The following is a 140,919-nucleotide window of genomic DNA, read 5'->3' on the forward strand; positions in this document are numbered from 1 at the left end:
GCGCGTATACAACACAGTGCTGAGGGACCGTCACTTGTGCCTCGATCTCCGAAATCTCCTCTTTTTTTTCGCCAATAAGTGTCCAAATTCGGTCAAAGTCCGACAGACGGGCTCTCCCGGGCACCAAATTTGCCAGTGCCAAACCTCAACCTTCTTTGCTGCGAGTGGCCTTGAGCCCGATGGTGAGGTGCAATAAAACACATGTGGTGTAGGGCCCATGACACCCGGAACGCCCACTTGCGGCGGGCGCAGCGGCTCGCCGACCGCGGATTTGGAATCCGGGTGGAATCCTACCCCGCTTTTGTGCCGCTCTCGTCCACCTGCCGCCCTTCCTCGGGACGTGTCCCGCTACTGCGCCCCGCTACTGCGCGTGCGCAACTGTCAGCCTTTTTTTTTTTTTAAGGCAAATAGTCCCCCCGCCCGTATCTCCCGAACGCAGCATCGCACAGCCGTAAAATCGGGTTCATCGGAACCGGCTCGGCCTCCCGGACGCGACGGTGCCACCCCCGTCCCTCTCGCTCCTTGCTGCGAGGAGATACGCCATGACCCCCGAAACACCCACTTGCGGCCGGCGCAGCGGCTCGCCGACCGCAGATTTGGAATCCGGGTGGAATCCTACCCCGCTTTTATGCGGCTCTCGTCCACCTGCCGCCCTTCCTTGGGACGTGTCCATCTCCTGCGCATGCGCAACTGTCAGCCTTTTTTTTTTTTAAGGCAAATAGTCCCCCCGCCCGTATCTCCCGAACGCAGCATCGCACACCCGTAAACCCAGGATCATCGGAACCGGCTCGGCCTCCCGGACGCGACGCTGCCACCCCCGTCCCTCTCGCTCCTTGCTGCGAGGAGATACGCCACGACCCCCGAAACACCCACTTGCGGCCGGCGCAGCGGCTCGCCGACCGCAGATTTGGAATCCGGGTGGAATCCTACCCCGCTTTTATGCGGCTCTCGTCCACCTGCCGCCCTTCCTTGGGACGTGTCCATCTCCTGCGCATGCGCAACTGTCAGCCTTTTTTTTTTTTAAGGCAAATAGTCCCCCCGCCCGTATCTCCCGAGCGCAGCATCGCACACCCGTAAAACCCGGGTTCATCGGAACCGGCTCGGCCTCCCGGACGCGACGGTGCCACCCCCGTCCCTCTCGCTCCTTGCTGCGAGGAGATACGCCACGACCCCCGAAACACCCACTTGCGGCCGGCGCAGCGGCTCGCCGACCGCAGATTTGGAATCCGGGTGGAATTCTACCCCGCTTTTGTGCCGCTCTCGTCCACCTGCCACCTTCCTTCTTAGATGTCGCGTCCGAGACATCTTCAAAAACTTCCCTATTTCCTGCTGATCCAGCAGCCTTCTCCCAGGGCTCGCAAGGCTCGTTTTTGCGCCCTCTTGCGGACACGCCTTGAATGGCAGCGGCCTCCCGGCAGTGCCCCGTCGAAATGATTGGAAACGGCCTTTCGGGGCACCTGGCCAGTGCGAGCGTGCGTCTGAGCGCTCCATTCTATCTGTCCTTCTTTTATTTAATTTTCATATTTCAATTCATAAAGGCATGGATGTTTTGTTGAGCATTTTATTATGATTGCAACATTCATTTAATGTATGTGTGAGCAATTGTGGCTTTTTTTTTTACGCAACAGGTGCCGAGTTCCCCCCCCCCCCCCAAGGCTAACCGTAACCCCCACCCACCCAGTCATGAACCGATTCCCCCCCCCAACACACACACACACCCTGCCGAACTTTCTCTTCCCTTGCGAGTGCTCCTGCGCTCCTGCGCGTGCGCAACTGTCAGCCTTTTTTTTTTTCAAGGCAACAAGTCCCCCCGCCCGTATCTCCCGAACGCAGCATCGCCGACCCGTGAAACCCGGGATCATCGGAACCGGCTCGGCGTCCCGGACGCGACGGTGCCACCCCCGTCCCTCTCGCTCCTTGCTGCGAGGAGTTACGCCATGACACCCGGAACGCCCACTTGCGGCGGGCGCAGCGGCTCGCCGATCGCGGATTTGGAATCCGGGTGGAATTCTACCCCGCTTTTATGCCACTCTTGTCCACCTGCCGCCCTTCCTTGGGACGTGTCCATCTCCTGCGCATGCGCAACTGGGAGCCTTTTTTTTTTTTCAAGGCAACAAGTCCCCCCGCCCGTATCTCCCGAACGCAGCATCGCACACCCGTAAAACCCGGGATCATCGGAACCGGCTCGGCCTCCCGGACGCGACGCTGCCACCCCCGTCCCTCTCGCTCCTTGCTGCGAGGAGATACGCCACGACCCCCGAAACACCCACTTGCGGCCGGCGCAGCGGCTCGCCGACCGCAGATTTGGAATCCGGGTGGAATTCTACCCCGCTTTTGTGCCGCTCTCGTCCACCTGCCACCTTCCTTCTTAGATGTCGCGTCCGAGACATCTTCAAAAACTTCCCTATTTCCCTGCTGATCCAGCAGCCTTCTCCCAGGGCTCGCAAGGCTCGTTTTTGCGCCCTCTTGCGGACACGCCTTGAATGGCAGCGGCCTCCCGGCAGTGCCCCGTCGAAATGATTGGAAACGGCCTTTCGGGGCACCTGGCCAGTGCGAGCGTGCGTCTGAGCGCTCCATTCTATCTGTCCTTCTTTTATTTAATTTTCATATTTCAATTCATAAAGGCATGGATGTTTTGTTGAGCATTTTATTATGATTGCAACATTCATTTAATGTATGTGTGAGCAATTGTGGCTTTTTTTTTTACGCAACAGGTGCCGAGTTCCCCCCCCCCCCCCCCCAAGGCTAACCGTAACCCCCACCCACCCAGTCATGAACCGATTCCCCCCCCCAACACACACACACACCCTGCCGAACTTTCTCTTCCCTTGCGAGTGCTCCTGCGCTCCTGCGCGTGCGCAACTGTCAGCCTTTTTTTTTTTCAAGGCAACAAGTCCCCCCGCCCGTATCTCCCGAACGCAGCATCGCCGACCCGTGAAACCCGGGATCATCGGAACCGGCTCGGCGTCCCGGACGCGACGGTGCCACCCCCGTCCCTCTCGCTCCTTCCTGCGAGGAGATACGCCATGACACCCGGAACGCCCACTTGCGGCGGGCGCAGCGGCTCGCCGATCGCGGATTTGGAATCCGGGTGGAATTCTACCCCGCTTTTATGCCACTCTTGTCCACCTGCCGCCCTTCCTTGGGACGTGTCCATCTCCTGCGCATGCGCAACTGGGAGCCTTTTTTTTTTTTCAAGGCAACAAGTCCCCCCGCCCGTATCTCCCGAACGCAGCATCGCACACCCGTAAAACCCGGGATCATCGGAACCGGCTCGGCCTCCCGGACGCGACGCTGCCACCCCCGTCCCTCTCGCTCCTTGCTGCGAGGAGATACGCCACGACCCCCGAAACACCCACTTGCGGCCGGCGCAGCGGCTCGCCGACCGCAGATTTGGAATCCGGGTGGAATTCTACCCCGCTTTTGTGCCGCTCTCGTCCACCTGCCACCTTCCTTCTTAGATGTCGCGTCCGAGACATCTTCAAAAACTTCCCTATTTCCTGCTGATCCAGCAGCCTTCTCCCAGGGCTCGCAAGGCTCGTTTTTGCGCCCTCTTTTACCCTATTTGGCTTCTGCTCGTTCTCATTAAAGGCATGGATGTTTGGTTGTGCATTTTATTATGATTGCAACATTCATTCAATGTATGTGTGTGCAATTGTGGCTTTTTTTTTTTAACGCAAAAGGTCCCGAGTTTCCCCCCCCCCCCCCCCCCCACACACACACACACACACACTAGCACACCCTGCCGAACTTTCTCTCCCCTTGCGAGTGCTCCGCGGGCCTGCGCGTGCGCAACTGTCAGCCTTTTTTTTTTTTTTAAGGCAAATAGTCCCCCCGCCCGTATCTCCCGAACGCAGCATCGCACACCCGTAAAATCGGGTTCATCGGAACCGGCTCGGCCTCCCGGACGCGACGGTGCCACCCCCGTCCCTCTCGCTCCTTGCTGCGAGGAGATACGCCATGACCCCCGAAACACCCACTTGCGGCCGGGGCAGCGGCTCGCCGACCGCAGATTTGGAATCCGGGTGGAATCCTACCCCGCTTTTATGCCGCTCTCGTCCACCTGCCGCCCTTCCTTGGGACGTGTCCATCTCCTGCGCATGCGCAACTGTCAGCCTTTTTTTTTTTTTAAGGCAAATAGTCCCCCCGCCCGTATCTCCCGAACGCAGCATCGCCGACCCGTGAAACCCGGGATCATCGGAACCGGCTCGGCGTCCCGGACGCGACGGTGCCACCCCCGTCCCTCTCGCTCCTTCCTGCGAGGAGATACGCCATGACACCCGGAACGCCCACTTGCGGCGGGCGCAGCGGCTCGCCGATCGCGGATTTGGAATCCGGGTGGAATTCTACCCCGCTTTTATGCCACTCTTGTCCACCTGCCGCCCTTCCTTGGGACGTGTCCATCTCCTGCGCATGCGCAACTGGGAGCCTTTTTTTTTTTTCAAGGCAACAAGTCCCCCCGCCCGTATCTCCCGAACGCAGCATCGCACACCCGTAAAACCCGGGATCATCGGAACCGGCTCGGCCTCCCGGACGCGACGCTGCCACCCCCGTCCCTCTCGCTCCTTGCTGCGAGGAGATACGCCACGACCCCCGAAACACCCACTTGCGGCCGGCGCAGCGGCTCGCCGACCGCAGATTTGGAATCCGGGTGGAATTCTACCCCGCTTTTGTGCCGCTCTCGTCCACCTGCCACCTTCCTTCTTAGATGTCGCGTCCGAGACATCTTCAAAAACTTCCCTATTTCCTGCTGATCCAGCAGCCTTCTCCCAGGGCTCGCAAGGCTCGTTTTTGCGCCCTCTTGCGGACACGCCTTGAATGGCAGCGGCCTCCCGGCAGTGCCCCGTCGAAATGATTGGAAACGGCCTTTCGGGGCACCTGGCCAGTGCGAGCGTGCGTCTGAGCGCTCCATTCTATCTGTCCTTCTTTTATTTAATTTTCATATTTCAATTCATAAAGGCATGGATGTTTTGTTGAGCATTTTATTATGATTGCAACATTCATTTAATGTATGTGTGAGCAATTGTGGCTTTTTTTTTTACGCAACAGGTGCCGAGTTCCCCCCCCCCCTCAAGGCTAACCGTAACCCCCACCCACCCAGTCATGAACCGATTCCCCCCCCCAACACACACACACACCCTGCCGAACTTTCTCTTCCCTTGCGAGTGCTCCTGCGCTCCTGCGCATGCGCAACTGTCAGCCTTTTTTTTTTTCAAGGCAACAAGTCCCCCCGCCCGTATCTCCCGAACGCAGCATCGCCGACCCGTGAAACCCGGGATCATCGGAACCGGCTCGGCGTCCCGGACGCGACGGTGCCACCCCCGTCCCTCTCGCTCCTTCCTGCGAGGAGATACGCCATGACACCCGGAACGCCCACTTGCGGCGGGCGCAGCGGCTCGCCGATCGCGGATTTGGAATCCGGGTGGAATTCTACCCCGCTTTTATGCCACTCTTGTCCACCTGCCGCCCTTCCTTGGGACGTGTCCATCTCCTGCGCATGCGCAACTGGGAGCCTTTTTTTTTTTTCAAGGCAACAAGTCCCCCCGCCCGTATCTCCCGAACGCAGCATCGCACACCCGTAAAACCCGGGATCATCGGAACCGGCTCGGCCTCCCGGACGCGACGCTGCCACCCCCGTCCCTCTCGCTCCTTGCTGCGAGGAGATACGCCACGACCCCCGAAACACCCACTTGCGGCCGGGGCAGCGGCTCGCCGACCGCAGATTTGGAATCCGGGTGGAATCCTACCCCGCTTTTGTGCCGCTCTCGTCCACCTGCCGCCCTTCCTCGGGACGTGTCCCGCTACTGCGCCCCGCTACTGCGCGTGCGCAACTGTCAGCCTTTTTTTTTTTTTAAGGCAAATAGTCCCCCCGCCCGTATCTCCCGAACGCAGCATCGCACACCCGTAAAATCGGGTTCATCGGAACCGGCTCGGCCTCCCGGACGCGACGGTGCCACCCCCGTCCCTCTCGCTCCTTGCTGCGAGGAGATACGCCATGACCCCCGAAACACCCACTTGCGGCCGGCGCAGCGGCTCGCCGACCGCAGATTTGGAATCCGGGTGGAATCCTACCCCGCTTTTATGCGGCTCTCGTCCACCTGCCGCCCTTCCTTCTTAGATGTCGCGTCCGAGACATCTTCAAAAACTTCCCTATTTCCTGCTGATCCAGCAGCCTTCTCCCAGGGCTCGCAAGGCTCGTTTTTGCGCCCTCTTTTACCCTATTTGGCTTTTGCTCGTTCTCATTAAAGGCATGGATGTTTGGTTGTGCATTTTATTATGATTGCAACATTCATTCAATGTATGTGTGTGCAATTGTGGCTTTTTTTTTTAACGCAAAAGGTCCCGAGTTCCCCCCCCCCCCCCCCCCACACACACACACACACACACTAGCACACCCTGCCGAACTTTCTCTCCCCTTGCGAGTGCTCCGCGGGCCTGCGCGTGCGCAACTGTGAGCCTTTTTTTTTAAGCCAACAAGTCCCCCCCGCCCGTATCTCCCGAACGCAGCATCGCACACCCGTGTCCCGCTACTGCGCGTGCGCAACTGTCAGCCTTTTTTTTTTTTTTTTTTTTTTTTTAAGGCAAATAGTCCCCCCGCCCGTATCTCCCGAACGCAGCATCGCACACCCGTAAAACCCGGGTTCATCGGAACCGGCTCGGCCTCCCGGACGCGACGCTGCCACCCCCGTCCCTCTCGCTCCTTCCTGCGAGGAGATACGCCATGACACCCGGAACGCCCACTTGCGGCGGGCGCAGCGGCTCGCCGGCCGCAGATTTGGAATCCGGGTGGGATCCTGCTCCGCTTTTGTGCCGCTCTCGTCCACCTGCCGCACTTCCTCGGGACGTCTCCCGCTCCTGCGCGTGCGCAACTGTGAGCCTTTTTCTTTTTTATTTAAGGCAACAAGTCCCCCCGCCCGTATCTCCCGAACGCAGCATCGCCGACCCGTAAAACCCGGGTTCATCGGAACCGGCTCGGCCTCCCGGACGCGACGGTGCCACCCCCGTCCCTCTCGCTCCTTCCTGCGAGGAGATACGCCATGACACCCGGAACGCCCACTTGCGGCCGGCGCAGCGGCTCGCCGACCGCAGATTTGGAATCCGGGTGGGATCCTGCTCCGCTTTTGTGCCGCTCTCGACCACCTGCCGCCCTTCCTCGGGACGTCTCCCGCTCCTGCGCGTGCGCAACTGTGAGCCTTTTTCTTTTTTTTTTTTAAGGCAACAAGTGCCCCCGCCCGTATCTCCCGAACGCAGCATCGCCGACCCGTAAAACCCGGGTTCATCGGAACCGGCTCGGCCTCCCGGACGCGACGGTGCCAGCCCCGTCCCTCTCGCTCCTTCCTGCGAGGAGATACGCCATGACACCCGGAACGCCCACTTGCGGCCGGCGCAGCGGCGCGCCGACCGCAGATTTGGAATCCGGGTGGGATCCTGCTCCGCTTTTGTGCCGCTCTCGACCACCTGCCGCCCTTCCTCGGGACGTCTCCCGCTCCTGCGCGTGCGCAACTGTGAGCCTTTTTCTTTTTTTTTTTTAAGGCAACAAGTGCCCCCGCCCGTATCTCCCGAACGCAGCATCGCCGACCCGTAAAACCCGGGTTCATCGGAACCGGCTCGGCCTCCCGGACGCGCCGGTGCCACCCCCGTCCCTCTCGCTCCTTCCTGCGAGGAGGTCACGGACGATATCCGCCTGAGACGTCGGCCCTCCTGCCGCGAGGTTCGCTTTGGCGCCGTCTGGCGGACACTGCGCGTATACAACACAGTGCTGAGGGACCGTCACTTGTGCCTCGATCTCCGAAATCTCCTCTTTTTTTTCGCCAATAAGTGTCCAAATTCGGTCAAAGTCCGACAGACGGGCTCTCCCGGGCACCAAATTTGCCAGTGCCAAACCTCAACCTTCTTTGCTGCGAGTGGCCTTGAGCCCGATGGTGAGGTGCAATAAAACACATGTGGTGTAGGGCCCATGACACCCGGAACGCCCACTTGCGGCGGGCGCAGCGGCTCGCCGACCGCGGATTTGGAATCCGGGTGGAATCCTACCCCGCTTTTGTGCCGCTCTCGTCCACCTGCCGCCCTTCCTCGGGACGTGTCCCGCTACTGCGCCCCGCTACTGCGCGTGCGCAACTGTCAGCCTTTTTTTTTTTTAAGGCAAATAGTCCCCCCGCCCGTATCTCCCGAACGCAGCATCGCACACCCGTAAAATCGGGTTCATCGGAACCGGCTCGGCCTCCCGGACGCGACGGTGCCACCCCCGTCCCTCTCGCTCCTTGCTGCGAGGAGATACGCCACGACCCCCGAAACACCCACTTGCGGCCGGCGCAGCGGCTCGCCGACCGCAGATTTGGAATCCGGGTGGAATCCTACCCCGCTTTTATGCGGCTCTCGTCCACCTGCCGCCCTTCCTTGGGACGTGTCCATCTCCTGCGCATGCGCAACTGGGAGCCTTTTTTTTTTTAAGGCAAATAGTCCCCCCGCCCGTATCTCCCGAGCGCAGCATCGCACACCCGTAAAACCCGGGTTCATCGGAACCGGCTCGGCCTCCCGGACGCGACGGTGCCACCCCCGTCCCTCTCGCTCCTTGCTGCGAGGAGATACGCCACGACCCCCGAAACACCCACTTGCGGCCGGCGCAGCGGCTCGCCGACCGCAGATTTGGAATCCGGGTGGAATTCTACCCCGCTTTTGTGCCGCTCTCGTCCACCTGCCGCCCTTCCTTGGGACGTGTCCATCTCCTGCGCATGCGCAACTGTCAGCCTTTTTTTTTTTTTAAGGCAAATAGTCCCCCCGCCCGTATCTCCCGAACGCAGCATCGCCGACCCGTGAAACCCGGGATCATCGGAACCGGCTCGGCGTCCCGGACGCGACGGTGCCACCCCCGTCCCTCTCGCTCCTTCCTGCGAGGAGATACGCCATGACACCCGGAACGCCCACTTGCGGCGGGCGCAGCGGCTCGCCGATCGCGGATTTGGAATCCGGGTGGAATTCTACCCCGCTTTTATGCCACTCTTGTCCACCTGCCGCCCTTCCTTGGGACGTGTCCATCTCCTGCGCATGCGCAACTGGGAGCCTTTTTTTTTTTTCAAGGCAACAAGTCCCCCCGCCCGTATCTCCCGAACGCAGCATCGCACACCCGTAAAACCCGGGATCATCGGAACCGGCTCGGCCTCCCGGACGCGACGCTGCCACCCCCGTCCCTCTCGCTCCTTGCTGCGAGGAGATACGCCACGACCCCCGAAACACCCACTTGCGGCCGGCGCAGCGGCTCGCCGACCGCAGATTTGGAATCCGGGTGGAATTCTACCCCGCTTTTGTGCCGCTCTCGTCCACCTGCCACCTTCCTTCTTAGATGTCGCGTCCGAGACATCTTCAAAAACTTCCCTATTTCCTGCTGATCCAGCAGCCTTCTCCCAGGGCTCGCAAGGCTCGTTTTTGCGCCCTCTTGCGGACACGCCTTGAATGGCAGCGGCCTCCCGGCAGTGCCCCGTCGAAATGATTGGAAACGGCCTTTCGGGGCACCTGGCCAGTGCGAGCGTGCGTCTGAGCGCTCCATTCTATCTGTCCTTCTTTTATTTAATTTTCATATTTCAATTCATAAAGGCATGGATGTTTTGTTGAGCATTTTATTATGATTGCAACATTCATTTAATGTATGTGTGAGCAATTGTGGCTTTTTTTTTTACGCAACAGGTGCCGAGTTCCCCCCCCCCCCCCAAGGCTAACCGTAACCCCCACCCACCCAGTCATGAACCGATTCCCCCCCCCAACACACACACACACCCTGCCGAACTTTCTCTTCCCTTGCGAGTGCTCCTGCGCTCCTGCGCGTGCGCAACTGTCAGCCTTTTTTTTTTTCAAGGCAACAAGTCCCCCCGCCCGTATCTCCCGAACGCAGCATCGCCGACCCGTGAAACCCGGGATCATCGGAACCGGCTCGGCGTCCCGGACGCGACGGTGCCACCCCCGTCCCTCTCGCTCCTTGCTGCGAGGAGTTACGCCATGACACCCGGAACGCCCACTTGCGGCGGGCGCAGCGGCTCGCCGATCGCGGATTTGGAATCCGGGTGGAATTCTACCCCGCTTTTATGCCACTCTTGTCCACCTGCCGCCCTTCCTTGGGACGTGTCCATCTCCTGCGCATGCGCAACTGGGAGCCTTTTTTTTTTTTCAAGGCAACAAGTCCCCCCGCCCGTATCTCCCGAACGCAGCATCGCACACCCGTAAAACCCGGGATCATCGGAACCGGCTCGGCCTCCCGGACGCGACGCTGCCACCCCCGTCCCTCTCGCTCCTTGCTGCGAGGAGATACGCCACGACCCCCGAAACACCCACTTGCGGCCGGCGCAGCGGCTCGCCGACCGCAGATTTGGAATCCGGGTGGAATTCTACCCCGCTTTTGTGCCGCTCTCGTCCACCTGCCACCTTCCTTCTTAGATGTCGCGTCCGAGACATCTTCAAAAACTTCCCTATTTCCTGCTGATCCAGCAGCCTTCTCCCAGGGCTCGCAAGGCTCGTTTTTGCGCCCTCTTGCGGACACGCCTTGAATGGCAGCGGCCTCCCGGCAGTGCCCCGTCGAAATGATTGGAAACGGCCTTTCGGGGCACCTGGCCAGTGCGAGCGTGCGTCTGAGCGCTCCATTCTATCTGTCCTTCTTTTATTTAATTTTCATATTTCAATTCATAAAGGCATGGATGTTTTGTTGAGCATTTTATTATGATTGCAACATTCATTTAATGTATGTGTGAGCAATTGTGGCTTTTTTTTTTACGCAACAGGTGCCGAGTTCCCCCCCCCCCCCCCCCAAGGCTAACCGTAACCCCCACCCACCCAGTCATGAACCGATTCCCCCCCCCAACACACACACACACCCTGCCGAACTTTCTCTTCCCTTGCGAGTGCTCCTGCGCTCCTGCGCGTGCGCAACTGTCAGCCTTTTTTTTTTTCAAGGCAACAAGTCCCCCCGCCCGTATCTCCCGAACGCAGCATCGCCGACCCGTGAAACCCGGGATCATCGGAACCGGCTCGGCGTCCCGGACGCGACGGTGCCACCCCCGTCCCTCTCGCTCCTTCCTGCGAGGAGATACGCCATGACACCCGGAACGCCCACTTGCGGCGGGCGCAGCGGCTCGCCGATCGCGGATTTGGAATCCGGGTGGAATTCTACCCCGCTTTTATGCCACTCTTGTCCACCTGCCGCCCTTCCTTGGGACGTGTCCATCTCCTGCGCATGCGCAACTGGGAGCCTTTTTTTTTTTTCAAGGCAACAAGTCCCCCCGCCCGTATCTCCCGAACGCAGCATCGCACACCCGTAAAACCCGGGATCATCGGAACCGGCTCGGCCTCCCGGACGCGACGCTGCCACCCCCGTCCCTCTCGCTCCTTGCTGCGAGGAGATACGCCACGACCCCCGAAACACCCACTTGCGGCCGGCGCAGCGGCTCGCCGACCGCAGATTTGGAATCCGGGTGGAATTCTACCCCGCTTTTGTGCCGCTCTCGTCCACCTGCCACCTTCCTTCTTAGATGTCGCGTCCGAGACATCTTCAAAAACTTCCCTATTTCCTGCTGATCCAGCAGCCTTCTCCCAGGGCTCGCAAGGCTCGTTTTTGCGCCCTCTTTTACCCTATTTGGCTTCTGCTCGTTCTCATTAAAGGCATGGATGTTTGGTTGTGCATTTTATTATGATTGCAACATTCATTCAATGTATGTGTGTGCAATTGTGGCTTTTTTTTTTTAACGCAAAAGGTCCCGAGTTTCCCCCCCCCCCCCCCCCCCACACACACACACACACACACTAGCACACCCTGCCGAACTTTCTCTCCCCTTGCGAGTGCTCCGCGGGCCTGCGCGTGCGCAACTGTCAGCCTTTTTTTTTTTTTTAAGGCAAATAGTCCCCCCGCCCGTATCTCCCGAACGCAGCATCGCACACCCGTAAAATCGGGTTCATCGGAACCGGCTCGGCCTCCCGGACGCGACGGTGCCACCCCCGTCCCTCTCGCTCCTTGCTGCGAGGAGATACGCCATGACCCCCGAAACACCCACTTGCGGCCGGGGCAGCGGCTCGCCGACCGCAGATTTGGAATCCGGGTGGAATCCTACCCCGCTTTTATGCCGCTCTCGTCCACCTGCCGCCCTTCCTTGGGACGTGTCCATCTCCTGCGCATGCGCAACTGTCAGCCTTTTTTTTTTTTTAAGGCAAATAGTCCCCCCGCCCGTATCTCCCGAACGCAGCATCGCCGACCCGTGAAACCCGGGATCATCGGAACCGGCTCGGCGTCCCGGACGCGACGGTGCCACCCCCGTCCCTCTCGCTCCTTCCTGCGAGGAGATACGCCATGACACCCGGAACGCCCACTTGCGGCGGGCGCAGCGGCTCGCCGATCGCGGATTTGGAATCCGGGTGGAATTCTACCCCGCTTTTATGCCACTCTTGTCCACCTGCCGCCCTTCCTTGGGACGTGTCCATCTCCTGCGCATGCGCAACTGGGAGCCTTTTTTTTTTTTCAAGGCAACAAGTCCCCCCGCCCGTATCTCCCGAACGCAGCATCGCACACCCGTAAAACCCGGGATCATCGGAACCGGCTCGGCCTCCCGGACGCGACGCTGCCACCCCCGTCCCTCTCGCTCCTTGCTGCGAGGAGATACGCCACGACCCCCGAAACACCCACTTGCGGCCGGCGCAGCGGCTCGCCGACCGCAGATTTGGAATCCGGGTGGAATTCTACCCCGCTTTTGTGCCGCTCTCGTCCACCTGCCACCTTCCTTCTTAGATGTCGCGTCCGAGACATCTTCAAAAACTTCCCTATTTCCTGCTGATCCAGCAGCCTTCTCCCAGGGCTCGCAAGGCTCGTTTTTGCGCCCTCTTGCGGACACGCCTTGAATGGCAGCGGCCTCCCGGCAGTGCCCCGTCGAAATGATTGGAAACGGCCTTTCGGGGCACCTGGCCAGTGCGAGCGTGCGTCTGAGCGCTCCATTCTATCTGTCCTTCTTTTATTTAATTTTCATATTTCAATTCATAAAGGCATGGATGTTTTGTTGAGCATTTTATTATGATTGCAACATTCATTTAATGTATGTGTGAGCAATTGTGGCTTTTTTTTTTACGCAACAGGTGCCGAGTTCCCCCCCCCCCTCAAGGCTAACCGTAACCCCCACCCACCCAGTCATGAACCGATTCCCCCCCCCAACACACACACACACCCTGCCGAACTTTCTCTTCCCTTGCGAGTGCTCCTGCGCTCCTGCGCATGCGCAACTGTCAGCCTTTTTTTTTTTCAAGGCAACAAGTCCCCCCGCCCGTATCTCCCGAACGCAGCATCGCCGACCCGTGAAACCCGGGATCATCGGAACCGGCTCGGCGTCCCGGACGCGACGGTGCCACCCCCGTCCCTCTCGCTCCTTCCTGCGAGGAGATACGCCATGACACCCGGAACGCCCACTTGCGGCGGGCGCAGCGGCTCGCCGATCGCGGATTTGGAATCCGGGTGGAATTCTACCCCGCTTTTATGCCACTCTTGTCCACCTGCCGCCCTTCCTTGGGACGTGTCCATCTCCTGCGCATGCGCAACTGGGAGCCTTTTTTTTTTTTCAAGGCAACAAGTCCCCCCGCCCGTATCTCCCGAACGCAGCATCGCACACCCGTAAAACCCGGGATCATCGGAACCGGCTCGGCCTCCCGGACGCGACGCTGCCACCCCCGTCCCTCTCGCTCCTTGCTGCGAGGAGATACGCCACGACCCCCGAAACACCCACTTGCGGCCGGGGCAGCGGCTCGCCGACCGCAGATTTGGAATCCGGGTGGAATCCTACCCCGCTTTTGTGCCGCTCTCGTCCACCTGCCGCCCTTCCTCGGGACGTGTCCCGCTACTGCGCCCCGCTACTGCGCGTGCGCAACTGTCAGCCTTTTTTTTTTTTTAAGGCAAATAGTCCCCCCGCCCGTATCTCCCGAACGCAGCATCGCACACCCGTAAAATCGGGTTCATCGGAACCGGCTCGGCCTCCCGGACGCGACGGTGCCACCCCCGTCCCTCTCGCTCCTTGCTGCGAGGAGATACGCCATGACCCCCGAAACACCCACTTGCGGCCGGCGCAGCGGCTCGCCGACCGCAGATTTGGAATCCGGGTGGAATCCTACCCCGCTTTTATGCGGCTCTCGTCCACCTGCCGCCCTTCCTTCTTAGATGTCGCGTCCGAGACATCTTCAAAAACTTCCCTATTTCCTGCTGATCCAGCAGCCTTCTCCCAGGGCTCGCAAGGCTCGTTTTTGCGCCCTCTTTTACCCTATTTGGCTTTTGCTCGTTCTCATTAAAGGCATGGATGTTTGGTTGTGCATTTTATTATGATTGCAACATTCATTCAATGTATGTGTGTGCAATTGTGGCTTTTTTTTTTAACGCAAAAGGTCCCGAGTTCCCCCCCCCCCCCCCCCCCACACACACACACACACACACTAGCACACCCTGCCGAACTTTCTCTCCCCTTGCGAGTGCTCCGCGGGCCTGCGCGTGCGCAACTGTGAGCCTTTTTTTTTAAGCCAACAAGTCCCCCCCGCCCGTATCTCCCGAACGCAGCATCGCACACCCGTGTCCCGCTACTGCGCGTGCGCAACTGTCAGCCTTTTTTTTTTTTTTTTTTTTTTTTTAAGGCAAATAGTCCCCCCGCCCGTATCTCCCGAACGCAGCATCGCACACCCGTAAAACCCGGGTTCATCGGAACCGGCTCGGCCTCCCGGACGCGACGCTGCCACCCCCGTCCCTCTCGCTCCTTCCTGCGAGGAGATACGCCATGACACCCGGAACGCCCACTTGCGGCGGGCGCAGCGGCTCGCCGGCCGCAGATTTGGAATCCGGGTGGGATCCTGCTCCGCTTTTGTGCCGCTCTCGTCCACCTGCCGCACTTCCTCGGGACGTCTCCCGCTCCTGCGCGTGCGCAACTGTGAGCCTTTTTCTTTTTTATTTAAGGCAACAAGTCCCCCCGCCCGTATCTCCCGAACGCAGCATCGCCGACCCGTAAAACCCGGGTTCATCGGAACCGGCTCGGCCTCCCGGACGCGACGGTGCCACCCCCGTCCCTCTCGCTCCTTCCTGCGAGGAGATACGCCATGACACCCGGAACGCCCACTTGCGGCCGGCGCAGCGGCTCGCCGACCGCAGATTTGGAATCCGGGTGGGATCCTGCTCCGCTTTTGTGCCGCTCTCGACCACCTGCCGCCCTTCCTCGGGACGTCTCCCGCTCCTGCGCGTGCGCAACTGTGAGCCTTTTTCTTTTTTTTTTTTAAGGCAACAAGTGCCCCCGCCCGTATCTCCCGAACGCAGCATCGCCGACCCGTAAAACCCGGGTTCATCGGAACCGGCTCGGCCTCCCGGACGCGACGGTGCCAGCCCCGTCCCTCTCGCTCCTTCCTGCGAGGAGATACGCCATGACACCCGGAACGCCCACTTGCGGCCGGCGCAGCGGCGCGCCGACCGCAGATTTGGAATCCGGGTGGGATCCTGCTCCGCTTTTGTGCCGCTCTCGACCACCTGCCGCCCTTCCTCGGGACGTCTCCCGCTCCTGCGCGTGCGCAACTGTGAGCCTTTTTCTTTTTTTTTTTTAAGGCAACAAGTGCCCCCGCCCGTATCTCCCGAACGCAGCATCGCCGACCCGTAAAACCCGGGTTCATCGGAACCGGCTCGGCCTCCCGGACGCGCCGGTGCCACCCCCGTCCCTCTCGCTCCTTCCTGCGAGGAGGTCACGGACGATATCCGCCTGAGACGTCGGCCCTCCTGCCGCGAGGTTCGCTTTGGCGCCGTCTGGCGGACACTGCGCGTATACAACACAGTGCTGAGGGACCGTCACTTGTGCCTCGATCTCCGAAATCTCCTCTTTTTTTTCGCCAATAAGTGTCCAAATTCGGTCAAAGTCCGACAGACGGGCTCTCCCGGGCACCAAATTTGCCAGTGCCAAACCTCAACCTTCTTTGCTGCGAGTGGCCTTGAGCCCGATGGTGAGGTGCAATAAAACACATGTGGTGTAGGGCCCATGACACCCGGAACGCCCACTTGCGGCGGGCGCAGCGGCTCGCCGACCGCGGATTTGGAATCCGGGTGGAATCCTACCCCGCTTTTGTGCCGCTCTCGTCCACCTGCCGCCCTTCCTCGGGACGTGTCCCGCTACTGCGCCCCGCTACTGCGCGTGCGCAACTGTCAGCCTTTTTTTTTTTTTAAGGCAAATAGTCCCCCCGCCCGTATCTCCCGAACGCAGCATCGCACAGCCGTAAAATCGGGTTCATCGGAACCGGCTCGGCCTCCCGGACGCGACGGTGCCACCCCCGTCCCTCTCGCTCCTTGCTGCGAGGAGATACGCCATGACCCCCGAAACACCCACTTGCGGCCGGCGCAGCGGCTCGCCGACCGCAGATTTGGAATCCGGGTGGAATCCTACCCCGCTTTTATGCGGCTCTCGTCCACCTGCCGCCCTTCCTTGGGACGTGTCCATCTCCTGCGCATGCGCAACTGTCAGCCTTTTTTTTTTTTAAGGCAAATAGTCCCCCCGCCCGTATCTCCCGAACGCAGCATCGCACACCCGTAAACCCAGGATCATCGGAACCGGCTCGGCCTCCCGGACGCGACGCTGCCACCCCCGTCCCTCTCGCTCCTTGCTGCGAGGAGATACGCCACGACCCCCGAAACACCCACTTGCGGCCGGCGCAGCGGCTCGCCGACCGCAGATTTGGAATCCGGGTGGAATCCTACCCCGCTTTTATGCGGCTCTCGTCCACCTGCCGCCCTTCCTTGGGACGTGTCCATCTCCTGCGCATGCGCAACTGTCAGCCTTTTTTTTTTTTAAGGCAAATAGTCCCCCCGCCCGTATCTCCCGAGCGCAGCATCGCACACCCGTAAAACCCGGGTTCATCGGAACCGGCTCGGCCTCCCGGACGCGACGGTGCCACCCCCGTCCCTCTCGCTCCTTGCTGCGAGGAGATACGCCACGACCCCCGAAACACCCACTTGCGGCCGGCGCAGCGGCTCGCCGACCGCAGATTTGGAATCCGGGTGGAATTCTACCCCGCTTTTGTGCCGCTCTCGTCCACCTGCCACCTTCCTTCTTAGATGTCGCGTCCGAGACATCTTCAAAAACTTCCCTATTTCCTGCTGATCCAGCAGCCTTCTCCCAGGGCTCGCAAGGCTCGTTTTTGCGCCCTCTTGCGGACACGCCTTGAATGGCAGCGGCCTCCCGGCAGTGCCCCGTCGAAATGATTGGAAACGGCCTTTCGGGGCACCTGGCCAGTGCGAGCGTGCGTCTGAGCGCTCCATTCTATCTGTCCTTCTTTTATTTAATTTTCATATTTCAATTCATAAAGGCATGGATGTTTTGTTGAGCATTTTATTATGATTGCAACATTCATTTAATGTATGTGTGAGCAATTGTGGCTTTTTTTTTTACGCAACAGGTGCCGAGTTCCCCCCCCCCCCCCAAGGCTAACCGTAACCCCCACCCACCCAGTCATGAACCGATTCCCCCCCCCAACACACACACACACCCTGCCGAACTTTCTCTTCCCTTGCGAGTGCTCCTGCGCTCCTGCGCGTGCGCAACTGTCAGCCTTTTTTTTTTTCAAGGCAACAAGTCCCCCCGCCCGTATCTCCCGAACGCAGCATCGCCGACCCGTGAAACCCGGGATCATCGGAACCGGCTCGGCGTCCCGGACGCGACGGTGCCACCCCCGTCCCTCTCGCTCCTTGCTGCGAGGAGTTACGCCATGACACCCGAAACACCCACTTGCGGCGGGCGCAGCGGCTCGCCGACCGCGGATTTGGAATCCGGGTGGAATCCTACCCCGCTTTTGTGCCGCTCTCGTCCACCTGCCGCCCTTCCTTGAGACCTGTCTCTTCCACGACAACTTCAAAGGCTTTCCCACATCAATAACTGACAGTTCTCACGCCAATAACTGGCAGTTCTCACGCCAATTTGCCAACATCTCCCGCCCGTATCTCCCGAACGCAGCATCGCCGACCCGTGAAACCCGGGATCATCGGAACCGGCTCGGCGTCCCGGACGCGACGGTGCCACCCCCGTCCCTCTCGCTCCTTCCTGCGAGGAGATACGCCATGACACCCGGAACGCCCACTTGCGGCGGGCGCAGCGGCTCGCCGATCGCGGATTTGGAATCCGGGTGGAATTCTACCCCGCTTTTATGCCACTCTTGTCCACCTGCCGCCCTTCCTTGGGACGTGTCCATCTCCTGCGCATGCGCAACTGGGAGCCTTTTTTTTTTTTCAAGGCAACAAGTCCCCCCGCCCGTATCTCCCGAACGCAGCATCGCACACCCGTAAAACCCGGGATCATCGGAACCGGCTCGGCCTCCCGGACGCGCCGGTGCCACCCCCGTCCCTCTCGCTCCTTCCTGCGAGGAGGTCACGGACGATATCCGCCTGAGACGTCGGCCCTCCTGCCGCGAGGTTCGCTTTGGCGCCGTCTGGCGGACACTGCGCGTATACAACACAGTGCTGAGGGACCGTCACTTGTGCCTCGATCTCCGAAATCTCCTCTTTTTTTTCGCCAATAAGTGTCCAAATTCGGTCAAAGTCCGACAGACGGGCTCTCCCGGGCACCAAATTTGCCAGTGCCAAACCTCAACCTTCTTTGCTGCGAGTGGCCTTGAGCCCGATGGTGAGGTGCAATAAAACACATGTGGTGTAGGGCCCATGACACCCGGAACGCCCACTTGCGGCGGGCGCAGCGGCTCGCCGACCGCGGATTTGGAATCCGGGTGGAATCCTACCCCGCTTTTGTGCCGCTCTCGTCCACCTGCCGCCCTTCCTTGGGACGTGTCCATCTCCTGCGCATGCGCAACTGTGAGCCTTTTTTTTTTTTTTTAAGGCAACAAGTCCCCCCGCCCGTATCTCCCGAGCGCAGCATCGCACACCCGTAAAACCCGGGTTCATCGGAACCGGCTCGGCCTCCCGGACGCGACGCTGCCACCCCCGTCCCTCTCGCTCCTTGCTGCGAGGAGATACGCCATGACCCCCGAAACACCCATGATTGCAACATGATTGCAACATTCATTCTATGTATGTGTGTGCAATTGTGGCTTTTTTTTTTAACGCAAAAGGTCCCGAGTCCCCCCCCTCCCCCCCCCCCCCCCCCCACACACACACACACACACACTAGCACACCCTGCCGAACTTTCTCTCCCCTTGCTCCGCGGGCCTGCGCGTGCGCAACTGTGAGCCTTTTTTTTTAAGCCAACAAGTCCCCCCCCCCGCCCGTATCTCCCGAACGCAGCATCGCCGACCCGTGAAACCCGGGTTCATCGGAACCGGCTCGGCCTCCCGGACGCGACGCTGCCACCCCCGTCTCTCTCGCTCCTTCCTGCGAGGAGATACGCCATGACCCCCGAAAGCCGTGAGCCGTGAGCGAAGCGCAGCCAAACGGAGGAGCAGGAGAAGCAAACAGCAACACCGCCAGTTTGGATTGCGATGCGGATGCTTCAGCGGTGGATGGTGGGTCATTTTGGTATGCGTGTGCGTTTGTATCCAAATAAAAACATGTACCTACACGCCCACATTTGTCAATGGATACATACATATTAAATACATATACATACACATAAAAATGAAAGGCTCGCTTTGTTGCCCTCTTGCGGACAAGGTCGGTAATGCCGGGGCGGCCCCGGCAAAGTTTTGTATTGTACTATTGTACTTTTGTATTGAGGATCAGTGTCACAAGAACTACTACAGTTATGCGTATAAAGTGCCCGACGTACACGTGTGTCGCAAAAAAAAAGCTGTACGTAAAGCGAGAGAACGTGTAAATGTATGAAATTGGGATTTTTATTTCCCCCTACAATATTTAACGAAAGATGTCAGAGGCCAAATTATTGTGACGTCACGACAAACATGGCCGTTCCCAACACTACGTCACAACAGCTACGACAGTTATATATACACGCACACACTCATATATTGATATATATATATATATATATATATATATATATATATATATATATATATATATATATATATATATATATATATATATATATATATATATATATATATATATATACATATACATACATATACATATATTTTTGTAAATATAAGCATATAAAGTGCCCGCATACACGTGTGACAAAAGAAAAAAGCTGTACGTATAGCGAGAAGACATGTAAATGTATGAAATTGGGATTTTTTATTCCCTACAAAATGTAACGACAGAATTTAGAGGCCAAATTATTGTGACGACACGACAATTATGGCCTCACAGGGGTTCACTTTGACTAGTCGGGGATCGAACCCGCGCCCTCTCGGCTGAGGGTGGAGCACTGTTCCACTGAGCCATGCCGCCGGCGACCTGCGTAGCACCTCTGCAATCACAGCTTTGCGCCCCAGACTCTTAGCCTAACCCCCCCCCCCGCGCACATATGTCAATGTATACATTCATATACATACGCATAAATATGAAAGGCTCGCTTTGTTGCCCTCTTGCGGACAAACTCGGTAATGCCGGGGCGGCCCCGGCAAAGTTTTGTATTGTACTATTGTACTTTTGTATTGAGGATCAGTGTCACAAGAACTACTACAGTTATGCGTATAAAGTGACGACAAACATGGCCGTTCCCAACACTACGTCACAACAGCTACGACAGTTATATATACACGCACACACTCATATATTGATATATATATATATATATATATATATATATATATATATATATATATATATATATATATATATATATATATATATATATATATATATATACATATATATATACAAGACAGATATATGTATATAGATAGATAGATATATATATATATATATATATATATATACATATATATATACAAGACAGATATATGTATATAGATAGATATATAGATATGTAGATATAGATATATATATAGATAAATATATATATATATATATATATATATATATATATATATATATATATACACACACACACACACACACACACACGCACACACGCACACACACACGCACACACATATATATTCCCTTTGAACGATGCTTTGAAATTAATGCATGGGACCATATCGTTATATCTTTCCACAATGCAAATGACACTTGATTGATTTCAATCTTTTCGTTTGAGATGAGAAATGAACTATTTCTTGCGGGCCAAACATATACTGACTCTTTGGCCGCCCCTGTATAAGTATGAATTAGTTTATCGATGTGACTCTAGATTAGTTGTTTTTTTTTTTGCCTTTTCCGTCCTGCCTTCCGCTTGGGCGCCCGCCGGCGGGCAGGAACGCACACACAGCACCAGCACAAATGGTTTGACTACATTTTAATGAACATGCGTACAGCACCAGCACAAATGGTTTGACTACATTTTAATGAACATGCGTTGTGATCCTACATGCGCTCGTTAGCGACAACCACACTCCTTGACTACCATATTGGAAAGGGTGGTCACAAATGTGCCCTTCTCGTTCAAGTCCACCACTTCCAGCGACTCGTAAGAGAGTGGCACGCAGCACGGCGAGCGCTCGTGGACGTTGCCGCTCTCGATATGCGCGCTGAGAATCACGGCGTGATTTACGGTGTCGGTCATCGGGAAGACGCAGCGACCGTGGCAGTTTTTGATGTCGGCTGTGTTGGGACCCACCAGGAAAGGCTCCAGGGAAACGGTGAGGCTCTTCGGGCGGCAGGCGGCAGCCCCGGCCGCTGCGCGAGCGCTCCGCACTGGCGGCAGCAGATGGTGACCCACCGTCTTCAAGGCCTTCAGCAGCAGGAACGCGCGGTGCTGGCTTGCTCCTAGGCGAGCGCAGAGACGCCGGTCGTTACACGATTTGATAGTTCCGCGATCACACGCTGCCGTTTGTCGCTAATTTCTTAAGACTGTGTTTTCCCGCCAGCCCACACAGCCGTAGCCAAAGTACCTTTGTGCGCGCGCGCCTGGTACCTGATTCCAGGTTCACCGTGGGAAAGCCACAGAGTTCCCAGAGCCTCTGGAGCCTCTTGCTGCTCCTCTGTCCGTCCCGCTTGTCTTTTAGCACCTCCATGATCCGGACCAGCCTCTGCTCCAAACCATCCCTGAGCTGGTCCAGCAGGCCGGGGGACATGGCCAGCTCCCGCCGGTGGGCATTGTGCATGGAGCCGGCGAAAGAGAAGATGGTGGGAGCCGACGAGTTGATGAGTTCCGCTAGCATGGACTCGCTGGAGGAGCGATCCAGCGCGGCGGGAGGCGGAGGCGGCGGGAAGTCCAGCCTCCGCCGCGGGGTGTCCCGACGACTCTGAGGAAGGGTGTCACTCAGGAAGCGGCGCAGCTCACACGGAAAGGAGACCAGCTGGGAGGAGCCGGAATCCTCGGCTCTGTCGAGGGAGGAAACCCACGCTCTAGACAACACAGGTGTCAAACTCGAGGCCCGGGGGCCAGATCCGGCCCGCCGCATCGTTTCACGCGGCCCGCGAAACGCCCGTTCCAATTCAAGTTTCCAGTCGAAATATCACATTTGTAAGTCAATTTGAAATTGTTGAAATTGTTGTTGATTTCGAAAGTAGTTGGAAGTGTGACAAATACACCCAAAATGTGACAATCTGCCAGAAACCGTAACGGCATAATGGCCCTCGAAAGGAATGAGTTTGACACCCCTGCTCTAGACGGACCGAAACACGGGTTCGCCGACGCGGACCCACCTGACGTCCTCTTCGCGTGGGAAAATAAGAACCGGAGTCACGCGGCTTCTTCTCCCATTTCCAGCCACGAGGAGCTCTTTCATCTTTTTCTCTGTGGCGAGAACACTACGATGAGTGGGCGGAGAACAAAGAGCCGCTTCTCATCACTTGCACGCGAAGCCCTTTAAGACTTCGCCCGTGGGTAGGTAAGTCCCGACAACGGTTTTTGCACTTGCACCAAATTTCCGGAGCGGCCATCCCAAAGTCCTTCGGGACGGAAATCTGAAAAACCGCGTCTCTGGGCGCGCGCGTCTTTGAAAGCGTGCGCGAAACGCACCCGCGGGGCTGACCTTAGCGCGAAAAGGTGAATATGCTGCGCACCTGACCCGGCAACGAGGTGGGAAAATACCTACTCGTCTCAGGTGACTGTGAGTCAAGAGTGAGAATCCATCCTTGGTGCGCTGCGGACGTCAGTCCTGTCAGTAGAATGTACTGCGTTCCTTCTGACATGCACACAGCCTGAAGTGAAATCATCAAATACGACACAGTTGTGGGCGTTGCCCAGGGAAATGACAAACATTTGTTGGGTTGTACCTGTGCCACGGGCTGGAGGGACTGGCCGGTGAAAGTGGTCCGGTACAAGTCCTCTCCACTGACGGGGCTTTCCAGAGCCAGGAGTAGCACGATGTTGCGTTGGCGCAAAGGGGATGGCGGGAGGGGAAAACTGATCTCTAGAGCTAGCCCGTCATCGTTCCCCTCCGTAAAATACACTGCGGAGACAAGATTTGGACGGCAGTTCAATGCGGTTTTTTTTTTTTTTTTTTTCTTTTTACACCCGAATAACATTGGAAAACGCCACTAATGCGATTGCCTTCCGAGCCAGTAGGAGCCCTTTTTGTCATTTCAAACGACCCTCCCTCCGACATAGCCCGTGGCCTCCTGCATCATTTCTGAGGGTTTTTTTTTTTTTTTTTTTTTTGCCTCTCTCTCTCTCTCTCTCTCTCTCTACCAGTCGCTACGTATCGACAACGAGTCCAATTGGGCTGCACGGCTCCCGGTAGGATTGTACTTTCCCATTTTTCGGTTGGGTTTTTTTTTTTTTTTTCCGGTATTGTTTTTTTTTTGGTTTGTTTGGTTTTGCGCAAAAAAACACACGCCCAGACACAGCAACGCATGTCCAGACACGGCAATCGTCGCCATGCAAGTATCATCAACAGATCGCAGCCATGAAGCTCAAACTCTTCCGCGGCGCGAGCACACCAATGGGACTTTTATGCTAACCTCGAGTCGACAGTACCTGAAGTGGCATGCCAGAGCTCCAGTCCGCCTCCTCGCTTCCTCTTCGCCTCATTCGCCAGGTTCAGCAAGACCGCGAGACCTCCGGATGCGTCGCACATTCCGAAAAGGGCGGCGGCGCCGCCCGGACTCGGCCGGCTGTCGTCATCCAGCGCCTCTCGCACGGCGGCCAGCACGTCCTCTTCAAAACACACCGGGCTGACCTCGGTCGCCGGAGAGGCCGGCGCGGAGCGTGTCGGCGACAGGGCGGGGCTCCTCTCTTCCGCCTGCCGGGCAGCCGCCGGCGCCTCGGTAGCTACGAACACACGCCTCGCCAGGGTTAATTTAAGAAATTATGTTTAATAAACACTGAGCGTTGTGGCGAAACAGAAATTGCGAACGAGCGGACGTGTGAATCTTTGTGTCACACTTGTTTGAAAAGAACGTGTTTTATAAGGAAAGACCCCCCCAGAACATTGCAACGTGCAAGCAATACAAAGCTATGTAACCCCGCGTTTGCTTGGAAGATCAACCTCATTCCAGTTTATCATCACTGCCAGATGTTGCACATTACGCTGAAGTCAGCTATGGATTAATATGCACGCAACGTCTTGCGAGGCGCCCACAAATATATGGTCTATATATTATCTGGAATACGTCTAAACTGATCCAGCTGAAAAAAAGGCCCAGAGTGCCAAAGTCTTTTGGCGCCCTGTCCGCCTCCCAGTTGAACGGAAAACGGCGAGTGCTGGCCTTGTTCCACGTGCCTTGTGTCACCCCCCCCCCGCCGCATCTGGACATTTTCATTCAATTTGTTCTATCTACTCTGTGTGGCTAACACTTTAGTTGTTTTTTGTTGTTGTTGTTTTCTATCGGATGCTCTTTGTCCCTTCTCCCGTAGACCTTCATTGCAGACCCATGCTGATAGTGGACTTTTTTCTTATGTATTTTTGATCAAACTGGATTTATTTTTCTAATGTTCTAAACATCTCTTTTTCTTTTCATGTGATGAGAACGTTCTTGCCTGCAAGTGTTTTTTTAGAAGAAGCCGAAATGCATCGCAGCCGGCTCTCTTAAGTGTTCATTTGTGCGTAGGTGCAGTAGGAATAACGCAAGTCGGAATAGATTTACAAACAAGGTACTTGCAAAAACATGATAAGTCTCCGCTGTTTTGACTATGCCCGGCTATAGAATGCTGTTATAATAACCGGGAGTGAGAGAGAGAGAGAGAGAGGGCGAGAGAGAGAGAGAGAGAGAGCGAGAGAAGGGGAAAAAGACAAAAAAAACATTCCTGGGAGACTTGAAAAATATGAATCGGTTTCGACACTTTGGCCTCGAAATTAGGATACCCCCCCCCCCCCCATCAGAATTGTACAGATGAGACAAAACGCAATAAACACACTGGCAATAAATGCGATGGAACAGTCGCTAGGAGGGAAAAACGTTCATCTTTATGAGAAGACTACAAAATCGGGTACCGGAGGTCCCCGGTTTAACCAACCTGTTTCGGCGGCTTCCGGCGCCCGTGCGGGGAAGTCGGGCGGGCCCACGGAGCAGCCAAGTCCTACGCAGCAGATTATTAGAAGATTACGGAGGCAGATGCGCAGCGCCATGGTCTCTCGATCCGAGCTTTATCAAGACGCCGTCTGTCAAGGCAGTGCCGGGCTTTCTCTCTCACATACCTCGTATGTCCGCGCGTAAAAAGGGGAGGTTCTACGCCCTTGAGCCCTCGACGCTCTCGGAATTGTGGGACGGCATCAGAATCTGCGGCAGAGATGTCACGGTGTCATATTATTGAAAACACACGTCCAAAATATTTCATTCCAACATACTTTGTGTTTTTTTGTTTTTACGGGTTGGTTAGGGTTAGGGTTCCTAACCCTAACCCTAACCCGTTAGAAAACACCGGGAGTGTTTCACGACGATAAACATTACGCGAGGCGCACGTAGTTTCCGATGGAGACCGATGCGGGGTCAATCAGCGGGTGCCCTCACTGCGAAGGGGGACGATACACCGCCGAGACCACATGCGAACGGAGCAGGGATCGGCGGTGGTGGTCGATCACCGGTGATGGAAAGGCAACCCGAAGCACTGGCTCCTCGACATCGGTTTAATTTTGGTTTCGGTTAAAGAATTAGACGGCTACATATCCTATAAAAAAGTATAAAATTGTTTTGGAAGGTATAGGGAGAATAATGGAATTATATGTCCACTGTCGGTTTTGAACGGTTTCTTAGGGAGAGGCACGGGAATGCGCCACGGGCGCGCGCACGCGCACAAATAGAGGGCCGAGCGAACCGTTTAATCTCTGAAAAAGACGCACAGGGGAACGTCGGTGCTCCATAACGTGACTATAAGAATATATAAAATACGTACACAAACATACACGGAGGAAGTAGGAGGGGACATAAGAGAGGACAACACAAAAAAAGAAAAGAAAAAAAGAAAAATTTGCGTGAAACGTCCGTGCGTAATAGCGCACGGATGGAACGGATACATAAGGGCTATCAATCCCTCTTTCAAAAGCCTGCTTAAGGTTAAAATGCCACATGTGCCAACATATACGTCCTTGACACGGTTTCTGGCTTGTTTATATATAGGTAAATAGAAAAATTAAATAAAACAAAATAAAAATAATATATTAAGATAAAGGTATGGATATAGATATGTATGATGTGGGAATTTGTGCACACTGCAGGGGTATGCTAATAAAAGGGCATGTGGAGTGGGAGTGGGGATATATATTTCGATATATATACAAAAGATAAAGGGAGGAAAAACGGGGACGGAGGAAATTTTATGGGCTGAGGGGAGGGGAAGGAGAGGTGCTCTGAGAAATAACGCTCGTCCCTGAAGTGTTCGCCCGGAACCAGATGAATGCTCTGATTGAAGGAGGGAAAAAGGGGGAACGGAACGGTCCGGCTAATTAGGGCGCAAGTTTCTACCCGGAAACAGGTGTTAACACACTGAGTGGAAACACGAGGCAGAGAACGTACAGTAGTCGAAAAAGTCTATCTAAAAGACGATATGCCACAACGCAAAGTGATTTACGAACCACGCGAGGGCCGCGGGGATCGCGGGGAACCTAACCCTAACCCTAACCCTAAACCCTAACCCTAAACCCTAACCCTAACCCTACGAGGTAGGGCTTCGGCCTCAACTCGGATCCTTTCCCAAAAACCTAAACCTTCAACAAAGAACGCACGCGCAACATCGTCAAGTTCTAACCTGCGGACTCGCATTAAGAGCGGCGAGGCCATCATCGCCAACGCCAACTATCACAACACCTCTCCGTACCGCTGGGGCGGAAAATCCGACTTCGACCTGGCGGTGGACGAGAACGGCTTGTGGGTGATCTACGCCACGGAGCAGAACAACGGGCGATTCCCACCAGATAGCGCCCCTGAATACGGCATTGAGGAGAAGCTTTCATCAGGCCCATGAGGAAAATGAGGCTCTAAGAAAATTTAGAATTATTCAGGCATATAAGAGAAATAAAAACCTCAAGGATTATTTAGTACATACCAAAATGACACACCCAAAAATCAGTCAAAATAAATCGTTGGGATCAATACATATATGTATAAAAAAATATGTTATTAATAGATGGTCTGGTTTAAGAGCACCAATTTGGGACATAATAACATCTGACTCTAAAAATTTAATCTACACAATTTCCTGTGATAAATGTGTTAAATTATATGTAGAGGAAACCTACCAAACCCTTATGACAAGATTAAAGCAACATCTCTACTACATTAAACGGGGCAATAAAAATACGACATTATATTTACACTTTACAGAACATGATATCAGCAATGTGAGAATAATGGGATTACAGAATAATATAAACTGGTCACAAATACAAAGACTAAAAGCAGAGAGAATATGGATTAAACGTTTGGGAACAGTGGAACCAATGGGATTAAATACAAAATATTAAAGTTTTTTTTTTTTTTTTCCTCTCTTACCTCCACCCACTTTCCTCCTTCTACGAGAGGAGTTTTTACTGGCGGGTTGCCCCGCGTGTCACGTCCCCGACAAAGATGGTGTGTTTTATCTGTTCTTAATTGTCATCATCATGCATGTTTAGGTATTTATATGCATTTCCAGGTATTTATATGTATTTATGGATTGGATTTTAATTTGTGCATCAACATGTGTGGCACTTTTATTAGCATGAGTTTGTATAGCATGTATACATATTTGATGTGATCACTAGCACTTATTTATATGATGTATTTATCAGCACTTTTTTATATGATGTATTTACCAGCACTTATTTTTATTCCGCACTTATATATGACAATTTTAGACTACACTAGACTTAATCTGCGGGGACTGAGAATAACCATAATTAATAATTTTTTATAATGGAATATATGTGGGTGGGTATATAGGTATACATATATATATACATATATATATATATGTATATATATATATATATATATATAGTCAGCCCCCTGCTTACGAGCATCCTGATTTGCGAACATTCCGCCTTACGAGCGTGGATCAGGGAGAATTTTGTCCTCCGCTTACGAGCAAACCTCTCGTCTTGCGAGCATTCCGTCAAACCAGCCATTGAGTATGTAGAATTTTTCTCGCCTAACTGCGTCAATATATTCAGCAGTTGCGTCATCTACAATCATTAATAGATACTTATGGCGGTAACGTGAACGCTATTGGTCTTACAATCTCACACTGACTGTCTCACTCACGGTGTCTAAATATATTACCATTTAAGTGTAGTGTTTGTACAGCTAAAGGGAAAAACAGCTGACATGAAATTAAATGTGCCGATTGCAGGACAAAGAATTGTCATTGGTTTAAATGTGTGTTTTTTTTTTAATTAATTGTCAATACATTCCAACCGTTTAAAAAAAAGTGCGAATAATTATCAGTCAGTCAAGGAGACGCTCGATTAAGGTCACCCGGTCTCACTCACGGAGATGCTATTGGCCGGCGTCACACGTCAATCACAGGAATGCCGATATGCTATTGGCCGAACGCCTTTATCTAGCTTGATGGGACAGGATGGAAGGAAGTAGACAAAATGAGTGAAAAACGGAATGTTTTGAAGACTTTGCAAACTTTATCTGTTAGACATAGCTTCTAAAATTACTAGCAGCGGTAAAGGAAGAAATAAGAGGATGATGTTTTAGTATCCCCGTGATTTGCACCATGACTGAAAGAGTTACTGTAACACTGTAAGACCAATAGCCTATATGCGTTGCCGTATTAACTCAAGAGGTTAATCTCTGCACCCTATTACGGGTGATGATACAGCGCCATATAATGGTTGCTAGACAAGATTGCATGTCAGGTTAGTCGGCGATCTCCCGATATGCATTGGGACAGCGTCATTGTTGCAATTTTGTGAGTTGTAACCAAAGGTGAACTGACGCTCGAACAAGCCATAAGTGTGCTGCCTAGTAAATGCAACACACACAACCACCTCTCCTCTTCCACCGTGCTCAATTCACGTCGGGAAAAACAGTTGACATGAAATTAAGTGTGCCGATTGCAGGACAAAAAATCGTCACAGATTTAAATGTGTTTTAATCAATAAGATGTCAATACATTCCAACCGTTTAAAAATAAAGTGCAAATAATTATCAGTCAGTCAAGGAGACGCCAATATGCTATTGGTCGATTAAGGTCACCCGGTCTCACTCACGGAGATGCTATTGGCCGGCGTCACACGTCAATCACAGAAGTGCCGATATGCTATTGGCCGAACGCCTTTATCTAGCTTGATGGCACAGCTGGTTGGGATGGAAGGAAGTAGAGAAAACCCTGACTGAAAAAGTTACTTTGACACTGTAAGACCAATAGCATATCTGATTTACCGTATTGACTTAGAGCATTCATCTCTGCTCATCTCTGCTTATCTCAGCACAAGTCACGTCTTTCCAAAGGTAAAAGTCATTTATCCTTTGTATTTGTTATTTAATGCAACTGTACAGTAGATCATGTCACTTAATATTAATTTATGTATACAGCGTGATGATTTTACCTAAGGCTTCTGCGCGCGTTGCACGCACTCACGAATTAACATGGGTTTGGATTGCCCGCTATACGAGCAATTCGAGATACGAGCGTAGCCGCTGAACGGATTAAGTTCGTAACCCGGGGGCCCACTGTATATATATAGAGGTATATGTGTTTTTTTTCTTTAATCCCTTTTTCTAGCTGTTCTTAAGAGTATTTTTTACCATCCCAATATAAAATCGATACACTGTTTAATAAAATGTATTCCACAAATATTTATGAATAAATTATTAGACAGGTGTTAAAATTTCACAATCCTATTTTCTTAAAGAGTACATACTTATCATCACGTAGACTTAATACGGGAGCGTCAAATTCATATAGTTGGATATATATTTCTTAAAATAATTGTGCTGTGTATATTGGAGGTCTTTACATTTAATCATGAATTTTACATGAAATATTAAAGAATTTTTTTAAAACAGTGCTTTTTGTAAACACTCATTGCCTTAAAAGAAACATGTTTTTACATTGGAAGAATTAATATATTTTTTAAAAAAGACAATTTTAGAAAAATACACATTTAAGATTTATCTCAAAGTTTTTTTTATTTCTTCTCTCCCTCCCCTTGAGGATCTTTAATGATCCCTGAGGGGAGGTAGCCTAACCATTTTATGGTAATTCTTTAGAAAAATGTAATTTTTTTTTTTCCCCTCCTCTCTTTCTTACTCTATGGGGCTATGTTTTTAGGAGAGACAGAATTTAAATGGCTTGTGCCCGTGCCAGTCTCACAAAAAAAAAATAAAGAATAGTGGATTTTATCAAGTTTTTTTAAACCTCACAATTTCTTCTTGTAATATAAGATAATTTTGTGGGACGCTTTTATTAATCCCCAACCCCGGTTTCATTCCTTCTCCTAAACCCAACCATGTCTTCTTATAGGGGAGGATCTGAAAGTAATCCCGGCCCCCACCATTGTCTAAACTCAACCATTGGACTCAAACCTAAATCCCAACCTTGACAATAGAGATTTGTTTTTAATATTCCATCTAATATTAAATTAATAAATAAATAAGTAAACAAATGAATAAACAAATACATATATAAATAATAAAATTTGTAAAATAAATAATTAATAAAACAAAAATAAATATATAAAATTGATTTTCCAATTCCAAAGTCTACCCCTAAACTTAACCCTAAAATTTTTTTTCCCCTCTACAAACAATTCCACCCCCAAAACACAACAACCCCCCCCTCTCTCTTTTCCTTTCTTTTTTTCCTCTTCTCTTTCCTTTTTTCCTTTCGCTGGCTCGCTTTACCTTGACCTCACTTTCCACCCTCCGTCCTGACCCCAACCTTCGGACTGTTGCCATAAACCCAACCCGAATTTTAGGAATATCAAGGGAGATGAAATGATGAGAAACGACCACAAAGGCAAAATTCCTTAACTGGACACCCGAAGTCAGAGAAAGACAACATGCGGAGATGAAAAGAAATGGAGGGTAAGAAAACGGCAATCATCAACAGAAGAAGGATGACGACGCACACGCAAGACAACTGGTGGAGAAGAAGAAACAACCGTCGGAGAAACCTAACACTATCTGAAGGTCCCAGGACTGGATCTCGGACAAAATGGTGAAAACTAAAAGAAGACCGAGCCGAACAAACTCTCGGCACTCCTATTTAATACGAAGATCGGGAGGAACCCCACTGTCTGACGAAGACACCGAAGGCCGGACACAGGGCGACCCCCTGACTTCGGGGGGATCGTAATGGTGATTGGCGTGAAATTCCTGCGGTCCCCCGGGAGCGGAGAGTGCATATCGAGATTCGGGGTGACCCGGATCTCGCTCTGATCTTTAAAAAAACCCTAACCCTAAAATTGGTGAGTACCGAAAAGGGAGTTAAGGATGCGGAAAAGAGTAGGTGGGATAACGAAAAAGATAAGACTTTTGGGAATGGATAGATCGGCTTCCGGGCGGTGGGTGACCCCCGGTGTGGAGAGTGCACAACGGAGCGGAACCACCCCGGGGGGACTTTTTTGTGCCCCCCTAACCTAACCCTAACCCACATCCGTCACACCAGACGTCAACGACAATGAGCCAGACCATTACAGATACTCTGACACCACTAACTCTGATCCGGAAAATGAACCTTTTAGCGAAGAGCAGCACACACAAATCACTAAAGGGTGAACTCTTTTCAGATAAGAAAATAAAAAACAAACAGCAAGAGAAGAAATTATAATGCTGGTGCGGTGCGAGGGGACATCGGGAAACCCGGCGAGGGCGAAGGACGGCCTGGGGAGCCAACGGCCAAGACGCGCGCCGGGTGTTTGAGCTCCTATCGGACCCGAGGTCTCCAGCCGAGACAGGCCGGCGCCGGCGTCCATTCGCTGAGCCGACCTGGGGCAGACCGCGCGACGCCCCCCGGGATGAGCTGCCGTCCCAGCGCATGAGCCAACCGACGACACCGTGGCCAAGGGATGGTCAACAAAGACGTGTGAGTTGCGACCAAACCCCACCCCCTAACCCTAACCCTAACAGCAGCTCACTCCACTTCCTATGTGTATTCAGAGGTGGCCCTGTTCAGCCCAGCTCAGATATCCGACAAAGTGTTGCTGCGAATCCTGCGCCACCCCGACGTCAAAATGTCATCTGATTCTTCAAAAACTTCCCTATTTCCTAAGGGAACTGAAAAAGGGAAGGTTGGTGGTTGGGGAGACTGGGGCAAGAGTGAGTCTAAACCCGGAGGTGGTTGGGGAGATGGACGAATCAGAGGTGCGAGCAGCTCTGACGAAGGGTCTTCTTCGAGTAACCCTGATGAACCTCAACGGGGAGGATGGGGAGGAGGAGATGTGGTTACTTCCCCCCATGACAGGGGAGGTTCTAAGCACCATACAGCAGCACCAACACCAAACAGCCAAGTGACCACAATGAAAACCACAAATCGACAACACCAATCATTGGGACACCACCCACCAGGAGGAGCCAGTTGGGGTTTGGCTGTGGAGGTGGAAGGACCTCGTAGAAAGTTGTGTGCCGTGGAACAGACCTGAGGAAGGCGAGGCAGCGCCGAAACGTAGTCAGTGCGGCACACGGGGTAGAATTGTATTAAAATAATTAGACTTGGGTGGGGGGTTTTTGCTTTATATTATCTCTAATTCAGTTGGGTTTAAATTTTATTTTATTAATTGTTCATTTAAAGGGGGACTAATTTAGATTACTGATTAGTTAAATAACAAAGGCGAAATTGACCAGAAAATAAATAGCAAGTAATAAGTAATTATAATTTAATTACTAGTATTTACAATTATTAACTAAATAGTGATTAATTATATAACCAAGGCGACGTCTAATTAAAAAAATAATTAAAAAATAATAATAATAATAAAATAAATAACAAAAAGATATGGATGGGGAGTGGACTGTAGTCCGGTATGGGCGGACTCGTCCACCCTACAAAAGAGTGGAGGACCCGTATGGGGGTTGGGGTCGGGGAGGGATGGCCCGAGCACCCTCCTTGTCGTTTAAGCTGTGAAAAGTAATCCGCGCCCGAATGGCGTGGCCGCGCCTACGAAACTGACAGATTCCACGTGTAAAAACTTCCAGAAGCTGGATCAAATGCCTTTGGGGAGGCGAACGGACGAATGTCCTGGCCTCGTTTCTGCTGAACCACCACCTGCCAAAAAGCTGCGACAGTCGCGGATGAGGGGCTTAAGTGGGCCGAGGTGGTGCGACTTTGTGCTCGGAAGCAAGATGGCGCGCAGGACCTCCGTCCTTCGTGGGAAACTGACTGTGGTGTTTTTGTGGTGCCTTTTCGGACACTGAGCTGACCGTGTGGACTGACCGTTACACTGCGGCTCAGTCTTTCCCTCAGCATTTATGTAGCAGTCTAACTTAAGAAAAGCTTGATGTTGCACTATGTTGGACTATGAGGAACAACCGCATGAGGAACAACCGGATAGCACATCTTTGGACAACACAGAAAATATGCGACAGCCACAACTGGAGCACAGCACATGGCCCTCCATAAGACCGAGAAATTTACAACAAAGGTTGTCAAGGCAAGAGCTGGTGCGGAACGCAACCGCTGCGAGCCGGAGACACTGGGCCGAGAGCGTAGGCGAGACGCCGGCGATCGGCGAGAGGAACACGGCGTAAAAACTGCAACGGGTGCGTAATGCAGCCAGTACAGCGGGAGCCGGGCAATAGCCACCACCTTCGCGTGCGAAGCGCAAGCGACACGGCACAGGCTGAAAAAGGGTAAAGACGGTTAACTGACGCAGTTGCAAGCGGGTAACTAGGCACACAAAGGGCCGAGGAAACTTCACAGACAGGCAAAAACAAAGCACGACTTTATGGCGAGCACGCACACGTCAGGTCGTGAACACCATGAAAGTCACCAGCCACCAAGCGTTAGCGCTCTAAGTATCAACAACAAGGAAACGGCTTCGAAATTCACCCAAAAGAACACCGAAAGCTCATAACACAACGCAACTCACCCTGCGCAGCAGAATCCCAGCAAATGTTACGTCAACCAAACCAACAAACCAACACCAGTGTCGCAGCCACCGGAGGGCGGACAGTAAACCGCAGCCCCGACTGACAGTCAACGGGGCTACAAGCGACGAAAAGAATAAAATGAATAAACATAGAATGAAATAGTTCCCCGTCTCCAAAAAACCGGGGTATTAAAATCCTAGTTCCGGGGTGGACTAAAACAAAACAAAATAAATAATCATGTAGGCAGTGGATGAACTGATGCTAACAAAGGAAGGAAGAGGTGTTATTGTAGTGTTTTCAATGTTGATTGTTGATGACACCAAGTTAAACCACAAAATGAATCCTTCTTTCACGTTGCCTCGTTTATTGTGAGTTTTTGAATCCTTGCATTTGTGGTGAAAACTGAAATAACAAACAAAAGGTGCATCGATCGTTTTACAAAAAACAACTCAACAAAATATATCTAAACATTGACTCTTACATAAGTAAACTATAAAAAAATAAGACTTACGGCGTTTCTGCCTGATAAATTCACCCCGGATGGCGTCGGATAAACTCAATGCCGCACGATGGGCACGGTCATCTTCCCTTTCACCCGCGACCCACACCGGAAACGGAAGTAGCATCGCAACCCGGAAGTGCGTCATCATAAACCGGAAGTATTTGTCGGGATTAACTTTACTCCCCAACAAAACAAGAACAATAAACAAACATTTAGTTAACTTAGCCGTAAAGGCAACACAGTTATATAGGTGTAAAATAGCTTTTTGTTGATGATGTTGTTGGTGGTGATCTTTACTCTTCGCGTGCCATCACAAAACTGATACACAAAGTCCAAAACAGCAAATTCAAAGCCAACAGGTTCAAAGCATCAAAGGATCATAGCAACATGCCTACTGGGTGAGAGACATGGTCCTAGTGTCCGCCACCCAGCTCCCCCCCAAACACCCAGAAAGGCATAACGGAAAACCCCACAAGGTATTCACCGGTCTGGCACCGAGTCTCAGTCCGGTCCTGGGCGGTGTATGTGACACCAGGGGCCCAGGTAAGACAGGAGCAAGGGTGAGACGCTCAGCGTGAAAACCATGAGGTAGCGTTGGCATAGGGATGTTCTGAAGTTCCGCAGGAGCCGGAGTGGCAGTGCTGATCCGCATGCTGGCAGGCACAGTGCGCTTCCGAGGGACGGCCGGTCGTGGCTGCGTCGCAGTCTGTGCCTGGGCCTGAACCTGCTGCGGCACCAACACCCGCTGACCCGCTCCGATGTATGCTCGGACCATACCTGCGGGCATGGTGAATCGGAGGGGCGGCTGAATGATGGTGGCTGGAGGCCTACTGCTGAGGCCGGACGGACATCGGTAGTAGATGAGGCCGCCCGGCTGGAAGATCCCGGTCGACGGCCAGGGACTCCGAAATTGGACTGCACAGCCGTTCTCACCAGTGCCTGCACCAGCCCGTTGTTGGCTGGCTCGATCCCTGGTGCGCCAAGGGACTGGGCGACAGGTGAGAGGACCCTTGTCGGGGTGCTGGCTGGCTGACGTGGTACCAGCTTGCTGCATTACCTGACGTATAGTAGGCTGGTGGAGGAATGCCACGATGTGGGACGTCTGGGCGATTCCTCGCTGAAACATTCTGACGTCCGGGGTCACCTGCATGGCTAATTGTAAATATTCTGTGGGTGTATATTTGAAAGTGTTGAACCATTGTGTTACCTAACAGTCCAAATACTGTATTTAGAGCTAATTTAAAGGGATAGGGTCAATCTTTTAATGATAACTTGACCTATGATTGTATTTAAAACCTGCTGGTGGTCATAAAGAACACATACATTTGCAAGTTTTTAAACATTTTTATACAATAATTTAATCCTTTTAATTAAAAACGGACAAAGTCTTACACGTTATCCTTTTAAAAGAAAACTACTACAATATTGAAAAGAATGATGTTTGAAGTTAATTGACTGGATGCAATTGCACAACAATTGATTAGTCAAACACATAAAGTATTTAGCTACAATAAAAAGAAAATACGAATGGAAATAAGAATTATAGCAAATTTACCTTGAAGCAAAGGTTGTGCCACATGAAAACCAACATGTGCATCCCTCCTGGTCGAGTGTGCACTAATGAAAGACCTGAGCTCTGTCGAGGCCTGAATCAAATTTTGATTAGCCTCTCTGCTAATGTGGTCACAAACTCTTCTTAAATTAGCAATGGAAATGTTTAGAGCGCGTACTTCACTTCCACCAGCAGGACCTTGATGATAAGCTCTCTCTATTGCTCTGCACCTTCGCCTGACACGAGTCAGTACGCTGTCCGCCATGTTTATTCAGAAAGAAGGGGGGGGTGAGAAGATTTCAAACTTGTGGGCTTGGCTTTGATTGGTAGGATGACTGTAATCTGTTTTGAAATGGACAGCCAATAAGAAACCATTGCACACGTTCCTAACTTGATATCATGCGCTTACAAGCGCTCACTAGCTTGATATCAAGCCTACAAGCGCTCACTAGCTTGATATCAAGCCTAAGAATGCCCACTAGCTTGATATCAAGCCTAAGAATGCCCACTAGCTTGATATCAAGCCTACAAGTGCTCACTAGCTTGATATCAAGGCTAAGAACGCCCACTAGTATGATATCAAGCCTAAGAACGCCCACTAGCTTGATATCAAGCCTAAGAACGCCCACTAGCTTGATATCAAGGCATAGAACGCCCACCAGTTTGATATCAAGCCTAAGAACGCCCACTAGCTTGATATCAAGCTCTTACAAGCGCTCACTAGCTTGATATCGAGCCTACAAGCGCTCACTAGCTTGATATCAAGGCTAAGAACGCCCACGAGTTTGATATCAAGCCTAAGAACGCCCACTAGCTAGATATCAAGCTCTTACAAGCGCTCACTAGCTTGATATCAAGTGTAAGAACACCCACTAGCTTGATATTAAGCGCTTACAAGCGCTCACTAGCTTGATATCAAGCCTACAAGCGCTCACTAGCTTGATATCAAGGCTAAGAACGCCCACTAGTTTGATATCAAGCTTAAGAACGCCCACTAGCTTGATATCAATCCCTTTTAGAAGTAAAGCTCGTTTTGTTTTATTGGTAAGTAATATTGTCGTACAAAATTTGGTTTTACGATTATTTTTCAGATATCTAGTTTGTTTATTTTTTTATTTCTAAGTAATCTTGTCGGACAAAATGTCGTTTTACGATTATTTTTCAGGAATGTTGTTCATTTTGTTTTTATTCGTAAGGAATATTGTCGTAAAACATGTAGTTTCACGATTATTTTTCAGAGGTAATGCTCGTTTTGTTTTTTCTGGCAATAAACTTTCTCTTAAGATTGCAGAGTTTTGCGTGTCCAGTTTTGACGTCGTCAGTAGGCGCCAAGAGAAGCCTCATGTTGGCAGAACTTTATGAAATCTGCCGCTGGCTCTGACGTCCGTAGCCGTTAAAAGGCAATATAAAAGTGCAATTTTTGGAACATAATATTCTTATTACTGTTTGTTGCTTTTGTATGTTAGAATTATTGTATTTCCTAGTTCTTATCCATGGAGTACAACTTTGTTGTGACTGTGACAGTGCGTTAGAAATAACAGTTGCGCCGTTTTTAGTGTGGAGACAACTGCTGGAAGACGCCGCTGCACAGGAATTGCTTCACTTTGGACCTTAAGATGGCATCTTCAGCAACATAATGCTGTTACTTAAGAACATCAGGAGGAGAAGCACAGCATTTGTCATCATCATATCCGATATGATTTGAGGGATTTGTCTCTAATATTTTTAATATACACTGTTTAATCGTAGTTAAATTTGTTGTATATAGTTCTTGTGTATTTAAATATTTTTACATAAGTATTTTAAATTGGTATAGACATGAAAAGTCTGAAAAGAATTGGTGAAACAACAATTAAAATTTCTTCCAACACCTAACAGAGATCACACATGCTGTCAAAAAAAAATCAGATTTCAATAAAGACCGTAGAGACCTGTAGGCACGTTAATTGGTTCTGTTCAAAAGTAAGGAGCCAGGGCTCTGTTTTTGTATTTTACTGTATTTATTTTGTTGGTTTTCATGGTAAAAATAATGAAAGACAAGGTGCGGATGTCAACAAGTACACCGCTGACACCATTGCTCTGCGAAACATTCTCCAGTTCTCCCAGACCTGCATTTACAACACAGTTTACAGCAGAAGCCTGATAATAGCCCATTTATTTTAGTTTTGTGAGACAGAAGAGAAAAGACATTCAGGTGAGTGGGTCTCAAGAAGAACCCTGTGTGACTAAAATGTTGGTCTTCCACTAATGGATGGCTTATACACAGTAGAACAGTAAATAATAAGTCTCTGAAACTCATAAAAGTATTTGCTCCGGCAGAGATCTGCGTAGTTATTGTTCATACTACTGTAATACCTGTTATGTGGGGGTCAGTGCCTCGGCCATCTCCCGTCTGCAGATGGTCCAGAACGCCGAAGCACGTCTTTTAACAGGCACATGCAAACATGAGCATTTCCTCCTGTACATTTTAGGATTCATTTTAAAATCCTTTTATTTACTTTAAAATCCCTGAACGGTCTTGCCCCTCCCTACCTCTCTGAGCTTCTGCGCACATTTTGTCTTATCAGTTTTAACTTTTATGTCTTTGAGCTGTTGTGTCTGTTTTTACGATGTTTTTATCTTTCTGTATAGCACTTTGTTCAGCTGTGGTTGTCTTAAAGTGCTTAACAAATGAAGTTGGATAGTCTTGAGTTTCAGAATTTAAAATCAACAACAAAAAAATAAACCAGTAAAGTGACACATGATCTAATATATTCTATTGATATTTAGCCCAGGACAGTAAACAACTGTGGAATCGCAGCTTCAGGCTTTACAGGGTTAACTCTTTGCTGGGTGGAGCACTTATCTAAGAGCCAATAGGAGTTGTCATCATTTTTGTCTTTCCCGCCCCCTGATTAGCATTTGGTGTAACTAGTGCAACTAGTGAGCAAAATGTGTCCAGTTGTTCTACTAGTGAACATTTGGGCATCACTCGTTAGCTAGTTGAACTACAAATACCCTTTGACTAGTGGACAAACGAGTGTATTGGCATCCACTGGTTGTACTAGTGAGCATTTTGGGTCTCACTAGTATAACTAGTGAGGTCAAACTGTCCCACTTGTATAACAAGTGGATATTTGGCACGTCAGTAGTTAACTAGTAAAACATTTGACACTCACTAGTTTGATATCAAGGGATGTAGGAGAGCACACTAGTTAACTTGTCAGTAATTTGTCTGTCACTAGTGTCACTAGTGGGTGTTCCGGCTGTCACTAGTAAACTAGTGGAGGAAATCAGAGGTCATTAGTTAACATGTAGGAACAAACTGTGTTTGACTAGTTAACATGTTGACGCTTTTATGTCTTACTAGTTAACTAGTACTTTGAAAATGACTAGTTCAATCTAGTGTGCCACATGTGCATCAAAAAGCGAACTAGCTGGGCAATTGGCACTACAAGTGTGTTTCTTGATTTCACTAGTTGGGCAACCAATCAACACTTGTTGGACAAAAGTGCCACTGCTTGTTGAAAATTAGCCACTAGTCGGCGTTTTTGTACAACTAGTAAGACAAAGCTAATAACTAGTTTGGATGTACGTCCAACTAGTGCCGGCAAAGACCAAACTAGTGAAAAATGCAAATGGCTGGTCTCCTTGATATCGAATAAGTGCTCAAAAGGCTTGCCATAGGAGATCTGGCGCCCGATGTTTTGACTAAACTTGTCTGGAATGCAGATCATGTGGAAAGATAGATAGATAGATAGATAGATAGATAGATAGATAGATACTTTATTCATCCCCGTAGGGAAATTCACATTTCCAGCAGTATCCTCAAGTCGAGATATAAAATATGAGAAATAAAATACACAAGATACAAGATAGAAATGACGGTTCACTCCAACAGGCTTGTGTCCAATCATGGCGTGGAAGAGGCACACCTCCACCTCATGGCTCCAAACCACCGACTCCTCACCGGGTATCAGGGCTGCGTCCGGGGGTTTTTTGTCAGCCTGGTTTTGTGTCACGTCAGCCTCTCCCATGGTCGAGAAAACAGAAGGTAAAAGACCCGGTAACAGGCTAGTTCTGTCGGGGGTTCAGTTCACGCCTCACCGAAAGAACAATAGTAGCACTAGTTTTAGTTTTTGCCTCAATTTCTATAGCCACACTACACCCTACGGTCTTCATGGAAGTACTGTATACACGTCGCTCATAGGCTATGTTCAATGCCATAGGCTGGGTTCTCAAGAAAATTATCAGGCTGGGTCACAACAAATACCCTCACTAACCCTAACCCTAACCCGCAAACATCTGCTCCATCAATGTCTTCAAATGCAAAAAGGGCTTTTGTCCTGTATGGGAAAGACTCTGACATCTCTTGACTATCCACAAACCTGAAAAGACAATCATGGAAACACTACTATATAAAACCACAGCCGCAAAGTAAACTCAAATGACCTTTACAGGTAAAAATTTGAACATGATTCTGGCCCGCTATTGACATTCCTAGACTTCATGCCTGGTTTTACTTCCACAACTTTGTCCGAGACATGCACCATGCAGATGAAGACCTCCCCAGCCTCCGGGTGGCTCTGACGTTTCAAAAAGTCGTTCACCCTCGTCTCCAGAAAACAACCTAACTTTGTCTGAGGTAAACCTGAAAGGGAAGAGCATCATTAGGTCCATAAAAATATTCATCACATTTATTTATTTTTTTTCAAAGAGTACCTTAAGTTAACTTACTTTTAGCAGAATACTTGTTCTCCCTCCTTGTCTTATTAGACTTCTTGTGGCTGCCATCACATACGAAACTGAGCCGAAGCAAAAAGAAAATGGAAGTTATCTAGGCTTCTTAATTTTTCCTGCAATAAATAAATAGTTAAAATGTTAAAAGTCCGTTACCCCGATGGCCATATCGTGTCATTGTGCAGGACACAAATCTGGTGCATTTTGCATCCACAGTCCAAACATTCAACGAGCCTGAAATCAAGAGTAAGACACACATTATACACTGTTTGGTCAGACTCGGGTGTAAGAAGAAAAAAAAAAAATTGATGGCCATAAACGGCCATAAACTGCTTAACGTACAGTTCAGGGTCCAGTGTGTCATTCTTCTTTTTCTCAAACTGCTCCTTGTTAATGGATCTGAAAAAAAAAATAAGTAGGTAAACACAAGTAGCAAGACTAAATTCAAACAGATATGAAAATGTGCAATATCCACCTAATAGAATAGATGATGTGGTAATAAGTTTTCCATGAAACGCATTTTTTGTTAGCATTTGTTAATGAACGCAACAACACTTACATCTGTGGCTGAGTGGGGTCATCACCCAGGGACACAGTCTCTCCCTGGATCTCGTTGAAACACTTTTCACAGAAGTGGTACCTGTCCGCAATAAGACCAAAGTTTGGTGAAGTACATCGTTTTTTTTCCCCCACAGCACATCCAATGATGGACAGCGCATGAGCGGGCAGTCCCCGAGCGGAACATGGTCAAGGCAGCAAGTAGAAAAGCGAATGCACAGGTCAGCGGGAGGACATCAGCACGAAAGCTGCACGTATTTTTGGTAGATGGGAGGGAAAAGATCAGTGATAGAAGAAATAGACGTATAGGTTCATTGTAAACGGGGCAAAAAAACAAAAACAAGCCAAAGGAAGTGAGACACTAGTAACACGGACCAGGAAATTGACTAGATATACACAGATGACAACACAAGAACGGAGAACCAAGGAGAAGCACAGATTAGCAATTTGGACATGAAATAGGATGAGCGTAAAACATTCACCAACACAGCTAACAGGAAGGGGAGCACTGTAGTTAAAAGAATCTACTGATGTACCTGTTTTGGTAGCTGAAATAAGCAGCGTCTCGGGGAATAGTGCAGAGCTGCTTTCCGTAGCAGCACAGTGTCTGAGGGGAGAACTCCAGCTGATGGGCAGAAAAAAAAAAGGACAATGTTATTTCTGTTACTGATTATGCCTGGCATCAAAAATCAATTTGACTCATTTCGAATATGATGCAGTTCCGTGCCAAAGTGACGGACATTAACTCCCCCAGGGGTAATAGATTGAGCTAGGAATGATTGATAAGAACAAATGAATTGTCAGAAGTTCACCCTTGTTGCAAACAAGCATCATTCAGCTGGTTTATTTGTCAGCAAAACCAAACATAGACATGTCTATTGAGAAATATGATAAGGCAGCGGCCTGCCCTAGGCCAATTTTAACTCCAAACCGACGGCTTCCATTTTCAAGAATGAGAGAAGGGCTTGCGTAAAGCATTCAAAACACTTGAAACATTACATTGCATTTTGAACATTTAAATAGACTACGGGATGGTCTTGTCTGTCCATTTTTATATCTGCATGTGCATATAGTGTTTTTGTATCGACGTCATACAAATGTAAAAAAAAAAAAAATTGCGAGATCTTCTCAATTGCCGTCTACTTTACAGGCGGATGGAATGCTGAAATGATTAAATCTACTTTTTTAATGTATGGTTAACTTAAAAACTAATCGCTCGTAAAACTGCATGTCATGGGAAAAAGTGCATGTCATGTTGGTTTCCTTGCAGGTCTTACTTTTCTTCCACAACAGTAGCCAAGTCTCTGCATGACTGGGTCAATCTCCTGTTCAAAGACCTCTGCCAGTTTGGAGCGGCACTTGTAGACTCGAGATGTTTTGCGATTGTACAGCCAGGCATTGTTGAACATCAACCAGATGTCATCCACATACTGCCAGGGATCCTGATACTGACCTGTGAGAAGAACACAAAAGGTAGTGGAGAGGTCACACAGGAATAGACCAGTAAGGGCTTTGGAAATGGTATTTCGGTAAATTAAATACTTTACACGTTTTCCCAACTTATTCATTGCCACTGACGGCTGTAGACGTCTAAGATCCATTTTGACTGGGCTGGCAGTTTAATATATTAATTCATTGTTCCCGTTCGCCGACGTTGCAAACGGAATAGGTGTAAAACTGAGAGCCGTTCAGGGTCCGCTGGACGACCTCCCACTGAATACAAACACAGTTAAGGTACATAAGCATAAATAGAGTTTAGGGCTTTAGTTCTCATTTTAGCTTTCAATTGATAATGCAAGCTTCTTTATTCCTAAAAATAATTTTATTATAAAGTCATCTTTTCTCTGGCATTACACACAACTCAACACACAAATCAGTGACAAACTAATTTTTTGGTCCAGATGCCGCGCAGCGCCTCGGAGAAGGCTGCGGACAAGCTCCGCTGAGTCTGGGCCATCAGCAGACTTGCGGCAGGGTCGCACCGCCAAGGAGGGGAGTCGGGCCCTCCCGCAGGCACCTCGCTCATGTGGAGGCACCAGCCCCCGTCCGCGTAGGCCAGGAGGATCCCGTGAACGGCGGACCATTGCTGGTAGTGATCGAATTGCCTGACGTGTTTTTTGAGGATGGGCCAGGTCCTAAGCGGCCCCTTCCCCGACGCCTCGGGCAGCAAAAGGTAGTGGATGCGTGCCATGATGGACTGGAGGTTTGCCAACTCCAGCACCACGCCATCCACGTCGTGGCTTAACTTGAGCTGGTCGAGCTCATCCGCTTCGGAGGGGTGGATGGCCAGGACCAGGTCCTCGGCCTGGAGAAAGGCCTCCCAGTTGCCTTTGTACGGCTCAACCAAGTCCAGCAGGGCCTGGCAGTTAGCGGAGGCCGCTTCCGAGAGCGCCATGTGGACTACTACTGCACGCGGTGAAACGAAGACAAGAGAACGGGCTTCTAACGAGAAGAGTTCTCTTCCAAGTCGCAGCAAGAATGAGCTCAATAACTCACTCAAAGTATTGTTTTAAGAACAGTTTTAGAACAGTTTGGAAATGGAACTTCAGAACTCAAAATTAAAAAAAAACAACAACAACTCACATGCAAATAAATAAATGAATAAATAAATAAACAAATAAAGTGACAGACACTACAAGATGAACTGTATACCTTGCACTTACCAGGAAGTCACCGGAACAGCAGCTATATGTATATATATATGTGTATATATGTATATATAAGTATATATAAGTATACGTATATATATATATATATATATATTATACGTATATATATATATATATATATATATATATATATATATATATATATATATGTATATATATATACGTATATATGTATATATATATATATATACGTATATATGTATATATATATATATATATATACGTATATATATATATATATATATATATATATATATAAATATATGTCTATATATATATATATATATATATATATATATATATAGAGAGAGAGAGAGAGAGAGCGAGAGAGAGAGATGTGTATATATTCCTGTAAACAGGTTAGAAATGTTAGTCAGATGGAGAGAGTCAAATGTGCATGCCTGCTTTCACCAAATCGCTGGCTATTTTTGTTCACAAATTACATTCAGGATAAATCCCATCAGTAAATACTGTTTGCATTGTCCTTTAGTTAGTATTTACCCAGCATCAACAACACTGTCTTTTTTTCCCCCATCTATCGAGATCAGCAAACACATACACCGTCTTTTGGAATCCCCGTGGATAAAAACTTCAAAAATCCGCTTTATTACTTACATCAAAGCGACCGAACGTAATTCCTAAATATTTTAAGGAAGATAAACTTGGGGCGGCATCGCGCAACTGACTGGCCATCGGTCATGCGTCATTTTCGACTGGATGAACTGTAGGGAAAAGGAACGTTTCATCATGACGCCTCATTATGTATTCGTAGTTAACTCAATCATTTTGATAGCGGGCTTATATAGCTATTATGGATACATGCGGCATGTGTTGCCTTCGCTATAAGGCTTTTCATTGTTTTGCGGCTCCAGACATATTTGTTTTTTGGGCCCGATATGGCTCTTTCAACATTTTTGGTTGCCGACCCCTGTTCTAGGAGTGTTGTACGTTCACGTTGGTCATGAAAACTTCACAATTATTCAATATCGTTTCAAATACAATAACCGTTCTGTCCTCATCGCTCTCATTCCATATGACTTCAAAATATCACGTTCTGTAAGGTGTATCACTTGTCTGCAACACTACCCCCCCCCCCCCAGCTTGCATCAAAAGTGCTATTTTGTTGTTGTTGTTGTTTTGTTTTTTGTTTTTTCATATAAAGATGCCAATAGCGTCACAAGGACTCGTACAGCACAGTACCAGTATACCAGTATATACAACATATTTACACCGGTGCATTAATTGCGTTAAATGACGGAACACCGCCATCGTGTGGAGGACAATGGCGTTATATTTGTGTCAGACAATGGCGTTATATTTGTGCCACAATTTCGAGCGCGAGGGAAAAACAAACAAACAAACAAAAAAAGAATGGAGCGGAGAAGATCAAACTGAGCGAGAGTGAAAACAGATTTTGAGCGTAGACGAAAACAGTATTGAAAAGGACTTTCTCGCTCAAAATTCCGGTCGATGGGAGCTTGTAAAAGCGCATTGGATGAGAGCTGGCTCTCCGAGGGCTCTCCGTGTTGAGCCAACGCGAGGTTGAGCGGGGGTGGGAGGGATGGGGGGTATCGCGACCGGGGGGGGGGGGGGGGGGGGGGTATCGCGAGCGAGCAAAAAGGAATGTTGAGCGAGCAACTTCATTCAACGGTGTTCAAAATCCACCGGCGCTCGCTCAAACTCTTGTCGTTGGGCACTCAATAGGTTTTCTTTTTCATTCCTGCCCGCAGCATCAGTTTTTTAGCCTTTATTTTTCAAAGGTTTCTTTTGTTTTGGTTTGGATTTTTTTTTTTCCTCGCGTAAAAGACGCCATGTTACCGAAGTCACAGGAAGCACAGCGGGGGGCCGGGGGAGTGTCGCAAGCGAGCAAAAAACAATGTCGGGCGAGCAACTTCTTTTTCTGTTTTCAATATCCGCCGGCGCTCGCGCAAACTCTTGTCGTTGGGCACTCAATAGGTTCTCTTTTTAAGTCTCTTTTTTGCTTTTCGTCTTTTTCTTCCGCGCTCGCAATCGTGGAACAAATGCAACGCCGTAGAAGGCCCCAATGTTACCGGGGCCACACCTACTTTTCCTTTTCTACGAGCCTATTTAGCGTACGAATTCGACAGCAAGATACACACAAACGTGACGTAAGAATAGAGTGATTTGTGATGTGTGAAGGAGTACCCACCAGTAAACAGCTTCGAAATGTTAGACGAATGCAGGCAGGGAAACGAGCACGACTTCTTTCTCCAGGTAGCGGGGGGGGGGGGGCGATATGAGGGGATATCGTCTGCGCATGCGTGTAGGGCCTCTCGCACGACGTCAGGATGACTCAAAGCCAAGTTTGGAGAGAGGTAAACAGCATTACTGTCACCTGGTGTACAAAACACGTATTGCTCTTGGAACGAATACAAAAGCAAATCACTGAGACTGGGGCCTTCATAGAAGAATGAATATGATGGGCACACTTTAAAACTACTGAAACCGAATAAAACAGTCACACTAACGTGACGACGCTTCAGTGGGCATCACATATACTACACTCAATAGAGATTTCTCTTATTACAATGAACTCCGTTCCTCAACGAGACGTGTGAGCAGTTGCACTAAACACTCCAACAATCAGTTATTTTTGTCTTCCTCTAACCACCGGGTCCCCTAACTACACTCCTCAATTCACTGCAATACAACATGTTGCCGAATCGTCGGTCAACCGGACGAATCTGTCTTCCACAGTTCACAATTTTGATACAATACCTACATACCTAATTCTATTTTTTTTTTTTTTATCAATAAGCCAATATTTCAATTGCACTGGGCAGCGTTGACATGCCAACAGCGTATCGTAATGTGTGATCTACTATCCGCTATTCTGTTGCTCTTATTTAATAAAGGAATGTCTGTTTTGGTGCGCTTATTGATATGAGAGTAGCCTTCGTTTCAACAGGTCACCTACCCGTGTTTTTCCATTCAACAGGTCCCGCCCCGCTAATCCAAACGCGACCCCCCCACCACCACCACCACCAACAACCCCCCCCCCTCCCCCAGCCTCTCTTGCGAGTGCTCTGCACTCCTGTCTGCGCAAGTGTGAGCCTTTTTTTTTTTCCAAGGCAACAATTAAGTCCCCCCCGCCCGTATCTCCCGAACGCAGCATCGCCCACCCGTGAAACCCGGGTTCATCGGAACCGGCTCGTTGTCCCGGACCCGACGGTGCCACCCCCGTCCCTCTCGCTCCTTCCTGCGAGGAGATACGCCATGACACCCGAAACGCCCTTTTGCGGCGGGCGCAGCGGCTCGCCGACCGCAGATTTGGAATTCGGGTGGAATCCTACCCCGCTTTTATGCCACTCTCGTCCACCTGCCGCCCTTCCTTGGGACTGCGCATGCGCAACTGTGAGCCTTTTTTTTTTTTCAAGGCAACAAGTCCCCCCGCCCGTATCTCCCGAACGCAGCATCGCCGACCCGTGAAACCCGGGTTCATCGGAACCGGCTCGGCCTCCCGGACGCGACGGTGCCAGCCCCGTCCCTCTCGCTCCTTCCTGCGAGGAGGTCACGGACGATATCCGCCTGAGACGTCGGCCCTCCTGCCGCGAGGTTCGCTTTGGCGCCGTCTGGCGGACACTGCGCGTATACAACACAGTGCTGAGGGACCGTCACTTGTGCCTCGATCTCCGGAATCTCCTCTTTTTTTTCGCCAATAAGTGTCCAAATTCGGTCAAAGTCCGACAGACGGGCTCTCCCGGGCACCAAATTTGCCAGTGCCAAACCTCAACCTTCTTTGCTGCGAGTGGCCTTGAGCCCGATGGTGAGGTGCAATAAAACACATGTGGTGTAGGGCCCATGACACCCGGAACGCCCACTTGCGGCGGGCGCAGCGGCTCGCCGACCGCGGATTTGGAATCCGGGTGGAATCCTACCCCGCTTTTGTGCCGCTCTCGTCCACCTGCCGCCCTTCCTTGGGACGTGTCCATCTCCTGCGCATGCGCAACTGTGAGCCTTTTTTTTTTTTTTAAGGCAACAAGTCCCCCCGCCCGTATCTCCCGAGCGCAGCATCGCACACCCGTAAAACCCGGGTTCATCGGAACCGGCTCGGCCTCCCGGACGCGACGCTGCCACCCCCGTCCCTCTCGCTCCTTGCTGCGAGGAGATACGCCATGACCCCCGAAAGCCGTGAGCCGTGAGCGAAGCGCAGCCAAACGGAGGAGCAGGAGAAGCAAACAGCAACACCGCCAGTTTGGATTGCGATGCGGATGCTTCAGCGGTGGATGGTGGGTCATTTTGGTATGCGTGTGCGTTTGTATCCAAATAAAAACATGTACCTACACGCCCACATTTGTCAATGGATACATACATATTAAATACATATACATACACATAAAAATGAAAGGCTCGCTTTGTTGCCCTCTTGCGGACAAGGTCGGTAATGCCGGGGCGGCCCCGGCAAAGTTTTGTATTGTACTATTGTACTTTTGTATTGAGGATCAGTGTCACAAGAACTACTACAGTTATGCGTATAAAGTGCCCGACGTACACGTGTGACGCAAAAAAAAAGCTGTACGTAAAGCGAGAGAACGTGTAAATGTATGAAATTGGGATTTTTATTTCCCCCTACAATATTTAACGAAAGATGTCAGAGGCCAAATTATTGTGACGTCACGACAAACATGACCGTTCCCAACACTACGTCACAACAGCTACGACAGTTATATATACACGCACACACTCATATATTGATATATATATATATATATATATATATATATATATATATATATATATATATATATATACATATACATACATATACATATATTTTTGTAAATATAAGCATATAAAGTGCCCGCATACACGTGTGACAAAAGAAAAAAGCTGTACGTATAGCGAGAAGACATGTAAATGTATGAAATTGGGATTTTTTATTCCCTACAAAATGTAACGACAGAATTTAGAGGCCAAATTATTGTGACGACACGACAATTATGGCCTCACAGGGGTTCACTTTGACTAGTCGGGGATCGAACCCGCGCCCTATCGGCTGGGGGGTGGAGCACTGTTCCACTGAGCCATGCCGCCGGCGACCTGCGTAGCACCTCTGCAATCACAGCTTTGCGCCCCAGACTCTTAGCCTAACCCCCGCCCCGCGCACATATGTCAATGTATACATTCATATACATACGCATAAATATGAAAGGCTCGCTTTGTTGCCCTCTTGCGGACAAACTCGGTAATGCCGGGGCGGCCCCGGCAAAGTTTTGTATTGTACTATTGTACTTTTGTATTGAGGATCAGTGTCACAAGAACTACTACAGTTATGCGTATAAAGTGACGACAAACATGGCCGTTCCCAACACTACGTCACAACAGCTACGACAGTTATATATACACGCACACACTCATATATTGATATATATATATATATATATATATATATATATATATAATATATGTATATATATATATATATATATATATATATATATATATATGTATATATATATATATATATATATATATATATATATATATATATACATATATATATACAAGACAGATATATGTATATAGATGTATATATAGATAGATATATAGATATGTAGATATAGATATATATATATAAATATATATATATATATATATATATATATATATATATATATATATATATAGATAAATATATATATATATATATATATATATATATATAGATATATACACACACACACACACACACACACACACGCACACACGCACACACACACGCACACACGCACACACATATATATTCCCTTTGAACGATGCTTTGAAATTAATGCATGGGACCATATCGTTATATCTTTCCACAATGCAAATGACACTTGATTGATTTCAATCTTTTCGTTTGAGATGAGAAATGAACTATTTCTTGCGGGCCAAACATATACTGACTCTTTGGCCGCCCCTGTATAAGTATGAATTAGTTTATCGATGTGACTCTAGATTAGTTGTTTTTTTTTTGCCTTTTCCGTCCTGCCTTCCGCTTGGGCGCCCGCCGGCGGGCAGGAACGCACACACAGCACCAGCACAAATGGTTTGACTACATTTTAATGAACATGCGTACAGCACCAGCACAAATGGTTTGACTACATTTTAATGAACATGCGTTGTGATCCTACATGCGCTCGTTAGCGACAACCACACTCCTTGACTACCATATTGGAAAGGGTGGTCACAAATGTGCCCTTCTCGTTCAAGTCCACCACTTCCAGCGACTCGTAAGAGAGTGGCACGCAGCACGGCGAGCGCTCGTGGACGTTGCCGCTCTCGATATGCGCGTAGAGAATCACGGCGTGATTTACGGTGTCGGTCATCGGGAAGACGCAGCGACCGTGGCAGTTTTTGATGTCGGCTGTGTTGGGACCCACCAGGAAAGGCTCCAGGGAAACGGTGAGGCTCTTCGGGCGGCAGGCGGCAGCCCCGGCCGCTGCGCGAGCGCTCCGCACTGGCGGCAGCAGATGGTGACCCACCGTCTTCAAGGCCTTCAGCAGCAGGAACGCGCGGTGCTGGCTTGCTCCTAGGCGAGCGCAGAGACGCCGGTCGTTACACGATTTGATAGTTCCGCGATCACACGCTGCCGTTTGTCGCTAATTTCTTAAGACTGTGTTTTCCCGCCAGCCCACACAGCCGTAGCCAAAGTACCTTTGTGCGCGCGCGCCTGGTACCTGATTCCAGGTTCACCGTGGGAAAGCCACAGAGTTCCCAGAGCCTCTGGAGCCTCTTGCTGCTCCTCTGTCCGTCCCGCTTGTCTTTTAGCACCTCCATGATCCGGACCAGCCTCTGCTCCAAACCATCCCTGAGCTGGTCCAGCAGGCCGGGGGACATGGCCAGCTCCCGCCGGTGGGCATTGTGCATGGAGCCGGCGAAAGAGAAGATGGTGGGAGCCGACGAGTTGATGAGTTCCGCTAGCATGGACTCGCTGGAGGAGCGATCCAGCGCGGCGGGAGGCGGAGGCGGCGGGAAGTCCAGCCTCCGCCGCGGGGTGTCCCGACGACTCTGAGGAAGGGTGTCACTCAGGAAGCGGCGCAGCTCACACGGAAAGGAGACCAGCTGGGAGGAGCCGGAATCCTCGGCTCTGTCGAGGGAGGAAACCCACGCTCTAGACAACACAGGTGTCAAACTCGAGGCCCGGGGGCCAGATCCGGCCCGCCGCATCGTTTCACGCGGCCCGCGAAACGCCCGTTCCAATTCAAGTTTCCAGTCGAAATATCACATTTGTAAGTCAATTTGAAATTGTTGAAATTGTTGTTGATTTCGAAAGTAGTTGGAAGTGTGACAAATACACCCAAAATGTGACAATCTGCCAGAAACCGTAACGGCATAATGGCCCTCGAAAGGAATGAGTTTGACACCCCTGCTCTAGACGGACCGAAACACGGGTTCGCCGACGCGGACCCACCTGACGTCCTCTTCGCGTGGGAAAATAAGAACCGGAGTCACGCGGCTTCTTCTCCCATTTCCAGCCACGAGGAGCTCTTTCATCTTTTTCTCTGTGGCGAGAACACTACGATGAGTGGGCGGAGAACAAAGAGCCGCTTCTCATCACTTGCACGCGAAGCCCTTTAAGACTTCGCCCGTGGGTAGGTAAGTCCCGACAACGGTTTTTGCACTTGCACCAAATTTCCGGAGCGGCCATCCCAAAGTCCTTCGGGACGGAAATCTGAAAAACCGCGTCTCTGGGCGCGCGCGTCTTTGAAAGCGTGCGCGAAACGCACCCGCGGGGCTGACCTTAGCGCGAAAAGGTGAATATGCTGCGCACCTGACCCGGCAACGAGGTGGGAAAATACCTACTCGTCTCAGGTGACTGTGAGTCAAGAGTGAGAATCCATCCTTGGTGCGCTGCGGACGTCAGTCCTGTCAGTAGAATGTACTGCGTTCCTTCTGACATGCACACAGCCTGAAGTGAAATCATCAAATACGACACAGTTGTGGGCGTTGCCCAGGGAAATGACAAACATTTGTTGGGTTGTACCTGTGCCACGGGCTGGAGGGACTGGCCGGTGAAAGTGGTCCGGTACAAGTCCTCTCCACTGACGGGGCTTTCCAGAGCCAGGAGTAGCACGATGTTGCGTTGGCGCAAAGGGGATGGCGGGAGGGGAAAACTGATCTCTAGAGCTAGCCCGTCATCGTTCCCCTCCGTAAAATACACTGCGGAGACAAGATTTGGACGGCAGTTCAATGCGGTTTTTTTTTTTTTTTTTTTCTTTTTACACCCGAATAACATTGGAAAACGCCACTAATGCGATTGCCTTCCGAGCCAGTAGGAGCCCTTTTTGTCATTTCAAACGACCCTCCCTCCGACATAGCCCGTGGCCTCCTGCATCATTTCTGAGGGTTTTTTTTTTTTTTGCCTCTCTCTCTCTCTCTCTCTCTCTCTCTCTACCAGTCGCTACGTATCGACAACGAGTCCAATTGGGCTGCACGGCTCCCGGTAGGATTGTACTTTCCCATTTTTCGGTTGGGGTTTTTTTTTTTTTTTCCGGTATTGTTTTTTTTTTGGTTTGTTTGGTTTTGCGCAAAAAAACACACGCCCAGACACAGCAACGCATGTCCAGACACGGCAATCGTCGCCATGCAAGTATCATCAACAGATCGCAGCCATGAAGCTCAAACTCTTCCGCGGCGCGAGCACACCAATGGGACTTTTATGCTAACCTCGAGTCGACAGTACCTGAAGTGGCATGCCAGAGCTCCAGTCCGCCTCCTCGCTTCCTCTTCGCCTCATTCGCCAGGTTCAGCAAGACCGCGAGACCTCCGGATGCGTCGCACATTCCGAAAAGGGCGGCGGCGCCGCCCGGACTCGGCCGGCTGTCGTCATCCAGCGCCTCTCGCACGGCGGCCAGCACGTCCTCTTCAAAACACACCGGGCTGACCTCGGTCGCCGGAGAGGCCGGCGCGGAGCGTGTCGGCGACAGGGCGGGGCTCCTCTCTTCCGCCTGCCGGGCAGCCGCCGGCGCCTCGGTAGCTACGAACACACGCCTCGCCAGGGTTAATTTAAGAAATTATGTTTAATAAACACTGAGCGTTGTGGCGAAACAGAAATTGCGAACGAGCGGACGTGTGAATCTTTGTGTCACACTTGTTTGAAAAGAACGTGTTTTATAAGGAAAGACCCCCCCAGAACATTGCAACGTGCAAGCAATACAAAGCTATGTAACCCCGCGTTTGCTTGGAAGATCAACCTCATTCCAGTTTATCATCACTGCCAGATGTTGCACATTACGCTGAAGTCAGCTATGGATTAATATGCACGCAACGTCTTGCGAGGCGCCCACAAATATATGGTCTATATATTATCTGGAATACGTCTAAACTGATCCAGCTGAAAAAAAGGCCCAGAGTGCCAAAGTCTTTTGGCGCCCTGTCCGCCTCCCAGTTGAACGGAAAACGGCGAGTGCTGGCCTTGTTCCACGTGCCTTGTGTCACCCCCCCCCCCCACCGCATCTGGACATTTTCATTCAATTTGTTCTATCTACTCTGTGTGGCTAACACTTTAGTTGTTTTTTGTTGTTGTTGTTTTCTATCGGATGCTCTTTGTCCCTTCTCCCGTAGACCTTCATTGCAGACCCATGCTGATAGTGGACTTTTTTCTTATGTTTTTTTGATCAAACTGGATTTATTTTTCTAATGTTCTAAACATCTTTTTTTCTTTTCATGTGATGAGAACGTTCTTGCCTGCAAGTGTTTTTTTAGAAGAAGCCGAAATGCATCGCAGCCGGCTCTCTTAAGTGTTCATTTGTGCGTAGGAGCAGTAGGAATAACGCAAGTCGGAATAGATTTACAAACAAGGTACTTGCAAAAACATGATAAGTCTCCGCTGTTTTGACTATGCCCGGCTATAGAATGCTGTTATAATAACCGGGAGTGAGAGAGAGAGAGAGAGAGAGGGCGAGAGAGAGAGAGAGAGCGAGAGAAGGGGAAAAAGACAAAAAAAACATTCCTGGGAGACTTGAAAAATATGAATCGGTTTCGACACTTTGGCCTCGAAATTAGGATATCCCCCCCCCCCCCCCATCAGAATTGTACAGATGAGACAAAACGCAATAAACACGCTGGCAATAAATGCGATGGAACAGTCGCTAGGAGGGAAAAACGTTCATCTTTATGAGAAGACTACAAAATCGGGTACCGGAGGTCCCCGGTTTAACCAACCTGTTTCGGCGGCTTCCGGCGCCCGTGCGGGGAAGTCGGGCGGGCCCACGGAGCAGCCAAGTCCTACGCAGCAGATTATTAGAAGATTACGGAGGCAGATGCGCAGCGCCATGGTCTCTCGATCCGAGCTTTATCAAGACGCCGTCTGTCAAGGCAGTGCCGGGCTTTCTCTCTCACATACCTCGTATGTCCGCGCGTAAAAAGGGGAGGTTCTACGCCCTTGAGCCCTCGACGCTCTCGGAATTGTGGGACGGCATCAGAATCTGCGGCAGAGATGTCACGGTGTCATATTATTGAAAACACACGTCCAAAATATTTCATTCCAACATCTTTGTGTTTTTTGGTTTTTACCTGGCTGGGGTGGTAGCATTTTTTTCTACATGATGTGAAAGGGTTTATAAAAAGAAATACAACTTCAAAACAACGGCGGCAAAAAAAAAAAACAAAAATAAAATAAAATAAAATAAAATTCTCGCGGGTCATTGGCTTCCCGGGGCGAACCCGGTACTGACAGGGGACGCGACGTGAACGCTGACCCGTTGTCCCCCAGACGGACAAGACGCACAACACAGATAGGAGGCGTTACAACGCATACGTATACACGCAAACACAGGCACATATATAAATATTTATCTAGTTTTAAAAGGTAACAACGAATGGAACCGAACTGCCGGTCGCTCGGTGTGATTGCGTCGTATATTATGACGCAAGAATGGCTACGGGAATAGGCGACAAATGAATGCGTTATCAACATTTTATCATTGATGTGTGCCGCATATGGAAACAGGCATGCGTATGTATGCGTATATCGTATGAGATTTGCTTTGTAGGGTGTAGTAAGAATGCCTTACGAGGTATGGGTGACGGACAGCACACTAATATATTATTCGTATTTTACGCGTGCGGTACATAGAGATATATGTGTGCGTGCGTGCGTGCGTACATATACACATAGATACACATACATGCATACAAACGTGCGTACATGCAAAAACTACAAACATGCGTACATGCAAACATGGATAGGGTTGCGATAGGCGACATGCGGTAATACCGGCCCCGCCCCGACCCCCTTACCAGCCACCTCTCCGTCCCGCTACCCTTTCCACCCCGACGGGCCTTCGCCCGCGCTTGCGTCCCTGTCCTTTGCCAGACGCTGGCGCTTCTTGTAGAAGGCGGAGGCACTCCTGAAAGGGATTCGCGCAACGACGCATCTGGCCTTGTAGGCGTTGTAGTCGTCCAGCCGGTTCCCCGTCACCACGACGAGGTCCTCTTCCTCTTTGCTCCACAACTTGTAATAGGCTGCGGGCAGGGACATGGGCTCGGACCACTCCGGCGGGTCGCCCTCATCCTCCTCGAGGGCCTGGCAATCCGGGTGAACGGGCTCCCGACTTTCCCCCTCCTCTGACTCCTCCTCCCTGACCTCCGGTTTTTCCTCCCTCTTCCTCTTGTGGGGGGGAGGGGGTTTGGCGAAAACGCTGGTCGGGATGTCGGCGGCCAACTTGTACAACTTGACGCCGCCGATATCCCGGAGGAAGTCGGTGGAGAGGATGCGTGCCGCCCTCAACTCCTGGGTGGACAGGGTCGCCAGGGCGATGATCTGCTTCAGCTTGGTGTAGACAATGTACTCGTTGTTCTGTAGCATTGCCAAGCAGGAGAGGTAGATCATCAGCCTGTTGCGGCGGTTGAGGTTGTCTAACGTTTGGGGCCGGCTGAGTGCGGCTGGCAGCCGAGACAGGATCGGGCATAACCAGGGCATCCCGCGCTCCCTGTATTTGGAGAGGTGCGTGGCAAAGGAGAACTCCTTGGCCTGGAGGTAGTCCAACACGGTGGTGGTCAGGTTGGCCTCCACCTCCACGTTGACCGGCGGCCGTTTGCCGCTCGGGTGGACCACCACAAAGTCCCACTCGAACCACCTCGCTCCGCGACCGCGGGCCCTGGTCCAGTAGGTGACCTTGGGAAACCAGTTTAAGGCCAGTGAGCCTAAACCGGCCACCAAACAAGCCAGTGGGTCCTTTCCACTGGCCCTCACCATCTCCAGCGCGCGGCGGAGGGTCAGGGGAGCGGACCAATGAGTTTGGTGGTCCAGGATCTGCTTGGCCAGAGCGTGGTAGGTCAGGGTGTCCTTCAGGTGCGACCGCGCCACCGGGGGGTCGCTGGCCTGGAGCGCGCCCAGGGTCGTGCGAGCCCACTCGCAGACCTTGCTGTTCAGATCCCCGACGGCTATTTTGACCAGCGCCTCCCCGATCACCGACGGGTTCGCCCCGAGCGTGTCGGACAACGTCCAGATCCTCTTCACCCGCGCCGCCGTGTCCTCCTCGCGAATCCAGACGCGGAGAGGGGGGGGGTCTTCGCCGTCCACGCAAGCGGAGTTGAAGGGGGCGAGCGCCAGGAAGCCCCTCTCCCTCGTCCTGCTCGTCCACCGGACAGAGTTGCAGCCCAGGCTGGCGCTGAAGTCCTGGTCCCCGGGTGCCCTGGGTTGCCCGTAGAACTGCTCTTCCAGGGCGAGCTCCAGCTGGTACGCCCTCCAGGTGGCCTCAAAACCCCCGCGGTGCTTGCGCAGCTCCAAGAGGGTTCGGAGGCTGTCCAACAGATGGCTGCCGAGGTCCCTCAGCACCGTCCGGAGTCCCTGCCCCCGGACGGCCAAGAACGGCACAAACATGGGCTGGCCCTGAAGGAGAGCGCCGAGTTTTTCGCTGCAGAACCTCTCTTCCGCTCGCACGGTAGCGGGGATGTGACCCTTGGATATGAAGATCACAGCCTCCAGCCTGGCGGCCACCTGGGCGCCGCGCTTCTCAACCAGGTCCTCGAAGTGGGAGATGTACTTGTGGGCCCTGGAGCCGTAGGCGCGCGTGACCTGGCCGTGGAAGAGCCCCGAGGTCACGATTGCTCCCGAGACCGGGTGCTTGTAGAAGGGGTTCTGGTGGACGTGCGGGGTGTCGGCGTACAGCTGGACAAAGTTGAGCTTTTCCCCCGGCCCCAGGGGGAACACGTCCGACAGGGCCCCGGCCAGCTGCATCCGCTGATGGTCCAGGGGCGACTGGTAGTTGGCTGCCTCGTGCAGCGACAGGGCCGTGAAAATGCTGCCCGTCTGCCCGACCACCCGGTGGATTCCGTACCTGGACCACAGCAGATCCAGGTCGGGATTCCGGTGGGTCACGGAGCAGGCCACGTGGACCGACATGGATGTCACCGCGTGCCGGCTGTGAACCAGCTCGTCCACCTCCAGAGGTCTCGGGTCTTTCTGGCCGAGCTGGGTCAGCGTGAACAAGTATTTCGCGTTGCGGCTCGGACGCATCCTGGCCACCACGCCATCCAGCAGCCCCAGAATGTAGGCCTGGTCGTCGGCCACGATGTGGAAACGGCTGACGTCCCGCAAGTTGTTCTTCTGCAGGCTGGGCCTGTTCAGAGACCGGCTGGGGATGGCGCGCAGCGCCTGGGAGAAGGCTTGGGACAAGTTTTGCTGAGCCCGGCTCATCAGGATACTTGCGTGGATGTTGGACTCCCAGGGAGGGGGGTCGGGCGCTGCCGGCACCTCGCTCATGTGGAGGCACCAGCCCCCATCCACGTAGGCCAGGAGGATCCCGTGAACGGCGGACCATTGCTGGTAGTGATCGAATTCCCTGGCGTGTTTTCTGAGGATGGGCCAGGTCCTAAGCGGCCCCTTCGCCGACGCCTCGGGCAGCAAAAGGTAGTGGATGCGTGCCTTGATGGACTGGAGGTTTGCCAACACCATCACCACGCCATCCACGTCGTGGCTGAACTTGAGCTGGTCGAGCTCATCCGCTTCGGAGGGGTGGATGGCCAGGACCAGGTCCTCGGCATGGAGAAAGGCCTCCCAGTCGCCGTTGTACGGCTCAACCAAGTCCAGCAGGGCCTGGCAGTTAGAGGAGGCCGCGTCCGAGAGCGCCATGTGGACTACTACAGCACGCGGTGAAACGAAGACAAGAGAACGGGCTTCTAAGGAGAAGAGTTCTCTTCCAAGTCGCAGCGAGAATGAGCTCAATAACTCACTCAAAGTATTGTTTTAAGAACAGTTTTAGAACAGTTTGGAAATGGAACTTCAGAACTCAAAATTAAAAAAAAAACAACAACTCACATGCAAATAAATAAATGAATAAATAAATAAACAAATAAAGTGACAGACACTACAAGATGAACTGTATACCTTGCACTTACCAGGAAGTCACCGGAACAGCAGCTATATATATATATATATATATATATATATATATATATATATATATATATGTGTATATATGTATATGTATATATAAGTATATATAAGTATACGTATATATGTATATATATATACGTATATGTGTGTATATATATATATATATATATATATATATATATGTCTATATATATATATAGAGAGAGAGAGAGAGAGAGAGAGAGAGCGAGAGAGAGAGATGTGTATATATTCCTGTAAACAGGTTAGAAATGTTAGTCAGATGGACAGAGTCAAATGTGCATGCCTGCTTTCACCAAATCGCTGGCTATCTTTGTTCACAAATTACATTCAGGATAAATCCCATCACTAAATACTGTTTGCATTGTCCTTTAATTAGTATTTACCCAGCATCAACAACACTGTCTTTTTTTCCCCATCTATCGAGACCAGGGGTCGGCAAACACATACACCGTTTTTTGGAATCCCCGTGAATAAAAACTTCAAAAATCCGCTTTATTACTTACATCAAAGCGACGAAACGTAATTCCTAAATATTTTAAGGAAGATAAACTTGAGGCGGCATCGCGCAACTGACTGGCCATGCGGTGCGTCATTTTCGACTGGATGAACTGTAGGGAAAAGGAACGTTTCATCATGACGCCTCATTATGTATTCGTAGTTAACTCAATCATTTTGATAGCGGGCTTATATAGCTATTATGGATACATGCGGCATGTGTTGCCTTCGCTATAAGGCTTTTCATTGTTTTGCGGCTCCAGACATATTTGTTTTTTGGGCCCGATATGGCTCTTTCAACATTTTTGGTTGCCGACCCCTGTTCTAGGAGTGTTGTACGTTCACGTTGGTCATGAAAACTTCACAATTATTCAATATCGTTTCAAATACAATAACCGTTCTGTCCTCATCGCTCTGATTCCATTTGACTTCAAAATATCACGTTCTGTAAGGTGTATCACTTGTCTGCAACACTATCCCCCCCCCCCCCCCCCCCCTTAGCTTGCATCAAAAGTGTTATTTTGTTGTTGACTTCAAAATATCACGTTCTGTAAGGTGTATCACTTGTCTGCAACACTATCCCCCCCCCCCACCCTAGCTTGCATCAAAAGTGCTATTTTGTTGTTGTTGTTGTTGTTTTGTTTTTTGTTTTTTCATATAAAGATGCCAATAGCGTCACAAGGACTCGTACAGCACAGTACCAGTATACCAGTATATACAACATATTTACACCGGTGCATTAAATGCGTTAAATGACGGAACAACGCCATCGTGTGGAGGACAATGGCGTTATATTTGTGTCAGACAATGGCGTTATATTTGTGCCACAATTTCGAGCGCGAGGGAAAAACAAAGAAACAAACAAAAAAAGAATGGAGCGGAGAAGATCAAACTGAGCGAGAGTGAAAACAGATTTTGAGCGTAGACGAAAACAGTATCGAAAAGGACTTTCTCGCTCAAAATTCCGGTCGATGGGAGCTTGTAAAAGCGCATTGGATGAGAGCTGGCTCTCCGAGGGCTCTCCGTGTTGAGCCAACGCGAGGTTGAGCGGGGGTGGGAGGGATGGGGGGTATCGCGAGCGGGGGGGGGGGGGGGGGCGCGGGGGGGGGGGGGGGGGGGTATCGCGAGCGAGCAAAAAGGAATGTTGAGCGAGCAACTTCATTCAACGGTGTTCAAAATCCACCGGCGCTCGCTCAATCTCTTGTCGTTGGGCACTCAATAGGTTTTCTTTTTCATTCCTGCCCGCAGCATCAGTTTTTTCGCCTTTATTTTTCAAAGGTTTCTTTTGTTTTGGTTTGGATTTTTTTTTTTTCCTCGCGTAGAAGACGCCATGTTGCCGAAGTCACAAGAAGCACAGCGGGGGGGCCGGGGGAGTGTCGCAAGCGAGCAAAAAACAATGTCGGGCGAGCAACTTCTTTTTCTGTTTTCAATATCCGCCGGCGCTCGCGCAAACTCTTGTCGTTGGGCACTCAATAGGTTCTCTTTTTCATTCCTGCCCGCAGCATCAGTTTTTTCGCCTTTATTTTTCAAAGGTTTCTTTTGTTTTGGTTTGGATTTTTTTTTTTTCCTCGCGTAGAAGACGCCATGTTGCCGAAGTCACAAGAAGCACAGCGGGGGGCCGGGGGCGTGTCGCAAGCGAGCAAAAAACAATGTCGGGCGAGCAACTTCTTTTTCTGTTTTCAATATCCGCCGGCGCTCGCGCAAACTCTTGTCGTTGGGCACTCAATAGGTTCTCTTTTTAAGTCTCTTTTTTGCTTTTCGTCTTTTTCTTCCGCGCTCGCAATCGTGGAACAAATGCAACGCCGTAGAAGGCCCCAATGTTACCGGGGCCACACCTACTTTTCCTTTTCTACGAGCCTATTTAGCGTACGAATTCGACAGCAAGATACACACAAACGTGACGTAAGAATAGAGTGATTTGTGATGTGTGAAGGAGTACCCACCAGTAAACAGCTTCGAAATGTTAGACGAATGCAGGCAGGGAAACGAGCACGACTTCTTTCTCCAGGTAGCGGGGGGCGATATGAGGGGATATCGTCTGCGCATGCGTGTAGGGCCTCTCGCACGACGTCAGGATGACTCAAAGCCAAGTTTGGAGAGAGGTAAACAGCATTACTGTCACCTGGTGTACAAAACACGTATTGCTCTTGGAACGAATACAAAAGCAAATCACTGAGACTGGGGCCTTCATAGAAGAATGAATATGATGGGCACACTTTGAAACTACTGAAACCGAATAAAACAGTCACACTAATGTGACGACGCTTCAGTGGGCATCACATATACTACACTCAATAGAGATTTCTCTTATTACAATGAACTCCGTTCCTCAACGAGACGTGTGAGCAGTTGCACTAAACACTCCAACAATCAGTTATTTTTGTCTTCCTCTAACCACCGGGTCCCCTAACTACACTCCTCAATTCACTGCAATACAACATGTTGCCGAATCGTCGGTCAACCGGACGAATCTGTCTTCCACAGTTCACAATTTTGATACAATACCTACATACCTAATTCTATTTTTTTTTTTTTTTTATCAATAAGCCAATATTTCAATTGCACTGGGCAGCGTTGACATGCCAACAGCGTATCGTAATGTGTGATCTACTATCCGCTATTCTGTTGCTCTTATTTAATAAAGGAATGTCTGTTTTGGTGCGCTTATTGATATGAGAGTAGTCTTCGTTGCAACAGGTCACCTACCCGTGTTTTTCCATTCAACAGGTCCCGCCCCGCTAATTCGAACGCGACCGCCCCGCCCCCCCCCCCCCCCGCCCCCCCCCCCCCCCCCCACACACCAATGAAGTGGGCTTGGCTCTACCATGTATTTAAACTTTGCGACTGAGAGTAAACTCTTCACTTTGTTCCATGCTCTGCGACCAGAGGACCTCCAGCTTTAAGCGCATCTTCACCTGGACCGACAATGGCTTCACCTTCATCGAGAAGCTTGCAGTAAGCGTCACCTATTTCTTTTAAAGTCAAGGGGAAAAAAATACCTGTTAGTTAAACGGGTTGCATTGTTTGGCGTTGGGGGGGGGGGGGCTTTCAAACTTTGCACACACTGGCAGCAACAGCTATTGCAAAATGGTAAACGTGCACGTGAGGAAAAACTGATGTTTTCCATCAGTCAGTGACTGATGTGGGTTTTCATCCCTCTTGATATGGGTCATTTTATTAGAACAAAAGAAGAGAGGCTTGAACTTGTACAACTGCCTAAACGAGATATGATTCACTTTTAAGCTTCGCTTTGCTCCCTTCCTCCGTGTCTAACCCCACTTGCGTTCATTTAATTTAGAGGACGTCTACCCAACCGGGCCTACGTCTACTGCCGGCGCTGTCGCAAGCCCCAAGATAAGCTCTCCGTTCACCCAGCCGCATGCGGATGCTGCAGGCGCTAAAGGACCGGGACTTCTACATCTTGAACGAGCCGGAAGACTCCGGCATGCTTCCGGAGGGTGAGGATGCTGCCACTGGGGGCGTCTCCGCTCCGGCCCCCCCCGGTGACCCGGCGTCCAAAAGGAAGAGAGGCGACGATGAGCTTTCCACCACCTCTTCCTCCAGCCAGGAGCATGACGACAGGGCCAATGATCCTTCCTGGAGCAAGTGAGTACATTGAAAGCAATGAAAAGTCAAAGTATGAAACGTTGTTACAAGTCGTATTTATTTATTTATTTGTGTTCTTTTCATTTTTTTCCTCCTTCCCCCTTGCTCTCGCTCCGTCGCTTTACAGGAGACGCCGCGGCAGCCGGGCGAGCGTGAGGACGAACATGCAGGAAGCTGGGCTGTATGAGAAATTCGGTGAAGACTGTCCTCTCATCTGCAATTTCAAGGAGTACCTGAAACACAGCGTGCGTTTGGAAAATTGCCAGCAGGAGGTAAAACTTCTTCCGCAGAGTAATGTGTGCCTTCTCCAGTCGAATCGCCATCGAATGTTTCACTGGTTGCGTTTTCTCCCATCACCTCTAGGTGGACAACGTAGCACGCTTCCTGAAGTACCTGCAACCGGACAAGACTGTGCCAGACACCAGCTTTTTGACCAAGAGCAAAGAGACCGCGGAATACTTCACGGGTCTGAGGCGCACAGGCATGGCGGCGCCAAGCGTTGCCAACTACATCAGGAGTATGATGCGCTTTGTGGAGTTCCTTTACAGGGAGGACGCGCCCGAGAACACGCCGCAGGCCGACGAACAGAGGAGCCATGTGTCTGCGTACCGGAATTGTCTGGCCACTTTGTCCAGGACGATTCGTGAGGCCACCAGCAAAAGACACCGCAGCATCGAGTAAGTTTCCCTGATTGCATTCACAAGAGGTGTGTGGCATTAAACAGTGTGCGCGCGAGCGCGCGTCTGCGTCTGCGTGTGTGTGTGTGTGTGTGTGTGTGGGGGGGGGCATTAATTATCATGAATTCGACAATCATTAATCCCTGGCTTGTTCCTCACATACAACAGCGTGACGCGGGGCTCCAAGACAGTGCGGGAGTGCCAGGCGATCCTGCGCGTGGCCAAGGAGGCGTTCCTTGCCACGCACAGACAGTTAGGAAAAGATGTGGCCCTGAGCGAGAAGGACAGAACCATGTACCGGTACTACTGCGAAGCCGTGCTGGTGCTGAGGCATTTCCAGTGCCCGCGCGCAGTGGAAGGAATGATGGTGAGTGAGCTGACGTGATTTTTTTTTTTTTTTTTTAAATACCATTGCTTTGGTGGGCATGTTTGACTCCGTTTTTCTATTTGTCTCAGGCAAACGAGTGGGTCAATCGCCAACCCGCGGGTGGAAGGGTCCTTGTTGGGGTCAGCGAGCACAAGACTCCAACCTTGCAAACGGCCACCTTCGCGCTCACTCCTGAGGAAGACGATGTAAGTCTTTTGTTCTTTCAGCCTCATTTGCAAGCGGGGTCCAGGCAAACGGACACGGGTACAGCAACTGCCGCCGTTAATTGTTTGACAGTCAGGTAATGAACATTGTGTTTACACAGTGGCTGCAGCGGTACTACCAGTGGATCAGGCCCCAATGTGTGTCCGCCAGCACCTCGGAGGAAAATGGCCGCTTCTTCGTCACGGCCTGCGGGAAACCCGTCAGCTGCGTGGCAACTGACCTCGCCCGGCTGCACGAATAGTGAGTACATGAACTTGTGGATCCGAGCGTTGCCGCAAACAAGCCCGCATCGCCGTTGACATTGCCGTCGCCTTTTCTTCCCCAGCCACAAAGTCAAGGTTTCCACTAGCCAGGAGGTGCGCCGGGCTGTCGAGAACGAGGCGGCCGTTGCCTTTTCCGAGAGGCAGCTGCAGGAGGTCAGGCAATATTTGGCCTACCCCACTGCAGTCGGTGGACAGCAGAGGATGCAGGGTCCCGCCTCTGTGGTCCAGGCGGCCATTTTGCTAGACCGGCTGGCCGGGTGAGTTTTCCAGACCAGCGCCATGGCGAGAGCACTGCACGAGCAACGTTTTAAAGCACATCGCCTCTTTGCTTTACAGTGACTTGCCGCCAAGCAGGCCACCCTCCGTGGAAGCGGGGACATCTGCGCAGGAAGCGGGGACGTCTGCACAGGAAGCTGAATTAGCCCGCTTCATCCGCTGCTTCCCCGTGACCATTGATGGGAAGGCGCCAGGAAAGTGGGACATGGTCAGGGCTGGCTTCTCCAAAGACAAGGTGTTCTACGACAAGTGGCGGGCTTGTCAAAGATGCCAACGCCGGGACTACATCCTGTGTAAGTATGGCATTGGACGTGGAAGCAATGCTGTTATCTTTCCGTGTTGTCGGGGCAAACAGCTTAAAGTTCACGTTTCTTTTCAGCCCAATTTTGTCAGAAGAGGCCGACCCTGGAGCAGGTGGCGAGGCAGATCAGGAGGGCGGGCTGGACGTCTAACCATCCGGACGCAGAATCCGTTCACAACGGATGGAAGCCGCCCTCCAGGCTGATGGTAGAGACCGACTCGCGGATTGCGGCGTTGGTTTCGGGTCAGCGCTGGAAGGGTCTCGTCATCAAGGACTTCCTTGGGGACAAACACCTGGGTAAGATGGCGCCCCCCCCCCCCCCCCCCCCCCCCCCCCCCCGCCTCTCTCCTCGGGAGCAGCATTATTTGGCTAGATCTCATTGTGGAGTTCCCCTCTTGTCTACAGGTGTGGTCGCATCGAAGCCCTTTTTTAAAGGCGATGTGGTTTGCGACTACCACGGCCCAATCATTTCAAATGAGGAAGGACTGCGGATGATGGAGGACCCCGACATCCAACCTGGATACTTGTTTTTCTTCAAAGGAGGCGGCAAGCCAATCTGCATCGATGCTCAGACGTTCCCTTGCCCATGTCACCCAGGACAACAAACGTACGGGCGCCTCATCAACCATTCCAGGAAGCGCGCCAACCTTAAGCCGTGCCAATGTCTGCTCACGGTTGACGGCGAGGAACGCTACTGTATCCTGTTCAAGGCAATGAGGGACATTACAGTGGATGAAGAACTGCTCTTTGACTATGGGGTTCAAAGGAAATCTTTTAAGGGGGAAGGACTTGACCTGGAGTGGCTCGATAGCTAATGGTAAATAGTCTGTGTGTGTATATATGTAAAAATGTATGTATATATATATATATATATATATATATATCTACACTTTTTTTCCCACTGTACAAGCACATGTCTTTTTTTTTTTTCTTAATAAAGGCATGCGTATTTTGGTGTACATTCTATAATTGCCTCTTGCCAATAAAAGACTATACTTTCTTTCCCAGCAAACCATCACCTTCTTTCTTTCGTCGGTTTTGTTTTTATTTTATTTATTTATTTTTTTAATAAAGGCATGAACATTTTGGTGTACGTTCTATACCTAGTGCCTTTTGCCAATAAAAACCGGCACGTTCTTTCCCAGCAGTCCGTCACCGTCTTTCTTTCAATTCCAGCAATCTTGAAAGTGATCAGTGTGGTAGTTATTCTCTTCTTACATGATGGGAGACGACTGAGTGGTACCTATTCAACCAGGGAGGATTTGTCGTGCCAGGAGCGTCAATGGACGAAATACTGCAGTCGAAGAAAAAAATAAATATTTCTGCATATACATGTATGTATGTATGTATGTATGTATGTATGTATGCGGAAATATTTAATTTTTTCCTCGAGTGCAGTATTACGTACAGTATTAAGATAATATATATATATATATATATATATATATATATATATATATATATATATATATATATATGTGTGTGTGTGTGATGCGTGTGCGTTTGTAGCCAAAGAAAAAAAAAAAACATGTACCTACACGTCTACATATGTCAACGTATACATACATAAATACATAAATATGCAAGGCTCGCTTTGTTGCCCTCTTGCCGACAAATTCGGTAGGGCCGCGGCGGCCCCGGCAAAGTTTTGCATTGTACCGTAGAGGATCAGTGTCACATGAACTACGACAGTTATGCGTATAAAGTGCCCGACGTACACGTGTGACGCAAAAAAAAGCTGTACGTATAGCGAGAGAACGTGTAAATGCATGAAGTTGGGTTTTTTGTTCCCCCCTACAATGTATATATATATATATATATATATATATATATATATATATATATATATATATATATATATATATATATATATGCACACACATATTTATATATACATTTATTTATATAAATATATGCATATAAAGTGCCCGCATACACGTGTGACAAAAAAAAGAGCTGATACCTGATTCCAGGTTCACCGTGGGATCGAGCATCATCCCTACAATTGCCTTGACAGGATTTATCCCATTGAAGAAAGTAAAATGCTTTAAAAATATTTTTTTGTGTTTATTACAGTGTCTAGAACATGTAGCTATTATGGAAAATGTGCCTTGCAGTTTATTTAGAGCTTGTTTTGTGAGTGTTGCAACATTAAAACATTGCGTGAATGTGGTAGCCAAAACACCCCTGTTTTGAGGGGAACTTCAACTAAAATTTTCCCAATATAACTTTAAACACACAACTACATTTATCCCTTAGCGTGACATTGCATTACATATATTATGAACGGGAATCTAATTTGCAAAAATATAGTGCCATATCTGATCTTTTTCATTTACTTTGGATGATTTTTAATATGGCGGCCACTCGGACCATGTCTCTCACCCAGTAGGCATATGTTGCTATGATCCTGTGATGCTTTGAACCTGTTGGCTTTGTCTTTGCTGTTTTGGACTTTGTTGTATGAGTTTTGTGATGGCATGTCGAAGAGTAGAGATCTCCACTAGCTCAGCAACGTGTGGTTTCTTAACTACCTTCAACACTCCTGTTTTTTTTTTCTTCTGTGTTTTCCCATCGTCACAGAAAGAAGGACTTTCTAAAAAAGAAATTCTGTTTGTGCATGTCCCTTGTCTTGGCTGTTGATAAGGAAATCTTCCTAGCAATGGTCACAATTCACCAATTCAGTCTGTGAATTTGGAACAGCCGCTAACGATCAGCAATGCAAGGCGTCGTTGGAGGCTACATGCAATCCGGCAATTCCTGTTCAAATTATAATCAGGTCACAAATTGGCCATTGTGTGACCGGTGGAATGAGTCACTAGGTTACCTCAGGGCAATGTGTAAGCACTTCATAGGATAAGTAGGGTTGTCTGTCTGTGAATTTGGAACAGCCGCTAACGATCAGCAATGCAAGGCGTCGTTGGAGGCTACATGCAATCCGGCAATTCCTGTTCAAATTGAAATCAGGTCACAAATTGGCCATTGTGTGACCAGTGAATGAGTTCACACTACAGGAAATTCTGCTCCCCCTCTCTTTCAGAGTTGCACCACTACAACCCTTCTGTAAAAACTTACAAAAACAAAAAAACATTGAAAACACTTCATTTTCTTCTCCAATTGGCCTCCTACAACATCTGAATGGTTGAAAATTTTTTTGAGTGTGTTTTTCTAAATTTGGCTTTTCCAAGGTTAAATACATATATATATATATATATATATATATATATATATATATATATATATATATATATATATATATATATATATATATATATATATATATATATATATATATATATATATATATATGTATGTGTGATGCGTGTGCCTTTGTAGCCAAACAAAAAAAAAAACATGTACCTACACGTCTACATATGTCAACGTATACATACATAAATACATATACTTACACATAAATATGCAAGGCTCGCTTTGTTGCCCTCTTGCGGACAATCTCAGTAATGCCGGGGCGGCCCCGGCAAAGTTTTGTATTGTACTATTGTACTTTTGTATTGAGGATCAGTGTCACAAGAACTACTACAGTTATGCGTATAAAGTGCCCGACGTACACGTGTGACGCACGCACACACTCATATATATATATAAATATATATATATATATATATATATATATATATATATATATATATATATATATATATATATATATATATATATATATATATATATATATATATATATATATATATATATATATATATACACACACATATATTTATATATAGGCTACATATATTTATCTAAATATATGCATATAAAGTGCCCGACGTACACGTGTGACCAAAAAAAAGCTGTACGTATAGCGAGAGGACATGTAAATGTATGAAATTGGGATTTTTTATTCCCTGCAAAATGTAACGACAGATTTCAGAGGCCAAATTATTGTGACGACACGACAAACATGGCCGTTCTCTTGTACAGCGCCGTTCTTCCTTCGGCACTCACAGGGGTTCACACTAACTAGTCCGGGGATCGAACCCACGCCCTCTTGGCTGGGGGGGGGGAGCACTGTTCCACCTAGCCATGCCGCCGGGAACTTGTGTAGCACCTCTGCAATAACACCTTCGCGATAACAACGGGACGGTTGGAATATATTCCACGTCAAACAAACCAAGTCAACGAAAGAGAGAAAACTAAAATGAGAACACTTAAGCGGCGGTGGTGGGCGTTCCAGGCACGCGACGTTATGTGTGGGTGGGATGGGGGAGCGGGGGGGGGGGGCGGGGGGGTGTTTAAGGAGGGGCGCTGTTTAAGAAGGCTCTCCCGAAAAGCCTCCGGCGATTAAGCGTCAGAGCGCTCTTGGCCATCCGTAGAGAGCAAGCCATTTTTTTTCCCTCTCTCTCTCCATTTTTGTTTTTTCGAACGACGCCGCCGAAATGGAGCGCGGTGCGAGGGGACATCGACGCCGGCGCTCATTCGCTGAGCCGACCTGGGGTAGACCGCGCGACGCCCCCCGGGATGAGCTGCCGTCCCGGCGCATGAGCCCACCGGCGACACCGTGGCTCCGCCGGAGGGAGGACGGTCAACAAAGACGAGTAAGTTGCGACTCGCCGCGCGCCCAAATTGACGCGGCCCGGAGCCTCTCCACCCGCGGCCCTTGGCAGCACCAGCGGGGGGTGCGAGAATGGGGGAGAGGAACCCCCACCTCCAGCCGGCAAATCCCTCGCGCCAAACCGCCTCGCTTTTGAAAAGCAACGCCATAATGTGGGCTCTCAACGCGCAGGGAATTTGGAGCGCCGCGGGGATCGCCGGCAGGCCGGAGGAGGCACCGGGCGGCGGGGGTGACAGGCTCCGGGCGGTGACCCGCCACCCCCGCTGCCGCGATAAGCTGCTGGCCTGGACGGTAGAGCCGCTCGGGGAGTGGCTCATCGTGGGCGACTCCAACCTGGCGCGGATCCCGGGCTTCAGAAATGCCGCCCTCCAGATCGACAGCTTCCCCGGCGCAACCTTCCGGCACCTGTCGGCCATCCTGCACAAGTGCGCGCCCTCCGAACGGGTGGAAGCGGTCATCCTGGCGGCGGGCATCAACCACCGGAGCCAGGCCGCCTACCCCACGGCGGTCGAACAACTGCAGCAAGCGCGAAGGGCGGCCCGCGCCTCTTTCCCCCGGGCCAGAATAGCGGTGCCGCTCATCAACTTCTGCCAAGCCCTCCCCGAGAGGGAACGGCACACGCTGACCGAACTGAACACTTACATCCGCAGCAATTGCACCTACATTCGGCAGTTGCCCGCCCGGGACTTCCGCACGGGGGCGGACCGGGTGCACTGGACGACGGAGACGGCCCGCCGCATGCTGGAGCACTGGGAGGGCTTCCTGGACCGCCGGCGCTGACGAGTCGGCCGGCCGGGCGAGGGCCTCCTCGCGTCCAGAGGGGTAAGTGCCGCGTCGCCCGCCAAACAGCACAACGCTTTCCACCCCATGGGCGCACGCTGACCTTTGCTCCCACGTGTGCCCCACGCGCCCGCCGCAGTGATGCTGATGCTGCGGAGCGGGGGACCAGGATCGGCCGTCCGGCAAAAGGGATGCCCCCGCCTGAAGGACAGCCTGCCGTCTTGGAACGCCGCCGACGGGCCGCGTCCACCGCCTATTCCGGCCGGCCGCACGGCTCGCAAGCGGGGCGGACGAGGCCCGCAAAAAGAGAGGACGTTGGGGACGACAGCAGCACGCGCGCAACACGTAACATGTCAATAAAGAACACAAACAAAGGTTGCCAAATTACAAGTGCTGTCTGTCCGTCTGTCGGTCCGTCGGCGTTCATTCGCGCAGCGTGTGCCGTGAGCCGTGAGCCGTGAGCGAAGCGCAGCCAAACGGAGGAGCAGGAGAAGCAAACAGCAACACCGCCAGTTTGGATTGCGATGCGGATGCTTCAGCGGTGGATGGTGGGTCATTTTGGGATGCGTGTGCGTTTGTATCCAAATAAAAACATGTACCTACACGCCCACATTTGTCAATGGATACATACATATATACATATACATACACATAAAAATGAAAGGCTCGCTTTGTTGCCCTCTTGCGGACAAGCTCGGTAATGCCGGGGCGGCCCCGGCAAAGTTTTGTATTGTACTATTGTACTTTTGTATTGAGGATCAGTGTCACAAGAACTGCTACAGTTATGCGTATAAAGTGCCCGACGTACACGTGTGACGCAAAAAAAAAGCTGTACGTAAAGCGAGAGAACGTGTAAATGTATGAAATTGGGATTTTTATTTCCCCCTACAATATTTAACGAAAGATGTCAGAGGCCAAATTATTGTGACGTCACGACAAACATGGCCGTTCCCAACACTACGTCACAACAGCTACGACAGTTATATATACACGCACACACTCATATATTGATATATATATATATATATATATATATATATATATATATATATATATATATATATATATATATATATATATATATATATATATATATATATATATATATATATACATACATTTATTTATGTAAATATAAGCATATAAAGTGTCCGCATACACGTGTGACAAAAAAAAGAGCTGATACCTGATTCCAGGTTCACCGTGGGATCGAGCATCATCCCTACAATTGCCTTGACAGGATTTATCCCATTGAAGAAAGTAAAATGCTTTAAAAATATTTTTTTGTGTTTATTACAGTGTCTAGAACATGTAGCTATTATGGAAAATGTGCGAAACTGTACGTATAGCGAGAGGACATGTAAATGTATGAAATTGGGATTTTTTTATTCCCTGCAAAATGTAACGACAGAATTTAGAGGCCAAATTATTGTGACGACACGACAATTATGGCCGTTCACTTGTACAGCGCCGTTCTTCCTTCGGCACTCACAGGGATTCAATTTGACTAGTCGGGGGATCGAACCCGGGCCCTCTCGGCCGGGGGGTGGAGCACTACTCCACCGAGCAATGTCGCCGCGACTTGGATAGCACCTCTGCAATGACAGCTTCGAGCCCCAGACTCTTAGCCTAGCGTGTCCGGCTACTGCGCCCCGCTACTGCGCGTGCGCAACTGTCAGCCTTTTTTTTTTTTTTTTTTTTTTTTTTTAAGGCAAATAGTCCCCCCGCCCGTATCTCCCGAACGCAGCATCGCACACCCGTAAAACCCGGGTTCATCGGAACCGGCTCGGCCTCCCGGACGCGACGCTGCCACCCCCGTCCCTCTCGCTCCTTCCTGCGAGGAGATACGCCATGACACCCGGAACGCCCACTTGCGGCGGGCGCAGCGGCTCGCCGGCCGCAGATTTGGAATCCGGGTGGGATCCTGCTCCGCTTTTGTGCCGCTCTCGTCCACCTGCCGCACTTCCTCGGGACGTCTCCCGCTCCTGCGCGTGCGCAACTGTGAGCCTTTTTCTTTTTTATTTAAGGCAACAAGTCCCCCCGCCCGTATCTCCCGAACGCAGCATCGCCGACCCGTAAAACCCGGGTTCATCGGAACCGGCTCGGCCTCCCGGACGCGACGGTGCCACCCCCGTCCCTCTCGCTCCTTCCTGCGAGGAGATACGCCATGACACCCGGAACGCCCACTTGCGGCCGGCGCAGCGGCTCGCCGACCGCAGATTTGGAATCCGGGTGGGATCCTGCTCCGCTTTTGTGCCGCTCTCGACCACCTGCCGCCCTTCCTCGGGACGTCTCCCGCTCCTGCGCGTGCGCAACTGTGAGCCTTTTTCTTTTTTTTTTTTAAGGCAACAAGTGCCCCCGCCCGTATCTCCCGAACGCAGCATCGCCGACCCGTAAAACCCGGGTTCATCGGAACCGGCTCGGCCTCCCGGACGCGACGGTGCCAGCCCCGTCCCTCTCGCTCCTTCCTGCGAGGAGATACGCCATGACACCCGGAACGCCCACTTGCGGCCGGCGCAGCGGCGCGCCGACCGCAGATTTGGAATCCGGGTGGGATCCTGCTCCGCTTTTGTGCCGCTCTCGACCACCTGCCGCCCTTCCTCGGGACGTCTCCCGCTCCTGCGCGTGCGCAACTGTGAGCCTTTTTCTTTTTTTTTTTTAAGGCAACAAGTGCCCCCGCCCGTATCTCCCGAACGCAGCATCGCCGACCCGTAAAACCCGGGTTCATCGGAACCGGCTCGGCCTCCCGGACGCGCCGGTGCCACCCCCGTCCCTCTCGCTCCTTCCTGCGAGGAGGTCACGGACGATATCCGCCTGAGACGTCGGCCCTCCTGCCGCGAGGTTCGCTTTGGCGCCGTCTGGCGGACACTGCGCGTATACAACACAGTGCTGAGGGACCGTCACTTGTGCCTCGATCTCCGAAATCTCCTCTTTTTTTTCGCCAATAAGTGTCCAAATTCGGTCAAAGTCCGACAGACGGGCTCTCCCGGGCACCAAATTTGCCAGTGCCAAACCTCAACCTTCTTTGCTGCGAGTGGCCTTGAGCCCGATGGTGAGGTGCAATAAAACACATGTGGTGTAGGGCCCATGACACCCGGAACGCCCACTTGCGGCGGGCGCAGCGGCTCGCCGACCGCGGATTTGGAATCCGGGTGGAATCCTACCCCGCTTTTGTGCCGCTCTCGTCCACCTGCCGCCCTTCCTCGGGACGTGTCCCGCTACTGCGCCCCGCTACTGCGCGTGCGCAACTGTCAGCCTTTTTTTTTTTTTTAAGGCAAATAGTCCCCCCGCCCGTATCTCCCGAACGCAGCATCGCACACCCGTAAAATCGGGTTCATCGGAACCGGCTCGGCCTCCCGGACGCGACGGTGCCACCCCCGTCCCTCTCGCTCCTTGCTGCGAGGAGATACGCCATGACCCCCGAAACACCCACTTGCGGCCGGGGCAGCGGCTCGCCGACCGCAGATTTGGAATCCGGGTGGAATCCTACCCCGCTTTTATGCCGCTCTCGTCCACCTGCCGCCCTTCCTTGGGACGTGTCCATCTCCTGCGCATGCGCAACTGTCAGCCTTTTTTTTTTTTTAAGGCAAATAGTCCCCCCGCCCGTATCTCCCGAACGCAGCATCGCCGACCCGTGAAACCCGGGATCATCGGAACCGGCTCGGCGTCCCGGACGCGACGGTGCCACCCCCGTCCCTCTCGCTCCTTCCTGCGAGGAGATACGCCATGACACCCGGAACGCCCACTTGCGGCGGGCGCAGCGGCTCGCCGATCGCGGATTTGGAATCCGGGTGGAATTCTACCCCGCTTTTATGCCACTCTTGTCCACCTGCCGCCCTTCCTTGGGACGTGTCCATCTCCTGCGCATGCGCAACTGGGAGCCTTTTTTTTTTTTCAAGGCAACAAGTCCCCCCGCCCGTATCTCCCGAACGCAGCATCGCACACCCGTAAAACCCGGGATCATCGGAACCGGCTCGGCCTCCCGGACGCGACGCTGCCACCCCCGTCCCTCTCGCTCCTTGCTGCGAGGAGATACGCCACGACCCCCGAAACACCCACTTGCGGCCGGGGCAGCGGCTCGCCGACCGCAGATTTGGAATCCGGGTGGAATCCTACCCCGCTTTTGTGCCGCTCTCGTCCACCTGCCGCCCTTCCTCGGGACGTGTCCCGCTACTGCGCCCCGCTACTGCGCGTGCGCAACTGTCAGCCTTTTTTTTTTTTTAAGGCAAATAGTCCCCCCGCCCGTATCTCCCGAACGCAGCATCGCACACCCGTAAAATCGGGTTCATCGGAACCGGCTCGGCCTCCCGGACGCGACGGTGCCACCCCCGTCCCTCTCGCTCCTTGCTGCGAGGAGATACGCCATGACCCCCGAAACACCCACTTGCGGCCGGCGCAGCGGCTCGCCGACCGCAGATTTGGAATCCGGGTGGAATCCTACCCCGCTTTTATGCGGCTCTCGTCCACCTGCCGCCCTTCCTTCTTAGATGTCGCGTCCGAGACATCTTCAAAAACTTCCCTATTTCCTGCTGATCCAGCAGCCTTCTCCCAGGGCTCGCAAGGCTCGTTTTTGCGCCCTCTTTTACCCTATTTGGCTTTTGCTCGTTCTCATTAAAGGCATGGATGTTTGGTTGTGCATTTTATTATGATTGCAACATTCATTCAATGTATGTGTGTGCAATTGTGGCTTTTTTTTTTAACGCAAAAGGTCCCGAGTTCCCCCCCCCCCCCCCCCCCCCCACACACACACACACACACACTAGCACACCCTGCCGAACTTTCTCTCCCCTTGCGAGTGCTCCGCGGGCCTGCGCGTGCGCAACTGTGAGCCTTTTTTTTTAAGCCAACAAGTCCCCCCCGCCCGTATCTCCCGAACGCAGCATCGCACACCCGTGTCCCGCTACTGCGCGTGCGCAACTGTCAGCCTTTTTTTTTTTTTTTTTTTTTTTTAAGGCAAATAGTCCCCCCGCCCGTATCTCCCGAACGCAGCATCGCACACCCGTAAAACCCGGGTTCATCGGAACCGGCTCGGCCTCCCGGACGCGACGCTGCCACCCCCGTCCCTCTCGCTCCTTCCTGCGAGGAGATACGCCATGACACCCGGAACGCCCACTTGCGGCGGGCGCAGCGGCTCGCCGGCCGCAGATTTGGAATCCGGGTGGGATCCTGCTCCGCTTTTGTGCCGCTCTCGTCCACCTGCCGCACTTCCTCGGGACGTCTCCCGCTCCTGCGCGTGCGCAACTGTGAGCCTTTTTCTTTTTTATTTAAGGCAACAAGTCCCCCCGCCCGTATCTCCCGAACGCAGCATCGCCGACCCGTAAAACCCGGGTTCATCGGAACCGGCTCGGCCTCCCGGACGCGACGGTGCCACCCCCGTCCCTCTCGCTCCTTCCTGCGAGGAGATACGCCATGACACCCGGAACGCCCACTTGCGGCCGGCGCAGCGGCTCGCCGACCGCAGATTTGGAATCCGGGTGGGATCCTGCTCCGCTTTTGTGCCGCTCTCGACCACCTGCCGCCCTTCCTCGGGACGTCTCCCGCTCCTGCGCGTGCGCAACTGTGAGCCTTTTTCTTTTTTTTTTTTAAGGCAACAAGTGCCCCCGCCCGTATCTCCCGAACGCAGCATCGCCGACCCGTAAAACCCGGGTTCATCGGAACCGGCTCGGCCTCCCGGACGCGACGGTGCCAGCCCCGTCCCTCTCGCTCCTTCCTGCGAGGAGATACGCCATGACACCCGGAACGCCCACTTGCGGCCGGCGCAGCGGCGCGCCGACCGCAGATTTGGAATCCGGGTGGGATCCTGCTCCGCTTTTGTGCCGCTCTCGACCACCTGCCGCCCTTCCTCGGGACGTCTCCCGCTCCTGCGCGTGCGCAACTGTGAGCCTTTTTCTTTTTTTTTTTTAAGGCAACAAGTGCCCCCGCCCGTATCTCCCGAACGCAGCATCGCCGACCCGTAAAACCCGGGTTCATCGGAACCGGCTCGGCCTCCCGGACGCGCCGGTGCCACCCCCGTCCCTCTCGCTCCTTCCTGCGAGGAGGTCACGGACGATATCCGCCTGAGACGTCGGCCCTCCTGCCGCGAGGTTCGCTTTGGCGCCGTCTGGCGGACACTGCGCGTATACAACACAGTGCTGAGGGACCGTCACTTGTGCCTCGATCTCCGAAATCTCCTCTTTTTTTTCGCCAATAAGTGTCCAAATTCGGTCAAAGTCCGACAGACGGGCTCTCCCGGGCACCAAATTTGCCAGTGCCAAACCTCAACCTTCTTTGCTGCGAGTGGCCTTGAGCCCGATGGTGAGGTGCAATAAAACACATGTGGTGTAGGGCCCATGACACCCGGAACGCCCACTTGCGGCGGGCGCAGCGGCTCGCCGACCGCGGATTTGGAATCCGGGTGGAATCCTACCCCGCTTTTGTGCCGCTCTCGTCCACCTGCCGCCCTTCCTCGGGACGTGTCCCGCTACTGCGCCCCGCTACTGCGCGTGCGCAACTGTCAGCCTTTTTTTTTTTTTAAGGCAAATAGTCCCCCCGCCCGTATCTCCCGAACGCAGCATCGCACACCCGTAAAATCGGGTTCATCGGAACCGGCTCGGCCTCCCGGACGCGACGGTGCCACCCCCGTCCCTCTCGCTCCTTGCTGCGAGGAGATACGCCATGACCCCCGAAACACCCACTTGCGGCCGGCGCAGCGGCTCGCCGACCGCAGATTTGGAATCCGGGTGGAATCCTACCCCGCTTTTATGCGGCTCTCGTCCACCTGCCGCCCTTCCTTGGGACGTGTCCATCTCCTGCGCATGCGCAACTGTCAGCCTTTTTTTTTTTTTAAGGCAAATAGTCCCCCCGCCCGTATCTCCCGAGCGCAGCATCGCACACCCGTAAAACCCGGGTTCATCGGAACCGGCTCGGCCTCCCGGACGCGACGGTGCCACCCCCGTCCCCCTCGCTCCTTGCTGCGAGGAGATACGCCACGACCCCCGAAACACCCACTTGCGGCCGGCGCAGCGGCTCGCCGACCGCAGATTTGGAATCCGGGTGGAATTCTACCCCGCTTTTGTGCCGCTCTCGTCCACCTGCCACCTTCCTTCTTAGATGTCGCGTCCGAGACATCTTCAAAAACTTCCCTATTTCCTGCTGATCCAGCAGCCTTCTCCCAGGGCTCGCAAGGCTCGTTTTTGCGCCCTCTTTTACCCTATTTGGCTTCTGCTCGTTCTCATTAAAGGCATGGATGTTTGGTTGTGCATTTTATTATGATTGCAACATTCATTCAATGTATGTGTGTGCAATTGTGGCTTTTTTTTTTTAACGCAAAAGGTCCCGAGTTTCCCCCCCCCCCCCCCCCCCCACACACACACACACACACACTAGCACACCCTGCCGAACTTTCTCTCCCCTTGCGAGTGCTCCGCGGGCCTGCGCGTGCGCAACTGTCAGCCTTTTTTTTTTTTTTAAGGCAAATAGTCCCCCCGCCCGTATCTCCCGAGCGCAGCATCGCACACCCGTAAAACCCGGGTTCATCGGAACCGGCTCGGCCTCCCGGACGCGACGGTGCCACCCCCGTCCCTCTCGCTCCTTGCTGCGAGGAGATACGCCACGACCCCCGAAACACCCACTTGCGGCCGGCGCAGCGGCTCGCCGACCGCAGATTTGGAATCCGGGTGGAATTCTACCCCGCTTTTGTGCCGCTCTCGTCCACCTGCCACCTTCCTTCTTAGATGTCGCGTCCGAGACATCTTCAAAAACTTCCCTATTTCCTGCTGATCCAGCAGCCTTCTCCCAGGGCTCGCAAGGCTCGTTTTTGCGCCCTCTTTTACCCTATTTGGCTTCTGCTCGTTCTCATTAAAGGCATGGATGTTTGGTTGTGCATTTTATTATGATTGCAACATTCATTCAATGTATGTGTGTGCAATTGTGGCTTTTTTTTTTAACGCAAAAGGTCCCGAGTTCCCCCCCCCCCCCCCCCCCCCACACACACACACACACACACACACTAGCACACCCTGCCGAACTTTCTCTCCCCTTGCGAGTGCTCCGCGGGCCTGCGCGTGCGCAACTGTCAGCCTTTTTTTTTTTTTTAAGGCAAATAGTCCCCCCGCCCGTATCTCCCGAGCGCAGCATCGCACACCCGTAAAACCCGGGTTCATCGGAACCGGCTCGGCCTCCCGGACGCGACGGTGCCACCCCCGTCCCTCTCGCTCCTTGCTGCGAGGAGATACGCCACGACCCCCGAAACACCCACTTGCGGCCGGCGCAGCGGCTCGCCGACCGCAGATTTGGAATCCGGGTGGAATTCTACCCCGCTTTTGTGCCGCTCTCGTCCACCTGCCACCTTCCTTCTTAGATGTCGCGTCCGAGACATCTTCAAAAACTTCCCTATTTCCTGCTGATCCAGCAGCCTTCTCCCAGGGCTCGCAAGGCTCGTTTTTGCGCCCTCTTGCGGACACGCCTTGAATGGCAGCGGCCTCCCGGCAGTGCCCCGTCGAAATGATTGGAAACGGCCTTTCGGGGCACCTGGCCAGTGCGACGTGCGTCTGAGCGCTCCATTCTATCTGTCCTTCTTTTATTTAATTTTCATATTTCAATTCATAAAGGCATGGATGTTTTGTTGAGCATTTTATTATGATTGCAACATTCATTTAATGTATGTGTGAGCAATTGTGGCTTTTTTTTTTACGCAACAGGTGCCGAGTTCCCCCCCCCCCCCCAAGGCTAACCGTAACCCCCACCCACCCAGTCATGAACCGATTCCCCCCCCCAACACACACACACACCCTGCCGAACTTTCTCTTCCCTTGCGAGTGCTCCTGCGCTCCTGCGCGTGCGCAACTGTCAGCCTTTTTTTTTTTCAAGGCAACAAGTCCCCCCGCCCGTATCTCCCGAACGCAGCATCGCCGACCCGTGAAACCCGGGATCATCGGAACCGGCTCGGCGTCCCGGACGCGACGGTGCCACCCCCGTCCCTCTCGCTCCTTGCTGCGAGGAGTTACGCCATGACACCCGAAACACCCACTTGCGGCGGGCGCAGCGGCTCGCCGACCGCGGATTTGGAATCCGGGTGGAATCCTACCCCGCTTTTGTGCCGCTCTCGTCCACCTGCCGCCCTTCCTTGAGACCTGTCTCTTCCACGACAACTTCAAAGGCTTTCCCACATCAATAACTGACAGTTCTCACGCCAATAACTGGCAGTTCTCACGCCAATTTGCCAACATCTCCCGCCCGTATCTCCCGAACGCAGCATCGCCGACCCGTGAAACCCGGGATCATCGGAACCGGCTCGGCGTCCCGGACGCGACGGTGCCACCCCCGTCCCTCTCGCTCCTTCCTGCGAGGAGATACGCCATGACACCCGGAACGCCCACTTGCGGCGGGCGCAGCGGCTCGCCGATCGCGGATTTGGAATCCGGGTGGAATTCTACCCCGCTTTTATGCCACTCTTGTCCACCTGCCGCCCTTCCTTGGGACGTGTCCATCTCCTGCGCATGCGCAACTGGGAGCCTTTTTTTTTTTTCAAGGCAACAAGTCCCCCCGCCCGTATCTCCCGAACGCAGCATCGCACACCCGTAAAACCCGGGATCATCGGAACCGGCTCGGCCTCCCGGACGCGACGCTGCCACCCCCGTCCCTCTCGCTCCTTGCTGCGAGGAGATACGCCACGACCCCCGAAACACCCACTTGCGGCCGGCGCAGCGGCTCGCCGACCGCAGATTTGGAATCCGGGTGGAATTCTACCCCGCTTTTGTGCCGCTCTCGTCCACCTGCCACCTTCCTTCTTAGATGTCGCGTCCGAGACATCTTCAAAAACTTCCCTATTTCCCTGCTGATCCAGCAGCCTTCTCCCAGGGCTCGCAAGGCTCGTTTTTGCGCCCTCTTGCGGACACGCCTTGAATGGCAGCGGCCTCCCGGCAGTGCCCCGTCGAAATGATTGGAAACGGCCTTTCGGGGCACCTGGCCAGTGCGAGCGTGCGTCTGAGCGCTCCATTCTATCTGTCCTTCTTTTATTTAATTTTCATATTTCAATTCATAAAGGCATGGATGTTTTGTTGAGCATTTTATTATGATTGCAACATTCATTTAATGTATGTGTGAGCAATTGTGGCTTTTTTTTTTACGCAACAGGTGCCGAGTTCCCCCCCCCCCCCCAAGGCTAACCGTAACCCCCACCCACCCAGTCATGAACCGATTCCCCCCCCCAACACACACACACACCCTGCCGAACTTTCTCTTCCCTTGCGAGTGCTCCTGCGCTCCTGCGCGTGCGCAACTGTCAGCCTTTTTTTTTTTCAAGGCAACAAGTCCCCCCGCCCGTATCTCCCGAACGCAGCATCGCCGACCCGTGAAACCCGGGATCATCGGAACCGGCTCGGCGTCCCGGACGCGACGGTGCAACCCCCGTCCCTCTCGCTCCTTCCTGCGAGGAGATACGCCATGACACCCGGAACGCCCACTTGCGGCGGGCGCAGCGGCTCGCCGATCGCGGATTTGGAATCCGGGTGGAATTCTACCCCGCTTTTATGCCACTCTTGTCCACCTGCCGCCCTTCCTTGGGACGTGTCCATCTCCTGCGCATGCGCAACTGGGAGCCTTTTTTTTTTTTCAAGGCAACAAGTCCCCCCGCCCGTATCTCCCGAACGCAGCATCGCACACCCGTAAAACCCGGGATCATCGGAACCGGCTCGGCCTCCCGGACGCGACGCTGCCACCCCCGTCCCTCTCGCTCCTTGCTGCGAGGAGATACGCCACGACCCCCGAAACACCCACTTGCGGCCGGCGCAGCGGCTCGCCGACCGCAGATTTGGAATCCGGGTGGAATTCTACCCCGCTTTTGTGCCGCTCTCGTCCACCTGCCACCTTCCTTCTTAGATGTCGCGTCCGAGACATCTTCAAAAACTTCCCTATTTCCTGCTGATCCAGCAGCCTTCTCCCAGGGCTCGCAAGGCTCGTTTTTGCGCCCTCTTTTACCCTATTTGGCTTCTGCTCGTTCTCATTAAAGGCATGGATGTTTGGTTGTGCATTTTATTATGATTGCAACATTCATTCAATGTATGTGTGTGCAATTGTGGCTTTTTTTTTTAACGCAAAAGGTCCCGAGTTCCCCCCCCCCCCCCCCCCCACACACACACACACACACACACACACTAGCACACCCTGCCGAACTTTCTCTCCCCTTGCGAGTGCTCCGCGGGCCTGCGCGTGCGCAACTGTCAGCCTTTTTTTTTTTTTTAAGGCAAATAGTCCCCCCGCCCGTATCTCCCGAGCGCAGCATCGCACACCCGTAAAACCCGGGTTCATCGGAACCGGCTCGGCCTCCCGGACGCGACGGTGCCACCCCCGTCCCTCTCGCTCCTTGCTGCGAGGAGATACGCCACGACCCCCGAAACACCCACTTGCGGCCGGCGCAGCGGCTCGCCGACCGCAGATTTGGAATCCGGGTGGAATTCTACCCCGCTTTTGTGCCGCTCTCGTCCACCTGCCACCTTCCTTCTTAGATGTCGCGTCCGAGACATCTTCAAAAACTTCCCTATTTCCTGCTGATCCAGCAGCCTTCTCCCAGGGCTCGCAAGGCTCGTTTTTGCGCCCTCTTGCGGACACGCCTTGAATGGCAGCGGCCTCCCGGCAGTGCCCCGTCGAAATGATTGGAAACGGCCTTTCGGGGCACCTGGCCAGTGCGAGCGTGCGTCTGAGCGCTCCATTCTATCTGTCCTTCTTTTATTTAATTTTCATATTTCAATTCATAAAGGCATGGATGTTTTGTTGAGCATTTTATTATGATTGCAACATTCATTTAATGTATGTGTGAGCAATTGTGGCTTTTTTTTTTACGCAACAGGTGCCGAGTTCCCCCCCCCCCCCAAGGCTAACCGTAACCCCCACCCACCCAGTCATGAACCGATTCCCCCCCCCAACACACACACACACCCTGCCGAACTTTCTCTTCCCTTGCGAGTGCTCCTGCGCTCCTGCGCATGCGCAACTGTCAGCCTTTTTTTTTTTCAAGGCAACAAGTCCCCCCGCCCGTATCTCCCGAACGCAGCATCGCCGACCCGTGAAACCCGGGATCATCGGAACCGGCTCGGCGTCCCGGACGCGACGGTGCCACCCCCGTCCCTCTCGCTCCTTCCTGCGAGGAGATACGCCATGACACCCGGAACGCCCACTTGCGGCGGGCGCAGCGGCTCGCCGATCGCGGATTTGGAATCCGGGTGGAATTCTACCCCGCTTTTATGCCACTCTTGTCCACCTGCCGCCCTTCCTTGGGACGTGTCCATCTCCTGCGCATGCGCAACTGGGAGCCTTTTTTTTTTTTCAAGGCAACAAGTCCCCCCGCCCGTATCTCCCGAACGCAGCATCGCACACCCGTAAAACCCGGGATCATCGGAACCGGCTCGGCCTCCCGGACGCGACGCTGCCACCCCCGTCCCTCTCGCTCCTTGCTGCGAGGAGATACGCCACGACCCCCGAAACACCCACTTGCGGCCGGCGCAGCGGCTCGCCGACCGCAGATTTGGAATCCGGGTGGAATTCTACCCCGCTTTTGTGCCGCTCTCGTCCACCTGCCACCTTCCTTCTTAGATGTCGCGTCCGAGACATCTTCAAAAACTTCCCTATTTCCTGCTGATCCAGCAGCCTTCTCCCAGGGCTCGCAAGGCTCGTTTTTGCGCCCTCTTGCGGACACGCCTTGAATGGCAGCGGCCTCCCGGCAGTGCCCCGTCGAAATGATTGGAAACGGCCTTTCGGGGCACCTGGCCAGTGCGAGCGTGCGTCTGAGCGCTCCATTCTATCTGTCCTTCTTTTATTTAATTTTCATATTTCAATTCATAAAGGCATGGATGTTTTGTTGAGCATTTTATTATGATTGCAACATTCATTTAATGTATGTGTGAGCAATTGTGGCTTTTTTTTTTACGCAACAGGTGCCGAGTTCCCCCCCCCCCCAAGGCTAACCGTAACCCCCACCCACCCAGTCATGAACCGATTCCCCCCCCCAACACACACACACACCCTGCCGAACTTTCTCTTCCCTTGCGAGTGCTCCTGCGCTCCTGCGCGTGCGCAACTGTCAGCCTTTTTTTTTTTCAAGGCAACAAGTCCCCCCGCCCGTATCTCCCGAACGCAGCATCGCCGACCCGTGAAACCCGGGATCATCGGAACCGGCTCGGCGTCCCGGACGCGACGGTGCCACCCCCGTCCCTCTCGCTCCTTCCTGCGAGGAGATACGCCATGACACCCGGAACGCCCACTTGCGGCGGGCGCAGCGGCTCGCCGATCGCGGATTTGGAATCCGGGTGGAATTCTACCCCGCTTTTATGCCACTCTTGTCCACCTGCCGCCCTTCCTTGGGACGTGTCCATCTCCTGCGCATGCGCAACTGGGAGCCTTTTTTTTTTTCAAGGCAACAAGTCCCCCCGCCCGTATCTCCCGAACGCAGCATCGCACACCCGTAAAACCCGGGATCATCGGAACCGGCTCGGCCTCCCGGACGCGACGCTGCCACCCCCGTCCCTCTCGCTCCTTGCTGCGAGGAGATACGCCACGACCCCCGAAACACCCACTTGCGGCCGGCGCAGCGGCTCGCCGACCGCAGATTTGGAATCCGGGTGGAATTCTACCCCGCTTTTGTGCCGCTCTCGTCCACCTGCCACCTTCCTTCTTAGATGTCGCGTCCGAGACATCTTCAAAAACTTCCCTATTTCCCTGCTGATCCAGCAGCCTTCTCCCAGGGCTCGCAAGGCTCGTTTTTGCGCCCTCTTGCGGACACGCCTTGAATGGCAGCGGCCTCCCGGCAGTGCCCCGTCGAAATGATTGGAAACGGCCTTTCGGGGCACCTGGCCAGTGCGAGCGTGCGTCTGAGCGCTCCATTCTATCTGTCCTTCTTTTATTTAATTTTCATATTTCAATTCATAAAGGCATGGATGTTTTGTTGAGCATTTTATTATGATTGCAACATTCATTTAATGTATGTGTGAGCAATTGTGGCTTTTTTTTTTACGCAACAGGTGCCGAGTTCCCCCCCCCCCCCAAGGCTAACCGTAACCCCCACCCACCCAGTCATGAACCGATTCCCCCCCCCAACACACACACACACCCTGCCGAACTTTCTCTTCCCTTGCGAGTGCTCCTGCGCTCCTGCGCGTGCGCAACTGTCAGCCTTTTTTTTTTCAAGGCAACAAGTCCCCCCGCCCGTATCTCCCGAACGCAGCATCGCCGACCCGTGAAACCCGGGATCATCGGAACCGGCTCGGCGTCCCGGACGCGACGGTGCAACCCCCGTCCCTCTCGCTCCTTCCTGCGAGGAGATACGCCATGACACCCGGAACGCCCACTTGCGGCGGGCGCAGCGGCTCGCCGATCGCGGATTTGGAATCCGGGTGGAATTCTACCCCGCTTTTATGCCACTCTTGTCCACCTGCCGCCCTTCCTTGGGACGTGTCCATCTCCTGCGCATGCGCAACTGGGAGCCTTTTTTTTTTTTCAAGGCAACAAGTCCCCCCGCCCGTATCTCCCGAACGCAGCATCGCACACCCGTAAAACCCGGGATCATCGGAACCGGCTCGGCCTCCCGGACGCGACGCTGCCACCCCCGTCCCTCTCGCTCCTTGCTGCGAGGAGATACGCCACGACCCCCGAAACACCCACTTGCGGCCGGCGCAGCGGCTCGCCGACCGCAGATTTGGAATCCGGGTGGAATTCTACCCCGCTTTTGTGCCGCTCTCGTCCACCTGCCACCTTCCTTCTTAGATGTCGCGTCCGAGACATCTTCAAAAACTTCCCTATTTCCTGCTGATCCAGCAGCCTTCTCCCAGGGCTCGCAAGGCTCGTTTTTGCGCCCTCTTTTACCCTATTTGGCTTCTGCTCGTTCTCATTAAAGGCATGGATGTTTGGTTGTGCATTTTATTATGATTGCAACATTCATTCAATGTATGTGTGTGCAATTGTGGCTTTTTTTTTTAACGCAAAAGGTCCCGAGTTCCCCCCCCCCCCCCCCCCACACACACACACACACACACACACACTAGCACACCCTGCCGAACTTTCTCTCCCCTTGCGAGTGCTCCGCGGGCCTGCGCGTGCGCAACTGTCAGCCTTTTTTTTTTTTTTAAGGCAAATAGTCCCCCCGCCCGTATCTCCCGAGCGCAGCATCGCACACCCGTAAAACCCGGGTTCATCGGAACCGGCTCGGCCTCCCGGACGCGACGGTGCCACCCCCGTCCCTCTCGCTCCTTGCTGCGAGGAGATACGCCACGACCCCCGAAACACCCACTTGCGGCCGGCGCAGCGGCTCGCCGACCGCAGATTTGGAATCCGGGTGGAATTCTACCCCGCTTTTGTGCCGCTCTCGTCCACCTGCCACCTTCCTTCTTAGATGTCGCGTCCGAGACATCTTCAAAAACTTCCCTATTTCCTGCTGATCCAGCAGCCTTCTCCCAGGGCTCGCAAGGCTCGTTTTTGCGCCCTCTTGCGGACACGCCTTGAATGGCAGCGGCCTCCCGGCAGTGCCCCGTCGAAATGATTGGAAACGGCCTTTCGGGGCACCTGGCCAGTGCGAGCGTGCGTCTGAGCGCTCCATTCTATCTGTCCTTCTTTTATTTAATTTTCATATTTCAATTCATAAAGGCATGGATGTTTTGTTGAGCATTTTATTATGATTGCAACATTCATTTAATGTATGTGTGAGCAATTGTGGCTTTTTTTTTTACGCAACAGGTGCCGAGTTCCCCCCCCCCCCCAAGGCTAACCGTAACCCCCACCCACCCAGTCATGAACCGATTCCCCCCCCCAACACACACACACACCCTGCCGAACTTTCTCTTCCCTTGCGAGTGCTCCTGCGCTCCTGCGCATGCGCAACTGTCAGCCTTTTTTTTTTTCAAGGCAACAAGTCCCCCCGCCCGTATCTCCCGAACGCAGCATCGCCGACCCGTGAAACCCGGGATCATCGGAACCGGCTCGGCGTCCCGGACGCGACGGTGCCACCCCCGTCCCTCTCGCTCCTTCCTGCGAGGAGATACGCCATGACACCCGGAACGCCCACTTGCGGCGGGCGCAGCGGCTCGCCGATCGCGGATTTGGAATCCGGGTGGAATTCTACCCCGCTTTTATGCCACTCTTGTCCACCTGCCGCCCTTCCTTGGGACGTGTCCATCTCCTGCGCATGCGCAACTGGGAGCCTTTTTTTTTTTTCAAGGCAACAAGTCCCCCCGCCCGTATCTCCCGAACGCAGCATCGCACACCCGTAAAACCCGGGATCATCGGAACCGGCTCGGCCTCCCGGACGCGACGCTGCCACCCCCGTCCCTCTCGCTCCTTGCTGCGAGGAGATACGCCACGACCCCCGAAACACCCACTTGCGGCCGGCGCAGCGGCTCGCCGACCGCAGATTTGGAATCCGGGTGGAATTCTACCCCGCTTTTGTGCCGCTCTCGTCCACCTGCCACCTTCCTTCTTAGATGTCGCGTCCGAGACATCTTCAAAAACTTCCCTATTTCCTGCTGATCCAGCAGCCTTCTCCCAGGGCTCGCAAGGCTCGTTTTTGCGCCCTCTTGCGGACACGCCTTGAATGGCAGCGGCCTCCCGGCAGTGCCCCGTCGAAATGATTGGAAACGGCCTTTCGGGGCACCTGGCCAGTGCGAGCGTGCGTCTGAGCGCTCCATTCTATCTGTCCTTCTTTTATTTAATTTTCATATTTCAATTCATAAAGGCATGGATGTTTTGTTGAGCATTTTATTATGATTGCAACATTCATTTAATGTATGTGTGAGCAATTGTGGCTTTTTTTTTTACGCAACAGGTGCCGAGTTCCCCCCCCCCCCCAAGGCTAACCGTAACCCCCACCCACCCAGTCATGAACCGATTCCCCCCCCCAACACACACACACACCCTGCCGAACTTTCTCTTCCCTTGCGAGTGCTCCTGCGCTCCTGCGCGTGCGCAACTGTCAGCCTTTTTTTTTTTCAAGGCAACAAGTCCCCCCGCCCGTATCTCCCGAACGCAGCATCGCCGACCCGTGAAACCCGGGATCATCGGAACCGGCTCGGCGTCCCGGACGCGACGGTGCCACCCCCGTCCCTCTCGCTCCTTCCTGCGAGGAGATACGCCATGACACCCGGAACGCCCACTTGCGGCGGGCGCAGCGGCTCGCCGATCGCGGATTTGGAATCCGGGTGGAATTCTACCCCGCTTTTATGCCACTCTTGTCCACCTGCCGCCCTTCCTTGGGACGTGTCCATCTCCTGCGCATGCGCAACTGGGAGCCTTTTTTTTTTTTCAAGGCAACAAGTCCCCCCGCCCGTATCTCCCGAACGCAGCATCGCACACCCGTAAAACCCGGGATCATCGGAACCGGCTTGGCCTCCCGGACGCGACGCTGCCACCCCCGTCCCTCTCGCTCCTTGCTGCGAGGAGATACGCCACGACCCCCGAAACACCCACTTGCGGCCGGCGCAGCGGCTCGCCGACCGCAGATTTGGAATCCGGGTGGAATTCTACCCCGCTTTTGTGCCGCTCTCGTCCACCTGCCGCCCTTCCTCGGGACGTGTCCCGCTACTGCGCCCCGCTACTGCGCGTGCGCAACTGTCAGCCTTTTTTTTTTTTTAAGGCAAATAGTCCCCCCGCCCGTATCTCCCGAACGCAGCATCGCACACCCGTAAAATCGGGTTCATCGGAACCGGCTCGGCCTCCCGGACGCGACGGTGCCACCCCCGTCCCTCTCGCTCCTTGCTGCGAGGAGATACGCCATGACCCCCGAAAAACCCACTTGCGGCCGGCGCAGCGGCTCGCCGACCGCAGATTTGGAATCCGGGTGGAATCCTACCCCGCTTTTATGCGGCTCTCGTCCACCTGCCGCCCTTCCTTCTTAGATGTCGCGTCCGAGACATCTTCAAAAACTTCCCTATTTCCTGCTGATCCAGCAGCCTTCTCCCAGGGCTCGCAAGGCTCGTTTTTGCGCCCTCTTTTACCCTATTTGGCTTTTGCTCGTTCTCATTAAAGGCATGGATGTTTGGTTGTGCATTTTATTATGATTGCAACATTCATTCAATGTATGTGTGTGCAATTGTGGCTTTTTTTTTTAACGCAAAAGGTCCCGAGTTCCCCCCCCCCCCCCCCCCACACACACACACACACACACTAGCACACCCTGCCGAACTTTCTCTCCCCTTGCGAGTGCTCCGCGGGCCTGCGCGTGCGCAACTGTGAGCCTTTTTTTTTAAGCCAACAAGTCCCCCCCGCCCGTATCTCCCGAACGCAGCATCGCACACCCGTGTCCCGCTACTGCGCGTGCGCAACTGTCAGCCTTTTTTTTTTTTTTTTTTTTTTTTTTAAGGCAAATAGTCCCCCCGCCCGTATCTCCCGAACGCAGCATCGCCGACCCGTAAAACCCGGGTTCATCGGAACCGGCTCGGCCTCCCGGACGCGACGGTGCCAGCCCCGTCCCTCTCGCTCCTTCCTGCGAGGAGATACGCCATGACACCCGGAACGCCCACTTGCGGCCGGCGCAGCGGCGCGCCGACCGCAGATTTGGAATCCGGGTGGGATCCTGCTCCGCTTTTGTGCCGCTCTCGACCACCTGCCGCCCTTCCTCGGGACGTCTCCCGCTCCTGCGCGTGCGCAACTGTGAGCCTTTTTCTTTTTTTTTTTTAAGGCAACAAGTGCCCCCGCCCGTATCTCCCGAACGCAGCATCGCCGACCCGTAAAACCCGGGTTCATCGGAACCGGCTCGGCCTCCCGGACGCGCCGGTGCCACCCCTGTCCCTCTCGCTCCTTCCTGCGAGGAGGTCACGGACGATATCCGCCTGAGACGTCGGCCCTCCTGCCGCGAGGTTCGCTTTGGCGCCGTCTGGCGGACACTGCGCGTATACAACACAGTGCTGAGGGACCGTCACTTGTGCCTCGATCTCCGAAATCTCCTCTTTTTTTTCGCCAATAAGTGTCCAAATTCGGTCAAAGTCCGACAGACGGGCTCTCCCGGGCACCAAATTTGCCAGTGCCAAACCTCAACCTTCTTTGCTGCGAGTGGCCTTGAGCCCGATGGTGAGGTGCAATAAAACACATGTGGTGTAGGGCCCATGACACCCGGAACGCCCACTTGCGGCGGGCGCAGCGGCTCGCCGACCGCGGATTTGGAATCCGGGTGGAATCCTACCCCGCTTTTGTGCCGCTCTCGTCCACCTGCCGCCCTTCCTCGGGACGTGTCCCGCTACTGCGCCCCGCTACTGCGCGTGCGCAACTGTCAGCCTTTTTTTTTTTTTAAGGCAAATAGTCCCCCCGCCCGTATCTCCCGAACGCAGCATCGCACAGCCGTAAAATCGGGTTCATCGGAACCGGCTCGGCCTCCCGGACGCGACGGTGCCACCCCCGTCCCTCTCGCTCCTTGCTGCGAGGAGATACGCCATGACCCCCGAAACACCCACTTGCGGCCGGCGCAGCGGCTCGCCGACCGCAGATTTGGAATCCGGGTGGAATCCTACCCCGCTTTTATGCGGCTCTCGTCCACCTGCCGCCCTTCCTTGGGACGTGTCCATCTCCTGCGCATGCGCAACTGTCAGCCTTTTTTTTTTTAAGGCAAATAGTCCCCCCGCCCGTATCTCCCGAGCGCAGCATCGCACACCCGTAAAACCCGGGTTCATCGGAACCGGCTCGGCCTCCCGGACGCGACGGTGCCACCCCCGTCCCTCTCGCTCCTTGCTGCGAGGAGATACGCCACGACCCCCGAAACACCCACTTGCGGCCGGCGCAGCGGCTCGCCGACCGCAGATTTGGAATCCGGGTGGAATTCTACCCCGCTTTTGTGCCGCTCTCGTCCACCTGCCACCTTCCTTCTTAGATGTCGCGTCCGAGACATCTTCAAAAACTTCCCTATTTCCTGCTGATCCAGCAGCCTTCTCCCAGGGCTCGCAAGGCTCGTTTTTGCGCCCTCTTGCGGACACGCCTTGAATGGCAGCGGCCTCCCGGCAGTGCCCCGTCGAAATGATTGGAAACGGCCTTTCGGGGCACCTGGCCAGTGCGAGCGTGCGTCTGAGCGCTCCATTCTATCTGTCCTTCTTTTATTTAATTTTCATATTTCAATTCATAAAGGCATGGATGTTTTGTTGAGCATTTTATTATGATTGCAACATTCATTTAATGTATGTGTGAGCAATTGTGGCTTTTTTTTTTACGCAACAGGTGCCGAGTTCCCCCCCCCCCCCCCAAGGCTAACCGTAACCCCCACCCACCCAGTCATGAACCGATTCCCCCCCCCAACACACACACACACCCTGCCGAACTTTCTCTTCCCTTGCGAGTGCTCCTGCGCTCCTGCGCGTGCGCAACTGTCAGCCTTTTTTTTTTTTCAAGGCAACAAGTCCCCCCGCCCGTATCTCCCGAACGCAGCATCGCCGACCCGTGAAACCCGGGATCATCGGAACCGGCTCGGCGTCCCGGACGCGACGGTGCCACCCCCGTCCCTCTCGCTCCTTCCTGCGAGGAGATACGCCATGACACCCGGAACGCCCACTTGCGGCGGGCGCAGCGGCTCGCCGATCGCGGATTTGGAATCCGGGTGGAATTCTACCCCGCTTTTATGCGGCTCTCGTCCACCTGCCGCCCTTCCTTGGGACGTGTCCATCTCCTGCGCATGCGCAACTGTCAGCCTTTTTTTTTTTTTTAAGGCAAATAGTCCCCCCGCCCGTATCTCCCGAGCGCAGCATCGCACACCCGTAAAACCCGGGTTCATCGGAACCGGCTCGGCCTCCCGGACGCGACGGTGCCACCCCCGTCCCTCTCGCTCCTTGCTGCGAGGAGATACGCCACGACCCCCGAAACACCCACTTGCGGCCGGCGCAGCGGCTCGCCGACCGCAGATTTGGAATCCGGGTGGAATTCTACCCCGCTTTTGTGCCGCTCTCGTCCACCTGCCACCTTCCTTCTTAGATGTCGCGTCCGAGACATCTTCAAAAACTTCCCTATTTCCTGCTGATCCAGCAGCCTTCTCCCAGGGCTCGCAAGGCTCGTTTTTGCGCCCTCTTTTACCCTATTTGGCTTTTGCTCGTTCTCATTAAAGGCATGGATGTTTGGTTGTGCATTTTATTATGATTGCAACATTCATTCAATGTATGTGTGTGCAATTGTGGCTTTTTTTTTTAACGCAAAAGGTCCCGAGTTCCCCCCCCCCCCCCCCCCCCCCACACACACACACACACACTAGCACACCCTGCCGAACTTTCTCTCCCCTTGCGAGTGCTCCGCGGGCCTGCGCGTGCGCAACTGTGAGCCTTTTTTTTTAAGCCAACAAGTCCCCCCCGCCCGTATCTCCCGAACGCAGCATCGCACACCCGTGTCCCGCTACTGCGCGTGCGCAACTGTCAGCCTTTTTTTTTTTTTTTTTTTTTTTTAAGGCAAATAGTCCCCCCGCCCGTATCTCCCGAACGCAGCATCGCACACCCGTAAAACCCGGGTTCATCGGAACCGGCTCGGCCTCCCGGACGCGACGCTGCCACCCCCGTCCCTCTCGCTCCTTCCTGCGAGGAGATACGCCATGACACCCGGAACGCCCACTTGCGGCGGGCGCAGCGGCTCGCCGGCCGCAGATTTGGAATCCGGGTGGGATCCTGCTCCGCTTTTGTGCCGCTCTCGTCCACCTGCCGCACTTCCTCGGGACGTCTCCCGCTCCTGCGCGTGCGCAACTGTGAGCCTTTTTCTTTTTTATTTAAGGCAACAAGTCCCCCCGCCCGTATCTCCCGAACGCAGCATCGCCGACCCGTAAAACCCGGGTTCATCGGAACCGGCTCGGCCTCCCGGACGCGACGGTGCCACCCCCGTCCCTCTCGCTCCTTCCTGCGAGGAGATACGCCATGACACCCGGAACGCCCACTTGCGGCCGGCGCAGCGGCTCGCCGACCGCAGATTTGGAATCCGGGTGGGATCCTGCTCCGCTTTTGTGCCGCTCTCGACCACCTGCCGCCCTTCCTCGGGACGTCTCCCGCTCCTGCGCGTGCGCAACTGTGAGCCTTTTTCTTTTTTTTTTTTAAGGCAACAAGTGCCCCCGCCCGTATCTCCCGAACGCAGCATCGCCGACCCGTAAAACCCGGGTTCATCGGAACCGGCTCGGCCTCCCGGACGCGACGGTGCCAGCCCCGTCCCTCTCGCTCCTTCCTGCGAGGAGATACGCCATGACACCCGGAACGCCCACTTGCGGCCGGCGCAGCGGCGCGCCGACCGCAGATTTGGAATCCGGGTGGGATCCTGCTCCGCTTTTGTGCCGCTCTCGACCACCTGCCGCCCTTCCTCGGGACGTCTCCCGCTCCTGCGCGTGCGCAACTGTGAGCCTTTTTCTTTTTTTTTTTTAAGGCAACAAGTGCCCCCGCCCGTATCTCCCGAACGCAGCATCGCCGACCCGTAAAACCCGGGTTCATCGGAACCGGCTCGGCCTCCCGGACGCGCCGGTGCCACCCCCGTCCCTCTCGCTCCTTCCTGCGAGGAGGTCACGGACGATATCCGCCTGAGACGTCGGCCCTCCTGCCGCGAGGTTCGCTTTGGCGCCGTCTGGCGGACACTGCGCGTATACAACACAGTGCTGAGGGACCGTCACTTGTGCCTCGATCTCCGAAATCTCCTCTTTTTTTTCGCCAATAAGTGTCCAAATTCGGTCAAAGTCCGACAGACGGGCTCTCCCGGGCACCAAATTTGCCAGTGCCAAACCTCAACCTTCTTTGCTGCGAGTGGCCTTGAGCCCGATGGTGAGGTGCAATAAAACACATGTGGTGTAGGGCCCATGACACCCGGAACGCCCACTTGCGGCGGGCGCAGCGGCTCGCCGACCGCGGATTTGGAATCCGGGTGGAATCCTACCCCGCTTTTGTGCCGCTCTCGTCCACCTGCCGCCCTTCCTCGGGACGTGTCCCGCTACTGCGCCCCGCTACTGCGCGTGCGCAACTGTCAGCCTTTTTTTTTTTTTAAGGCAAATAGTCCCCCCGCCCGTATCTCCCGAACGCAGCATCGCACACCCGTAAAATCGGGTTCATCGGAACCGGCTCGGCCTCCCGGACGCGACGGTGCCACCCCCGTCCCTCTCGCTCCTTGCTGCGAGGAGATACGCCATGACCCCCGAAACACCCACTTGCGGCCGGCGCAGCGGCTCGCCGACCGCAGATTTGGAATCCGGGTGGAATCCTACCCCGCTTTTATGCGGCTCTCGTCCACCTGCCGCCCTTCCTTGGGACGTGTCCATCTCCTGCGCATGCGCAACTGTCAGCCTTTTTTTTTTTTAAGGCAAATAGTCCCCCCGCCCGTATCTCCCGAGCGCAGCATCGCACACCCGTAAAACCCGGGTTCATCGGAACCGGCTCGGCCTCCCGGACGCGACGGTGCCACCCCCGTCCCCCTCGCTCCTTGCTGCGAGGAGATACGCCACGACCCCCGAAACACCCACTTGCGGCCGGCGCAGCGGCTCGCCGACCGCAGATTTGGAATCCGGGTGGAATTCTACCCCGCTTTTGTGCCGCTCTCGTCCACCTGCCACCTTCCTTCTTAGATGTCGCGTCCGAGACATCTTCAAAAACTTCCCTATTTCCTGCTGATCCAGCAGCCTTCTCCCAGGGCTCGCAAGGCTCGTTTTTGCGCCCTCTTTTACCCTATTTGGCTTCTGCTCGTTCTCATTAAAGGCATGGATGTTTGGTTGTGCATTTTATTATGATTGCAACATTCATTCAATGTATGTGTGTGCAATTGTGGCTTTTTTTTTTTAACGCAAAAGGTCCCGAGTTTCCCCCCCCCCCCCCCCCCCCCCCACACACACACACACACACACACTAGCACACCCTGCCGAACTTTCTCTCCCCTTGCGAGTGCTCCGCGGGCCTGCGCGTGCGCAACTGTCAGCCTTTTTTTTTTTTTTAAGGCAAATAGTCCCCCCGCCCGTATCTCCCGAGCGCAGCATCGCACACCCGTAAAACCCGGGTTCATCGGAACCGGCTCGGCCTCCCGGACGCGACGGTGCCACCCCCGTCCCTCTCGCTCCTTGCTGCGAGGAGATACGCCACGACCCCCGAAACACCCACTTGCGGCCGGCGCAGCGGCTCGCCGACCGCAGATTTGGAATCCGGGTGGAATTCTACCCCGCTTTTGTGCCGCTCTCGTCCACCTGCCACCTTCCTTCTTAGATGTCGCGTCCGAGACATCTTCAAAAACTTCCCTATTTCCCTGCTGATCCAGCAGCCTTCTCCCAGGGCTCGCAAGGCTCGTTTTTGCGCCCTCTTGCGGACACGCCTTGAATGGCAGCGGCCTCCCGGCAGTGCCCCGTCGAAATGATTGGAAACGGCCTTTCGGGGCACCTGGCCAGTGCGAGCGTGCGTCTGAGCGCTCCATTCTATCTGTCCTTCTTTTATTTAATTTTCATATTTCAATTCATAAAGGCATGGATGTTTTGTTGAGCATTTTATTATGATTGCAACATTCATTTAATGTATGTGTGAGCAATTGTGGCTTTTTTTTTTACGCAACAGGTGCCGAGTTCCCCCCCCCCCCCCCCAAGGCTAACCGTAACCCCCACCCACCCAGTCATGAACCGATTCCCCCCCCCAACACACACACACACCCTGCCGAACTTTCTCTTCCCTTGCGAGTGCTCCTGCGCTCCTGCGCGTGCGCAACTGTCAGCCTTTTTTTTTTTCAAGGCAACAAGTCCCCCCGCCCGTATCTCCCGAACGCAGCATCGCCGACCCGTGAAACCCGGGATCATCGGAACCGGCTCGGCGTCCCGGACGCGACGGTGCAACCCCCGTCCCTCTCGCTCCTTCCTGCGAGGAGATACGCCATGACACCCGGAACGCCCACTTGCGGCGGGCGCAGCGGCTCGCCGATCGCGGATTTGGAATCCGGGTGGAATTCTACCCCGCTTTTATGCCACTCTTGTCCACCTGCCGCCCTTCCTTGGGACGTGTCCATCTCCTGCGCATGCGCAACTGGGAGCCTTTTTTTTTTTTCAAGGCAACAAGTCCCCCCGCCCGTATCTCCCGAACGCAGCATCGCACACCCGTAAAACCCGGGATCATCGGAACCGGCTCGGCCTCCCGGACGCGACGCTGCCACCCCCGTCCCTCTCGCTCCTTGCTGCGAGGAGATACGCCACGACCCCCGAAACACCCACTTGCGGCCGGCGCAGCGGCTCGCCGACCGCAGATTTGGAATCCGGGTGGAATTCTACCCCGCTTTTGTGCCGCTCTCGTCCACCTGCCACCTTCCTTCTTAGATGTCGCGTCCGAGACATCTTCAAAAACTTCCCTATTTCCTGCTGATCCAGCAGCCTTCTCCCAGGGCTCGCAAGGCTCGTTTTTGCGCCCTCTTTTACCCTATTTGGCTTCTGCTCGTTCTCATTAAAGGCATGGATGTTTGGTTGTGCATTTTATTATGATTGCAACATTCATTCAATGTATGTGTGTGCAATTGTGGCTTTTTTTTTTTAACGCAAAAGGTCCCGAGTTCCCCCCCCCCCCCCCCCCCCCCCACACACACACACACACACACACTAGCACACCCTGCCGAACTTTCTCTCCCCTTGCGAGTGCTCCGCGGGCCTGCGCGTGCGCAACTGTCAGCCTTTTTTTTTTTTTTAAGGCAAATAGTCCCCCCGCCCGTATCTCCCGAGCGCAGCATCGCACACCCGTAAAACCCGGGTTCATCGGAACCGGCTCGGCCTCCCGGACGCGACGGTGCCACCTCCGTCCCTCTCGCTCCTTGCTGCGAGGAGATACGCCACGACCCCCGAAACACCCACTTGCGGCCGGCGCAGCGGCTCGCCGACCGCAGATTTGGAATCCGGGTGGAATTCTACCCCGCTTTTGTGCCGCTCTCGTCCACCTGCCACCTTCCTTCTTAGATGTCGCGTCCGAGACATCTTCAAAAACTTCCCTATTTTCTGCTGATCCAGCAGCCTTCTCCCAGGGCTCGCAAGGCTCGTTTTTGCGCCCTCTTGCGGACACGCCTTGAATGGCAGCGGCCTCCCGGCAGTGCCCCGTCGAAATGATTGGAAACGGCCTTTCGGGGCACCTGGCCAGTGCGAGCGTGCGTCTGAGCGCTCCATTCTATCTGTCCTTCTTTTATTTAATTTTCATATTTCAATTCATAAAGGCATGGATGTTTTGTTGAGCATTTTATTATGATTGCAACATTCATTTAATGTATGTGTGAGCAATTGTGGCTTTTTTTTTTACGCAACAGGTGCCGAGTTCCCCCCCCCCCCCCAAGGCTAACCGTAACCCCCACCCACCCAGTCATGAACCGATTCCCCCCCCCAACACACACACACACCCTGCCGAACTTTCTCTTCCCTTGCGAGTGCTCCTGCGCTCCTGCGCGTGCGCAACTGTCAGCCTTTTTTTTTTTCAAGGCAACAAGTCCCCCCGCCCGTATCTCCCGAACGCAGCATCGCCGACCCGTGAAACCCGGGATCATCGGAACCGGCTCGGCGTCCCGGACGCGACGGTGCCACCCCCGTCCCTCTCGCTCCTTGCTGCGAGGAGTTACGCCATGACACCCGAAACACCCACTTGCGGCGGGCGCAGCGGCTCGCCGACCGCGGATTTGGAATCCGGGTGGAATCCTACCCCGCTTTTGTGCCGCTCTCGTCCACCTGCCGCCCTTCCTTGAGACCTGTCTCTTCCACGACAACTTCAAAGGCTTTCCCACATCAATAACTGACAGTTCTCACGCCAATAACTGGCAGTTCTCACGCCAATTTGCCAACATCTCCCGCCCGTATCTCCCGAACGCAGCATCGCCGACCCGTGAAACCCGGGATCATCGGAACCGGCTCGGCGTCCCGGACGCGACGGTGCCACCCCCGTCCCTCTCGCTCCTTCCTGCGAGGAGATACGCCATGACACCCGGAACGCCCACTTGCGGCGGGCGCAGCGGCTCGCCGATCGCGGATTTGGAATCCGGGTGGAATTCTACCCCGCTTTTATGCCACTCTTGTCCACCTGCCGCCCTTCCTTGGGACGTGTCCATCTCCTGCGCATGCGCAACTGGGAGCCTTTTTTTTTTTTCAAGGCAACAAGTCCCCCCGCCCGTATCTCCCGAACGCAGCATCGCACACCCGTAAAACCCGGGATCATCGGAACCGGCTCGGCCTCCCGGACGCGACGCTGCCACCCCCGTCCCTCTCGCTCCTTGCTGCGAGGAGATACGCCACGACCCCCGAAACACCCACTTGCGGCCGGCGCAGCGGCTCGCCGACCGCAGATTTGGAATCCGGGTGGAATTCTACCCCGCTTTTGTGCCGCTCTCGTCCACCTGCCACCTTCCTTCTTAGATGTCGCGTCCGAGACATCTTCAAAAACTTCCCTATTTCCTGCTGATCCAGCAGCCTTCTCCCAGGGCTCGCAAGGCTCGTTTTTGCGCCCTCTTGCGGACACGCCTTGAATGGCAGCGGCCTCCCGGCAGTGCCCCGTCGAAATGATTGGAAACGGCCTTTCGGGGCACCTGGCCAGTGCGAGCGTGCGTCTGAGCGCTCCATTCTATCTGTCCTTCTTTTATTTAATTTTCATATTTCAATTCATAAAGGCATGGATGTTTTGTTGAGCATTTTATTATGATTGCAACATTCATTTAATGTATGTGTGAGCAATTGTGGCTTTTTTTTTTACGCAACAGGTGCCGAGTTCCCCCCCCCCCCCCCAAGGCTAACCGTAACCCCCACCCACCCAGTCATGAACCGATTCCCCCCCCCAACACACACACACACCCTGCCGAACTTTCTCTTCCCTTGCGAGTGCTCCTGCGCTCCTGCGCGTGCGCAACTGTCAGCCTTTTTTTTTTTCAAGGCAACAAGTCCCCCCGCCCGTATCTCCCGAACGCAGCATCGCCGACCCGTGAAACCCGGGATCATCGGAACCGGCTCGGCGTCCCGGACGCGACGGTGCCACCCCCGTCCCTCTCGCTCCTTCCTGCGAGGAGATACGCCATGACACCCGGAACGCCCACTTGCGGCGGGCGCAGCGGCTCGCCGATCGCGGATTTGGAATCCGGGTGGAATTCTACCCCGCTTTTATGCGGCTCTCGTCCACCTGCCGCCCTTCCTTGGGACGTGTCCATCTCCTGCGCATGCGCAACTGTCAGCCTTTTTTTTTTTTTTAAGGCAAATAGTCCCCCCGCCCGTATCTCCCGAGCGCAGCATCGCACACCCGTAAAACCCGGGTTCATCGGAACCGGCTCGGCCTCCCGGACGCGACGGTGCCACCCCCGTCCCTCTCGCTCCTTGCTGCGAGGAGATACGCCACGACCCCCGAAACACCCACTTGCGGCCGGCGCAGCGGCTCGCCGACCGCAGATTTGGAATCCGGGTGGAATTCTACCCCGCTTTTGTGCCGCTCTCGTCCACCTGCCACCTTCCTTCTTAGATGTCGCGTCCGAGACATCTTCAAAAACTTCCCTATTTCCTGCTGATCCAGCAGCCTTCTCCCAGGGCTCGCAAGGCTCGTTTTTGCGCCCTCTTGCGGACACGCCTTGAATGGCAGCGGCCTCCCGGCAGTGCCCCGTCGAAATGATTGGAAACGGCCTTTCGGGGCACCTGGCCAGTGCGAGCGTGCGTCTGAGCGCTCCATTCTATCTGTCCTTCTTTTATTTAATTTTCATATTTCAATTCATAAAGGCATGGATGTTTTGTTGAGCATTTTATTATGATTGCAACATTCATTTAATGTATGTGTGAGCAATTGTGGCTTTTTTTTTTACGCAACAGGTGCCGAGTTCCCCCCCCCCCTCAAGGCTAACCGTAACCCCCACCCACCCAGTCATGAACCGATTCCCCCCCCCAACACACACACACACCCTGCCGAACTTTCTCTTCCCTTGCGAGTGCTCCTGCGCTCCTGCGCATGCGCAACTGTCAGCCTTTTTTTTTTTCAAGGCAACAAGTCCCCCCGCCCGTATCTCCCGAACGCAGCATCGCCGACCCGTGAAACCCGGGATCATCGGAACCGGCTCGGCGTCCCGGACGCGACGGTGCCACCCCCGTCCCTCTCGCTCCTTCCTGCGAGGAGATACGCCATGACACCCGGAACGCCCACTTGCGGCGGGCGCAGCGGCTCGCCGATCGCGGATTTGGAATCCGGGTGGAATTCTACCCCGCTTTTATGCCACTCTTGTCCACCTGCCGCCCTTCCTTGGGACGTGTCCATCTCCTGCGCATGCGCAACTGGGAGCCTTTTTTTTTTTTCAAGGCAACAAGTCCCCCCGCCCGTATCTCCCGAACGCAGCATCGCACACCCGTAAAACCCGGGATCATCGGAACCGGCTCGGCCTCCCGGACGCGACGCTGCCACCCCCGTCCCTCTCGCTCCTTGCTGCGAGGAGATACGCCACGACCCCCGAAACACCCACTTGCGGCCGGGGCAGCGGCTCGCCGACCGCAGATTTGGAATCCGGGTGGAATCCTACCCCGCTTTTGTGCCGCTCTCGTCCACCTGCCGCCCTTCCTCGGGACGTGTCCCGCTACTGCGCCCCGCTACTGCGCGTGCGCAACTGTCAGCCTTTTTTTTTTTTTAAGGCAAATAGTCCCCCCGCCCGTATCTCCCGAACGCAGCATCGCACACCCGTAAAATCGGGTTCATCGGAACCGGCTCGGCCTCCCGGACGCGACGGTGCCACCCCCGTCCCTCTCGCTCCTTGCTGCGAGGAGATACGCCATGACCCCCGAAACACCCACTTGCGGCCGGCGCAGCGGCTCGCCGACCGCAGATTTGGAATCCGGGTGGAATCCTACCCCGCTTTTATGCGGCTCTCGTCCACCTGCCGCCCTTCCTTCTTAGATGTCGCGTCCGAGACATCTTCAAAAACTTCCCTATTTCCTGCTGATCCAGCAGCCTTCTCCCAGGGCTCGCAAGGCTCGTTTTTGCGCCCTCTTTTACCCTATTTGGCTTTTGCTCGTTCTCATTAAAGGCATGGATGTTTGGTTGTGCATTTTATTATGATTGCAACATTCATTCAATGTATGTGTGTGCAATTGTGGCTTTTTTTTTTAACGCAAAAGGTCCCGAGTTCCCCCCCCCCCCCCCCCCCCACACACACACACACACACACTAGCACACCCTGCCGAACTTTCTCTCCCCTTGCGAGTGCTCCGCGGGCCTGCGCGTGCGCAACTGTGAGCCTTTTTTTTTAAGCCAACAAGTCCCCCCCGCCCCGTATCTCCCGAACGCAGCATCGCACACCCGTGTCCCGCTACTGCGCGTGCGCAACTGTCAGCCTTTTTTTTTTTTTTTTTTTTTTTTAAGGCAAATAGTCCCCCCGCCCGTATCTCCCGAACGCAGCATCGCACACCCGTAAAACCCGGGTTCATCGGAACCGGCTCGGCCTCCCGGACGCGACGCTGCCACCCCCGTCCCTCTCGCTCCTTCCTGCGAGGAGATACGCCATGACACCCGGAACGCCCACTTGCGGCGGGCGCAGCGGCTCGCCGGCCGCAGATTTGGAATCCGGGTGGGATCCTGCTCCGCTTTTGTGCCGCTCTCGTCCACCTGCCGCACTTCCTCGGGACGTCTCCCGCTCCTGCGCGTGCGCAACTGTGAGCCTTTTTCTTTTTTATTTAAGGCAACAAGTCCCCCCGCCCGTATCTCCCGAACGCAGCATCGCCGACCCGTAAAACCCGGGTTCATCGGAACCGGCTCGGCCTCCCGGACGCGACGGTGCCACCCCCGTCCCTCTCGCTCCTTCCTGCGAGGAGATACGCCATGACACCCGGAACGCCCACTTGCGGCCGGCGCAGCGGCTCGCCGACCGCAGATTTGGAATCCGGGTGGGATCCTGCTCCGCTTTTGTGCCGCTCTCGACCACCTGCCGCCCTTCCTCGGGACGTCTCCCGCTCCTGCGCGTGCGCAACTGTGAGCCTTTTTCTTTTTTTTTTTTAAGGCAACAAGTGCCCCCGCCCGTATCTCCCGAACGCAGCATCGCCGACCCGTAAAACCCGGGTTCATCGGAACCGGCTCGGCCTCCCGGACGCGACGGTGCCAGCCCCGTCCCTCTCGCTCCTTCCTGCGAGGAGATACGCCATGACACCCGGAACGCCCACTTGCGGCCGGCGCAGCGGCGCGCCGACCGCAGATTTGGAATCCGGGTGGGATCCTGCTCCGCTTTTGTGCCGCTCTCGACCACCTGCCGCCCTTCCTCGGGACGTCTCCCGCTCCTGCGCGTGCGCAACTGTGAGCCTTTTTCTTTTTTTTTTTTAAGGCAACAAGTGCCCCCGCCCGTATCTCCCGAACGCAGCATCGCCGACCCGTAAAACCCGGGTTCATCGGAACCGGCTCGGCCTCCCGGACGCGCCGGTGCCACCCCCGTCCCTCTCGCTCCTTCCTGCGAGGAGGTCACGGACGATATCCGCCTGAGACGTCGGCCCTCCTGCCGCGAGGTTCGCTTTGGCGCCGTCTGGCGGACACTGCGCGTATACAACACAGTGCTGAGGGACCGTCACTTGTGCCTCGATCTCCGAAATCTCCTCTTTTTTTTCGCCAATAAGTGTCCAAATTCGGTCAAAGTCCGACAGACGGGCTCTCCCGGGCACCAAATTTGCCAGTGCCAAACCTCAACCTTCTTTGCTGCGAGTGGCCTTGAGCCCGATGGTGAGGTGCAATAAAACACATGTGGTGTAGGGCCCATGACACCCGGAACGCCCACTTGCGGCGGGCGCAGCGGCTCGCCGACCGCGGATTTGGAATCCGGGTGGAATCCTACCCCGCTTTTGTGCCGCTCTCGTCCACCTGCCGCCCTTCCTCGGGACGTGTCCCGCTACTGCGCCCCGCTACTGCGCGTGCGCAACTGTCAGCCTTTTTTTTTTTTTAAGGCAAATAGTCCCCCCGCCCGTATCTCCCGAACGCAGCATCGCACACCCGTAAAATCGGGTTCATCGGAACCGGCTCGGCCTCCCGGACGCGACGGTGCCACCCCCGTCCCTCTCGCTCCTTGCTGCGAGGAGATACGCCATGACCCCCGAAACACCCACTTGCGGCCGGCGCAGCGGCTCGCCGACCGCAGATTTGGAATCCGGGTGGAATCCTACCCCGCTTTTATGCGGCTCTCGTCCACCTGCCGCCCTTCCTTGGGACGTGTCCATCTCCTGCGCATGCGCAACTGTCAGCCTTTTTTTTTTTTTAAGGCAAATAGTCCCCCCGCCCGTATCTCCCGAGCGCAGCATCGCACACCCGTAAAACCCGGGTTCATCGGAACCGGCTCGGCCTCCCGGACGCGACGGTGCCACCCCCGTCCCCCTCGCTCCTTGCTGCGAGGAGATACGCCACGACCCCCGAAACACCCACTTGCGGCCGGCGCAGCGGCTCGCCGACCGCAGATTTGGAATCCGGGTGGAATTCTACCCCGCTTTTGTGCCGCTCTCGTCCACCTGCCACCTTCCTTCTTAGATGTCGCGTCCGAGACATCTTCAAAAACTTCCCTATTTCCTGCTGATCCAGCAGCCTTCTCCCAGGGCTCGCAAGGCTCGTTTTTGCGCCCTCTTTTACCCTATTTGGCTTCTGCTCGTTCTCATTAAAGGCATGGATGTTTGGTTGTGCATTTTATTATGATTGCAACATTCATTCAATGTATGTGTGTGCAATTGTGGCTTTTTTTTTTTAACGCAAAAGGTCCCGAGTTTCCCCCCCCCCCCCCCCCCCCACACACACACACACACACACTAGCACACCCTGCCGAACTTTCTCTCCCCTTGCGAGTGCTCCGCGGGCCTGCGCGTGCGCAACTGTCAGCCTTTTTTTTTTTTTTAAGGCAAATAGTCCCCCCGCCCGTATCTCCCGAGCGCAGCATCGCACACCCGTAAAACCCGGGTTCATCGGAACCGGCTCGGCCTCCCGGACGCGACGGTGCCACCCCCGTCCCTCTCGCTCCTTGCTGCGAGGAGATACGCCACGACCCCCGAAACACCCACTTGCGGCCGGCGCAGCGGCTCGCCGACCGCAGATTTGGAATCCGGGTGGAATTCTACCCCGCTTTTGTGCCGCTCTCGTCCACCTGCCACCTTCCTTCTTAGATGTCGCGTCCGAGACATCTTCAAAAACTTCCCTATTTCCTGCTGATCCAGCAGCCTTCTCCCAGGGCTCGCAAGGCTCGTTTTTGCGCCCTCTTTTACCCTATTTGGCTTCTGCTCGTTCTCATTAAAGGCATGGATGTTTGGTTGTGCATTTTATTATGATTGCAACATTCATTCAATGTATGTGTGTGCAATTGTGGCTTTTTTTTTTAACGCAAAAGGTCCCGAGTTCCCCCCCCCCCCCCCCCCCCCCACACACACACACACACACACACACTAGCACACCCTGCCGAACTTTCTCTCCCCTTGCGAGTGCTCCGCGGGCCTGCGCGTGCGCAACTGTCAGCCTTTTTTTTTTTTTTAAGGCAAATAGTCCCCCCGCCCGTATCTCCCGAGCGCAGCATCGCACACCCGTAAAACCCGGGTTCATCGGAACCGGCTCGGCCTCCCGGACGCGACGGTGCCACCCCCGTCCCTCTCGCTCCTTGCTGCGAGGAGATACGCCACGACCCCCGAAACACCCACTTGCGGCCGGCGCAGCGGCTCGCCGACCGCAGATTTGGAATCCGGGTGGAATTCTACCCCGCTTTTGTGCCGCTCTCGTCCACCTGCCACCTTCCTTCTTAGATGTCGCGTCCGAGACATCTTCAAAAACTTCCCTATTTCCTGCTGATCCAGCAGCCTTCTCCCAGGGCTCGCAAGGCTCGTTTTTGCGCCCTCTTGCGGACACGCCTTGAATGGCAGCGGCCTCCCGGCAGTGCCCCGTCGAAATGATTGGAAACGGCCTTTCGGGGCACCTGGCCAGTGCGAGCGTGCGTCTGAGCGCTCCATTCTATCTGTCCTTCTTTTATTTAATTTTCATATTTCAATTCATAAAGGCATGGATGTTTTGTTGAGCATTTTATTATGATTGCAACATTCATTTAATGTATGTGTGAGCAATTGTGGCTTTTTTTTTTACGCAACAGGTGCCGAGTTCCCCCCCCCCCCCAAGGCTAACCGTAACCCCCACCCACCCAGTCATGAACCGATTCCCCCCCCCAACACACACACACACCCTGCCGAACTTTCTCTTCCCTTGCGAGTGCTCCTGCGCTCCTGCGCGTGCGCAACTGTCAGCCTTTTTTTTTTTCAAGGCAACAAGTCCCCCCGCCCGTATCTCCCGAACGCAGCATCGCCGACCCGTGAAACCCGGGATCATCGGAACCGGCTCGGCGTCCCGGACGCGACGGTGCCACCCCCGTCCCTCTCGCTCCTTGCTGCGAGGAGTTACGCCATGACACCCGAAACACCCACTTGCGGCGGGCGCAGCGGCTCGCCGACCGCGGATTTGGAATCCGGGTGGAATCCTACCCCGCTTTTGTGCCGCTCTCGTCCACCTGCCGCCCTTCCTTGAGACCTGTCTCTTCCACGACAACTTCAAAGGCTTTCCCACATCAATAACTGACAGTTCTCACGCCAATAACTGGCAGTTCTCACGCCAATTTGCCAACATCTCCCGCCCGTATCTCCCGAACGCAGCATCGCCGACCCGTGAAACCCGGGATCATCGGAACCGGCTCGGCGTCCCGGACGCGACGGTGCCACCCCCGTCCCTCTCGCTCCTTCCTGCGAGGAGATACGCCATGACACCCGGAACGCCCACTTGCGGCGGGCGCAGCGGCTCGCCGATCGCGGATTTGGAATCCGGGTGGAATTCTACCCCGCTTTTATGCCACTCTTGTCCACCTGCCGCCCTTCCTTGGGACGTGTCCATCTCCTGCGCATGCGCAACTGGGAGCCTTTTTTTTTTTTCAAGGCAACAAGTCCCCCCGCCCGTATCTCCCGAACGCAGCATCGCACACCCGTAAAACCCGGGATCATCGGAACCGGCTCGGCCTCCCGGACGCGACGCTGCCACCCCCGTCCCTCTCGCTCCTTGCTGCGAGGAGATACGCCACGACCCCCGAAACACCCACTTGCGGCCGGCGCAGCGGCTCGCCGACCGCAGATTTGGAATCCGGGTGGAATTCTACCCCGCTTTTGTGCCGCTCTCGTCCACCTGCCACCTTCCTTCTTAGATGTCGCGTCCGAGACATCTTCAAAAACTTCCCTATTTCCCTGCTGATCCAGCAGCCTTCTCCCAGGGCTCGCAAGGCTCGTTTTTGCGCCCTCTTGCGGACACGCCTTGAATGGCAGCGGCCTCCCGGCAGTGCCCCGTCGAAATGATTGGAAACGGCCTTTCGGGGCACCTGGCCAGTGCGAGCGTGCGTCTGAGCGCTCCATTCTATCTGTCCTTCTTTTATTTAATTTTCATATTTCAATTCATAAAGGCATGGATGTTTTGTTGAGCATTTTATTATGATTGCAACATTCATTTAATGTATGTGTGAGCAATTGTGGCTTTTTTTTTTACGCAACAGGTGCCGAGTTCCCCCCCCCCCCCAAGGCTAACCGTAACCCCCACCCACCCAGTCATGAACCGATTCCCCCCCCCAACACACACACACACCCTGCCGAACTTTCTCTTCCCTTGCGAGTGCTCCTGCGCTCCTGCGCGTGCGCAACTGTCAGCCTTTTTTTTTTTCAAGGCAACAAGTCCCCCCGCCCGTATCTCCCGAACGCAGCATCGCCGACCCGTGAAACCCGGGATCATCGGAACCGGCTCGGCGTCCCGGACGCGACGGTGCAACCCCCGTCCCTCTCGCTCCTTCCTGCGAGGAGATACGCCATGACACCCGGAACGCCCACTTGCGGCGGGCGCAGCGGCTCGCCGATCGCGGATTTGGAATCCGGGTGGAATTCTACCCCGCTTTTATGCCACTCTTGTCCACCTGCCGCCCTTCCTTGGGACGTGTCCATCTCCTGCGCATGCGCAACTGGGAGCCTTTTTTTTTTTTCAAGGCAACAAGTCCCCCCGCCCGTATCTCCCGAACGCAGCATCGCACACCCGTAAAACCCGGGATCATCGGAACCGGCTCGGCCTCCCGGACGCGACGCTGCCACCCCCGTCCCTCTCGCTCCTTGCTGCGAGGAGATACGCCACGACCCCCGAAACACCCACTTGCGGCCGGCGCAGCGGCTCGCCGACCGCAGATTTGGAATCCGGGTGGAATTCTACCCCGCTTTTGTGCCGCTCTCGTCCACCTGCCGCCCTTCCTCGGGACGTGTCCCGCTACTGCGCCCCGCTACTGCGCGTGCGCAACTGTCAGCCTTTTTTTTTTTTTAAGGCAAATAGTCCCCCCGCCCGTATCTCCCGAACGCAGCATCGCACACCCGTAAAATCGGGTTCATCGGAACCGGCTCGGCCTCCCGGACGCGACGGTGCCACCCCCGTCCCTCTCGCTCCTTGCTGCGAGGAGATACGCCATGACCCCCGAAAAACCCACTTGCGGCCGGCGCAGCGGCTCGCCGACCGCAGATTTGGAATCCGGGTGGAATCCTACCCCGCTTTTATGCGGCTCTCGTCCACCTGCCGCCCTTCCTTCTTAGATGTCGCGTCCGAGACATCTTCAAAAACTTCCCTATTTCCTGCTGATCCAGCAGCCTTCTCCCAGGGCTCGCAAGGCTCGTTTTTGCGCCCTCTTTTACCCTATATGGCTTTTGCTCGTTCTCATTAAAGGCATGGATGTTTGGTTGTGCATTTTATTATGATTGCAACATTCATTCAATGTATGTGTGTGCAATTGTGGCTTTTTTTTTTAACGCAAAAGGTCCCGAGTTCCCCCCCCCCCCCCCCCCCCACACACACACACACACACACTAGCACACCCTGCCGAACTTTCTCTCCCCTTGCGAGTGCTCCGCGGGCCTGCGCGTGCGCAACTGTGAGCCTTTTTTTTTAAGCCAACAAGTCCCCCCCGCCCGTATCTCCCGAACGCAGCATCGCACACCCGTGTCCCGCTACTGCGCGTGCGCAACTGTCAGCCTTTTTTTTTTTTTTTTTTTTTTTTTAAGGCAAATAGTCCCCCCGCCCGTATCTCCCGAACGCAGCATCGCCGACCCGTAAAACCCGGGTTCATCGGAACCGGCTCGGCCTCCCGGACGCGACGGTGCCAGCCCCGTCCCTCTCGCTCCTTCCTGCGAGGAGATACGCCATGACACCCGGAACGCCCACTTGCGGCCGGCGCAGCGGCGCGCCGACCGCAGATTTGGAATCCGGGTGGGATCCTGCTCCGCTTTTGTGCCGCTCTCGACCACCTGCCGCCCTTCCTCGGGACGTCTCCCGCTCCTGCGCGTGCGCAACTGTGAGCCTTTTTCTTTTTTTTTTTTAAGGCAACAAGTGCCCCCGCCCGTATCTCCCGAACGCAGCATCGCCGACCCGTAAAACCCGGGTTCATCGGAACCGGCTCGGCCTCCCGGACGCGCCGGTGCCACCCCCGTCCCTCTCGCTCCTTCCTGCGAGGAGGTCACGGACGATATCCGCCTGAGACGTCGGCCCTCCTGCCGCGAGGTTCGCTTTGGCGCCGTCTGGCGGACACTGCGCGTATACAACACAGTGCTGAGGGACCGTCACTTGTGCCTCGATCTCCGAAATCTCCTCTTTTTTTTCGCCAATAAGTGTCCAAATTCGGTCAAAGTCCGACAGACGGGCTCTCCCGGGCACCAAATTTGCCAGTGCCAAACCTCAACCTTCTTTGCTGCGAGTGGCCTTGAGCCCGATGGTGAGGTGCAATAAAACACATGTGGTGTAGGGCCCATGACACCCGGAACGCCCACTTGCGGCGGGCGCAGCGGCTCGCCGACCGCGGATTTGGAATCCGGGTGGAATCCTACCCCGCTTTTGTGCCGCTCTCGTCCACCTGCCGCCCTTCCTCGGGACGTGTCCCGCTACTGCGCCCCGCTACTGCGCGTGCGCAACTGTCAGCCTTTTTTTTTTTTTAAGGCAAATAGTCCCCCCGCCCGTATCTCCCGAACGCAGCATCGCACAGCCGTAAAATCGGGTTCATCGGAACCGGCTCGGCCTCCCGGACGCGACGGTGCCACCCCCGTCCCTCTCGCTCCTTGCTGCGAGGAGATACGCCATGACCCCCGAAACACCCACTTGCGGCCGGCGCAGCGGCTCGCCGACCGCAGATTTGGAATCCGGGTGGAATCCTACCCCGCTTTTATGCGGCTCTCGTCCACCTGCCGCCCTTCCTTGGGACGTGTCCATCTCCTGCGCATGCGCAACTGTCAGCCTTTTTTTTTTTTAAGGCAAATAGTCCCCCCGCCCGTATCTCCCGAGCGCAGCATCGCACACCCGTAAAACCCGGGTTCATCGGAACCGGCTCGGCCTCCCGGACGCGACGGTGCCACCCCCGTCCCTCTCGCTCCTTGCTGCGAGGAGATACGCCACGACCCCCGAAACACCCACTTGCGGCCGGCGCAGCGGCTCGCCGACCGCAGATTTGGAATCCGGGTGGAATTCTACCCCGCTTTTGTGCCGCTCTCGTCCACCTGCCACCTTCCTTCTTAGATGTCGCGTCCGAGACATCTTCAAAAACTTCCCTATTTCCTGCTGATCCAGCAGCCTTCTCCCAGGGCTCGCAAGGCTCGTTTTTGCGCCCTCTTTTACCCTATTTGGCTTTTGCTCGTTCTCATTAAAGGCATGGATGTTTGGTTGTGCATTTTATTATGATTGCAACATTCATTCAATGTATGTGTGTGCAATTGTGGCTTTTTTTTTTAACGCAAAAGGTCCCGAGTTCCCCCCCCCCCCCCCCCCCCCCACACACACACACACACACTAGCACACCCTGCCGAACTTTCTCTCCCCTTGCGAGTGCTCCGCGGGCCTGCGCGTGCGCAACTGTGAGCCTTTTTTTTTAAGCCAACAAGTCCCCCCCGCCCGTATCTCCCGAACGCAGCATCGCACACCCGTGTCCCGCTACTGCGCGTGCGCAACTGTCAGCCTTTTTTTTTTTTTTTTTTTTTTTTTAAGGCAAATAGTCCCCCCGCCCGTATCTCCCGAACGCAGCATCGCACACCCGTAAAACCCGGGTTCATCGGAACCGGCTCGGCCTCCCGGACGCGACGCTGCCACCCCCGTCCCTCTCGCTCCTTCCTGCGAGGAGATACGCCATGACACCCGGAACGCCCACTTGCGGCGGGCGCAGCGGCTCGCCGGCCGCAGATTTGGAATCCGGGTGGGATCCTGCTCCGCTTTTGTGCCGCTCTCGTCCACCTGCCGCACTTCCTCGGGACGTCTCCCGCTCCTGCGCGTGCGCAACTGTGAGCCTTTTTCTTTTTTATTTAAGGCAACAAGTCCCCCCGCCCGTATCTCCCGAACGCAGCATCGCCGACCCGTAAAACCCGGGTTCATCGGAACCGGCTCGGCCTCCCGGACGCGACGGTGCCACCCCCGTCCCTCTCGCTCCTTCCTGCGAGGAGATACGCCATGACACCCGGAACGCCCACTTGCGGCCGGCGCAGCGGCTCGCCGACCGCAGATTTGGAATCCGGGTGGGATCCTGCTCCGCTTTTGTGCCGCTCTCGACCACCTGCCGCCCTTCCTCGGGACGTCTCCCGCTCCTGCGCGTGCGCAACTGTGAGCCTTTTTCTTTTTTTTTTTTAAGGCAACAAGTGCCCCCGCCCGTATCTCCCGAACGCAGCATCGCCGACCCGTAAAACCCGGGTTCATCGGAACCGGCTCGGCCTCCCGGACGCGACGGTGCCAGCCCCGTCCCTCTCGCTCCTTCCTGCGAGGAGATACGCCATGACACCCGGAACGCCCACTTGCGGCCGGCGCAGCGGCGCGCCGACCGCAGATTTGGAATCCGGGTGGGATCCTGCTCCGCTTTTGTGCCGCTCTCGACCACCTGCCGCCCTTCCTCGGGACGTCTCCCGCTCCTGCGCGTGCGCAACTGTGAGCCTTTTTCTTTTTTTTTTTTAAGGCAACAAGTGCCCCCGCCCGTATCTCCCGAACGCAGCATCGCCGACCCGTAAAACCCGGGTTCATCGGAACCGGCTCGGCCTCCCGGACGCGCCGGTGCCACCCCCGTCCCTCTCGCTCCTTCCTGCGAGGAGGTCACGGACGATATCCGCCTGAGACGTCGGCCCTCCTGCCGCGAGGTTCGCTTTGGCGCCGTCTGGCGGACACTGCGCGTATACAACACAGTGCTGAGGGACCGTCACTTGTGCCTCGATCTCCGAAATCTCCTCTTTTTTTTCGCCAATAAGTGTCCAAATTCGGTCAAAGTCCGACAGACGGGCTCTCCCGGGCACCAAATTTGCCAGTGCCAAACCTCAACCTTCTTTGCTGCGAGTGGCCTTGAGCCCGATGGTGAGGTGCAATAAAACACATGTGGTGTAGGGCCCATGACACCCGGAACGCCCACTTGCGGCGGGCGCAGCGGCTCGCCGACCGCGGATTTGGAATCCGGGTGGAATCCTACCCCGCTTTTGTGCCGCTCTCGTCCACCTGCCGCCCTTCCTCGGGACGTGTCCCGCTACTGCGCCCCGCTACTGCGCGTGCGCAACTGTCAGCCTTTTTTTTTTTTTAAGGCAAATAGTCCCCCCGCCCGTATCTCCCGAACGCAGCATCGCACAGCCGTAAAATCGGGTTCATCGGAACCGGCTCGGCCTCCCGGACGCGACGGTGCCACCCCCGTCCCTCTCGCTCCTTGCTGCGAGGAGATACGCCATGACCCCCGAAACACCCACTTGCGGCCGGCGCAGCGGCTCGCCGACCGCAGATTTGGAATCCGGGTGGAATCCTACCCCGCTTTTATGCGGCTCTCGTCCACCTGCCGCCCTTCCTTGGGACGTGTCCATCTCCTGCGCATGCGCAACTGTCAGCCTTTTTTTTTTTTAAGGCAAATAGTCCCCCCGCCCGTATCTCCCGAGCGCAGCATCGCACACCCGTAAAACCCGGGTTCATCGGAACCGGCTCGGCCTCCCGGACGCGACGGTGCCACCCCCGTCCCTCTCGCTCCTTGCTGCGAGGAGATACGCCACGACCCCCGAAACACCCACTTGCGGCCGGCGCAGCGGCTCGCCGACCGCAGATTTGGAATCCGGGTGGAATTCTACCCCGCTTTTGTGCCGCTCTCGTCCACCTGCCACCTTCCTTCTTAGATGTCGCGTCCGAGACATCTTCAAAAACTTCCCTATTTCCTAACCCTAACCCTAACCCTAACCCTAACCCTAACCCTAACCCTAACCCTAACCCTAACCCTAACCCTAACCCTAACCCTAACCCATTAGATGGGCCTATACCGTGAACTTTGACGTGGACTTCGCGGCCAAAGCTAATGTGGCTAACTGCAAATTAGCTGAATACATTAGCTACGCCTGTACCTCGAACTTGGACGTGGACTTCGCGGCCAAAGCTAATGTGGCTAACTGCAAGTTAGCTGAATACATTAGCTAAATCTGTACCTGGAACTTTGACGTGGACTTCGCGGATAGGATCAGCGACGCCATGGCTGACAACTGACCCGTCAGGAAAGGTAAAGGCCAAGGCTAATGTAGCTAGCTGGATGCTAGCAGAATACATTAGCTGTTCCTGTACCTTGAACTTCGACGTGGACTTCGCGGCCAAAGCTAATGTGGCTAATTGCAAATTAGCTGAATACATTAGCCAAGTCTGTACCTGGAACTTTGACGTGGACTTCGCGAATCAGCGACGCCATGGCTGACAACTGACCCGTCAGGAAAGGTAAAGGCCAAGGCTAATGTAGCTAGCTGGATGCTAGCAGAATACATTAGCTGGGCCTGTACCTTGAACTTCGACGTGGACTTCGCGGCCAAAGCTAATGTGGCTAATTGCAAATTAGCTGAATACATTAGCCAAGTCTGTACCTGGAACTTTGACGTGGACTTCGCGGACAGAATCAGCGACGCCACGGCTGACAACTGACCCGTCTGGGAAGGTAAAGGCCAAGGCTAATGTGGCTAACTGGGTAGTTGGCCGAATACATTAGCTGGGCATGTAGCTTGAACTTCGACGTGGACTTCGCGGCCAAAGCTAATGTGGCTAATTGCAAATTAGCTGAATACATTAGCCAAGTCTGTACCTGGAACTTTGACGTGGACTTCGCGGACAGAATCAGCGACGCCATGGCTGACAACTGACACGTCAGGAAAGGTAAAGGCCAGGGCTAATGTGGCTAGCTGGGGGCTAGCCGAACACATTAGCTGGGCCTGCACCTTGAACATCGACGTGGACTTCGCAGATGGAATCTGCGACGCCATGACGGGTGACCGACCCATCAGGAAAGGCAAGGGCCAATGCTAATGTGGCTAACCGGATGTCAACCGGTTGTATTAGCTCGGCTCTTTCGCAAAACATCAGGGCAAGAAAAAGAAGATAAAAGAACGTCAATGGACTTCACGGACGGAAGCGGCGACGCAATAGCGGACAGCCGACCCGTCGGGAAAATCAAGGGCCAAAGCTAATGTGGCTAACCGGGTGGTAGCCTCATGCATTACATCGGCCCATATACACACACGAGTCCCAGAGGCCAAAGCAGCTGCGGGAGGTCAAGGACCCGCACGTGGGCACTGGAGACGAGACGTCCAGGTTCGCACCATGAGGCATGGTGGCAAAGGGGGTTCCCGTAAGTTTGCCCCGACGTGGCGAGTGCACCACGGGATGGCGGTCTTTACCGGCTCCCGGCCTATAACAATAAACCTAACCTGCCCGGGCCTGGCGGGGTGAGCCCGGGTTCCTTTCTGCGCCACGGGCCGAGTGGGTGAACCTGGACAGGTGTGTGACGACGGTGGACACCACGGCGGCGACGGCGGTACCGACACCTCGTCTAACCCCAACCAGTGCCTAATCCTAACCCCAACCCCATTCCTTGTCCTAATCCCAACCCTAACCCCAACCAATGCCTAATCCTAACCCCAACCCCATTCCTTATCCTAATCCCAACCCTCATCCTTATCCCAATCCCAACCCTAATCCTAATCCCAACCCTAAAAACCCAACCCTGACCCTCATCCTAATCCCAACCCCAATCCCCATTTCCCCGGGTTGGTCTTACTTCCCATTCGAGCCCCGAAACGAACATCGGTCAGGGGTCAGGAAGTTAAGACAATTTACCTGAAGCAAAGGCAAAAGGGTTCAACGGCAAGTAGAAGGATTGGAAGGACAACACAGGTAAGTGCAGTAGTCCAACGGAGCAACAAGAAGATTCGTCGGGGGACAACGGATGAGAAGAGAAACAGGTAAGTGAAGACAATATTTGATGAAAGCGGGAAGAAACAGAGCGACAGGATGAAGTGGACTTTCACGGAAGGACCACAGGAGGCACTGTGGGGAAAGATCCTCACTTGGATAAAAAAAGTCTGCGCACTTCCGCAAGACGCCATGTTGACAACGGAGCTTGAAGAGTGAGGACGGGAGGAGCAACGGGGGAGACAACGTAATACCGCAGGACGCCATTTTGACAACGGAACTTGAAGAGCGAGGACGGGAGGAGCAACGGGGGAGACAACGTAATGACCGCAAGTTGCCATTTTGACAACGGAGCTTGAAGAGTGAGGACGGGAGGAGCAACGGGGGAGACAACGTGATGCCGCAGAACGCCATTTTGACAACGGAGCTTGAAGAGCGAGGACGGGAGGAGCAACGGGGGAGACAACGTAAGGACCGCAAGACGCCATTTTGACAACGGAACTTGAAGAGTGAGGACGGGAGGAGCAACGGGGGAGACGACGTAATAAAACAATGTACAACCACAAAAAAGAGGAAAAACGACGAGGGATTCACTAACGAGGAAACACGTTGGGGAAAGATCCCCACTCGGCCAAAAAACGTCTGCGCGTTTTCGTAAGACGTCATTTTGACAACGAAAAAGAAAAAGAGAGAAAGGACAGAAGGAGCAACGGGGGAGACAACGGATTGAAACAACGCACAACAACAAAAACGTAAGAAGAACGACGAGGGATCATTAACGAGATAAGTGATGATATAATTACTTACAACAACAACAAAAACACAAGAAAAACGACAAGGGATTCATCAACAAAGAATAAAAGATGGGATCAACAGATTCGTCGTGGGACAATTGACAAGAAGAGGAACAGGTAAGTCAACACATCACGCAGCGTGTTCAACAATCAGGTAAGAAGAGAAATTCAAGCCAAAAACTGAGAGCAACAGGAGGAAGTGCACTTCACGGATGTGCCACAAGAGGGCACTGTGGGGAAAGATCCCCACTCCTATAAAAACGCCTGCGCACGTCCGCAAGGCGCCATTTGGACGACGGAGCTTGAAGAGGAAGGACGTGAGGAGCCACAACACAGTAAGAAAAAACAACTTCGCAAAAATACATGGACACAAGCCAGGAACTGATCACTCCTGGCTGGGTCGCCCAAGGGAGGGTGTCTGGAGATTAAAGACCCGAAACACCCGATGAACTTGGGTTCTCCACTGATGATGTGTCCCTAAAAAATACTTCGTCGACGAACAGGGCCAAAGCTAATGTGGCTAACTGCAAGTCACAGCTAGGCCTGTACCTTGAACTTTGACGTGGACTTCGCGGTCAAAGCTAATGTGGCTAACTGCAAATTGGCTGAATACATTAGCTTAGCCTGTACCTCGAACTTGGACGTGGACTTCGCGGCCAAAGCTAATGTGGCTAACTGCTAGTTAGCTAAATACATTAGCCAAGTCTGCACCTGGAACGTTGACGTGGACCTCGCGGATAGAATCAGCGACGCCATGGCGGGTAACGGACCCATCATGAAAGGTAAAGGCCAAGGCTAATGTGGCTAACTGTGTAGTTAGCCGAATACATTAGCTCGGTCTGTACCTTGGACATGGACGTGGACTTGGCGGAGGGAATCGGCGACGCCATGGCTGACAACTGACCCGTCAGGAATGGTAAAGGCCAAGGCTAATGTAGCTAGCTGGGTGCTAGCGTAATACATTAGCTGGGCCTATGCCGTGAACTTTGACGTGGACTTCGCGGCCAAAGCTAATGTGGCTAACTGCTAATTAGCTGAATACATTAGCTAAGCCTGTACCTCAAACCTGGACGTGGACTTCGCGGCCAAAGCTAATGTGGCTAACTGCAAGTTAGCTGAATACATTAGCCAAGTCTGGACCTGGAACTTTGACGTGGACTTCGCGGATAGAATCAGCGACGCCATGGCTGACAACTGACCCGTCAGGAAAGGTAAGGGCCAAGGCTAAGGTAGCTAGCTGGGTGATAGCGGAATACATTAGATGGGCCTATACCGTGAACTTTGACGTGGACTTCGCGGCCAAAGCTAATGTGGCTAACTGCAAATTAGCTGAATACATTAGCTACGCCTGTACCTCGAACTTGGACGTGGACTTCGCGGCCAAAGCTAATGTGGCTAACTGCAAGTTAGCTGAATACATTAGCTAAATCTGTACCTGGAACTTTGACGTGGACTTCGCGGATAGGATCAGCGACGCCATGGCTGACAACTGACCCGTCAGGAAAGGTAAAGGCCAAGGCTAATGTAGCTAGCTGGATGCTAGCAGAATACATTAGCTGTTCCTGTACCTTGAACTTCGACGTGGACTTCGCGGCCAAAGCTAATGTGGCTAATTGCAAATTAGCTGAATACATTAGCCAAGTCTGTACCTGGAACTTTGACGTGGACTTCGCGAATCAGCGACGCCATGGCTGACAACTGACCCGTCAGGAAAGGTAAAGGCCAAGGCTAATGTAGCTAGCTGGATGCTAGCAGAATACATTAGCTGGGCCTGTACCTTGAACTTCGACGTGGACTTCGCGGCCAAAGCTAATGTGGCTAATTGCAAATTAGCTGAATACATTAGCCAAGTCTGTACCTGGAACTTTGACGTGGACTTCGCGGACAGAATCAGCGACGCCACGGCTGACAACTGACCCGTCTGGGAAGGTAAAGGCCAAGGCTAATGTGGCTAACTGGGTAGTTGGCCGAATACATTAGCTGGGCATGTAGCTTGAACTTCGACGTGGACTTCGCGGCCAAAGCTAATGTGGCTAATTGCAAATTAGCTGAATACATTAGCCAAGTCTGTACCTGGAACTTTGACGTGGACTTCGCGGACAGAATCAGCGACGCCATGGCTGACAACTGACACGTCAGGAAAGGTAAAGGCCAGGGCTAATGTGGCTAGCTGGGGGCTAGCCGAACACATTAGCTGGGCCTGCACCTTGAACATCGACGTGGACTTCGCAGATGGAATCTGCGACGCCATGACGGGTGACCGACCCATCAGGAAAGGCAAGGGCCAATGCTAATGTGGCTAACCGGATGTCAACCGGTTGTATTAGCTCGGCTCTTTCGCAAAACATCAGGGCAAGAAAAAGAAGATAAAAGAACGTCAATGGACTTCACGGACGGAAGCGGCGACGCAATAGCGGACAGCCGACCCGTCGGGAAAATCAAGGGCCAAAGCTAATGTGGCTAACCGGGTGGTAGCCTCATGCATTACATCGGCCCATATACACACACGAGTCCCAGAGGCCAAAGCAGCTGCGGGAGGTCAAGGACCCGCACGTGGGCACTGGAGACGAGACGTCCAGGTTCGCACCATGAGGCATGGTGGCAAAGGGGGTTCCCGTAAGTTTGCCCCGACGTGGCGAGTGCACCACGGGATGGCGGTCTTTACCGGCTCCCGGCCTATAACAATAAACCTAACCTGCCCGGGCCTGGCGGGGTGAGCCCGGGTTCCTTTCTGCGCCACGGGCCGAGTGGGTGAACCTGGACAGGTGTGTGACGACGGTGGACACCACGGCGGCGACGGCGGTACCGACACCTCGTCTAACCCCAACCAGTGCCTAATCCTAACCCCAACCCCATTCCTTGTCCTAATCCCAACCCTAACCCCAACCAATGCCTAATCCTAACCCCAACCCCATTCCTTATCCTAATCCCAACCCTCATCCTTATCCCAATCCCAACCCTAATCCTAATCCCAACCCTAAAAACCCAACCCTGACCCTCATCCTAATCCCAACCCCAATCCCCATTTCCCCGGGTTGGTCTTACTTCCCATTCGAGCCCCGAAACGAACATCGGTCAGGGGTCAGGAAGTTAAGACAATTTACCTGAAGCAAAGGCAAAAGGGTTCAACGGCAAGTAGAAGGATTGGAAGGACAACACAGGTAAGTGCAGTAGTCCAACGGAGCAACAAGAAGATTCGTCGGGGGACAACGGATGAGAAGAGAAACAGGTAAGTGAAGACAATATTTGATGAAAGCGGGAAGAAACAGAGCGACAGGATGAAGTGGACTTTCACGGAAGGACCACAGGAGGCACTGTGGGGAAAGATCCTCACTTGGATAAAAAAAGTCTGCGCACTTCCGCAAGACGCCATGTTGACAACGGAGCTTGAAGAGTGAGGACGGGAGGAGCAACGGGGGAGACAACGTAATACCGCAGGACGCCATTTTGACAACGGAACTTGAAGAGCGAGGACGGGAGGAGCAACGGGGGAGACAACGTAATGACCGCAAGTTGCCATTTTGACAACGGAGCTTGAAGAGTGAGGACGGGAGGAGCAACGGGGGAGACAACGTGATGCCGCAGAACGCCATTTTGACAACGGAGCTTGAAGAGCGAGGACGGGAGGAGCAACGGGGGAGACAACGTAAGGACCGCAAGACGCCATTTTGACAACGGAACTTGAAGAGTGAGGACGGGAGGAGCAACGGGGGAGACGACGTAATAAAACAATGTACAACCACAAAAAAGAGGAAAAACGACGAGGGATTCACTAACGAGGAAACACGTTGGGGAAAGATCCCCACTCGGCCAAAAAACGTCTGCGCGTTTTCGTAAGACGTCATTTTGACAACGAAAAAGAAAAAGAGAGAAAGGACAGAAGGAGCAACGGGGGAGACAACGGATTGAAACAACGCACAACAACAAAAACGTAAGAAGAACGACGAGGGATCATTAACGAGATAAGTGATGATATAATTACTTACAACAACAACAAAAACACAAGAAAAACGACAAGGGATTCATCAACAAAGAATAAAAGATGGGATCAACAGATTCGTCGTGGGACAATTGACAAGAAGAGGAACAGGTAAGTCAACACATCACGCAGCGTGTTCAACAATCAGGTAAGAAGAGAAATTCAAGCCAAAAACTGAGAGCAACAGGAGGAAGTGCACTTCACGGATGTGCCACAAGAGGGCACTGTGGGGAAAGATCCCCACTCCTATAAAAACGCCTGCGCACGTCCGCAAGGCGCCATTTGGACGACGGAGCTTGAAGAGGAAGGACGTGAGGAGCCACAACACAGTAAGAAAAAACAACTTCGCAAAAATACATGGACACAAGCCAGGAACTGATCACTCCTGGCTGGGTCGCCCAAGGGAGGGTGTCTGGAGATTAAAGACCCGAAACACCCGATGAACTTGGGTTCTCCACTGATGATGTGTCCCTAAAAAATACTTCGTCGACGAACAGGGCCAAAGCTAATGTGGCTAACTGCAAGTCACAGCTAGGCCTGTACCTTGAACTTTGACGTGGACTTCGCGGTCAAAGCTAATGTGGCTAACTGCAAATTGGCTGAATACATTAGCTTAGCCTGTACCTCGAACTTGGACGTGGACTTCGCGGCCAAAGCTAATGTGGCTAACTGCTAGTTAGCTAAATACATTAGCCAAGTCTGCACCTGGAACGTTGACGTGGACCTCGCGGATAGAATCAGCGACGCCATGGCGGGTAACGGACCCATCATGAAAGGTAAAGGCCAAGGCTAATGTGGCTAACTGTGTAGTTAGCCGAATACATTAGCTCGGTCTGTACCTTGGACATGGACGTGGACTTGGCGGAGGGAATCGGCGACGCCATGGCTGACAACTGACCCGTCAGGAATGGTAAAGGCCAAGGCTAATGTAGCTAGCTGGGTGCTAGCGTAATACATTAGCTGGGCCTATGCCGTGAACTTTGACGTGGACTTCGCGGCCAAAGCTAATGTGGCTAACTGCTAATTAGCTGAATACATTAGCTAAGCCTGTACCTCAAACCTGGACGTGGACTTCGCGGCCAAAGCTAATGTGGCTAACTGCAAGTTAGCTGAATACATTAGCCAAGTCTGGACCTGGAACTTTGACGTGGACTTCGCGGATAGAATCAGCGACGCCATGGCTGACAACTGACCCGTCAGGAAAGGTAAGGGCCAAGGCTAAGGTAGCTAGCTGGGTGATAGCGGAATACATTAGATGGGCCTATACCGTGAACTTTGACGTGGACTTCGCGGCCAAAGCTAATGTGGCTAACTGCAAATTAGCTGAATACATTAGCTACGCCTGTACCTCGAACTTGGACGTGGACTTCGCGGCCAAAGCTAATGTGGCTAACTGCAAGTTAGCTGAATACATTAGCTAAATCTGTACCTGGAACTTTGACGTGGACTTCGCGGATAGGATCAGCGACGCCATGGCTGACAACTGACCCGTCAGGAAAGGTAAAGGCCAAGGCTAATGTAGCTAGCTGGATGCTAGCAGAATACATTAGCTGTTCCTGTACCTTGAACTTCGACGTGGACTTCGCGGCCAAAGCTAATGTGGCTAATTGCAAATTAGCTGAATACATTAGCCAAGTCTGTACCTGGAACTTTGACGTGGACTTCGCGAATCAGCGACGCCATGGCTGACAACTGACCCGTCAGGAAAGGTAAAGGCCAAGGCTAATGTAGCTAGCTGGATGCTAGCAGAATACATTAGCTGGGCCTGTACCTTGAACTTCGACGTGGACTTCGCGGCCAAAGCTAATGTGGCTAATTGCAAATTAGCTGAATACATTAGCCAAGTCTGTACCTGGAACTTTGACGTGGACTTCGCGGACAGAATCAGCGACGCCACGGCTGACAACTGACCCGTCTGGGAAGGTAAAGGCCAAGGCTAATGTGGCTAACTGGGTAGTTGGCCGAATACATTAGCTGGGCATGTAGCTTGAACTTCGACGTGGACTTCGCGGCCAAAGCTAATGTGGCTAATTGCAAATTAGCTGAATACATTAGCCAAGTCTGTACCTGGAACTTTGACGTGGACTTCGCGGACAGAATCAGCGACGCCATGGCTGACAACTGACACGTCAGGAAAGGTAAAGGCCAGGGCTAATGTGGCTAGCTGGGGGCTAGCCGAACACATTAGCTGGGCCTGCACCTTGAACATCGACGTGGACTTCGCAGATGGAATCTGCGACGCCATGACGGGTGACCGACCCATCAGGAAAGGCAAGGGCCAATGCTAATGTGGCTAACCGGATGTCAACCGGTTGTATTAGCTCGGCTCTTTCGCAAAACATCAGGGCAAGAAAAAGAAGATAAAAGAACGTCAATGGACTTCACGGACGGAAGCGGCGACGCAATAGCGGACAGCCGACCCGTCGGGAAAATCAAGGGCCAAAGCTAATGTGGCTAACCGGGTGGTAGCCTCATGCATTACATCGGCCCATATACACACACGAGTCCCAGAGGCCAAAGCAGCTGCGGGAGGTCAAGGACCCGCACGTGGGCACTGGAGACGAGACGTCCAGGTTCGCACCATGAGGCATGGTGGCAAAGGGGGTTCCCGTAAGTTTGCCCCGACGTGGCGAGTGCACCACGGGATGGCGGTCTTTACCGGCTCCCGGCCTATAACAATAAACCTAACCCTAACCCTAACCCTAACCCTAACCCTAACCCTCTAACCACCTACCCTAACCCTAACCCTAACCCTAACCTCTAACCCTAACCCTAACCCTAACCCTAACCCTAACCCTAAACCCTAACCTCCTTATCCTAATCTCAACCCTATTCCTTATCCTAATCCCAACCCTGTTCCTTATCCTAATCCCAACCCTATTCCTTATCCTAATCCCAACCCTATTCCTTATCCTAATCTCAACCCTATTCCTTATCCTAATCCCAACCCTGACCCTCATCCTAATCCCAACCCTAATCCCCATTTCCCTGGGTCGGTCTTACTTCCCATTTGAGCCCTGAAACGAACATCAGTCAGGGCTCGGGGAGTTAGGACGAGGACCTGAAACAAAGGCAAAAGGGTTTCAAGGTAAGTAGAAGGATTGGAAGGACAACACAGGTAAGTGAAGTAGTACAACGGAGCAACAAGAAGATTCGTCGGGGGACAGCGGATGAGAAGAGAAACAGGTAAGTGAAGACAACATTCGGTGGAAAAAAGGAAAAAAACAGAGCGACAGGATGAAGTGGACTTTCACGGACGGACCGCAGGAGGCACTGTGAGGAAAGATCCTCACTTGGATAAAAAAACGTTTGCGCACTTCCGCAAAACGCCATTTGGACAGCGGAACTTGAAGAGGAAGGACAGGAGTGAGATAGTACAACGGAGCAACAAGAGGATTCGTCGGGGGACAACGGATGAGAAGAGAACCAGGAAAAACGACAAGGGATTCATCATCACAAGAATAAAAGATGGATCAACAAATTCGTCGTGGGACAATTGATAAGAAGAGGAGCAGGTAAGTGAGCACATCACACAGCATGTTCAACAATCAGATAAGAAGAGAAATTCAAGCCAAAAACTGGGAGCAACAGGAGGAAGTGCACTTCTCCAATGGGCCACAAGAGGGCACTGTGGGGAAAGATCCCCACTCCTATAAAAGCGTCTGCGCACGTCCGCAAGGAGCCATTTGGACGACGGAGCTCGAAGAGGAAGGACGTGAGGAGCCACAACACAGTAAGAAAAGACAACTTTGCAACAATACATGGACACAAGCCAGGAACTGATCACCCCTGGCTGGGTCGCCCAAGGGAGGGTGTCTGGAGATTAAAGACCCGAAACACCCGATGAACTTGGGTTCTCCACTGATGATGTGTCCTAAAATTACCTCGTCGACGGACGAGGGCCAAAGCTAATGTGGCTAACTGCAAGTTAGCGGAATACATTAAGCTAAATCTGGATTTGAAACTTTGACCTTGAGCTTTGACGTGGACTTCGCGGATGGAACCTGCGACGTCATGACGGGTGACTGACCCGTCGGGAAAGGCAAGGGCCAATGCTGATGTGGCTAACCGGATGTCAACCGGTTGCATTAGCTCGGCTCTTTCCTAAAACATCAGGCCAAGAAAAAGATACAAGAACGTCAAGGGACTTCGCGGACGGTAGCGGCGACGCAATGGCGGGCAGCCGATCCGTCGGGAGAATCAGGGGCCAAAGCTAATGTGGCTAACCAGGTGGTAGCCACATACATTACATCGGCCCATTCTCGGAACATATTCACACACGAGTCCCAGAGGCCAAAGCAGCTGCGGGAGGTCAAGGACCCGCACGTGGGCACTGGAGACGAGATGTCCAGGTTCACACCATGAGGCACGGTGACAAAGGGGGTTCCCGTAAGTTTGCCCCGACGTGGCGAGTGCACCACGGGATGGCGGTCTTTACCGGCTCCCGGCCTATAACCATAAACCAACCCTAACCCTAACCCTAAAAAATTTAAGCATAATTTCAATAAATCAGCTAATTACTTGGATATTTTAAAAGATTACTGTATGATTATGGCCCACAGACGTAATAAAAATCTAAAGGATATCTTAGTGCATACTGACTTAAATAAGGATGACTTTATTAGAATTAAAATGAAGACAGAAATTGCATTCTTTGATCTTCCTCACATACAAAATGTGTATTCAGGTCGATTCATAAACTTAAATACTAATAACCCTCAAACTAATAACGTGGTCTATGCCATTATTTGCCATTTATGTAAAAAAATTTATATAGGTGAAACTGGCAATATGCTTCACCTAAGAAATAAACAACATTTTTACGCAATAAAAACCAAAATATTACTACTACTTTATATACACATTTTAAGATTCATGGCCTTTTTAATGTTAGAAGCCTCGGTTTAGAGACTAATGCATCATGGACCCGGAGGCAAAGGCAATCAACAGAACGTAAATGGATACACAATCTACAAACGATTGCACCACATGGCCTGAATGAACAATATCATTAATGTATATACAAACAAACCCCCCTTTTTTTTTTCCCTCTTAATTAAAATTTGAGCTATATGGACCTTTTAATCTCTGGGTGACAAGAATTTTATTTATTTATTTATGAATTTTGATTGTAGTGTTCTTATGATGCATGTTTATATTAATATTTATTGAAGAATATCTTCGTTTTTTAGCACTTTGTTCTTTAGCACTTTTTTATTAAACCCAACACAGCACTTTATTCTTCTCACCCCGAGACTTTGGTCCTAAATTAATATTTATTGATGTATGGTTTTAAACATAATTTCCCCCCCCCTTTTTTTTTTTTTCTCCTCCCTGAGAGGCCGTTCGCGGAGGATTTCTTCCCCATTAGATATATAAGATTTTAATACAAATGAATTTTAAAATACCACCACATTTTAAGACTTATGAGTTTTTGAATAAGTATTTATTAGATCAAGATATATTTGTTTTAAATTTTAATATATATTATATTACGATTTATTTAACCTCGCTCTTTTATAGGTGTGTATTAAGAATCTATATTTATACATATTTATAATTTGATCAGATGGGCCACACTCATTTCGTGCACCTCATGGTGTTTTTAATTACACTATGTCTTTTTAACCTAGCCCTAACCCTAACCCTAACCCGGAAGAGTAGTGGTTCTGGCCGCTGGGATCAACAACAGGACCCAATCAGCCCATCTCACCGCTTTTAAACAATTGCAGCGTGCTTGCAGAGTTGCAAGCAATAAGATTCCATATGCGCGAATTTGGATCCCCTTGGTCAATTTTTAACCAAACCTCCTGTTAGACCAAAGAAGTACACTGGAATTGATCAACAAGTATATAATGACTCACAGTTCTTATATACCAATGCTACCGATGGGGGATTTTGGAACTGGATGGGACATGATCCACTGGACGCAGGAGACGGCGTAGCGCATGCTGCGACATTGGACAGCGTTTCTAGACCAACGCTCCCAACTAGATCGACCATCGCGGATGGACACAACGTCGACGTCAACACAAGGTGAGTGCTGTTGCAACACTACACATGTGGGGGGAAATCACAGGGGTGGGAGGGGGATCACGTCGGGGGTGACGGGGATTCACCTGACTCCCAGTCGTAAGGTCACGACCCTAACCAAAATACCTGACAAAAACATAACGACAGTAACATAACGACGATGGGGGGAGACGACAGTTGGGACATCCAGACTCACACAGAGTCAACAACAAAACCGAAAGAGACATCCAATTCGACCAGAAGCGACTGCACCCATAACATTGAAGAGAACCGGTGAGTTTGGTGACGCTACGGAGGAGAGACACCGGAGAACCGGACCACTTGTTTCTGGGAACAAGGAAGGTGAGCGACTACATCCGCAGGTTATGAGGAGATCGATCGCAGCGGAGGATATCGGGCCACAACGACTGGTGGAGTACGGACAACAACAACGTCGGGTCTCCGAAACGATCCAGAGTGCAAGGATAGAGGATGGAATTCTGATCTTAACGGATGACTTCACCTTGACAAGAGCACAAAAACAACTCTTGATGAAAGGCCTGACCTTTGTCCCATCACAAGGTAAGCACAGACACGACGATCTCGATCGCTACTGGACTTGCAAACATATCACCGAAGGGTGAAATTGGCAGCCAGATTCAGGTACGTACGATCGCACCAACGGACACCCTTCACGACAGGTTCGGACTGGACCCCCTCACGGGGCAGTATACCACCCAGAGTGTGGGCGATGATCGAGGCGGACCAGAGGATTTGGAACGGGATGAACTGGTCGATTAAAGACCGATTTAATCTTTCGACGAATGAAATGGTAGCACTCAAACAACTGAAAAGGGACACCAGAATAATCATTGAACCGGCGGACAAGGGGAGCGTAGTGGTAATCATGGGGGGGGACAGATACGTGTGGGAGGCCCACAGACAAATAAACAACCCCAAATACTACCGCAAATTAGAGGGCCCCATATTCTGGGAAACGGTACCCATGGTGGAAGAGATTTTTGAAGAGATGAAAAATGGAGGATATATTGATGGTAAACAATTGAAATATCTCCGCGGGGACTCGGATCCCAGACCCCGTCTCTTCTACTTACTTCCGAAGATACACAAGAAACCGGAGACATGGAGTAAACCTTTCCTGATTCCTCCGGGTCGTCCAATAGTGTCAGACTGTGGCAGTGAGACGTACAGAGTAGCGGAGTACCTGGAATTCTATCTCAACCCACTCTCCACGAGGCACAGTAGCTACATAAAAAACACATACGACTTCCTGGAGAAGATCAGGGGCCTTCAAATCCCACAGGACTTACTCCTTTTCACCATAGATGTGGACAGACTGTACACAAATATAGAGACAACAGCGGGCATCCATGCGGTAAGGCAGTTCATGGCCAAATACCCTGACCCTGGTAGACCGAATGACGCATTGATCAAGCTACTTGAAATAAATCTGACAAGAAATGATTTTGAATTTGATTCAGAATATTTCCTATAGATTTGCAGCACGGCGATGGGTAAGAAATTTGCCCCATCATGCGCGAACATTTATATGGCACACTGGGAAGAAGCGGCTTTGGCCGCGGCAACCAAGAAACTATTACACTCCTACCGGTTCTTGGATGACATTTGGGGTATTTGGTCACATGAACAGAGTGAATTTGAGGTGTTCACAAAACATCTGAATACTTTCCATGCATCCATAACGATAAAGGCGACGTCAAACAACACTAACGTGGATTTCCTGGATGTAACAACTTTCAAAGGACCGAACTTTCAAACTACATCAACTTTGGATTTCAAGGTACGTTTCAAGGAAACAGACACACACGCATTGTTATGGAGGACAAGTTGGCACCCGCAACACACTTTCAGGGCAATCATCAAATCCCAGTTACTTCGATTCCACAGAATCTGCAGTCGAGAAGCAGATTTCCGGGAGGCGACGGAGACACTGTTCCGGGTGTTAAGACGAAGAGGATACACGAGGACCGAACTAAAGAAGGCTCGTAAAACATTCCGAAGTTCTGGACCACTTGCACAACCCAAAAAGGAAGACTGCATCCCTTTAGTTACAACATTCTCGGGCCAGAGTAGGTTTTTGACCAGCGGATGCGAACGTAACTTCAGCTCGATCCTCGAACCTATGAAGGGTTGGGGGGACCGAAAACTAATCGCGGCCTACAGGAAAAATCCCAATCTGGGGGACCTGTTGGGACAGAGTAAAATGGTTCCAACCAATCCGGTGAGACGAGGACGATCGGAACGGGAAATCGAACTAAACTTTGTGGAGAACAGCCGCACGGGGCAGATTGTCAAACTACCTCCAATTCGGGAACCACATCGGATGAATTGTGTCTACCTGATCATCTGTGTAAAGTGTAAGATGAAGTATGTGGGGGAGACGGGCAATTGGCCCGGACGCGTCTGTATCAACACCTGTACTGTATCAGACGAGGACACAAAAACCACACGAAACTAGTACAACACTAAAGAACACATGGACTGCAACATCTCAAATTCAGAGTATTACAAGTGGGACCATTATGGAACCGGGAAGAACGTAGACGAACTGAAAGGGAATGGATTCAGAGACTAAACACTCGATACCCATTTGGACTAAATGAATAAGATCAAGAAGGAATGGGGCAACACCGGGATTTAAACAACTAACTACAACATAGGAACAAGAACCGAGGCGGATCGAAATGAAAAACATGGCCCCCAGAATAAGTCTTGCACTAAGAAACTTGGATTACCAAGGGGACCCAAGTGGGATATGAAACTGAAAAACGACTTCAGTACCTGCTCTAGTGGGCGTTTTCCTAAACCAAATTGTCGGACTCCAAACAGAACTTCAACCTTCATCTTAAACCAGGGGATTAAATTTTCAATGGAGGTCCAGGTTTTTCTTGAAGGATCCCAGCATGCCCCAATCCTTTCCTTCTTTCTTGCTCAACCTTTGGGCCCGGACTCTAGCTTCAGCGGGGAAGGGATGAAATTTAGGAATATCAAGGGAGATGAAGTTCTGAGAGACGACCGCAAAGACAAAATTCCTTAACTGGACACCCAAAATCAGAGAAAAACAACATGCGGAGATGAAAAGAAATGGAGGATAAGAAAACAGCAATCATCCACAGAAGAAGGATGACGACGCACGCACGAGGCAACTGGTGAAAGAGATGAAACAACAGCCGGAGGAACCAACATTGTCTGAAGGTCCCAAGACCGGATCTCGGACAAAATGGTGAAATCTAAAAGAAGACCGAGCCGAACAAACTCCGGGCACTCCCATTTATTACGAAGAATGGGAGGAACCCCACTGTCGGAGGAAGACACCAAAGGCCGGACACAGGGCGACCCCCTGGCTTCAGGGGGGTCGTTATGGTGATTGGCGTGAAATTCCTGTGATCCCCCGGGAGCGGAGAGTGCATATCGGGATTCGGGGTGACCCGGATCTCGCTCTGATCTTTACAAAAACCTAACCCTAACCCTAACCGCTTCGGCTTCAACTCGGTTCCTTTCCCAAAAACCTAACCCTAATCACTGTTTAGTTAATAATTGTAAATACTAGAATTATATTATAATAACTTATTACTTGCTATCTATTTACTAGTCAAGTTCGCCTGTGTTATTTAACTGATCAATAATCTAAATTAGTCCTCCTTTAAATTAACAATTAATAAAACAAAATTTAAACCAACTAAATTAAAGTTAATGTAAAGCAAAAACCCACCCAAGTCTAATTATTTTAATATAATTCTACCCCGTGTGCCGCACTGACTACGATTCGGCGCTGCCTCGCCTTCCTCAGGTCTGTTCCACGGCACACAACTTTCTCCGAGGTCCTTCCACCTCACACAGCCAAACCCCAACTGGCTGCCCGTCCTTCGCAATCCCGCTCTATATATACCCCTCCCACGCAATTGGATTTCCCAAACGAACAAAATTAACATTTGAAAATAACATTCAATCCCTTCTCTCATGTAAACTCCCCTTATTATTTGTCTATACTATATGAATGTAATTATTTCTTGTATATTACTTGCTATGTTCTAATGAGATATATGTATATATCATTTGTAGTAATTATATAATAATAAATTATGTGTATATATTTTATGTATTAGTTAAATATCTGCCTTTATGCAATTATTATATATTACTTAATATTACACTATATTGTATTAAATTTAAATATTCCTCTATAACTTATTACTTTATATTACTTTATATTGTTATAATAGCTTTATATATATATATATATATATATATATATATATATATATATACATATATAAAATACACCTACACAAATATATGTATATTACTAGTTGTATAATGTATTACTTTATGCCATTATTGAATTATATCAAATATCTTTATGATATTATATTATGTTGAGATATATTTAAATGCTCCCCTATAGCCTATTACTTTTTATTCTTATATATTATGTTGGAATATAGATGTTTATGGACAATTAGGGTTATATTTGGTGACATTATTAAGTAACACACTAGGGTTAGGGTTAGAACAGGACAGACAAGGGTTAGGATTAGGGTCTACATTAGGGTGAGAAGGTTAGGGCTAGGGTTAGGGTTAGGAATAGGGTTGGGGCTGGGGTTAGGTAAAATAAAAGAATTTTTTTTTTTTTTTTTCTCGATCCAGGAAAAACCGCCTCCGCCGAAAGGGTCAAGAACAGGTTAGAGAAGCCTAAGGGACATTTCTAGTCAGGGGGTTTGTGAGTCCCGACGTTTCGCCAGCATTGGCTTCCTCAGGGGATACAAACTAAGGTGTGGTCCCTCCTGCTCCTTAAGTAGAGTATGAGCCATGTGAGTGAAGCACCTGAAATTAATTAATGGCTCCGCCCCCTCGAGGGACTTCAGTCTGGAAGGGCTTCTTTGAATAAAACCACCTGACTAAGGGGAGGGAGAAAAAAAAAAAAAAAAAAAAAAAAACAACCTTTTCCGAGAGGCCTGTTAGATAAATGTTATATAGATTTATACTTGGATAAGACACCTACCCAAAAGAATAAATATGTGCAAAAGTTCAAAAGAAGGTTAAAAAAAGGGAAGAATTTTTTTTTAGGGGAAAAGTCCAAAGACAAACCATCACGACTCCTAGGCTCTGGCTGGGTTAGGTAAAAAAAAAGAATAGGGTTGGGATTGGGGTTAGGGTTGGGATTAGGGTTAGGGTTGGGATTAGGTTTTTGGGAAAGGATCCGAGTTGAGGCCGAAGCCCTACCTCGTAGCGCACGCTCCACACTGGGGACGTATCAGACCCCCCGCTGGTCATCATTCAGCCCTAAGGGGCACCCCGCGTTGGGGCCTTCGGAGCCTCTACCCATCGTCCCTCTCAGGGTTAGGGTTAGCCACCGCCGAGTAGCTGAGAAATGATCTTGCCAATCATCGTCATGGCAACCTGCCCCAACGAATATGACTAAAGACAATTGAGATTGGTTTTGCTCCTTGTTAGAGCCAGGGTTCACAAAAAGCCCTAAAAGATGATTTGTCATTATGACTGAAAACCAAGGTCCAGTTAAAATACATCATTTCGGGGAACTTTTCTTTTTCCCAAGCCTGTCAAAATGAGCTGTCAATATTTAGATTGGTGAAGTTTCTCAGGTTTTGTCTCTCTTGTGGCCACCTGTGCACATGACGCCTTTCCACGTTTCACATATTCCGATTCAGGGCGTACAGAATCAAGTGTCGTGGCAGGTGTCCCGCAGTGTTGCAAATAAACATTAAGAAATGTACAATATTAACAAAATAGAGTAAAATACCGTGTGCGATATTGTTGTTGTTTATATTTTGTGTGCTACATATTTTCCACTCTTGTGGCGAGGCGAAGAAAGCACACGTTGCTGCGCTAGTGGAGATCTTTACTCTTCGCGCGCCATCACAAAACTGATCCAACAAAGTCCAAAACAGCAAAGACAAAGCCAACAGGTTCAACGCATCAAAGGATCATGCCTACTGGGTGAGAGACATGGTCCTAGTGTCCGCTACACTCTCATCATTTGTTTACAGTTTCTTCCTCTCCATCTACTACATGATCCACTCAGAATTTAAGTCTGTTCATTTATTAGCGGTTCGCTATTACTGCCCGCATTGCAACATTACTGTTTGTTAATTGCCTACTTTATTTGCTCCATTGTGGAATGTAGCCTACTCGCGGAAGTGAATAGAACAAGAATTTCATTGTGTAGTATTATTATGCATCTGACATCTTGAAAATGTCCAATGATAATGCACTCAACCAAGGTACTGTGCAAATAAATAAACAAGTAAATAATACGTTTAACGCTAGTTATGCCCCCCGGAGCAAGAATGACTTTATGCAAGTGTGAGTGACGTCCCACATACTCCAAAGGGAAAGCCAACTTGATAATGGCCGACAGTTAAGATCACGAAATTTGGAGGGCGAGATGTCATTGATCTCCTCGAAGATGACAAAAGTATTGTCAACTTAACCGAGGGAGGGAAAACAACTTATTGTTCTTCTTCAGGGGTGCGGTCGTCGAGTTGATTTCGTGCTGCAGATTTGTTTTGATTACCAGCTTGTTAGTTCAAGCGCAGTCCTCCCGACCCACGTCGACGACGTCATCAAGAACCGCCCCAAATGAGGCGGAATGATTCAACGTGACGTCATGTGAGCGCGGCACAAACGACAATAGCTAAGTTTCCGCACTAAGTGAAATGTGGATGAAATATGGATTCAAAAACACATTATAAATGTTTTCTTTTTCGGCGCGTCAATTTATCGCCATTAAATCCGTTATTCGTACCGGCCGAAAGAAGGCGGGGTCAGGGATAGTAACTCGACGTCAGGAGTCGGAAGGAACGTCGAGCTCATGCGCAGCGATTTCCGTTTATGCGTTTTCGTTTCCATTCGAAGCAAGAGTTTCCGTTTATCTTCGTTTCATTCGACGCAAGAGTTTGGATGACAATACACTCAAACATCAGTCTATCCTTTGTCCGTGGCCACTGGATGACCTGGAACGGACAGCAAATGGCTTTTCCTGCTTAGAGAGGAACTTTATTGGCCCAACTGTTTCGTCTCTGAGACCTATCCGGAAGTCGTCGATAAGCGTCTCAAACAACAACAACACGGTCAAACTCGACTTTCCCACAACACGTGTACCGGTAAGAATAGCTAATTTTAGCGACTGACATTTAAAGTAAATAATTATACATAAATGCTGTTAAGCAAACACGTCTTTCGGACAACTTTGTAATGGCCGCGTTGCGTTGAGTAGTCACTAAAACAAACCAGTGTAACTTTTAACTAAGTGCCTGTATCAACTTCGTCAGGCAAAAACAACAACAAAAAGTTAGTACAAACGTATTTTTCTTACTAAATGTGGAACTGTTAAAGCCAAACCTTAGAGCTACTTGAGGCCACCGCCTATCTGCTTTGATGTGATAAGATCATCGAAGGTTGACAGCAAATGACAGCAGGCGCTTCATCGTAAGAATAGCAGGTAGTACAATTTCTTAAAGACTTTTCAGATCTTTTCATTTTTTTGCTCACTTATTAGCTTCAGTCCGTCAAGACTAAAGACAATCCATGCACCCGGGCGGGGCACACAAACGCACTAGAAATGTTGAAATGAGTCTTTTCTACCAAAGTGCTAGTTAGACTCAAGATGGCTTTTGGAGCCTTTTTTTTCATTACTTTTGACGGTTCTCCGAAATGCACTATCGCCAAATAACGGCCAACCCCACGATTTTGGATGTGGATACTTCGTTGGGCGGCTTGGCGCAAGAGTGGTTAAAATGTCCGCCTCGTCTTTAAAGAGAATCGGATTTCTTCTCAGCTGGCTCCGGCCTTCCCGTGCGGAGTTTGTATTTTTTCCCCGAGCCCGCGTGGAGAAACCGAATTTTGGGATGAAAACGTTCATTCGTCACTGAATGCAACTCAGAGTTTGGCGTTCCTTGGCAAACATGTTTTTTTTTCAAATGGCGTTTTTCCCGCAGCGTTGGCGGAATGGCGCCCAGGGTGGATGACGTCATGCGTCTGTGCTGCGACATCTCGGCGCACGAGCAAATCAAGGTGGCGGTCAAGGGCTCGGCCAGGGGAGCCTTGATGGCGGGGGGAGGCGCCTTTGTGGGAGGCCTGGTGGGCGGACCGCCCGGCATGGCTGTTGGTAAGGCACACTCTGATGGACAAGCGCCATCCATTGTCATCACAAGCGAAGAAATGTGCACGTTTTTGGTTGTCAAAAACCAGCGGGGAAACTGCTGGGGATTTTGTCTAGTTAAATACTTCACAAAAATAACAAGCGCTTAATTCATGCTCACAAGTTGGCTAATTTTTCTGTTTTTTTTTTTAGTGAGAAAATAAAGTTGTGACCTTTATTCAGGGATTTTTTTAAATACATGATATTTTTTCCCTGTTTTACATTTCCCAGGAAAGAAAAACTTAGAAAAAAATGTGCTTACAAAAAAATACATGTCAGTTTGCGATCAAAGTATTTTCTGTGGTGTGCTTTAGCTCAAGCCAAAAAAGGTTAGACTTTAGATTTATTACTCTAGTGGCGGGGAATGTATTTTAAATTTTGATTCTTCGTTTCTTAAGGAGTCACACTAAACATCAAGTGTAGTTCAGCTAGCCTCAGCAGACCAAGTTGATCTTTTTCTTTGTCTTTTGCAAAACGAGGAGCAGCTTCAACGCGCTCTTAAGCCAAGAATTTAGGAACAAAAGAAGTTGTGTAATTGCACCTTTCTGATGACTTGACGCATTGAAGTTACTTTGGAAAAAAGCACCCTTCAATATGCGGCACTCAGAAAGCTAACGATGTTCAGGATGACGGTGAAAGTGAGACGTGACTATTTTAGCCCGCTGCTGCTATTTGTGGCTCGCGGGAGCGCCGCGACACACAAATAAATCCCAAACAAACGCGACGGGCGCGAGCTTGCGGGGAGGGGACAGGGGCTTCCTCCTGCTTTGTGACGAGGAAGAAGATTTTTGATTTCCGTCTGTTAGCGCATCGCCTCAGGCGGAGAAAAGTAACTGGAGTCTACGTACCCCAAGGGCGCAAGGCACAAAAGGCCGTTTTAAGTCACGGGGGGATGGAGGCCGAATTTGCCTCTGAAGGTGGCCGCATCGATTAACAAGGCTTGTGAAGCAGAACGTGAAGGAAAAAGCAAGAAGTAGCAAAAACAAGTAGACAGACAGAAAGGAAAAGATCCCGGAGTTCAAGTAGAGTTTCTCATTTAAGGACAACAAACAGACCGAATCGTCGAAGGGCAAGTCAAGCTCCAAGTTTTCAATCGGGGTTGACCAGAATTCTGAGCTCGGTCGCGCCGAGTCCAAACATTCACCTGATCCTCGAGCAAGCGCAAAGCAGGCTCAAGCGGCCGACGTCTGCCATGGGGCGAGAGAGGAGGATTTTACCGCTCGGTTTGCAAATGACAAGGGTTAGGAGTGGGAATCTTTGTCTCGCCGTTCGATTTCATCGCGACTTTTGGGCCTACGGTCCGATTCGGTCAACCGCGATTTCCACTTCAATCCGTGGCTGCGCAAAGAATCTTCACCCTACTTTGCAAGAACACATCGGTTTTGAATAATGAGGAATAGGGTTGGGACTCTTTGGCCCGCCGCGAAATTCCGACGTTTGAATCAATAAGATTTCCGATATAAGAGCATTCGATTCGATGCACGCACCGGCAATGATTTCCGCCTCATTCTACAGCTGCGCAGCGACAACCGTCCCATCCACGATCCATCGAACAATCCGTCCATCCTCTTAACGAGACGGAAAGCAACAAGACGTGAACCATAGTATGGATTTTGGGCCATTTTAAATGGATTCCAAATCTGGAGAATGGCGACCGTTAGGCAAATGGTTTTCCGGCGCGCGCGAGCGTTGAGTGTTTGCGCTTTGCGCCCACCAGGGGGCGTGGCGGGCAGCCTGCTGGCGGCCTGGCTGTCCGGCGGCCACTTCCGGCCGCTGGCTCAGATCCTGGCCGAGCTGCCGCCGGCGCAGCGGCGCAAGCTGTACGAGGACGTGAGCGCCGCGCTGGACGGCCTGAACTGGACGGACGCGGCGCAGCTGCTGGCGCTGGTGACGGGCAACGCCACGCTGCAGCAGCGGGTGCTGGCCGCCCTGCTCAACTACGTCAGCGCCGAGCTCCGAGCCGAGGTGCGCTACGCCGACTGACCGGGCGGGACCGGGCTGCCGCTTTCCCACCTCCGTTGGGCCCGTTTACGAGCGCCCGCCAATCCCCTATTAAAAAGTCGCGTCCGCCTTGTCCCGTTAAACCAAACGATGCAAACGAGCGGCGAGAAACCCCCAATGGCGACTTGGCCCTCGAGTCATTCGTTTCGGAACCGTGACCGGCTTGAAAAATGGGGGTTTCGAACAATTCGCGATTCCGGCCATTCCCGCGATCCTCCCTTTTTTATTGTCACGCTTTAAAGTGACAGACGAAATTGCGGGAATGGCAACAACGGGACTTAATCAGATTTCACTCCCAGAATTCTCAGTCAGAATTGTCACGTTTATGAGTAAACGAAAGAGTGAAAAACCGGAAAAGTTTGTCAAGTGAAGTTTGAAAAGTATGTAATGACGATTGCGAGTCACGATTCTCATTAGGATTTCAAATTTACACTTGTCAAGCCGTATTCTCAGAAAAGTCAGAACTGCTTTTTTGGGGAGAAAGTCAGAAGAATTGTGACAAGTACAAATTCTGCCAACATTTTTTTTTCTTGACTGGCTCAAATTCTCTTTGCATAAGGTCTGTAAATAGCAAAAAATAAATACCAAGCACATGCCTCAAAAAGTTCAGTTTTAACTGTCTCACTTTTTTTTCCACAACTGTATCCTCTTAGTATTTTATTCCTCTTTTTTTCTCTCATCATAAGTTGTAGGTTTCCTGAACACCCCCAAAGCATGTCTTTGTTTTTCACCTCACTTTACAACTTTATTCTCTGAGAATGATCTTTTGACAGCATTTCTTTCCCTTGTTCTGTCCAACGGCCATGTATGAAAAGCCACTAAAGTGCTTTGCGAGCGTCTCTTTATTTCCAAAGCGGACAACTCTTAAGGCGGTGAGGAAGGAGCGTCGGATGATCCAAAGCTGCGTTGAGGTGCGAGCGGTGAGTGAGGCAGTGGAAAGCGTGAAAGGCACTACCGCGCGTGAGTGTGCGCGTGGCTTTCAAAGCCGAGCTGCAGGACGAGGCTCAAGCACCTGTTCCGCGCTCGCGCGCAAACGCCGGCAAGATCCTTCTTAGAAAAATTGCCAGGCCGTCGGACGCGTGCGGCGCGAGTCAAAGGCCGTGAAGCTACGTGCCAAAAATACATTTGAAAAAACCAAACTTACAAACTGTACAAAGAAGCGCCTAGAACTGATCTGAGAGCAGATCGCAAAGTCTCTGAGACACGCTTTCGCGGCTCGTCCGCAGGGTCAGCCGGTACATCTGACGAGAGACAAACACACACGCAACCTGGTTGGCGACTTGGACAAAATGCGGCGAAAAGAATTCTGCAAGCGCGCGCGCGTGTGTGTGTGCGCGAGCGCACCCGTGGATTTTGCTACAAGTTCAGACCTCTATTTGAGGGGCAAGACTCTCTTTGAGTAGCGCTTTGGATTGGATTTTGCTTGCGCTTAGGCTAAGGTCGATCGAAAATCCGGCTGGCGAGATGTTTTTCAATTCACTAACTCCTGAGCCGGTTGCGCTAGCAACTTACCACCGACGAAATCGGAGACGCGGAGCGGGGTGTCGATGCCACGTACGTTTACGGTAGCCGGCACGTTTTCAAGCGACGGCAGACGCGTCGTGGCGAGAGAGAGGGGCCGCTGCCATCTTGTACGCTCTACAATATGTATTTTAGGACGGAATGGAAAAACGGTATTAGAACGTTTCCATTCATTTCATGCAGTTTAAGGAAAAATGCTATTGGGGACCGAAAATGAAGTTGCTCCGCTCCGATGTATCTCATTCTTTTTGCTTTTCAAAAATGCAGTATATTTACACTTGAGCCCTGTTTTTCGTAACAAATTGGGATTACATATAATTGCCACAAGTGTCATTGTTTTTAAGTTAAATAGTTGAATTTGACCTGTCCGCCCGGCAGAGGATGTATTTTCCTCCACACGGCCCCCGACAGACCCGGTTCGGGTGAGGGGCGAGGAAGAGTATTATGTCCCCGCTACAATCGAAAACCCCCTTGGTTGCGTGTCGATGAACGTGTGCTTGTGTTTTTGCGTTTGTCGATGTGCAAAACGCGCGCGACGTAGGCATCAAAGCACACGCGTACGCAGAGATATGCACGCGTGTGTTTGGATGCCTACGTCGGTGCGCGGGCGTGTGTTTTGCGCGTGTTGACGTGCGTTACCTGCGCCTGCGTGTTGGGCTCCAGCCTGAGAAGACATCCGACCTGAGAAGTCTTGGTGTGAATGACGCCGGCTCCCACAAAGTTTGCCGGGTTGGGATCCACGGCCTCCAGCAGCGCCGCTCCGAAGCCCAAAATCTGAGAAAAAAGCACAACGGGCAAATAGCTTCATTTTGCGCGTCAACGCCCCCCCCCCCCCCCCTCCTCCCACTCACGTGCCGCGAGCCCACCTTGGCCTTGGCGACCTCGCCGTCCATCGGGTGTTTGGCCTTGAAGATCTTCTGGACTTCCTGCTGGGGCCTGCAAGACAGCAAACGGCGATCCGACAAGTTGGCGTGCCCAATAGACTTCTTTTTTTTTCCCCGGGCGGGGGTCGGACTGCGCCTCACAGGCCCAGCTGCTTCCAGCGCTGGAAAAAGTCTTGTGACGTCATCTCCGTGGGCTGGAAGAACTTGTTGAGCATCACGGGGAGTTTGAGCGAGATGTTCTGCGGGGCGCCGCCGTACCTGCGCGCACGCAGACATTCGCAACAACATGAAAAAAACATTCGGTGCCACGTTATCCGACAAAAAGACGTTTTCTCATTTGTCGTTTCGGGGCAATCGCATTTTTCATCACCTTTACCGGGAGAATAAAATGAACGTGCGTAGGTAAGAAGGCTAAGACGTTTCACGAATGCCGGAATATTGCTGCAATTCTGAGCAGGCAAAGATGAAAAGCGGGTGGCGGGCGCACCTGAAGTGGATGAGGAGCAGAGGCGCGTGGCTGAACTCCGACACGCACTCGATGTTGAGGACCTGCTGGACCTGCGCGCCGCCCTCGATGACGGGATCCACCGCCTTGGCGTGCACGTTCACATGTGCGCTCGCGGTTAACCAAAACAAAGTTCGCTGGCGAGTGGAGCGCGCGTTACCGCTTCATCCCAACAATATTAACCGGACCTTCCCAATCCGGCCTTCTCAAATGGCTTCGTGCGGAGGGTCGTAAAGGATATGAGCTTTGAGCGCGTCTGGGCTGCTGACGGCGGAGGAGAAGCCCAGGAACTGGCCGGACGTCTTGTTGCCGAAGAAGACGTACATTCGACCTGGAAAGCGAGAGCGAGCGGCGTCAAGGCGAGCGGGCCCGGCCCCAGACCCCCGGAGGAAGGGCGGCCGGCCCCAGACGCCCGGAGGAAGGGCGGCCGGCCCCAGACCCGCGGAGGAAGGGCGGCCGGCCCCTCACCCAGGTTCTGCCGGTACTCCGACTTCAGGCCGATCTGCAAAAGTTGATTCTCGTAGAGGACGCCGTTGTTCTTGCACACGAACCTGCACGGGCAAACACGCGGCGGTGTTAGCAACGTCCACTCGAAAGGATTATTAGCACATGGTCTCCGTAACCGCCTCGTTGCCTGCAACGGAGGGGGTCTCAAATTTGACAAAAGGGCCGGAACAGGAGCAGACGGAAGGAGTTACGATAATTCACCTCATATTAGAAGAAAGATGTGGGATATCGATAGGAAAGAGTAAGGCTAAGTATTACAATCGTGTTATTGAAGTCCACGGACTATTGACTATTTAGGAGAAATGAACAAAATCAAGCCTTTTTTAAGTGCTGACAGCGACGACTTGGAAGCACTGACAGCTCCGCTATCTTTCAGGATATTAACAATATTATTCTCCTCCTGACTGATCGTTTTTGTCAAGCTCGGCGGGCCGGATTAAAAATCTTAACGAGCCCCCTCTGGCCCCCCGGCCATAGTTTGCCTATGGCTGGTCTAGAACCAGTAATGAGCGCTTTCCTATTTTGTTCAATCTAGCAAAGGGGGTGTTTAAACGGAGCGCAATAAGATGGCTTGCTTGCAGCTTTAAGCCGCATCTTTGAAAATGTTACATCTTTTTTCAACCTTCTTGGCGCGCATGGAGGATGGGGTCCTTTGTCTTAGCCTCGGCATCACGCTGCAGGATTTGGAAATGTTTGTGTTTAAGCCAATAAATGCGCTGGATTTTGTTGACGTCACCAACTTCTGGGAGATGAGTGGACAGAGCTTTATGAGTGGACAATGCTTTAACAATCAAAATCAATTGACGATACGCCCCGTGTGCTCTTTTTGTCTTATGAGATGGCTCTTAAAACCCACTTCAAAAAGGAAAAAAAAAGTGATAGTAGCTCATTACTTTATTAGATAGCAAGATTGCAATCACTTTTTTTTTTCCAACCTTCTTGGCATGCATGGAGGATAAGGAGGACGTCGTCGTCCTAAGAATAGCCCACCAGTAGAGGGGCACTGCGACTTGCTAAGAACAATTTTTAAAAAAGCAAGGAGTCTTCATTCTAAACCAAATATGGAAGACATTTCTCAATGTACCAAATATTCTAACATTTTCTTTCCAAATAAAATGCTGTGTTCAATGGGAAAAAATAAGAGCGCGGTATTTTAATAGCATGATAGTTTTGCTCACGGGTACAATCTTGATACGCCTAATTGCCAAGCATCTTCTCAAGCGGTTTTATACTTTTCTACACGAAGCCTTGGCGGAACAAACCTGCCAAAGTTTTCGTCGGACACGGCGGGGTCGGGCGCGGAGGTCGAGGCGGGGACGGCTTCCGGCGCGGCCTCCGAGAAGACGTCCACCAGCAGGCTGGAGCCGGCGACGGCGGCGGGGGGCGAGCTGAGGTTGAGCAGGTCGTTGAAAGCGTGCGCCGAGTTCTGCGACGCAGGAGTACAGATGAGCCGCTAAAGACTTGACCGGTTGGCCTCGTCGCCGCTAAACAGAAGCAGCTTTAAGCCGCGCGGTGCGGTGCCAGCCATCTCACGCGACGAAAAAACGCAGCGTTAGCATTTTGAACTAGCCGAAGGCATTTGTCAAAAGGAGTCCGAGCGTTCGCCTCGACAACGTTTTTGTGTTAATTCGGACCCTCCGTATTCTATTTGAATTTCCTGTAGTGCCCCCGATACCAAAAATCCGAGATAGCTGCAGCCCTTGTTGTAACATACAGTTAAATTGTTGGCAAAAAGAACAATTCTTTGACAGCCTTGGGAAAGCCAAAGGAAGTGCAAATACAGTAAGAGGCAGCTTGCGTTACGTTAGTTGTTTTAAGGTGTTCAAACTGACAAAGAAAAGTAGCTAGTGACCCAAAGCGCTGCAAACATCACGAAGCTTCGGCCGCGGCGTGAGGCGATCGTTCGATGAAACGCCGTTGCCACGGCATCGCGCCGTCCACCAGGCGAAAGAAGGCACCTAACGTCGCGGCAGAGATAATAGCGCAAATCCGACGGCATTACGAAAGTACCGTCGTGCCGGCAGAGAGCGCGATGGGAACAGAGTGAGCGGGGCGGGGCCGGTTGGCGAGAGGCGCCATCATCAGTGAAGGAGAGGACTGATGGAGGGAGGACCAACAGAGAAGAAAAAGAAGGCAAAGTCAGCACGAAGCCAGAAAAAAAGAAGGCAAAGTCAGCACGAAGCCAGAAAAAAAGGGAGCGCGTGACTTTGGCCTTACCGCGGCGTCGTCGGCGCAGCTGTTGTGCTCCGTAGCGCCGTTGAGGTTACGGCGGGCGTCGTCGGCGCCGGGCACGTTGCCGGGTCCTTTCTTCTTCTTCAACTTTGCCAGGATGGACGACTCCCTCTCCGGGAAAGGAGGCATTTCCTCCAGGACGGTGGCCTGCCCATCAACGAGAGCTTTGCGTTTGTCTTCCGCGCTGACCGTCATCATTGCAACGGCCCGGTCGCAATTTCCCGAGGCCGATTTTTGGCCGTCTTAAATACAAAAAGTGTCATTCGTTTTCTTGCTGTGTTTGGTTTGACCACAAAATTGCACGAGGTTTGATTGACCGTTTTGCGGTGTCGATTTCTGTTTGCCTTATGTGTCCATTTTAAGGTCAGGTTGAAGTGGGGGAACGATGCAATTATTGCTCAGGGGTTTTCGTTCTTTTTTGGGACAAATGGACCAAGTTGCAAGAGGAGCAAAAGCGGAAGGCGTGCTCAGTACGAACCAGGATGTCCGAGGTGGCGATGCAGCTGAGCCTCAGGTACTCCACGGCTCTCTGCTGCAGCTCCACGTCAGCGTTGCGGAGCTGGCTGTCTGAGCGCAGAACCTCCTGGATGGTACTCTTCACCTCCGGGAACAGGTTGATGAACTTGATGTACGACGACAGCAGCAGCGCCCGCGTGGGCACCGAGCACAGGTGGAATTTGGAGTGGAGCAGGTTGAACTGGACCAGCGGGCTGAAGGACGACAAGTTAGCAAACGGGGGCCGTTACGCTTCGCTTGAGGGGGCCTCCCAGCTTTTAAAGGCCGGGGTTCGGTGACCCGGAATGTTGAGGGAGCCACTTTGAAGCAAAAAAACAAATCTGGAGCCGCCATGAAACGGAATGCC

At 52.5% G+C, this 140,919-nt stretch overlaps 7 protein-coding genes, 2 long non-coding RNA genes and 1 pseudogene across 13 annotated transcripts in view; 5 read left to right on the plus strand and 5 right to left on the minus strand.

Annotated features, from left to right (window-relative positions):
* Positions 1-19,271: 19,271 nt before the first annotated feature.
* LOC148424157 (uncharacterized) lies at positions 19,272-24,572 on the plus strand. Its single transcript, XR_015865465.1, has 4 exons — positions 19,272-19,474; positions 21,622-22,834; positions 23,641-23,685; positions 23,846-24,572. It is a non-coding gene; the product is annotated as an uncharacterized LOC148424157 (long non-coding RNA).
* On the minus strand, positions 21,281-35,889 carry LOC148424158 (uncharacterized). Its single transcript, XM_088413782.1, has 9 exons — positions 34,918-35,889; positions 25,586-25,667; positions 25,405-25,467; positions 23,926-24,219; positions 23,223-23,398; positions 23,042-23,147; positions 22,650-22,740; positions 21,916-22,325; positions 21,281-21,767 (listed from the first exon to the last, which is right to left on the minus strand). Exons 4-9 carry the CDS (start codon positions 24,023-24,025, stop codon positions 21,379-21,381), a joined length of 1,272 nt encoding a protein of 423 aa, XP_088269908.1. The 5' UTR covers positions 24,026-24,219; positions 25,405-25,467; positions 25,586-25,667; positions 34,918-35,889; the 3' UTR covers positions 21,281-21,378.
* On the minus strand, positions 33,475-40,489 carry LOC148424159 (MRG/MORF4L-binding protein pseudogene; annotated as a pseudogene). Its single transcript, XR_015865377.1, has 3 exons — positions 40,315-40,489; positions 40,122-40,176; positions 33,475-33,593 (listed from the first exon to the last, which is right to left on the minus strand). The product of XR_015865377.1 is annotated as an MRG/MORF4L-binding protein pseudogene (transcript).
* A 404-nt stretch (positions 40,490-40,893) lies between these two features.
* Positions 40,894-46,648, minus strand: LOC148424160 (histone acetyltransferase p300-like). Its single transcript, XM_088413497.1, has 8 exons — positions 46,577-46,648; positions 43,015-43,190; positions 42,274-42,362; positions 41,739-41,819; positions 41,522-41,578; positions 41,336-41,413; positions 41,177-41,244; positions 40,894-41,090 (listed from the first exon to the last, which is right to left on the minus strand). The coding sequence occupies exons 2-8, from the start codon at positions 43,144-43,146 to the stop codon at positions 40,894-40,896; spliced, it is 702 nt and encodes a 233-aa protein (XP_088269623.1). The 5' UTR covers positions 43,147-43,190; positions 46,577-46,648.
* Positions 46,649-48,396: 1,748 nt separating this feature from the next.
* LOC148424161 (uncharacterized) lies at positions 48,397-54,319 on the plus strand. Its single transcript, XR_015865471.1, has 3 exons — positions 48,397-48,656; positions 50,793-52,005; positions 52,808-54,319. It is a non-coding gene; the product is annotated as an uncharacterized LOC148424161 (long non-coding RNA).
* Positions 50,452-61,276, minus strand: LOC148424162 (uncharacterized). Of its 3 annotated transcripts, none has more exons than XM_088413837.1 (9): positions 61,210-61,276; positions 54,755-54,836; positions 54,574-54,636; positions 53,093-53,386; positions 52,394-52,569; positions 52,213-52,318; positions 51,821-51,911; positions 51,087-51,496; positions 50,452-50,938 (listed from the first exon to the last, which is right to left on the minus strand). In XM_088413837.1, exons 4-9 carry the CDS (start codon positions 53,190-53,192, stop codon positions 50,550-50,552), a joined length of 1,272 nt encoding a protein of 423 aa, XP_088269963.1. In that variant the 5' UTR covers positions 53,193-53,386; positions 54,574-54,636; positions 54,755-54,836; positions 61,210-61,276; the 3' UTR covers positions 50,452-50,549. The 3 variants fall into 3 exon arrangements, with proteins under 3 accessions (XP_088269963.1, XP_088269962.1, XP_088269961.1); XM_088413836.1 differs by lacking the exon at positions 61,210-61,276 and adding an exon at positions 54,925-55,106; XM_088413835.1 differs by lacking the exons at positions 54,755-54,836; positions 61,210-61,276 and having other exon boundaries at positions 54,574-54,740.
* Positions 61,277-62,645: 1,369 nt separating this feature from the next.
* LOC148424163 (uncharacterized) lies at positions 62,646-65,796 on the plus strand. The gene is made up of 10 exons (XM_088413149.1): positions 62,646-62,872; positions 63,000-63,144; positions 63,236-63,549; positions 63,718-63,916; positions 64,006-64,122; positions 64,242-64,381; positions 64,467-64,661; positions 64,741-64,973; positions 65,060-65,278; positions 65,387-65,796. Exons 1-10 carry the CDS (start codon positions 62,646-62,648, stop codon positions 65,794-65,796), a joined length of 2,199 nt encoding a protein of 732 aa, XP_088269275.1.
* A 3,548-nt stretch (positions 65,797-69,344) lies between these two features.
* Positions 69,345-70,334, plus strand: LOC148424164 (uncharacterized). Its single transcript, XM_088413150.1, has 2 exons — positions 69,345-69,537; positions 69,726-70,334. Exons 1-2 carry the CDS (start codon positions 69,379-69,381, stop codon positions 70,332-70,334), a joined length of 768 nt encoding a protein of 255 aa, XP_088269276.1. The 5' UTR covers positions 69,345-69,378.
* Positions 70,335-131,040: 60,706 nt separating this feature from the next.
* On the plus strand, positions 131,041-135,012 carry LOC148424165 (protein C19orf12 homolog). The gene is made up of 3 exons (XM_088412446.1): positions 131,041-131,370; positions 132,205-132,374; positions 134,125-135,012. The coding sequence occupies exons 2-3, from the start codon at positions 132,215-132,217 to the stop codon at positions 134,388-134,390; spliced, it is 426 nt and encodes a 141-aa protein (XP_088268572.1). The 5' UTR covers positions 131,041-131,370; positions 132,205-132,214; the 3' UTR covers positions 134,391-135,012.
* A 220-nt stretch (positions 135,013-135,232) lies between these two features.
* LOC148424166 (AP-2 complex subunit alpha-2-like) overlaps positions 135,233-140,919 on the minus strand; it is a 14,801-nt gene continuing 9,114 nt past the window's right edge. The window contains exons 13-23 of one of the 2 annotated variants that reach the window (XM_088412444.1): positions 140,536-140,767; positions 140,043-140,204; positions 139,836-139,922; positions 139,088-139,251; positions 137,787-137,869; positions 137,558-137,649; positions 137,301-137,422; positions 136,955-137,071; positions 136,796-136,865; positions 136,569-136,703; positions 135,233-135,649 (exon numbers count right to left, since the gene is read on the minus strand). In XM_088412444.1, coding sequence (XP_088268570.1) covers positions 135,572-135,649; positions 136,569-136,703; positions 136,796-136,865; positions 136,955-137,071; positions 137,301-137,422; positions 137,558-137,649; positions 137,787-137,869; positions 139,088-139,251; positions 139,836-139,922; positions 140,043-140,204; positions 140,536-140,767 — 1,342 coding nt within the window. In that variant the 3' untranslated portion in view covers positions 135,233-135,571. The remainder of the gene's footprint in view (positions 135,650-136,568; positions 136,704-136,795; positions 136,866-136,954; positions 137,072-137,300; positions 137,423-137,557; positions 137,650-137,786; positions 137,870-139,087; positions 139,252-139,835; positions 139,923-140,042; positions 140,205-140,535; positions 140,768-140,919) is intronic. The other variant, XM_088412445.1, reaches the window with a different exon arrangement.

Source organism: Hippichthys cyanospilos, chromosome 4, assembly GCF_059441005.1.
Source record: "Hippichthys cyanospilos isolate Australia breed blue-spotted pipefish chromosome 4, RoL_Hcya_1.0, whole genome shotgun sequence".
NCBI lineage: Eukaryota > Metazoa > Chordata > Actinopteri > Syngnathiformes > Syngnathidae > Hippichthys > Hippichthys cyanospilos.

Excerpts from the sequence above, each read along its gene's own strand:
- LOC148424158 (XM_088413782.1), bottom strand. The coding sequence starts at position 24,025 with ATGTGCGACGCATCCGGAGGTCTCGCGGTCTTGCTGAACCTGGCGAAT. Across the intron at positions 22,741-23,041 it reads CTCACAGTCACCTGAGACGA|AGAAAAAGATGAAAGAGCTC; the intron begins GTAGGTATTTTC and ends TTCTCGCCACAG. Across the intron at positions 22,326-22,649 it reads CCACGCGAAGAGGACGTCAG|AGCCGAGGATTCCGGCTCCT; the intron begins GTGGGTCCGCGT and ends CTCCCTCGACAG.
- LOC148424160 (XM_088413497.1), bottom strand. The coding sequence starts at position 43,146 with ATGTTCAACAATGCCTGGCTGTACAATCGCAAAACATCTCGAGTCTAC. Across the intron at positions 42,363-43,014 it reads GCTACTGTTGTGGAAGAAAA|CTGGAGTTCTCCCCTCAGAC; the intron begins GTAAGACCTGCA and ends TCTGCCCATCAG. Across the intron at positions 41,245-41,335 it reads GACACGATATGGCCATCGGG|TTTCGTATGTGATGGCAGCC; the intron begins GTAACGGACTTT and ends GCTTCGGCTCAG.
- LOC148424162 (XM_088413835.1), bottom strand. The coding sequence starts at position 54,685 with ATGGCGCTGCGCATCTGCCTCCGTAATCTTCTAATAATCTGCTGCGTA. Across the intron at positions 52,570-53,092 it reads GCTCTGGCATGCCACTTCAG|TGTATTTTACGGAGGGGAAC; the intron begins GTACTGTCGACT and ends TTGTCTCCGCAG. Across the intron at positions 50,939-51,086 it reads CACGGTGAACCTGGAATCAG|GAGCAAGCCAGCACCGCGCG; the intron begins GTACCAGGCGCG and ends GCGCTCGCCTAG.
- LOC148424163 (XM_088413149.1), top strand. The coding sequence starts at position 62,646 with ATGCGGATGCTGCAGGCGCTAAAGGACCGGGACTTCTACATCTTGAAC. Across the intron at positions 64,123-64,241 it reads TCACTCCTGAGGAAGACGAT|TGGCTGCAGCGGTACTACCA; the intron begins GTAAGTCTTTTG and ends GTGTTTACACAG. Across the intron at positions 64,662-64,740 it reads TTGCTAGACCGGCTGGCCGG|TGACTTGCCGCCAAGCAGGC; the intron begins GTGAGTTTTCCA and ends TTTGCTTTACAG.
- LOC148424164 (XM_088413150.1), top strand. The coding sequence starts at position 69,379 with ATGGAGCGCGGTGCGAGGGGACATCGACGCCGGCGCTCATTCGCTGAG. Across the intron at positions 69,538-69,725 it reads AGGACGGTCAACAAAGACGA|GGAATTTGGAGCGCCGCGGG; the intron begins GTAAGTTGCGAC and ends CTCAACGCGCAG.
- LOC148424165 (XM_088412446.1), top strand. The coding sequence starts at position 132,215 with ATGGCGCCCAGGGTGGATGACGTCATGCGTCTGTGCTGCGACATCTCG. Across the intron at positions 132,375-134,124 it reads ACCGCCCGGCATGGCTGTTG|GGGGCGTGGCGGGCAGCCTG; the intron begins GTAAGGCACACT and ends TGCGCCCACCAG.